The sequence below is a fragment of the Sander vitreus genome, chromosome 3, assembly GCF_031162955.1.
Source record: "Sander vitreus isolate 19-12246 chromosome 3, sanVit1, whole genome shotgun sequence".
Taxonomy (NCBI): Eukaryota; Metazoa; Chordata; class Actinopteri; order Perciformes; family Percidae; genus Sander; species Sander vitreus.
The window spans coordinates 3,321,886-3,466,064 of NC_135857.1; the positions used below are offsets into that span (position 1 = coordinate 3,321,886).

Genomic DNA, 144,179 nt, shown 5'->3' on the forward strand with positions numbered 1-144,179 from the left:
GCAACTATGCTCGAACCAGAGCTGTTCGGACCAATCAAATTGTCAGGGCGGGCTTTATACGATGATGGACAGATGATCAACTGTAACGTAATCAACCACGTCACCAAAGAGCGCTTGGGTTGAATTGAGACGGCTGCCGCTGGATAATTGAGATGTGTAGATTCCGCCATCGCGTCTGTTACAGAAGATATCGACAGCGCATTCATTTTAAAAGAAGAACAGAGAACCGCGATCACATATGTATACACAATGCCTCTGCCTTTGCTCTGTCGAAGCCTGCCTTTGACTTGCAGCTTCTGTGATGTCTGTCTCCGTTGCCCTGATTGGTTGTAGGTCTATTCAATTGAGTGCAGAGGCATTTTCTTTCCTGGTTCGGTTGAAACACGCCCCATAATCACAGCCCAACGGAGCAGCATCAGACTCATATTCTGACTAGAATCTGAGTACCTACTTCATTACACTACTACATACTATTGTGTATGTTTACATACTACACTGTATATCACCAAGGTCTTATTTTTGGCATGCATATATGTTGCTTGCAAGTACTTTACCAATGAACCAACTATGAAGTGTTTGCAAATCATCCATTCACTATTGGTGTAAAGCAGTGCATCTAGTCGTGCGTTTAAAACCGCTAGTTAAAATGGTTTGGACCGAATGTGAAGCAAGCAATCCTAGAGCAGTTAAGATATAAAGAGATGGTCTCTGGATTCAATATCAAAGTGGGTGGTCACTTGAGTCATCACAATGGCTCATGAAACATGCCACTGGCTCAGCAGTAGCTTCAGCATCCCTGAATCACCTTTCTCTTTGTCTGCTTTTAGCTCTGATCAGACCCATAGTCACCTCACTCAAGCTTAGGCTGGTAAATAACATCCTCATTATGCAGTGGATTACAAACACATATTAAACACTCCTGGTTTAAAAGTGCACAGGCATTGTCACACAGATTAGAAAATCCTGCAGACATAATGAAATTCTTCTTCCCCAAATCTGACAGGTAATACTGAGTGTTGCCTGTTTTGTCTCTGCATTATAGGATTTGCGTCGTATTCAGGACGATGTGACAGAATTTCAGGTTTGAAATACTTTTGCCTGTGACTAAGGGCAGTTGAGTGGGATTCATGAACAACAATTAGGATTGATCGGTGATTATGAATATTGCGGTGACGATTTTTGACAGATTTCTTGCATTCTACATACAGCATTGCTTCAAAATAATGCAAATTTAGACATCAAAGCCCAAACATTCAATTTGCATTCAACAGCATCACCAGTGGCAACGGCACTGCCGTTTTGATCATCTGTATCACTGCAGAACAGGTTTTAATGTTCAAAAGGTAAGGTTTAACTGTTCCTGGACACAATTTAAACGTAAGATTTAAATGCAAACTGTTTAACGGAGTGTGAATGCCAGTGAGATGCAGCATACAAGACATTTTGACATGAAATCAGGTCTCATCTGGTGCAGATTTGAACTATTCAGGGACCACCAGTGTGTGTAACTACAGCAGAAATCAGACAGACGTTTACAATACTTCTACTGGAAGCAATTGTCTCTGTCAGTGAAATAGTATAGACGCCAGGTCAAAATCAAACAATCAACCGGAACTCTACTGTGAAGGTGAAGATGTTTTTAAGTCCAATGAATTGCTTGATTTAGACCGACAACTGTTCAGTGTTGTGTTGGAATATATATTTTACCCAATATATATCCATTTTAAAAAAACTATTCTTTTCTTCTTACAGTTGATTCCTTTCAGTGCTGTGATGGAAGACCTGGGTATGTCTTTAAAGTGTGACACGACAATGAAGACAAACATCCAAGCGAAGGGAAGGGCAGGATTACACAGTATGTTCCTTTGCCAACCAAAACACACCTTTAGAAAAGAAACAGTCTGCACTTATCAAGGGTATTGAGTTTTTAATTATTTTGATTTTAATGCTGTTGATATACATGAATCACATATCACTGTTTAATATGTTGTTTTAAATCGTGTACAGTGCAGCACTTTTAACCACCAGCATTAGTGCTTTAACTGAGTTGCAAACTGGAGTAGTAAACTGGTCATTTTTTGAATACATTTGACAACATTTTGTAACCAATGTTCACTGTTAGGTACTGGTATTGTATTGTAAGGGAATCAGCAACTGAGGATGTAATGCAATCTAACTGTTAATTCTGGATGAGAGATATTCTTGCTGTCCAGCTGTCAATTATAATATCAACAAACATTGGAAAATGCATTGTACTCTTATCAACACCGGCACACATCACATGCATGAATAATAATAATGTTACTTTGTTCGAAGGATGATGGCTTCCCCTGAATTTCGGGGATATTTTCTGTACTGCTAAGCTGAAAAAATGACTTCATGCTCAATCTAACTCTCAAAACAGTAAAGTTAATTAAAAAACAATGTACTTGGCAGAATTGCAGCCATCATTTCTGCTTTTCCAGTTTTGCAGCTCTTGACACTGATGAATTCCAACAATTTCTGCATGACTGGTTAAATAATCATACTCTAATACAGTATGACTTCTTTGACAGATCTTGTCCCGAGACGCACTTTTCCCTGTAATTCTAATGTTACAAATGGAACGCAGTGAGGACTGTTAAGACAAGAAACCAAGTGTGAATGTAATCTGTCACTGTACAACCATATGTTTGTTAATCTGACGGTCAGGCCAGGGTGCTAGCTAGCTGGGGTCGGCATGTCCCCTGCTTTCTCTCATTTCTCCAGGCGATTATAGTATTATGGTCCTTATTCATATAATCCTATCAATGGGTTACAGGCCCTTCTCTGTGTTACCCCCAAAATGAAGTTCATAGTGACTGCAGCATGGAATGAGTTAGCATACAGTAGCTCAACAGCTTATATGATTTATGTTTTGTTGCTAACAGGTCATGCTTATGCTTGGGTTGAGTATACATGTATTGTGCCTTTCTTTTGGATTTTGACCCCTGGTAGAGAAACTCCAGTACTATATGGATGTCCACACCTTAGTTCTGCATTCAGAGGCCCGTTTCAGGAAGGAGGTTTAGTGAAAACTCTGAGTTTGTTAACCCTGAGATGAGGGAAACTCTGGGTTTTCTGTTTCAGAAAGAGAGGTTAATCAAACCTGAGAGAGAGGGGTAACTCCAGCCCGTTTCAGAAAGAGAGGTAACTTAACCTCAGAGTCAGTTACTATGGTAACCGAGCCTGTGAACCTAACCTGGTCGGGAGCAGGTTTTCATCAATAAACCTCGAGTTTCTCTCAGTCTCCTCCCTCTGACACATCACTCTCTCATTTCCTCAGTCTGTATCAGGCGCATTTTAGCGCAGTTTGTTATCTGCATGAATAAAAAAACAGTGTTACGCAGATTATAAAACGTTTTTTTTATTCTCAAAACATGGCATTTCCTTTTGTCGACGATCCCGTTGATGAAGAAGCTGTATTACTTCGTGGGGAGTTAAACATATGTCGGGAGATGATATTGAGGCCCGACTATAGATGTATTTTCATTTCCAGATACTAGCCTACCTATTTGAGCGGTATCATTTTTTATTTCCAGTCTATCAGTTATGTAGCCTACATAACCTTATCCGTCCTCATATCACTAACGTCACCCATCGTGGACATGCTCTTACATCCCAGCAGATTCTTTGTGTCACATTACGTTTTTTTTACAAACAGCAGTTTTAGTTTAGTAAAGCCACTGTATGCAGGGCCGTCAGAAGAGTGGGACTCGCTCTGAAACCTTTTTCTAGTGTTCCCTGGGCACAAACCAGTAAGAGCCATTAAAAAAGATGTTCCACAGTATTGCAGGTGAATGATGTAAACCCTTTGAAATAAAAGATTATGAATTATAATTCTGTTAATGATGGTGCTGCAGCCTCAGAATGGGATTAGTAGGCCTAGTACTTTTTTGCCTGCAGGATTGCACCTATGAAATAGATTATAGGTGCAATACCATTTCACCAGTAATATTATACTTATGATTAAATATGAAATGAATACACTATATTGGAACTTACGCATTTACTCTAGCAGCAACTTTCTCCCACACCAATTCTCTCTCTTTTATAGCAGCCGCTGCGTTGCTTTTTTAATGAAATATATGTTCAAACTTGCTGTATGTGCGCATGAGTATTTCCACCGACCTGTTTGTGGTTGAATCGTAGTATCATGGCTCCATTCACAGACTGATCTCATGAAGTGGCGGATTTATGACACGCCAATTCGTATGCCATTATCGGCGCAATATCAAGACGCATACTCGCTTTTTAGCGTGTTTATCAACGCCGTTTGGCCTCCATTGACTTACATTACTTGCGTGTGAATTGACGCTGTAGCGAGTAGTATGAAAGGGTGAAAATCTGCATAGGGAGGTTGATCAGGGTGGAGGATGGGTGAAACACAGGCCTTTCACCCAGGAGAGCGGGGATCGCGTCCCGCGTGTCACGTTTCCTTCGTGTCCCACGGGTGAGGTTTCCTTTCCACGTTTGTCGTTTTCCTAAACCCAACCCGCGTGTGACTGTAGCCTCGCGATAACACGCCACGTGGCTTTAGAAAGTGCCACGTGGCGTGTATGTTTACGCTGTGGTGTTGCAGACTGCCGTCCGCTGTATACATCGTAAACATACACGCGGATAGCTCAAAATGGTTGCTTAAAAGCTGGTTTACACCTGCTTTTAAGAGGCGGAGAATTTTCACCGCAAAATAGAGGCACGCTTTCATGGGCAGTTTTTGTACATACCAGTCTGCGCTTTTACCTCAGTGCGGCCTGTTTGTACATACCTCGCCATGCTTTTACGCGCACGTTGCGAAACAAATACGCAAAAGCGTTAGTGCATCTGGCCCAGTTTGTTAAACCTCCTTCCTGAAACGGGCCGAGTCCATCACAGATGTCACTGCAGTGCCACTATTTCTGTTTACATAGGAAATGATGCATTCTTGCAGTAAATAAGAGGGAATTTGAAAGGCTGATTGCCTTATCAGTTGATGATACTCTGGTGTTTACTGATCATATCAATGTGGTTTATATTGTGAAGATCTTCCAACAATTAGATTGTGTGCTTTTTTGGACAACTCATGTTTGTCTAAAAATGAAAGTGGATATGGAAAAGTTATTTTAACAACCACAATCTGTAACCTGTAATTGTTGCTAGACCTACTGATAACATTTGTATCTGCAGTCAGTATTAGCCTGCATAGTGTTTGTCAATTTTATTAGCATATATATTCTCTGCTTTAGCAATTTCGCAAGCAAGCTAACTTCCAGATGTTTTAATTTCTAATCCTTGTTTTTCCCCCTCGCCTCCTGTTTTCTAATCCTTGTGTACCTAAGTACTGTGGAGTCTGTCTGTCAGAGGATAATGACCGGAATCATTGTGAAAAGTAATTTTTTTAATTTTTTAATTAAGTATGTCCCTTGTGAAAGGGACATACTTAACCCATCCATTATCTGTAACTGCTTATCTTATGGGGAAAACAGAAAACATGCAAACTCCACACAGAAGGGCCTAAGCCGGCCAGCGGGTTCTAACCAGAATCTTTGGTGCCGCCAATAAAGGAATGGTTATGTTATTGACAGTAATCTGAATCAGTTCATACTGACAATGTTTCATTATGATTAAAGAAAATTTAAATGAGAGGAAGCAATTAGAGAAGAGGCAGGCAGGAGGAGAGAAATAACAAACAAAGTGAGAGATCTTTCAGATTTTTGGTTAAAAAAAAGAAAATATCGGCTCTGACACAGAAGATATATCAAGACAGATACAGAGTTCAAGGGGGCTTTGCATTAATCTCACGTTGTAATGACAGTTTAAGGTTTTGGTATTCTGATGAATTCCAGGATTGGGCTTAAACTGCTTTCATTTTGTTTGCTGGTCTTTAATCTTCTAACCCTGCGATCTTAATCAGAACTCCGAGCAGGTTTTTAATCTGGCATGAATGAGGCCGCGGATTATGGGCCTCTGACCTTGCCATGCTGCTTCCTCCTCAAATCAAGTTTCTCTTCCTGTGTAGCTTGCAAAAGAGGATAATCTTACTTTTTGTGCTACAATGCTCCAAAATCCAAACTGTGCATAAAACACACAAACACCAGGGGAAGAATCCTAATATTTTGAGGGAAAATCTGAAATTGATCCAATTCATAATGCTTTGGAGTGCTTTGGTATTTGAAGGTTATGCCAGGTTTGACAAACATCAACTTAAGGATTTTCTACAGATTGGCGTAATGATATCTGATCTCTGTGGCATTATCATCAGCTAATCCTTTTGACTTTTAGATGCAACACCACTTGTCGAGTTTAGAGTCGCAGCTTTGATTTTAAGTGTGTGTGTGTGTGTGTGTGTGTGTGAGATGACTCAAAGATAGGTACAAGTTTTATTAGTGGCTTCAGGGTTACCTGTGTAATTACCACTATAACCTTGAGGATTGTGTTCTAAGGAAAACAAAATGAGATTGCTTTTTTCCTCCATTGTCCCCAAGTGCTACAGTAGCTATTTTAAAGGACCTATTTTGAAGGAATGGCTGCTCTGTTTAATACTGGTTTGTTTGACCAAGCCTGGTACAGGCTCCTCTCCACTCTGAAATAAGAGGGAGCACTAAGACCAGTGTCAGTTCACATTATAGATCTGTGAACACAACAACCATAAGGTTAAGGTTTAAACAACACAACAAGTTTAAACCTTAACAAATGGTTATCCTAGTGAGGGTAAAGAGGTGCTTTTGCAACTCAAGGAAGGATATTCACAGTCTGACTCTCTGCTGAAACAGGTCTACAGACACAATACACAACAACCAATCAAAATTAATTGTTGGTGCAGGCAACATGCAGGCAATAAACTTTACAGCTGCAGTTTTTAGGTCAATATAATGGCTCAAGTGGGATTCTTTCCATTCCTTTTTTTATAGGTGGCACAGGTTATCTGTAGAACTGAGTCATATATATATATATATATAAGGGATATATATATATATATATATATATATATATATATATATATATATATATATATAAATAAAAGACAGAGGAGCTGGCTACTCCTATGAGCCAGAGAGGGTGGCTCATGTAGTTACCTCTGGGAGGCCCGAGTTGGACTCAGTTAACTTGTTCTTATTCTGCACTGTACATTTTATTCTTGTATTTTATCTGTTTTAAATGTTTTAATCATTTTTTACTGCTCTTTAATGTTTTATGTAAAGCACTTTGAATTGCCCTGTTGCTGAAATGTGCTATACAAATAAAGCTGCCTTACCTTACCTTGCCTAATAATGAGTGAACTGCTTTTCCCTTGTGCACAATCTGCAGCCTGTTAAACATGAATGTGTACATCTGTGAATAAATAGCAAGTCAGTTCCATGAGTTGCTTCTAGAATAATGAAAGCAGCATGTAAGGCTACACAGATTTAAATGACAAACCTAATAAGTTATAGTTTAAGGAATGCAATGCAAAGCATTAAACCTCTTTTGTGTTTCACTGATTTAGTGAAGTCTAGACCATGTTATACTATATCTGATTTTGCTAGTTTGGCTGACCCTTTTCCTTGCATCTACAGCATAATGAGTCTTACAACTCAGTTTGCACTGCTGGGTTACAGGGATGGCTGTCATATACACCTTACTTTTTTTTAATTTCCTGTCTGGTAGAGTCTCTGAATGCCTTTGCTCTTTACATAGCGTAGATCGTTTATCAGCCTTGTCTGAGTCTGTCTTTACAACTGAAGATTACTTTTACTTTTAAAATTAAAGGGTCACTCAATGGAGCTTAGCAAATATTTAGTCAGACAAGGTCTTCGTTTTTTTTCTCCGTTTCATTGTTCGTGCTTCCTATCCTTTCATGTATCTTCCTTCATCAGTATTTTTAGTAGTTTTCTGGTCCAGTCTGTTCAATCTGTAAACCTAAATCTACCACTCACCTTTCTACAGGGGCTGCACAAGTCTTCCTAATGATTCGCTGCAGATCCAATTAATATATAGACAACTGTTCAGTTCCAACTGTTATATAATAGTGATAGCAGTAACATCATTTTGCTATCAGGTGGAAATGTATCAAGTTTTGTCTTAATCCATGTTCATATAACCTCAGCCTCATGTGCAATATGCACGATAGCAGTTCTGAAGCAGCTTCATGTTACTCAGCTAAGGCTTCGGCACGACTTTCTTTCTGAATATCAGTTTTGTTTTGTTTATTATGTCATGTCCAATGCAGACTGAACAGTCTGGCTGTTTTGTCTGTTTTGTCAAAGTTTGCATAAAGATCTCCAACAGAAAGCTCAATCTCTTGCAGATAAATAGCAAAAGGAACAATTCATATTGTTATAGTCAGTCAATTAAGGGTCAACATAGCTGGTGAGGTCATTTGTGTTGCACTTCCATCTGTTGGCCAAACTGTGGTACTGCGCATCGAAAGGGAAAGATTCTTCTTGCTGGTTGAAAAAAAGCACTGAATGGTAACAAAAATGTTTATTTAAATCTGTAATCCATGAAAGCATTCAATAAAAAATACTCAACATGAAGACAGACTGTAATGTAAGAGAATGCCGTAAGTATAGGCTCTGGGTTAATGTGTAATGGTGCTTGTCACAAGAATTGACAATTTCAATTACAAAGTTTGCCTTTATCTTTCTGTCTTCATACTATACTACTGCATAAGGCACATTTTTCATCAAATAAAATCATGTCCTATGTTCCCCTGTAACACTTTCAGATACACTGGAAATATTCCTCAAATATCAGAGGAAGCCGACTAATTCATTCAAACTATGCACATGGAGGTTTACTCCTCGACGTAGTGGCCGCGGGTTCGACTCCGACCTGCGGCCCTTTGCTGCATGTTGTCCCCCCCCTCCTCTTTCATGTTTTCAGCTGTCCTATATACAGTATATAAAGGCCTAAAATGCCCAAAAAATAATCAAATAATGCTGTTGAGAATTCATGTTACCTGCAATAATTCCTTATTATCTACTGTAAAAGATGTTAGTGCTATGCATATTGAATTAAAGTAATAGCATAGTGGCAAAATAATACAGAATGTGTTAAGATTATAATGATAGACTAATTAGCCTAAAATTAAAGAAAGGTCTAATTTGTATAACTGTGTGTGTGTGTGTGTGTGTGTGTGTGTGCGTGCGTGTGCGTGCATGCATGTGTGTGTGTGTGTGTGTACGCATAGGGTGGGTGTGTAGCGATAATTATGTTAGTCATCAAAACATAGTCAGGTTATGAGTTTCCCTGAGAAAAACAGTTGGGAATTACCTGAAAATTGTGTGCACTTTCAAAATGATGAATACTGGATTCTGTATTTACTACAGTGAAATGCATATTAGAAATACAGCGAAGGAAATTTGACATTTCTCTGTCACTTTAAGATACCTGTATAAGGCAGAAAACCATTCAGTGAAATACACAGGAAAGCATATCTATCCCAAAAGAGGGTTACAGTATATACTCAAGAGTCCACCCTCTGCTCCGTGGGCCTACAAGATTAGAAATGACAATGGAGTCCAATTATAAGCTGTTGTTCATGTCCAGACAGACATTGAGCAGTGATGCGGGAACGGGGCAACTCTGTGGAGAACCTGCCTCCTCTGTCTGTGTGCCTGCCTCTGGTGCAGCAGTTTGAACTGAGCATGCAGGCGGCTTGCTCGGGTCACACTCTGAAGAACAACTTACCATTTCGATAGTGATCTGGGACTCCTCATCTTCATCCAAAAGGCTATGGGAGGAGATGGGGGAGTCTGATGAGGAGACCTTGGCAAGAAGCTGCAAGTGGTCCTGATCAGAGCCAGACTCAATGCTGACACTCTTACATAACCCGCACAGACTCTGCCTCGTCTCCTCCAGGTTTTGCTCCAACTCGGTTCGCTCCTGCAGCAGCCGCTCTTTCTGACTTTTCTGTTGAAAAATAATGACAGTAAAGCTCATTCGCTTCCTCCACTTCTCATCATAACATATGCATTTTATGGACAAAAGATTCACAACTGAAGATTACTTTTACTTTTAAAATTAAAGGGTCACTCAATGGAGCTTATTTTAGTCAGACAGGCTCTTCATTGTTTTGTTTTTTCTTTCTATGGTCATGCTTTATACCCTTTCATCAGTCGACAGTATTTCAAATTGATAAGGTCCATTCTGTTCAATCTGTAAACCTAAATCTACCACTCTACTTCTTACAGGTGCTACGGAATTTACACCCAAGTAATATCTACGAAGGTGGGGAAAAGATGCATTCACTCGCCGTTATTGTTTTTGTCTTGTGCTCCTCACATACTTCATCTAACAGAACTTTTGAGTAGTGTCTGTGTGTGTGTTAGTATGTGCACATTTTGGTTTGATCTTCTCAAATAACCCTGCCTGTTAGCTGTGTCCAATCTATGTACATTTCCAAACACCAAACAGCAGAGGACTGTGGTAAATGCACACACATTAGAGCCAAAAATTAGGGTTGCACGATACTGACAAAATGTGATATTGCGATATCGATTATGAATATTCCGATATCGATATGAATTTCAATATTTTTAAACATATGTAAAATTACAGAAGTTATGGGGAAAAGGTTTATTTCAACTGACTGTCATATTGGACTTGTACAACATGAATAAATAAATAAGGACCATGTCTACAGAACAGGACATGTTCTACTGGTTTGACAGTATAAAATATATAAATAAATAAGGACCATGTCTACAGAACAGGACATGTTCTACTGGTTGGACAGTATAAAATATATAAAGAGAACAGGACACAACTTTTCTTTCGCTTCTCTGATTCGTTCCCGTTTTGTTGCCTCTATCCATTTCTTCACTTACACTGTCACTCTGTCGAAATATGCACACACGTGGTACGGTCCATAGGGTTTATCACATACTGGACCCGTGCGCTGACGTGCACTAACATGTGCAAGTGGCACGGTAACTGGCCAATGAAACAGGATCATTATAGCGTTTCAAGCGGGCTCTAAATCAAACACAACTAAGCCACACAGCCGACGGACGGGACGCAGCGCTCCACAAAACAAACTAAATATTGCATACTTATTGCGACACTTTTGATATAATATTGCGCAACGTGATATCGCGATAACGATATTGAGTCGATATATCATGCACCCCTACCAAAAATGCTCAAAAGCTTTCTTCTCACACACTAAAACTAAATGATAAAGCAGTATTATAATGACAGTTTGCACTGTAAAGCATTACTTTTTCAGTATATACATTCTCTTGGATTTGTGCACCAACACCTTTTTTGTTATGGCAAAAAAGAGGTGAAAGAAGGGTTGGAGCCTGTGCCAGAAACTTGTTTAGGAAGACAAAAGTGCTTCCATCAACATTGCTGCAGTGAATACTGGTCACTACTAGAGACCAATAAAAGTTACAAGGACACAAAATTCAATGATATCATGTTTGAAAACGTGGAGATTACGATTAAAGGTTAACTTACCAATTTTTTGATTTCACATTCTAGGTGGTGTATGCTGTCTAGTTTCCTCTTCCGGCAGCGCTGTGCAGCCACACGGTTTTTGCTTCGTCGACGGACGTCATGGACAAACTCCTGCTGATCTTGAGTCAGCTGATGTTGTCTCAGAAGCTGCTGGAAGGCACCCCGGCTCAGCGCTGAGATCTGCTCCACTGGGAATGGGAGCTGAATCTGTACAGTACAGGGTTTAGGAGTTAGATCTATTGTACTTCATAAATTCAACTATCAATAACCAAACCACAGTTGTGTATCACAATGACCTCTGCTGCTCTTTTGTTGTTGGCCTCAGTATCGCCATCCGTGTCCAGGTCTGAGTCGTCCCCAGAGTTGAGCGAGGAGGACATGTAGGGACTCTTCTCTGACTGGGACAGGCTGTCAGTGCGTGGGGCCGGGTCATCACCTGACCCAAAGTCCCTGAGAAAGGGACAGTCTCCTACACTGGAGCTCAGGTCTAGCTGCTTAAGCCAATGAAAGTCTGATGCTTTTGCCAGATTGTTTTGGTCCATGGGTTCCAAGGGGGGTGGTTGAGCCTGAGATGGGCATAGGTCAGACCAAAATCCCTTAGCCAGATGTTCAGCCACCTCCCTCTCCTCACTGCTCCTCTCCCCAATTCCCTCTGCGTGGCTTAGATCATTTGGTGTAGGGTCTGAGAGATCACCTTCCATTTTGTGTTCAAGGCCAGCCTTACTCCGCTCTAATAACTCACTGCAATATTCTTCCCCTGTTGTGAGTGGACATGAACCGGGGTTGCAGTCGGTTTCAGCACAAAGCGTCTCAACAGTCTGCTTAACATCTCTGCCTGCTGGCTCAATGAGTTCTGGTGGATTCACATCCCCTGGGCTTGACAACTCACAGGGTAAGTCACAGTCTGTCAAACTCAACTCACTTTGATTACACACATCTCCTATCTCTATAATGTCTCTTTCGCTGAACTCAGAGGGTTGATCTGCTTTGTCAGAGTCTGGGCATGGCAAAGACAACATGGGGCACACACCATTCGCTGTTAACTCCAGAGATAAGGGGGCCATTTGTGGCCCGCAGTTCTCCAAACAGAAGTGTTCTTCCCCGCTGTTGGTCTGACCCTGTGTACTCTGAGGACACTGTGATGGGAAATATGTCTGTTCATCAACACTTGAAGGCACTGAGCTGTGTGACTCAAATGATTTTGGTTGGCTGCTCTCTACGCTGGGGCCAAAACTGGCACTGGGATTCTGACTCAGACAACAGGCTCTATGCCTTCCATCCTGTGAGGTTCCTCTGCCTTCAGAAAACTTTGGAATGAGAAAATCAAAGCATGCTGACTCCAAGTTATGGAATCCTAAAATCTCAGCACTGCTGTGAATGGCGTGAATGTTTTCTTTGGTGAAAGGCAGCTTCGAGGTGTAGGCAAATTGAAGCAAAGGTTCAAACCCCTCAACTGTCACCTGTGAGGAAAGTCATACAGCAAAGTGTTAAGAGTACGGTAAAACAATAATAAAGAACTATAAATCACTACAATATGGCCATAAAGGCGACCAGCTATAAAGAAACATATGATATTCAGATCTATAGGGCTGTTTGATACATGTACTAAAATGTATAACTTGAAATGTAGATTTTATTTTTACGTGTCAATGTTCTTTTATACAGCAAGATTGTGTTTTTCTGTACAGCACTTTGGTCAGCTGTTTAAAGGTGCAGTAGGTAAGCCTTATAAAACTAACTTTCTGTCATATTTGCTGAAACTGACCCTATGTTCCAGTAGAACTACATGAAGCAGGTCATTAAAAAAAAATATCCGGCTCCTCTGGCTCCACCTACAGCCTGTAGTGCGATTTGCAAAAATCCACAGCTCCCTGTTCAGATGCACCAATCAGGGCCAGGGGGGGGTGTCTAACTGCGTGTCAATCACTGCTCATGCACACGTATTCATTCTCCCTTGTGGGGGGAGGGGCTTAGGAGACCGTTTTTGGGCTTCAGCAGAAAGGGGGGGAGGGACTGAGAAGTTGTCGATGTTCAAAGTGTTTGGCTAAGTCCTGGATCTTCACAATCCTACCTACAGCACCTTTAAATGTACTAGAAATAAACTTTACTTAGCCTACTTAATTTACTAGTATCACCTATACAACAATATAAAGCTCAGTGGGTTCTAAAAACATCCATCAAAAATCAACAAAGCTCGAAATAGCAATGTGCTATATTATTCTCTGCAGGGCTGACAGATATACTGTGTATATATATACATATATATATACACATACATATATATATACATACACACACACACACACACACACACACACACACACACACACACACACACACACACACACACACACACACGCTGGTCATATAATTAGAATATCATGAAAAAGTTGATTTATTTCAGTAATTCCATTCAAAAAGTGAAACTTGTATAATGTATACATTCATTCCACACAGACTGATATATTTCAAGTGTTTATTTCTTTTAATTTTGATGATTAGAACTGACAACTAATGAAAACCCCAAATTCTGTATCTCAGAAAATTAGAATATTGTGAAAAGGTTGAATATTGAAGACACCTGGTGCCACACTCTAATCAGCTAATTAACTCAAAACACCTGCAGAGGCCTTTAAATGGTCCCTCAGTCTAGTTCTGTAGGCTACACAATCATGGGGAAGACTGCTGACTTGACAGCTGTCCCTAAGACGACCACTGACATCTTGCACAAGGAGGGCAAGACACAAAAGGTCATTGCTAAAGAGGCTGGCTGTTCACAGAGCTCTGTGTCCAAGCACATTAATAGAGAGGCGAAGTGAAGGAAAAGATGTGGTAGAAATAAAGTGTACAAGCAATAGGGATAACCGCATCCTGGAGAGGATTGTGAAACAAAACCCATTCAAAAATGTGGGGGAGATAAACAAAGAGTGGACTGCAGCTGGAGTCAGTGCTTCAAGAACCACCACGCACAGACGTAAGCAAGACCTGGGTTTCAGCTGTCGCATTCCTTGTGTCAAGCCACTCTTGAACAAGACACAGCGTCAGAAGCGTCTCGCCTGGGCTAAAGACAAAAAGGACTGGACTGCTGCTGAGTGGTCCAACGTTATGTTCTCTGATGAAAGTACATTTAGCATTTCCTTTGGAAATCAAGGTCCCAGAGTCTGGAGGAAGAGAGGAGAGGCACAGAATCCACGTTGCTTGAAGTCCAGTGTAAAGTCTCCACAGTCAGTGATGGTTTGGGGTGCCATGTCATCTGCTGGTGTTGGTCCACTGTGTTTTCTGAGGTCCAGGGTCAACGCAGCCGTCTACCAGGAAGTTTTAGAGCACTTCATGCTTCCTGCTGCTGACCAACTTTATGGAGATGCAGATTTCATTTTCCAACAGGACTTGGCACCTGCACACAGTGCCAAAGCTACCAGTACCTGGTTTAAGGACCATGGTAGCCCTGTTTATAGAACCCCGTATAGAAAATCTATGAGGTATTGTGAAGAGGATGATGCGATGCTCCAGATCCAACAATGCAGAAGAGCTGAAGGCCACTATCAGAGCAACCTGGGCTCTCCTAACACCTGAACAGTGCCACAGACTGATCCACTCCAGGCCGCGCCGCATTGCTGCAGTAATTCAGGCAAAAGGAGCCCCAACTAAGTATTGAGTGCTGTACATGCTCATACTTTTCATGTTCATACTTTTCAGTTGGCCAACATTTCTAAAAATCCTTTTTTTGTATTGGTCTTAAGTAATATTCAAATTTTCTGAGATACTGAATTTGGGGTTTTCATTAGTTGTCAGTTCTAATCATTACAAGAAATATATCAGTCTGTGTGGAATGAATGTATACATTATACAAAGTTACACTTTTTGAATGGAATTACTGAAATAAATCAACTTTTTCATGATATTCTAATTACACACACATTTTTTTTATTCCATTACAGACAGAATACCAGCTAAGATCAGTTGCATTGTTTTTTTTGAATCAGGTGTGCTTACATAATTGCAAAATGGTTCTCGACTGTTGTAGAAAGAAGTGGCTGATCTTTAATGCAATATCTACATTGCCCATTATCAGCAACCATTCATCCAATGTTCCAAAGGCACATTCTGTTTACTAATCTGATATCATTTTAAAAGGCTAACTGAGAAAACACTGAAGAACCCTTTTGCAATTATGGAAGCACATAATGTAATCTGAAAACTGCTGCCCTGTTAAAAAAAAACAATGCAACTGATCTCAGCTGGTATTCTGTCTGTAATGGAGTGGAATGCAAATGTCTAAGTGACCCCAAACTTTTGACCGGTAGTGTGTGTGTATACAGTACTGTTGTAAACTAAGAATGCTTTCAAAAATATAAATAATGATTGTTTATTTTTTTTATCAATTTACAAAATGCAAAGTGAGCGAACAAAAGAAAAATCTAAATCACATTAATATTTGGTGTTACTACCCTTTGCCTTCAAACCAGCATCAATTCATATAGGTACAGTACTTGCAAAAAGTCAGGGATTTTGTAGGATTGTAGTCCAGTGTATGATCAACCAATTATAGTATATAGCTAGTTATACTGCATCAGCAAGGTCTCTCCCAGACAAATATTTCAAAGCAGACTGGTGTTTCAAGATGTGCTGTTCAAGCTCTTTTAAAAAAGCACAAAGAAACGGGCAACGTTGAGGATCGTAGATGCAGTGGTCGGCCAAGGAAACTTAGTGCAGCTGATGAAAAACACATCAAGCTTATTTCCCTTCGAAATCGGAAGATGTCCAGCTGTGCCATCAGCTCAGAACTGGCAGAAACCAGTGGGACCCAGGTACACCCATCTACTGGCCAGAAGTGGTCTTCATGGAAGAGTTGCAGCCAAAAAGTCATACCTCCGACATAGAAACAAGGCCAAGCGACTCAACTATGCATGAAAACATAGAACTAGGGTGCAGAAAAATAGCAGCAGGTACTCTGAACTGATGAGTCAAAAGTTTGAAATATTTGGCTGTAGCAGAAGGCAGGTTGTTCGCCGAAGGGCTGTAGAGTGGTACAATAATGAGTGTCTGCAGGCAACAGTGAAGCATGGTGGGGGTTCCTTGCAAGTTTGGGGCTGCATTTCTGCAAATGGAATTGGAGATTTGGTCAGGATTAATGGTGTCCTCAATGCTGAGAAATACAGGCAGATTCTTATCCATCATGCAATACCATCAGGGAGGCATATGATTGGCCCCAAATTTATTCTGCAGCAGGACAACGACCCCAAACATACAGCCAAGGTCATTAAGAACTATCTTCAGTGTAAAGAAGAACAAGAAGTCCTGGAAGTGATGGCATGGCCCCCACAGAGCCCTGATCTCAGCATCATGGAGTCTGTCTGGGATAACATGAAGAGACAGAAGGATGTAAGGAAGCCTACATCCACAGAACATCTGTGGTTAGTTCTCCAATATGTTTGGAACAACCTACCTGCTGAGTTCCTTCAAAAACGTTGTGCAAGTGTACCTAGAAGAATTGATGCTGTCTTGAAGGCCAAGGGTGGTCACACCAAATATTGATTTGATTTATCTTCTGTTCATTCACTGCATTTTGTTAATTGATGAAAATAAACTATTAACACTTCCATTTTTGAAAACATTCTTAGTTTACAGCATTTTTTCATACCTGCCTAAAACTTTTGCACAGTACTGTATGTATATATATATATATATATATACATACATACACACATACAGTCATGTGAACAAATTAGGACACCCATGCTAAAGTTGACTAAAAAGAAGAATAAAAAATCATCTTTAGGAAATTGATCTTAATGCCTTAATTAAAAAAATGAGGAAATCCAATCTTTAAGGACACCAATTTTCTTTGTGAATGAATAATGTATCTTAAATAAATAAATGTTCTTCCTTAAAATACAGGGGGCATAAGTCAGTACACCCCTATGTTAAATTCCCATAGAGGCAGGCAGATTGTTATTTTTAAAGGATGGATCCAGGATACTATGCATCCTGATAAAGTTCCCTTGGCCTTTGGAATTAAAATAGCCCCCCCCCCCCACATCATCACATACCCTTCACCATACCTAGAGATTGGCATGGTTTTATTTCAGTTAGCCTAACAGCTGGTTTGATTTGCATTGAGAGATGATTTTATGGAAAGTACCCCATGCCAGTCTCTAGGTATGGTGAAGGGTATGTGATGATGTGTGTGGGGGGAGGGGGGTATTTTAACTTTATCAGGATGCATAGTATCCTGGATCCATGAAATAACTGGCCTTTAAAAAATAACAATCTGCCTGCCTCTATGGGAATTTAACATAGGGGTGTACTGACTTATGCTCCCTGTATTTTAAGGAAGAACATTTATTTATTTACGATACATTATTCATTCACAAAGACAATTGGTGTCCTTAAAGGTTGGATTTTTCCTCATTTATTTAAGGCATTAATATCACTTTCCAAAAGATGATTTTTTGTATTCCTCTTTTTAGTCAACTTTAGCATGGGTGTCCTAATTTTTTCACATGACTGTATATAGTTGTCACGGACATTATGATTTACACGAGTGCACAGGCATGAGTCACATTGCAAGGGCTGCAAATTGGACCGACAATCATGTTACACAAAGACATACTGCTGGAGAAAATAGATATATTACAGTGTTTGCATTTTCCATGGCACCTTTTACAATTAATAACAATAATAATAACAATTTAGTCTTGTTCAGAAATGTTTTGGCGGCTGGTCTTGCATGTATACTCTGCATGTATAGATATTGCTGTTTGCTAAGTGAAATGTAACATTTCAGCCTTTCACAAAATGAATATGACAGCCATTCATATAGGAGCTCCCTTCTTTCAGGATGCCCAAAGTGCATTATTAATATTGTGTTGATTATTGACTTCAGTCTCAATTAATTGGCGTCATGATACGTCTGCTCAACTAAAGAACTGCCTTATTTCCTACTCTAAAAACAATCAGATTATTCATAAATCCTAAATAGAGCAACTGAATTCAAAATTCTATTTTTTTCCCACCAAATCCTTCATCTGATTAGAAGAACACCGACCTCATCAGGCAAGGTGATGATGGGATTATGTCTGTTGACACTGGTAACTCTGCTGTGAAAGTATTCACTGCAGGAAGCCAAGACAGAGCAGTGGGCCCGAAAACTCTGGTTTTCCACCGCCACCGTCACATCACACAGGACGTCACGCTGCCTCTGGTCATTCAGACACTGGAGAACATGGGCGCTGTGCAATGCCGACTGAAAGGTGAACACTGACATGCGATGATCTTGGAGCGGCATGGTTCTTACAAGCTCAGCCTGTGTGACAGAGGGAGCAGGGGGTGGGAGTGGGGAGTCAATATGACATAATGATCACAATACACCGTTTGTCAAAATAGACTACAGTGTGGGTTCTAGCTGCAGTCATTAGTCAATGATCAATTGGCCGGTTGACAGAAAATGAATCTGCAACAATTTTGATAAACGATTGGATTAATTGATTTAATAATCCATAGATCAATCAATGATGAAACTATAGTTAGTTGCAGCCCTAGTGGATTCTGTCTTTAGCAGGGGGTTATTGTACAGTCATATACAATCACAATAGATGTGAGATGTTTCTTCTTGGCATTACTAAAATAACTTAAAAAAGGGAAAAGTTGTTTTATGATTAAGTAAAACTATTGCAATGCACTTTTGTTTACTGTCCAATACCACCTGGCCACAGGAACTTAAGTTATTATTGTTATGGGCAGCAGAAAAGATCACAGGCAGTCAAATGACCTGCCTTAGCAATTTACTGAAGAAAAAAAAATGGTGTAGCTAAATACAATAACATATGACTGATAACATTGAACTGACTGAGATAAATGATTAGCTGGACAGCTGTCGGACAACATGTAATTGAATGGCGTTCAGTAAACGTCAGATGAGGATAGATTTAATTTGAATGACTCGATAACTTGGACACCGTGTTAAAAAAACAAACAGTCTATGGTTAAAATGCTGACTCATGCTTAGACAGTTACCTAACAGGGCCGGGTGGAGACGCCTTACGAAAAATATCAAAAATTACAAGAACGTTTTGTTACCAACTACAGACATTTTCATTAGGTTGACGACAATGACGTCAATGGTCGAAAATGATATCCAAATGTAAAGGCTTTCCGCTAGGCCAGACCGTTAACGTTAGCTAAAGTTAAGAGTTATAACGTGAACTACCGAGCGAACACACCTTCCTGTTGTTGGCTAAAAACCGAAACATGCTGCCTGAAACCGTACTTTTTAATATTCATTTTAACAAGGTCAAACGTTCACTGACCTGCCATGTCAGCTTGGTAACACTGCCATTGGTAAATTTTGGGTAGAGATGTTAGTTTCTGGCCATCCAGATTCTTCACGTCATGTGACAATGTGAAACAGGAAAAGCTGTCAACACTTACTGCGCATGCTCAGGGCAAGCGCAAGCCAGCCTCCAGCACACAAGACAGGAGAAACGGTTCTCATTTTGAAGCATTTCATTACATGACATTGATATAAAATAGACATATAAATATGTTTTACAAATTATTTCTCCAACTTTAATTTATCTCTGGAAATTGATTTTTGTCATGTGTACAAATCCAATATCACAATCTGTCCAAGTCCATCTTGATTTCCATTGCACACCTTGCCATATATCCAATGATATGACATACAGGTCCTGTTTAATAGAGCGCGGCATGGAAGTATTGTTGTAGGTCAGTCCTGGTTTCCTCGATAAAAAAGCCAACAGGATTTTCCATTCGATTTTGGATTATTGCAGAAAAAAAGATCTGTGGCAAACAGGAGTTTGATGTATACACAATGTGTTCAGCAAGATAATAATTACAAATTAAGACAACGTTTATGATTTTTGAAGTACAAATGCAATCCCCAGAAGTAAAAAGCTAACATCAGGCTATGAACGAACTACACCTCCAACTGATTTTGTGTTCGGCGTGATGACGTTTGACAACCTCTGCCGTGTCATTTAGCCACTTGTTAGCAACCTCCTTTTTTCCCCCTTTTTAAGACTCGTAAAAGCTTCAAAATTCACGTGAGGAGTATTTACCGACTGTATTTTATGTTGTAGAACAAAACGCGGGAATCTCTCAAGCCTGTTACGATCGACTTTGACACGAAGGAACCCGGAAGTGCAAAAATCCTAACTCATTTCCGGGTTTCGGGACTCATTTCTTCAGCACTCTATACCACAATCTGTTCAATGTCCATCTCGACTTTTCATGGCATGCCTTGCCATGTTCCCGTGAGTGTGAGAAACATACAGCTGGTCCTGTGTGATACTTAAAACACCTTGTGAAACCACTGTGATGAAAATGTCAACACTGTCAAATGTCCCTTCTGCATAATCAACATTTCATCACAGCCCAGTTTGAGTCAAAACTGGTTGGTTAACCGTTTTAGATCCCTTATATTGTGGAGCCGAAGCAGCAGGTAGGTTGTTGGGATTTCCTGAGTAGTGAGGCACAGTCGGATCAAAGAATTCTTTCATAGAAGAGGAGGTAGGCTTGGCAACTCTGGACTTTACTCTCGCTCACGGGCTGAACGCTTGTGTCGCTGATATGGAACCAGGATCCTCTGGGTGGCTCTGCATGTCCTGAAGGGAAGTGATATGTTAGGAGGTACGTAAAACATGAGCACCAAGTTATTATTCTACTGATGGAGGGTTGTTCACGACGCGTCATCAGACCAGAAGTCGCCATATTGGAGGTACTCCGTATCACAACAAAGCACAGGCACTGAAGTAGATCGCGAACGCCGTCAAGGAAAATGGTTAATTACTGCCATGTTTTAGGTTGTTCCAATAGGTCAGACCGAGAAAAACATTTGGAATATTATCGACTTCCAAAAGTTATTAAAGACCAGGGAGAGGAATGCCAGAAGTTATCAGAGGAAAGGAGGAGCTTGTGGTTGGCAAAGCTCAACCAGGATCTACGAGGGGAAACTCTGTCTTGTTCTGTCTTTGAAATGAAAAAAAACTATTGAGAGTCACTTGGCTACACCTTGAGTATCACAATGATATCATACAGTTAAGGTTAGGTTGATTAAAGACGTTATTGCATTACTTACTTTGGCCTTCACAACACAACGGTCGTTAATGATGTTGGTACTGCGTCTCCCTCACCCATCCACACACCATCTGGTTATAAGCCTCCAAACTTGTGTAGGTCTTCCGCTGTGTATGGGCTCGGTGAGAAAACCAGGTAGTTGACTATATCGGGATATGCAACTGAAGGAAGAATCACCGGGTCGCCATGGATCCAAGGACGCGCATCTTGGACGCGTTTTAATGAGCTTTTCTGTTGTTTAGACATGGCTACATTCGCTTAAAGTATCCAAAACGCACGATACGCCATTACTCTATTCAGTTGTTTACATTGAGTGCCTCCAATATGGCCGCGCATCCAGGTTACTGCCCAGAACGTGACAGTCAGTGAAAAAACCTCTATTGTCACGCCAGAGTACACCTACCTTCAGCTGCGAGTCCGTTGGATGAGGGTTTAGGGCACTCGGGTCGCGCTTTCACATACGCCGTGTAATGGCCTGACCTCATTGTTCCGCTGTGCTCTACGATACCGTACAAACTGTACAAAATCTGAGTATCTCCCTCTGTCAAGTTCTGTTTGGAAATAACTTTTTGTTAGTGCTCAGACTATAACTAAACAATGATACATTTACACAAAGGCCTTTTGAGTGTATTGATATTTAAAAAAAAAAAAAAAAAAGGCTGTTAATCCCAATACTCACATCACATTTAACCGCACAAAAAGGAGCTAGATCCAGTATCAGGGGGAATTGGACATGTCTGTTCACCTTACAAATGCTGTATCCATTCTAGAGGAAAACAACAAAAGTGATTCCATAAAAGGAAGTGTTTCAGTGCCTTACAAAAGACAAAAAAAAAAGGATCTAAACAAAAACAACAATGTGTCACGCTCTTTAAATAGTTGGATCACAGCTTTGGGAATAAAAACAGTTAGGCTGACTGGATCAAAGGTGTCTTACTTGTTGGAATCTCTTCAAATGAAGGGTAAGCACCAGTGGGGGAGAAGAGATCAACATTTGCTTCAAGGCATCAGTGTAGACATTCTTCTTGGATCCTGAACAAAGCACAAATAAAGACGATGAACTTCATTGATCCCCAAATGGAAAAGTGTGCTTTGTTTAAAGAACAAGTAGCAGAAAAGCCTTGGAAGGAAGACTAAATATACAAAATGTAATTGGCTTCTTGCCTTGTTAGAACTACTGGATTTGTGATACTGTACTGCACAAAAAAACACGTCAGTCAGAGAAATTCCACATACCTCCAGCTTTGTCTTTGTTTGGCTGCCGTTTAGTGCAAGTGACACATAGCAAGCTGTTGTTCTGTGTGAGGGTTTCCACTGCTGTGAACTGAAAAAGGCATGACTGGACTGAACACTCCTGTTTCTCAGGGGCTGTCCTGGTGGCCAGTGTTTGGAAGGCCAGCTCCGGGTCCTGACTTACTACAGTGTACTCTTTAGCTTCCAGTGGCTCATCTTCAATCTCCATGCTTTGTTCCACAGCATCAGGTTCTTCTAAGAAGGCATCATCCAGGGTTACTTTCTCCATGTCGCTCACCAGCCGCGTGTCCTCTTTTCCTTCCTGATCCATGTCATCGTCAAAGACGCTCTCCTTTGAGTGCTGCTCCTCTGATAAGACGGTGAAGCGGTTGTTGACTGATGACGTAGCTGATGAGTCGCAGTCGATCACTGAATCCTCGTCCTCTTCGTTTTCCTCCTCATCCTGGACCATGTCACTGTTCTTCTGGTCTTGTTCGGACACGCCGACTTGTGCAGGACTTCCTTCACTCAGTGAGGCTTCTTCATGCGTTTCATTGTCAGAATGTTCCCCGTCCTTTGCGTCTGCAGTAGGATCAGTCGGTTTGCTCTCAGTGTGGCTCGGAGATGAGAGACTGTCCAAAGTGACTCTGCCCTCAATCTTCTGCTGCCTCTTTTGATGCTGTAAGCCACGATAAGGAAACAATACAACCGATTTCATTTATTCTGCACAATGATTCAACACTCATCCATCAAAAAGATTAATTAAGGCAAAAAAAAGAAACTTCATCTGTATACATTCAGTGAGGTACCTTTGCCTGCTTCTTTGCCTGCTTCTTGGCTTTCTTCTGCTGGTACTTGCTGCTGGACCCGGTGGGAATGTCATCATTCCCGTTTGTCAAAGCAGGGCTGTTTCTGCCATCCTGGCTCGACTCACTGGTGTTCTGAACTGATTTTTTCTGGTTCTTCTTTCTGAATGCCTGTAAGACATAGTCACATGTGTGTAACATATAAATAGGGTTGGGTACCGAGACCCGGTGCTAATACGGCACCGGTGCCTTAACGACCAGTATCTACCGAATAGCAACGCGGATTTCGGTGCCACTGATATGTCTGCGCTGCTCTCTGATGCTCCGAAACGGATGTTAGAGGCAACAGAAGCATCGCTGCACGTGACGCTAGTTAACACTAAACTCGACAGCAGCTAACGTTTGCCAAGCGTTAGCTAGCAGCTGGATTAAACACGGTTAAAATGCTGACAGCTAAACGGTGTAAAGTGTGACTGTATTTCACTGTAATGGATCCAACAGCGGGACGTTAAGCAGTGTGCAGCTGCCGTTGTCGGAAAAACAACACAGACGGTGCGTTCACTTGAAACTGGTAGCCTCACGGTGCATTCAAAGTTATTGTAAAATACCCTTTTCCCATCTAGTGGTTGTTTTTGTCGTTCAACAGCAATTTACTAGTGAAATACGTTATTGTTATAAGTTATATTTATTACTATATTATTAAATCATTTAATTTTGACCATATGGCCTTAGCAATAAACAAGCGGTTCTTTAATATCGCTGACTGTTGTTTAGTACCCTTCTTTTTTTTTTGTTTTTTTTTTTTACTTTCTTAAAAATTATCGGTTCAGGCACCAGCACCGTTTTGAAAGTATCGCTTTAGCACCGGTATCGGAAAAAACCCAACCGATACCCAACCCTACATATAAAACATGAACAAATAAAAAACACTTTTAAGGGCTTTACCTCGTCCGAAACAGGAAGGGAAAGATCCAAAAACATCTCTGTGACTACAGACACCTGTAAGGGGCAAAGTAGTGGCCATTTAACTTGACCAATGACATGACACTGACAGGTTATCTTACATTTTTGTCCACGCTACATACCGTTTTGCACTGCTGACACATTATAGTGCTGGTCGTTTCCCCACCAAAAACTTGGTCGACAAAGTTTTTTGGAAAACCATTTTTCTCATACTCTGAAATCAGAACATCATTGTCAGTGGGCACCATTTAATTATTAGGTGTACCAAGATTGTATACTATAGTAGGATGATATTGACTACAAGATTTTTAATTTATAGCCCAGTTACATACCTTTAACTAATGTTTTCAGCTGCTCTCCATCTGTGATTTTTCTAGATTCTTTCAATGCCTCCGTGATCCCTGAGCTTACTCTCTGTAGAGACAAACGCAATCTTTAAATGTGAATTATAAGAATAACTTTTTGATAAAGCATAAAGAGGAGCTCTTTGTGTGTATGTGCACCATTTTCACAGAATCTCAATCATTTCAGCCTCTTAACATTCTGATTATAAAAAGCTCCTTTAACCAACCTCTTGGAGTATCTTTCTGGGAGAGCAAAATCCCTCAGGTCATTACATTTGAGAGAAAAATGTTATTAAGCCAAGATTCTTTGCATTTCACACATAATGTGTCCTCGATTTGTGACTAAATTTAGAATATGAATGACTTAGTGCCAATGAGGCTGGAATAAAAAAAAATCTAAGTGCACAGTGCAATGAAGCTATAGCAAAAGTTCAGTCAGAAAAAGAAAATACTTTTGCATGCCTATTGTAGTTCTCTCACATATCTGCAGTCAATCCTCACACACACTCACTCTTTATTCCTCGCTGTCCTGTCTGGGGCTGTCAATTATCTTATCAGCTGTTCTCATCTATCCAATAGCTCAGCGGTACACCTACATTGTTAAACCTATCACCCTGCTGCTGTCTGTTTAAATAGGTTTCTCTCTGCCTTCAGTACATTCATGCTGATGCAAAGTGCGTGGTGTGTTCACGGCTGTCACGCTATTTAAATCTGTTCTCTCTGTTGCTGTCGGCCGTCATTTCAGTGCAAATCACCGCAAATGGCAAATCGCTCCTCCACCTTTCACCCATCACCACCAGTCTTTGCAGATTCTTCAGCTCCATCAGCCCCCCACCCACACCACCACCAGTGTCTGGACTCCATGGGGGAGATTTATCTTGCTGCTGCTCAGGGCAGACGCCCCTCGATTACAAATCTCCCTCTAGAGTCTAAGTGCCAAAGACTTTCTGCCAAGACTTAAATATCCCATATCATCTGTTATAATAAACATTCATCTTTACTTCATTCACTTGTCTCTCCTGATTGAAATGCACACCAGCTGGCTTACAAGCAATGCATTCACTGCAGTACTGCTCTGCTGCTAATACAATATACTGCCACGTAGCACAGCGCCACTTGGGCAGCTACAGAGTCCATTTCAATTGTTAAACTTTCACTAATGAGATACATAGAGATTTGATTCAAAATGAATGCGTACTTTGATCTCCTCTGCTCGCATCCCATCCAGAAGGTAGCGCAGCAGCTCCTGGCTATCTTGCTGCTGAAATCCTTTGAACCTGGCAGCCCTGCAGAAAGGAGACGACACAATGAACAACACTTAATGCAGTGACGCCAGGGCGTGAAGGCTAAATTCCACCTCAACTTGTAGTTGCACTCACTTTTTACAAACTTGTGTGAACAACTCCCGCGGTGTTACCACACCCTTCTTGGTTTCCTGGATCTCATTAAGTAGTTGACACATAGACAAAGTCAGGGATCCAGGCTGGTCTAACTGCATTACGATAGGCTCCTGCAATCATAATAAAATAAAAAAAGTCTTAAAGTCATAAACAGTGTATATAAGCCAGGATACATCTACCATCTTCACGGTTAACAACATACATTTTAAGAACAACGGCAACCCACCAGATCTGATGAGGCAACAGGTTTAATGTTAAGACTCATTTTCTCTCGGGTCACTTTGTTGAGAGTCTGTCTTAAGAGCTGTGTTTGAGAGAGATTCTGGAAAAGACAATATCAGCAATTAACAAGAACTCTTAAGGCCTTTTTATGCTTCGGCGTAGAATCGACGGCGTAAAGCTTGTTTTATGGTTCTGCGGAGGCTCCGCGCAGAGCTTTCGCCGTAGCCTACGTAAGTGGCCTGATGTTTATACTTACTATATACTACTTACTTACTATACTATACACCGGCATGTGTGTGTGTGTGTGTGTGTGTGCGGAGTGTGTGGTAGAGGGAGAAGTGAGAGAGTGACGGTGATTAGCTCCGGAGCGAGTACCGACTCTAGAGTCATAGTGAGTCGCCGCGACGCGTGGTTACATTTTTCGAGAGGTGCACGTCAGGCGACGGTGGAGGGTCCGGCGGCGCCGTCGAGTCTACGCACAACTATAAAAAGTTAACCCCACAGACCCCTCTGTGTCTACGCTGGACCCTACACCGTAGCCTGACATGCACCTCTCGAAAAATGTAACTATATGTCGCAACGACGATTTTATTATGTTTCAACAACTGTATACTACTATCCCTGTATGGATGTGATATGATTTCTATTTTTGTTGTCGGTCTGGCTCAGGTTAAACTCTTTGTGAAACATGAACAAACACAAACAATGTCAGTTATAACGGAAAAAGAACATAAATAAACTACTTTAACGTAGATTTTCTTTAGGGCTTTATTACGTGGTATCAGATCGGTGCATTAACTCCAGTACTTCCCGATACCAGCGTTTTAGGCAGTATTGGAGCCGATACCAATACTGGTATCGGCTCATCTCTACCACACACACACAAGTATAAACATCAGGCCACTTACGTAGGCTACGGCGAAAGCTCTGCGTGGAGCCTCCACAGAACCATAAAATGGCCTTAAAAGTCATTTTAACTCAAGACTGACAGCCAATAAAGCACAATCTGAATTACCTGAATGACTGCATTAAAGAAACATGTGTTTCCCATGTTGCTCAGCCCCTTTACTGAAACACCACCATTGTCTTCAGATGTGCCAGACTTCGGGGATTTCCCAACACTCTCTTTCTTGGCATTTTTCTTTTGGCGGTCCTTGTTTTCTTTGTTTTCCATGTCCTCACTTTTATCTGCTTTTACAGTGTCGGTCTTCTGATCAACTTCCAACGAGCTGTCTTCCTCCTTCACTCCTAAAATAACCAAACATGACATAGTGGACATGGTTACAGAGACATGTAATTCCAATAATAAAGTTTGACCACACAATAAAACTAAAACACAGTAACGTTAAACTTTCCAATGGGACCTACTTTTCTGCGGTCTCTTTACGGGATCTGCAGAGGTTTGCTTTTGTAGGTTGGTCACCAGCTGAGCCAAATGTCCGGTTCTGGAGTACCGGACTTCATCATCACATATGTAACACCTGCAGGCATGGCAACACATGAATAAAAGAACAAGTATCTCGGCACTACAAGCACAACTCATGCCTCCGTGATTAACACACCACAGCAATATACTCACCACACACTCCAGTTGTCCAGACTGATCACCAGGCAATGTGGATCCGACCGAGGAGTCTCAGAATGTTTGATAGCATGCTGGTTCTCAGAGTTACGTCCACATCCCTAGAGAAAAGAGTCGAAAAGATGCATCTGGTCATTTAGCACAAAATCAATTCATACGCTGCCAAAAATCGAAAAAAAAAAATGGTTGAATAAACTCACTCTATGGCCACATTTTAAGCACATCCATACAGGTGCCGTTTCTTTTTCCTCTTCAGAGTCCTGGGGTGCCGTGGAGCTGATATTTTCTTTATTTTCTTCATGCTTACAATCCTGGCAACTCGTCCAATCAGAATTCCCAGAGAGTTTCTTTAAAAGAGTTTGGTCCGTCCCCTTCTTAATATGCCTGCAGGATGGACCTATACAGATATAAACACACACACACAGTCACTATCTTTGTGGGGACCCGTCATTGACATAATGCATTACCTAGCCCCTTACCCTAACCTTAACCATCACAACTAAATGCCTAACCTTAACCCTTACCCTCACCATAACCTAATTCTAGCCCTAATCCTAAAACCAAGTCTTAACCCTCAAACAGCCCTTTAACCTTGTGGGGTCCAGCATTTTGGCCGCACAAAGCTGTCCGGACCCCACAAGTATACTGGACTCCCGGTTTTTGGACCCCACGAATATAGCTAGTTAAACAAGAACACACAATGTGGGAACTAGTAGGCCTTCTACAGGTTGTCATATGTCATGAAGATGATAATATTTTTTTACCTGTCAGTTCAATGTCATCGTCCTCTCTGGAGCTCTTGTCCTTCCCCCTTTTCTTTCCCATGTTCACCTAACGTTAAGCATAATTAGAGATGAATGAAAATCAGACACAGACATCAGTTTGTTTGGCTAACAGCTACATTAGCTAAACATGCTGCCTAACCCAATTGAGTACCAGTGCATTCAGCGCCAGAAGAAAACAGTAATGGAAGTAATGGAACGTTCAACTTCATGACCATCCTCGGGGTCAGGTCAACTTACTGTCTCAAACGGAGCCTGAAACCTTCACACTTTTCAGTTTCGTTTACTTTGTGTGGATTAATTCTCTCATACGGACAGAGTTAACTTGGTTTACGGATTAACGTTTCAGCTTTAAAATGCGCGAGCCTTCGGATGAGAAACGGAGTCTACAAAGTTTCAATTTCGCGAGAAACTACTCCGCTGATTCGACAGAAAAACTGACACATGCAGACAACGGAGGAACAAAATGTGATGGGGCCGCTGTTTCTGCTGCTCGGTAACGTTACGTGTGTTTCCTGTGTGCGTCGCTTGAAACAGTCCGAGTAGAAACAACGCTACTAGCTGTCACAGGAGTCAGGACAGGACTGCGCTTACTGGAGTTGTTCAGTTGTTTAACTACCCTGTTTGTTCATCTCTTTCTATATATAGCTTACATACACCTGTAGTATTAATGTTATACGCTTGACAAGGCTTATCGTTGAATGTGGAGACAGAAAGTTGTTTAAAACCAGTGATTTCCTATGTATTACAGTAGTGGAGAGATCCTAGACTGGATATCGACTCTCTAGTTTGCCTTTCTCATTATGTCTATGTTGGAGCGGGCTGAGTGTCAGCTTGCAGAGATAGAGCTGCTGACCAGCATGTTTCCCACCCAGGAGGAGCTGGAGATCACAGACCAGCTGGCACTAGCGGAGCTCAGGGACTACGTGGAGGGCTCAGCTTCAACAGACAGCCCCCCTCCTCCTTCAACACCTCAGTTTTTCATCAAACAGAAGCTGGACACCGCAAGCATGGAGAGGGTAACCAAATAGCAAAGTGGCATAGTTTGTCAGTGTGATTTCAACTGTCCTAAACCATCATTTTCATTTCATTTTGTTGCTTCACTCAGATGGATGTCATTCTATCTTGTGCGTATCCATCCGAATATCCCAATGTGTTACCAGAGATAACAGTCCGGTAAGCCAATATATCCACTTTTATATCCAAGTGCTCATATTATGCTTTTTGGCTTTTTCCCTTTCCTTTATTGTGTTATCTTTTTTGTGCACGTTATAGGTTTACAAAGTGAAAAAGCCCAAAGTCCCCCCCAAAGGGACTTACCATCTCCAACAGAAAACACTGTTCACAAACTGCTCCAAACAGCTCTATTGTAGTCCAGCCTTTACTTCAGAGACAAACGTGCGTCACTTTGTATCAAATTGCTTAGTTTCTAATAATTATAAAATGTGTACCCAATTGTTATTTTGGAAAACATTATCTTGCAAAACCGCAACATCATATTCATAATCCTTTTTTTTTACACTCTACGATATAATCTAATGTTAGGGAGGTCAGTAGACACCCTAGACTGTATAGTCTAGGGTGTACCATATATATACTGTATATACATATATGGTCTATGACTTTATACACAGTCTAGAGACTCACCTGTGTTAAATCAATGTGCATGCTTTTCAATAACAAAAAGAGAGGTTGGTCCATTTAGAGGTCACGCGAGAATGTGATATGAAATGTTAAAGCCCATCTTGCAGGGTTTATTTTCTAATTAATTTGTGCAATTTGTTTGTTGGTAATAAACATTTAAACTGTTACCCAACAACATCAAATACAATGGATATCACAAAACGGAATAAAATACAAAAAAGTAGTACTATCTTACAGAGGTTTGCAATGATTCTCTTTTCCCCCACAATGCATTGCATTACGTCACGTTGGGGAGACGACTATTGACATATATATAAGGAGACGACAGACGAAAGCCGCGTCTCGGTTCACTGTCTATGGTCTCAGTTTGTGCCACTGGTCTTGCAAAATATGGCTTTTGGTCTCGACCGAGCCCATGTGTCTTTATTATGTGTATAATAATATTGGAGGGAAAGTGAAACACAGCTTGGACAGGGATGCTGTTCGGCTTTTCACAAGTTTAGACAGCTAGCTACGCCGACGTTTGCTAACGTTAACCCAACAGCGTTAGGCTAGACAGCTAGGTAAATATTACGACTGCCTTTGGAGTTTCCTATATCTGCGTCCACGTTGTCAACATAAGAGATGTGGCGTTAATGCTCCTTTTGTACCATAATTTTATTGAATAAAATGTTAAGCTTCGCTCCTACGAGATGGGTGTGTTTTTGTTACGTTACACACAAAGCTAACTGGCTATAGTTAGCCTGTACGTATGCTAGCGGTATTAGCTAACGTTGCGTAGGCAGCCAGCATCTTCGGCAATCCCCAGTAGTTATGGTACAAAAGGAGCACTAATGCCACATGTCTTATGTTGACAACGTGGACGCAGATATAGGAAACTCCGAAGGCAGTCGTAATATTTACCTAGCTGTCTAAGCTAATGCTGTTGCGCTAACGTTAGCAAAACGTTGACGTAGCGTTAGCTAGCTGTCTATAAACTTGTGAACAGCATCCCCGTCCAAGTAATAAATAAACACTAGGCAAATATGTTGTTACTGGAGCTAGTAGGCTACCATAAAAATGTGAGATATCTAATTGCAAAGAGCCACTAACAGAAGCCAAGGACAACAGTGTAATTTATGTGGAAATGAAATTATTGAAAATTGCATAGATGAGCAACCGACTAATGACACAGAGAAAAGAGGTTTTGCAGACTGTTGCAGAAAGAAAGAGGTTATTTTCTACTATGGCTGTATTAGAAGTTGAGAAAATCTGCATGGTTGAATACAGATAGCATACAATTACTAATTGTATGCTATCTGCTCATTATTAGCTGTAGGCTGTATGTGATCACTTTATGGAATTGTTAAGCAGTAACATTAATACATTTAAAAAATTATATAAAATCTGCTAAAGGGATATGGTGACACTTATCAATCTCTGTTGATAAACAAGTCATAAAATCAAATTTTCAGAATTAAGATAAGGAAACTTAAACCAGAAATTTTGCATAGAGATCTATCAGAGAAGAGGTTATGTATATGTATATCCCAATGCAACATACTGCAGTAGCAGTAAAGAAAAAACACATCTTGTCAGTTGCTTTCAGACAATATTGTGTTGGGGAGTAGTCATTCATATTGATTAGCAAGCCGATCAACTGATCAACCTGAAGATCTGTTATAGTTATTTTGTGCTTAGCTTTTTAAAGGTTTTTATTCAAAGTTTTCGCTCCCAAGGATGGAAACTTCCAGCTCCAAGTGGCCTTGAATGTTTGCTGAATCCTTCTCACAGCATGTTTTATGCGTGCCCTAGGTGTGCCGGTCTCAGCAGGGCCCAGCAGACACAGATCCACACAGATCTCAATGCATACCTCATGGAAAACTGCCAGGGGGAAGTGTGTGTGCTCTCGGCTGTGGACTGGGTGAAAGACAACCTGCAGCTCTTCATTAATAATAGCTTATCAGCAGCACCGGCTCCTAAAAAAGAGTCTTCCTCTCCGCAGCCACGGGAAGTGTTCAGCCGACTGTGGATTTACAGTCATCACATCTACAACAAGACGAAGAGGAAGAACATCTTGGAGTGGTCCAAGGAGCTGGGCCTGTCAGGATTTAGCATGCCCGGGAAGCCTGGTATTGTGTGTGTGGAAGGTCCTCATTCTGCCTGCGAGGAGTTCTGGTCCAGGTATCTTGAGTGTTATTTTTAGCAGCTGATGTCACAGCCAGACGCCTGCTGCTGAGGTCCCTGGTTGATTATTTTCTCCCATTTCACAGAGTGAAGGTTCTGACATGGAAGAAGATCATGATTCGACATAGGGAGGATATTCCCCTTGATCATCAGGTAGAGGACAGCAGGACTGTTGAAAGTATAGACTCCCTGCGCAAATTCACAGGCTTTGAAGAGGCGATGTTTGACCCTCATGGGAACAGAGGTAATCACATGGACCTTGGGCAGCTCTACCAGTTCTTAAACGAGAAAGGCTGTTGTGACGTCTTTCAGATGTATTTTGGCATTGAAGGGAGGTAGTGGTCAGACCAAAGGAATAAATAAAGGTATTTGACAGGTGCCTTGTCATTAAAGTCTCTTCTCCTGAAAATAAGCATTGACTTAAAAGAGGAAATGCATTCATTACTGTTTGAGTTTTCTTTGTTTCACATACAAGCACACAGATGGATGCTTGAAAAACTGAAATAACTGAATAACCTTTTTATGGATGTTGCTCATCCGTCACACCTGGGACTTTCACTGGGATGAAAAGCAGAAAGAACATTTCTGCAATTTTGAGAAACTTGTTGCTAATAGGCATGTTTTTCAAAAATAAGCATTAAAAAGATGTTTATCTGAGAGTTTTCTCAAGGACTTCAGTTATATATGCAATTTTAATACCTCTGCAAGGATCACACCTTGCCCTAGGTGTTTCTCTCCTCAAACGGCCCCACTGTGTATTGCTACCAGGCTGTTATAGGATTTTCAGGACTGATACCACATTCATAATTCGACAACATAGGCAACAATATGCTAGATATCTGTTTATGAAATCTGTTGATTTTGCGCTTATGAATTATAGATAACATAACTGTGGAAAGTCTCTCTCCAATTTTCTTTGAATGATTCATTCTTAGATAGATTGTGCATAATTGTGGATTGTGGTAATTAAAACGTGTTGTTATTGAACATGGGTCTTATTTTTAACCCTACCAAGACTGATATGGGTCTGGGTATAAACATTCATGTAGATTTTTATGTGGGTTTTGTGCCTCTGGTGTTTAGTGGAAGATTATCATATACATATATGGTAATATATGGATATTATATATGTGATTTTATAAGCAAAGAGCACTCCTTACAGGAATCACTATGCTGTGACTTTTAAAGTCCATTATCAGTTCATTGTTGCCATAAACACACATACATGATTACAAGACTTGTAAGAGGGCGTTAGCCTTACACAATATACTGTAGGCCTATATCCTAATGTTGTAGAAAGACCACTGAAGATAATCTCCTCAAAGGAGTTTAAACCCTGAGTGAGCATTTCAGAGTTCACACTGTTAAAAATGAACTGATGAAACTAATATAAATCAGCATATTGTCCTTTTCAGTACTGCCTTTTCACCAGGACTGTGGTAGCAGATCAGTAGATGACCTGGTGAAGTCCAGCTCAACATAGAGTTATATGATGACAGGAAATCACACCACACACTTGAAGACGAAGCTAGTTCAGTAGTTGCAGGCATTGGATTGAATTTACTTTGGCTAACATTGCCCAGCAGATGGCAGCATTATAAAATCAAAGTTGGAAAACAAGGCATACTTGTTGCTGTTAACTGTGATTTCTGGATGTTAACATGTTTAAACCTAAAACCACACCTGTATTTTCCTAAAAATTAAGCAAAAGTACAACAATGAAAATTGCAAAAAATTGCAGTTGTTATTTGGATCAAATATGAATATTATGTGGCCGGGTTGGTTCAGTGGGTAGAGCAGGCGCACATGTACTTAGAGGTTTGTGCCTCGACGCAGAGGTCCAGGGTTCGAGTCCGACCTGTGATGATTTCCTGCATGTCTTCCCCCCCCCCTCCTTCATGTAAAGCACTTTGAATTGCCCTGTTGCTGAAATGTGCTATACAAATAAAGCTGCCTTGCCTCTCTCTCTCTCCCCCCCCCTTTCTAACCTAGCTGTCCTGTCAAAATAAAGGTGGAAAAAAGCCCAAAAAATAATCTAAAAAAGAAAATGAATATTATGATTTCAAAAGAATACTCTCGTTTCGCCCTCAGAGAGTAGATACTCACTCCAGTCAGACCTCTAACTTGCTTCTTCAGTTTGTTTATCGAGAAGAGCTCAACTCCCAGGTGCATCAACTCCAGCTTGTCCCCCTGGATTTTAACTCTAAATTAGGATGGGCAACCTCATACAACCCCTGATCCTGCGTTTCTGGGTCTAAGATCCCTTTCTCAGTTAGAATTTTTACAGTAAGGTCTTGAAGCTAATCAATCAGTTGATGCCTTTATTATGAATGTAGTGTATATGGCTAAGACTAAACAGTCTTCCCTCCTCTAAATAATCAGGGTTAATGCATCTTAAACTGGCTTTTCTGTTAATAGAAAAAATAACACATCCACCATAGAGCAGGTATCTACATGTTCATCGCTGTAGCATGGTTGTGAAAACAGAACATCTACCCAATATTTCAAGGACTTTCTTAAATATCAAATATTAAACAAAGATATATCAAACACAAGCATTAAAGGTTTATAAAGCATCGACTTGACACACAAATGAATCAAATTATTTATAGAATAGTTGTATATACTATATGCATTGCCGGATTAAAAATATATCAGTCAAGCAGTTTCTCTGCCATCATCACATGAGCTGACAGGAATCACCAAGAATACGTCTTTTCTACATTTAAATATCATCTGCCATGATTGAAGGAATGATTTACATCATTTCATAATAGTTCTGAATAAGCAATGACCAATAGAGTTTGATTTGCCAACGTTTGTAAGGAATCAGTTGTAAAGGCTCTTTATAATAAAGACAGAATTGTTTCTACTCCACATTTTGATTCATTCCATGCACATGACTTTGAAAACACGTCATTGATTTTCTCTTTCATTTCTTTCTGCCATAACTATACAACATAGGACAGACTACACAACCCTTAAGATTTACTTGAAAATGCCAAAGTGCCAATTCCAAGGAAATTAGTTGAGAAATGTTTGACTTATGGCTCATTAGAAACACTTGCAGTGCTCGTTTGCTTACTGGTGCACATTGAGAATGTCCTTCATTCCTTGGGTAAGTGAAGTGATGAGTAGCACTCGTGATGTTCCAGCAGACGATCCTGACATTGCCAAAAATGACTGCCGTTCTAACTGAAGCCATGATGAATTTGTGCCTTGAGGTGTAAGTACAAAATGGCGATAATAATAATAATAATAAGTTTATTTGATATAGCACCTTTTACAGACAGAGTCACAAAGTGCTTCACATGATAAACATTTGTCAAAACACAGTAGGATCCGACAGAAAATAAGCAAGCAAAAATAAATAAAATACCAATGGAAATAAAAGATTAAAAACTTAAAACCCAAAGTTACAAACATGAGACAAAAGCGAGTTTTAACAAGTGCGTCTTCAGCTGCTTTTCAAAAGCATCAACAGAGACTGCAGAACGTAAGACAATAGGAAGGGCCTTCCACAGAGTTGGAGCCACCGCGTCAAAGGAACGGTCACCTTTCGTTTTTAACATTACACCTTTGGCCACCTGCTCCCTCCAGGAGAGGTTCATTGCTGAGATGTATCTGCCAGATGTAACCATGTTGTTTCTAGTAGTTTTAACTCCATTTTCTACTGATCTTAGGCAATAGAGCAGTGTTATTGACCTGTACTGCAGCTACAGCAGTGGTGCAAATCATTAACACTACCTCTGGTCAATACACGACGACAACACCATAACAGGTCAAGTGTAGACCACTCCTAATCAGATCGATATTTCCTTCATTGTTATTGTAACTGACTGGCAGCTTCTGTATTCTCCATCCTTAGTTACTTGATGGACATACAGTGCAGTCCATAAGAGGTATACAGTGACACATTTCTGAAATAAAACATTAACCTTCAGGGAAAGACAGAGACACAATTTCACACAACAAATGTGACTATTTTAGGTGGTATTATTCAGGCTCATCAAGTGCAAGATGTACTGAATCAGGATGGATGGGTGGCTCAACACATTCACTATGCAATTTCCTGGGTGAAACCCTGAAAGGGCTAAGAGTTCTACAATACAGATACAATGCATTATACATAAAAACAGCTGAGCGTCAGAACTCTAAAGTGAGTCAATTTTTTCTTTCATTTCTGGAATACAGAACCTTTATTTCACAGACTGCGCTGTATATATTTTATAACAACATTGATCATTTTAATAGAAGTATATAGAGGCCACCTACTGTATGATGATTATCCTACCTAGGCACTATGAGTTTGGGCTACATGTCAAAAAGATGGCTCAGCAGATAAAGGTTATGCTTGGAGTGTTTGAAAATCTCTGGGGTGCTTTCCCCTTTCCTCTGATCAGGGGTCTCAGCAACTCTAACATCATTTTCCCTAAAACTGCAGGGACAAGGTGGTACAGGTGATCAAGGTTGGGACAATGGTGGTGTTAATTTCCTTCCACTTTCCTGCCTCACAGCGTTTAATTGTTATGTGACATATTCATATTTTTACAATAAATGAAAGCGGGCAATGGGACCGTACCTAAATGGCTAAGACTCTTGGTGAGACCATTGCGTACTTTTATTGCTTGTTAAATACCTAGGGTGACATTGAGGAGCTGAATCATGAAAGGACTGAGGGGAAAAAACACATCAGAGTCAGCTTTTAACTCAATCAACTGTTATCCTACTGACAACATATCTGGAATCTCCTGGTTTTCATCACGAAACTCATCATCCGTATTGACTTTACTCTATTCACGCCCCATGTTTGATGCAATGCCTATCGATCAAAACCCAAACATGTAACCTTGATTCAATGTGCCAACCTATACAGCATAATACAGCATAATAAGCAAAATGCTGTACAGTTTTGGCATGTTTCCTCCTCTAGAGCAGTGCATGATGCATAGTTCTTTTTTATGATCAAAGGCAGCTATCTATGCAATCTACATAAATGACTTAGACTAAAAAAAACACTGTGCTACATCATATTGGTAACACTCTAATTTAAGTAACCCTATTTACCATTTATAAGCATTATACAAATATTTAATGAATGGCTTATAACACATTATGTAGCAGATTTAAATGTTTATTAATGTATTATAAAAAAAAACTACAACTTCTCCTGTGGACAGTCATAAGTGGAGGCTGCTGTTGACATTATAGTCAAATACAGTTAATAATATAAAATATGTCTTCATAGGATAAGTGACAATTGCTGGCAAGTGTTGTACATTAACAAAACACTTGTCCATATATATGCTTACAATTTCATTATAGTGTGTTATAAACAATTTCATGAATTAAACATAAGTTTGTCTACTGCTATGAATGATATACAATCCCGTAGATCTCTGCTTTGTTCCCTTCGGCGACGCAGCACCTGTGGCGATAGGCGGTATTTCTAGGTGTGTTTTTGGATCTCACTTTCACTTGTTTCATCATCTGTAATCATCACTCTTTTCTTTCTGGCAGCCCAACCTCTTCTGAGTGATGGAAAACCCATCACTAACTGTGCTCTGCTTGTGATTTTTCCAGGGAATGTCTCCACAGACACCCAGTTCATACTGTAATACTGAAAATGTAAGGGCTTTCATCAGTGGGCCATAGGCTCAGTCGCCATCATGTTAGCTCATTTGGTGATATATAGAGACTTAATAGACATTAATTGAAATGATAATCTTTAAGATTATTACTTTAAAGTGAAGTGTTACCACTGTAGTACTCTCCACTATAGGAATACCTTTGAAGATGCATAGTAAAAAGGATTTGTAGTTGATGCAGAGTAAATAGCTTGGCAAATGACTGCAGAAATAATATCCCTTGTTCTTGAGGCCCATTTTGGCAACTCTTTGTGAAAATCATTTTTACATTAAACTTCATTCACACATGATTTACTGGTATTTTTCTTTTTTTCATCATTTCAGACAATAACCCAATTGTGTAGGTCTATTGAACTGCCGATGCATATAATTGAATTAGTTTTCAACGTCATGGTGATGTATTTCAACACAGGGGTTTCATAATGTCTTTGTATAGCTGGCACTCTTTCACAGAGCCAAGCTAATATAAATAGTATTGTTTTGGATTACTTGAAACTGCAGACACTGAACAGAAGGTTTTGACAATTTGAATTTCCCAAACTAAGGCTTAGAAATCTTCACAGTCCTGAGAAAAGATGTGCACCACAGTGGCTTTATCCCACATTGTTCTGTGGCTAACGTGAACAATATTTATCCTTCTTTGAGCTGGTTGCAAATAAGAGAAACAATCCGCAGTTCAAACTGTACAGACTCCTGGACAAGCATTAATCATACCCAGTCTTTCTAGATGTAGCAGTTCTATACTCCTCTACAAGTTATTTTGGAGCATTAGTTGAAACCTGTGATATAATAAATGTAGTGACATAAGCAGGTCATTATATTTATAATTAAATATAACCTCCTAACCTCCTCTTGTGCACAATTCTTCACTTTATTTTTGTAAGATGCCATAAAACATGCACACATATTAAAGTAATAATAGTATGTAATTAATGCAGTGGATTGAATGTATGTGGAACGTATTCATTTATATCCACCACTTGCATTGCATTCGCTGTTAAATCAATCACAATGTCACAAGATCTGCACAACAGAACTCCTATTCACAGCATATCAGTCTGTTCATTCGCTATGTGATGCATTACCATTTTCAATTTAGCCAAAGTAAACTTGATAATCAAAGTAATTAAAATCACAATCAGTTGTGTTTCCAAGTGCTATGTGGAAACTTAGCCTGGCAGCTCTTTGGGATTCTGGACCTTCTCCCCTGATGACCCCTCAAGGTGAACCCTTGTATGGCTGTCCATCCCATGAATACTAACTATGGCTGAATTAAACATTTTCACTCTTCTCACTACTATTTAATCAGTTGTCTTATGGAGCTGTCTCTCTGGAGTAATCCCTGAGGCTCACCATCACGCTGACTGGCTGGCATCATAAAGACCACTGGCTTGCTACTCTGGACGTATTCAAGCTTTAGCAATCCCACTGGTCCTTCCCTCTCTTTTTCTATGCACTCTTTAACAGCTACAACCCTATAAATCAAGCTTTAATACAGATAGAGATTAATATTGATGATATTTTCATGTTTGAAATCAAACATGTAAAACTGACTGTTATGTAGCCTGCCAGAAATGCATTATGTGAGAAAGAGAAACTCATCTGTACAGCTACGTTCCTAAATTAACCATTGATGCATTTTTGGGGTGACCTATAGCTCACCCAGTAAGCGCGTGCCCCCCCATGTAGTCCTTCGCAGCGGCCCGGGTTCGACTCCGACCTGCGGCCCTTTGCTGCATGTCATCCCCCCTCTCTCTGGCACCTTCTCTTGTCTATCCACTGTCACTATAAATAAAGGGAAAAAGCCCCCCCCCCCCAAAAAATAAATAATCTAAACCACTGTGTGCCTTTAGCGCCCAATTTTGAGCCCTCTGAGAATCATTCACTACCGGTTGTGACCAGAGCTGTATAGTAACGAAGTAGAACTATTTCACTACTCTACTTAAGTACTAAAAGGCTGTATCTGTACTCTACTGGAGTATTATTTTTTTCTCCTACTTCCACTTTTACTTGAGTACATATTTTCGATGAGTTTAATACTTTTAGATTTTTTTATGTGCTGCATCGTTACTCGTTACTGTTGTGAATTCCTCACGCCACGGAGACTGTGTAGGTTAGTGTGTGTATGTTAGTTACGTACACACTGATTAAGTAATTTACGTAAGAAATCCCCGAGATCGCGTCGTGTTTCTTTTCATTACGGCGGTCGCCCGTTCAGAAGTCAGAGACGATGTAAGTTCGTACTCTTTCTATTTAGCTATTGTTGCAGCAGATGAATCTATTCCGGAGTTGTTTCAGTCTGCAGTGAGTCCTGAATGTTAACCGTTTGACCCTGTGATGTAAAGCTACTATTATCTGTACTTTGCTAGCTTGCTAACTTTCCACTGTTCATCACACCTGTTACTAGCTAGTGTGTGATACGTTTTTGGGGGCTTTAATCGTTACTGTGCTGGAGAGGATTTTCATTTTACTTGCACAGTGTGATAATTGTACATTTTATTTCAGTATTTGTTAATATTTGTTAATTAATTAATTAATTAATGTTAATTTTTAATATAATTAATATTTGTTAATTCCTTTGGCTACAGCCTTGGCTAAACATTTGACACTTGTACTTTTACTTTCAGTACTTGAGTAGTACATTTTAAAATAAACTACTTGCAATACTTAAGTACAAAACATGTTGAATACTTTAGTACTTCTACTTAAGTGTGGTGCTTAAAGAGCACTTCTACTTCTACTCATGTCACTTTTTTGATAGAGCACTTGTACTTTTACTCAAGTATGGGTCTCTAGTACTTATATACACCTCTGGTTGTGACTACCTTCTACACCATTTTTGAACAGCGAGGTTGATGATGTGCGTGTGCAATTTTGTTAAACTTGAGAAACCTCGACTAGAATATGTTATGTAAAATACAATAAATAGTCATGAAATTGTAAAGCAATAAACACAAGCATCACTTGCAAGATGAATTGTGCACATGCGATGTGTATGTATAAGTGATTATTGATGCAATAGATAAAAGTACAGTGCAAACAACAGACATCGTGCCAAAGCATATATTGTGCTACTGACGCTATTTTAAACCAGGGGCAAGTAAACCTATTGTGGTCCTATGCCATTATTATAAGTACTGAAAAAAGAAGAGATATCCAGTGGAGGGGGGAGAGGGGGACCTTGATGATAATGAGGCTGATGCCAATGCCTGATGTCCGCCCACATCCAGACAGCTGGCATCCTGCAGGCACAGCAGTTTGTAAGAACCTTTTCAATACACTGTTTACACATTATTATTCTGTTTGCACTGGAGAGTGTTTGTTATTTGAAAATTAAATTTCTATAATAGAATACACGGGAGAAAGAACATTATGTTATGTTCATTAAATATGTAGTTATAATTGTTGTTTTTTTATTCTTATTCCTTAAATACTGTTCACTTTCCTCACTACTAACAGTGTTTGGACACCATCCAGTTGTTGGCACCACAGTCATCTTTAATCACAAACCTGCATCTAACTACAGTAATGAAGCAATGTTACGAATGAATGAACATGAGTGAACAGTTATGAATGTTTGAACTACAGTTTTCAGACACATGACATCTTGGAGACACTGAGGTTTTCCAACAGTACTTACAACAAAAGTGAGCCATAGTTGCTTCTGGTAAAAGGTGACAATGAGCTTGTGGAACACCATCTTTCCCAAAAATGTACTGGCATTCATTAACTGGCTAATTATCCATTTAGCCACTTTTGTACGTTCTACATGTTATTTCCTGTGTGAACACACATCATCATTAGCTGGAAATGGCAGACCCACCTAGGATGAATGGAAACTAGAATTTTTACAGAACTTTATTAGATTTACCGGCAACGAAAAGACCACCGGTAAAAAGCATTGAAATTATATTTATTGAAATGTATTGAACATTTTCTGGTACAAGATATCAATCCTCCACACCAAACCCTCCAACTACAACAAACAAGACAACAACATAATACCACAATATATATTTGAATAAAATAACAATAATTTCACAAATAATCACAAGTCAGCTTTATAATGATACAGAATATTTTTTGTTGACCAGAATTTATCTAATCAATTTTTAAAAGACTTAGCTGAAGGAGCCAGCAATACTGTCCATGCTCTGGAAGCTGTTCCGTGCTCTTCCAGCACAAAGTGTGAAGACGTTTTTTCTATTTTCAGAGAAACATTTTAGTAGCAGTAATGTCTTATGATAGTCTTTAAAGGTCCATACTTTAATAAAAGTGCAGCACTGTCTTTTTCGATCTAGAGAAAATCTGAAGAAAATCTGTTCAAATCAAACTTATGCTAAGAGTCCCCATAGCTGTTATTTTATTGGAGGAACATCATTCTCCCACTCACTAATATTCTAACTTTAATTAAGTCTCTGGTGAGTTCCTTGGAAGAATCTCAAGTGCTGAAATCCAAACAGATGGCGCTCTATTTATTGCATACCTTATGCCACAGGTACTAGCTCCCCCCCCCCCAAAGACTACCCAAGATAAGGCTCCCCTTTATGTTCTCTCCTGGGCCTGCGCAATTCAAAATTCAGCCAAACAATATACAAAAGTTTGTTTTAATTAGATCTAAAAATACGATATTGAATAAATCAAATGGCAGACAGACAATCTCAGGGCAGGCTATTTCAAGATGCACCACAGAGAATGTGAGTCAGTGTGGATGAATGAGTTTAAAATACAGTGGGTAGCCCTGTTTCAGTCATCAATCCACGGGCCTACATGTGGCCTGATTCGAACAGCGGAGCCGCTGCCTCACAAAGTGGAAGCCCTCATGCAGCAAACAAGGGAATTGTATCTGACTGTACACATTCATCTGACTAATGGCATGGTGATGCATCCAAGGGGATACACAAGCTCATGTTCTTTGTTCCAGATCATTTGACTCCTTCTGACTTCCACTCGGCCCTGTCACAAGTGGAAGTGTGAGTGATCTGTTTAATCTCATCAAATATGATTAGGCAAAACACTTCTCATGAAATGATCCTACAGCCCTCTGATTCAGCAGCGATACAGATGGTGTGTGAATGTTGCAGCTATAAGTCACACTGGGCTACAGAAGGCTCACCTGTGCTCCACCTTTATTAGCTTTACAATGAAAAGAATTGAAATGTGCTGTTTTGAACATACATTCTGCGGCCCCTTTAATAGGTACACCTGTTCAACTGTTAGTTAGTCTCGCATTGCCAGACCTTCCTCCACAGCGTTGGGGAGGAAGGTCTTGCTTGTCCACATAACATTCCGGGATGGGAGAAAAACGTACTCTGGTTTATTGGCATTTCTTTAAACCAATCACAATCGTCTTGGGTGGCGCTAAGCCCCAGACTCAATGATGGTGCCTCTGCAAAATAGTCTCGGGAAGGAACTTGTTTTGGTGGAACGTGTACGTTCAAAAGTTGTTTTAGTCGTGCAACAGAAAACTCAGATTGGACAGAGAGTCTAGCTAGCTGTCTGGATTTACCCTGCAGAGATCTGAGGAGCAGTTAACCATAGTCCTCAGAAACCCACCGGAGGTTAGAACGCCAACACAAAGAAAGAGGAAGGTGTCGGACATCCGGCCGATAATGAGGGACATCCAGCGGAATTTTCGGAAGTGAAACGTCGCCGATATAGACTAACTGTTAGTTGACGCAAGTATCGTGTAAGGCAATCACATGGCAGAAACTCAATGCATTTAGGGCATGTAGCAATGGTCAAGACGATCTGCTGAAGTTTAAACCGAGCATCAGAACGGGGAAGAAAGGTGACTTATGTGACTTCTAATGTGGCATGGTTGTTGGTGTCGGTCGGTCTGGTTTGAGTATTTCAGAAACTGCTGATTTGCACGCACAACCATCTCTAGGGTTTACAGAAAATGGACTGAAAGAAAAAAAATATCCAGTGACCACTCCCTTTACTTTCAGCAGGATAACCATGGCCATGTCACAAAGCTCAAATCATCTCACCTCTGGGATGTGGTGGAATCTGCACCAAATCAATCAAAAATGGACCAAAGGAATCTATGCCATGAAGAATTAAGGCAGTTCTGAAGGCAAAAGGGGGTCCAACCTGGAACAAGCAAGGTGTACCTAATTAAGTGTCCGGTGAGTGTATAGAAAAGTAAGAAAACATTCAACTGATCAAGCTGTGGGTATTTTGAAAATTCCCTGATGTTCAAGGAGTGTAGCTGCAATGCTAGATGGCATTACCATGATATTTATTCTGCAATGACTCTTTTCAAAGGTAGCACCAGTGTTGTCAACATAGCATTATTATTCTACCCACTGCCCCATTAGAATGAGCTGTCAATCAAAGACAAAACCATTTACACAAACAATGCAACCCCGGGCTTCTGAGGGCAACGATAACAGACTCCCAAACCCAAGTTCTGAAAATGAAAAGGAGGATATTGAAAAATTGTGAATTTCATCTCTCGTCTGCTCTTTGCACCTGACCTTTGGGTGCAGAGCAATGATTACACGTAAACTCTTCCAAAATATGTGTCCTGCCTGGCAGGCAATATGAAAGATGACACAATATTAATGGAATAAAAAGAACATAGCTGGATAGATTTTTTTTTTTTCCAGTTGGGAATGTGGTGATTATTGTTGACAGAAAATACAGTGATGACTTAAGGTTTAGATGAATCATTGGGGTACGTCACAGTGTCACTAATACCTATTAAATCTGTAATTAAAATCCAGAGGACAAACATTTCTTCACAGCTTATGTTTGGCATACTGCATTTGCCTTGCAATCCCACTCCATCTGTAAAATCCTTTCATCCTTTTACTTCCTCAGAAAATCGCCTGGTGAATTACACATGGCAATTGACATGCTCGAATAGTGAAAACAAGTGGAATTACTGTTATTTCTGCACAAAACCACGTGCTGTTAATCTTAAAGAAGGACCATTATTTGTATCTTTTTATGCGAAGTCTTGCAATGGCTCTTCCAGTTGTCACTAATCTGCAGCAAAGCTGTGGGATGAAACAGAAAAACTGTGTTGATAACAGTCTGGCCCAAGTTACTGTAAAATACCAAACATTTCTACCAGAGTCTTCATGTGGAGACTAGAAAAAAGGCAAACGCTCATGAAGTACCACACCCAGTCTGACTATTTAATTGTACAGGACTGGAGATACAACTGCAAGGACGATTAGTTATAGAATTCATGTTCAACATTGCTAAATCAGAATTGTGCTGTAGAACTAATATGATAAAGTGTAATAATGTTTTTTTTTTTTTTTTAAGATATCAATTTGTCCCTGAAGGATTTTGTCAGAGACTGAGAGTCTGTTCTGCTATGATAAGAGCTTATTGTGAGCTGGAGGACTGATATGGACCATGCCTACAGGATACAGTGGGGATCAGTTTCTTCAGTTTAGTAAGACTTACAAGGCCTCCTCAGAGGTCATGCTGTGATTCTTACATTGCCCAGGGTATGGTTCTCACATTTCAAGGGTAAAAAGAAAATCTATTTTCCAACTCACTATTTACGATTGCACATGAATGTTGCCCTCTTCCACATCCAATTACTAAATTATGATGGATGTTTAGCATTATTTTCTGCCAGGCATTATTCAAGACAGTCTATCTCAATTTACATAGCTTAACGAAGCACTTAGGTTTTAATAACGCCAAGGAGTGGGATAGTGGGAGCTGATGTTTATTTGAACTGGCTGGGCTTTTGGTGGTAATGATTATGAAGTGAGCATTGGGAAGCGCCTCTGTGAGAGGGGGGGGGTTGTGTGGAGCAGGCAGATGGCTGGCCGGTCAGTGTGTTGATAATGGCAACATTAGTCTGCTGGGGAAGCAACATTATGCTCAAGGTCAATGGGAGCTGAAGAATAAAGGATCATAATGACACGGGCCCCGTGTCCTGGAACCAGATCTCCCTTTAAGGATGTCGAGATATTTAATATGAGCTCAGTAATCTGCACAAGGCTATTATATCCATCCTCAAATTTCAAAAAACTCCATCTGTGTCAGTGAAGCAGCAATAATGGACCATAAAAGGTGCTTCCTTTTTTATTCTAAATTGATAGGGTTTATTATACGTGTAGTATCCAGATTACTGTTAAATGGAAGCTACTATAATCAACATTTGCTTTAGTCAAATGTTTAGTTTTTTATAATGCTTGTATCCACACCATTACACTTTATGTCCATACATATGGCCCTGTGGATATAATGCACATTTGCTCACCATGTTTTTTTGGAATACTAGGATTTTGAATCTTCCCATATGTCCCTCATATATTCACGGTCTTTTTATAAGCACTTCTGTTTTATGTTGTATAGACTGCATTTTTAAGCATACTAATCCCCTCTCATCTACAGTATAGCACATATTAATCCTGTAGCAATCCTTATTTACAGTACTTAGGTAGACTAGGAATGCTAGTAGGCCTACCTGTACCAATCAATCAGTGATCCATACTCGTTTTCTCTATTTCACACAATTACAAAGGCAACACCTGCATATATTCGAACTCCACAATTGTATCCAGTCTATTTGACGGTTTCACTCTTTATTTTTTCTTATTTTGTCATCTATTTAGCACATTTAGGACATTTATTCCTTTTGTCTTTTTTCCTGTTAGATGCTACTATTTGCTACTTCAATGATCTAATTTCCCCTGAGGGATCACTAAAGTTTCATCTTAAGTGTTATCATTTCACTTCAAATTAAAGCAATCAGCTGCATCCCAACATCCTGACCATAAAGTCAAATCACAAAGTGGTTTGCCTCCAGTTTTCCTCTCCCAGCCTACTTCCTCTCTCAAGTTTTTATTGAAAACAAGGGCAACAGCCTGCTGCGTTGACATCTGCGGGCAGTTTCATGAAGCCACTTCAAGCACATCGAACTCGGCAGTGAGACGGGGGAGGAATTCAGGGAGACTCAAGTCATCCTTTTGTCACCCTGTATTAACGCACAAATCATGAGTGGAGCTGAGAGCCTCTGGCAATCTTCCTGAGGAGCTTCATGGTTTTTTAATTCTTCAACACTTTGCATATATTATTAATACTAAAGGCTAAGTAATACTCAACAGTGTCATGGAATAACAATAACAGTGCAGCTTTGGTCATTGCGCTGTCCATCAATATGCTGCCTTTTGTATAACTGTCGAGCTGCAGACTGATATTGTGATTGTGGGTAATGGTGCCTTAATTCATGAGCTAAAAGCATCACCTTGACTGCATTTCAAAGTACAAACCTAGTCACAACAAAATGGCAGTTTTCAAGTTGTTCATATTTTAATCCGCACTTAGTCTCTCTTTTTCCTTTTTTTTTTTTTTTACAGTGGCAAAGTTGAAAAATGAATATTCAATACTGAGAGAAAAGAAAACCTCACACATCCCCCATAAAAAGCAAATTAATTACAGCGATTAAAACTTTGTACAAAATGAGTTATTTATAGCATCATACTGAACTAACAAAATAACATGTATGAGCATTGGCAATGTGGTTCAATGTCTTTGATACAGTGACTATATACAGTGAGGGCATGTCTGATTCACCAATGCCTCAACATGTCATTAGTACTGTTTGCAGCAAACTCAAAGGCCATAACGGTGATCCTTGTATTGTTTTTTTTATGATAAGTGATAGAATTAAAAATGGATAGGTTAATGTCAGACAACTACTTTAGTAATAACGGCAATAATATCAATCAATATAGTATTATATAATAAATGTCAATCAATCATAATAATAAATACATATATTTTGACAATTTTTTTTTTTTTTTTACATTTTAAGCAATTTATTAGAATCCCTGTTTGAAAAAATCTTCAAAAATGTGAAAAGGATCTCTTCAAAGTGATGGGAACAGATAAGACCTGAAATGAAAAGCTAAAACCAATGTTTTATCTTTGACTAAAATTAAATACTTACACAATATTTACATGCCGCCTGGCAAAACAACCTCTCATAAATGGAAAACAAATATAAGACTTGTGGAACACTTTAAATAATATATATTCTAATATACAAATTGTAATATGTCAGGGATCCCAAGATTCAACAGTATTGTTCACCAATATTCACGTTAGCAAAGTATTTTACAGCAATATCCACACATTGAGCATAGTTGTTCAATAAAATTCAACATGAATAATGAACCACCGGAAGGTTCCACTCACTCAGTTTGGACCTTACGTCAAATCGCCAACCAAAATGAAAGTTCCTCATCCATGACGTTAACTGCAAGTGTACTGAAATCTTCATCACGTGTCTGACACCATCTCTCGATCTAGACTCATATTGAATCCTGAGACAAGAAACAGCTGATGTGTTTTCTCTCCGTGTTAGTCCTCAGACTTTGTGCTTTTAATTTTCTAACTTTTTCTCTGTTGGTACAAATCAACGGCACGAGCAAAAACTGTAAAGTACCGTAAATCAATGCAGAAATATACGGACAGTGCTGAGAGGGAGTTGATTTCATCTAGAGACAATCACACAGATTGTGCTTCAGTTATGTTTTGTTTTGTCAAAGTGTCTGGTCAGTTTTATGACTTTTTTTTAATGTATACAGTATGGCTATGGTGGGGTAAGCTCCAGGCAACATCCAAAACCACTATTTAATCCTGTTTGTTTGATAGAGTTGATGTATTTTACATATTCTGCTCTTAAAGCAAAACATTTTGGAAAGCTAAGACTTGACTCAAATTTCAGTTGAAGCCCATTTCTTGTTGCTTCAGAATAAAATACAAAAAAATCAGCAAAAAGTTGTATAACAGGTACAGTAAGATGGTAGAGAAAAAAAGCTAATGCAAGCGATGAAAGAAATGCAGAAAAAGAAACAGCATTTAGGCACCGTAAAACTGAAAGGAAAATAATCCAATTGTACATGGTTTACATTGGTTACAAAAGGAGAATTGTCAGCGAATGCTTCGAAAAACAAGCATATCCAAGCATGAGCTTTCTGGAGAAGACAAAAGAATAATAAGTAAAGTAAAACAGCACATGTTGTGATGCCAAGGCAGCTTAAAATTGCATGTCTGCTGTCAAAAACGGTCATGAAACGGAATAAAGGAAAAGAGTAACAGAAGTCTAAATGAAGTACTCTTTCTTTTCCTCTGCGTGAACGTGGTTTCCCTCAGCATTGATGATGGCTGTGTCTGCGTCCGGGGCATCCTCTGCTCCTTTGGCCTCGTGTGTTAGGTACGTCCCTGTGGACACACAGATCCATACAGCCAGTTAGCCACCTGCTGAAACACACTAGACATTTATACATTTACTCCAAGCAAGACAAATTCTTATTCAAGGGAGCGCAAGTGACTTCTTTTACCTTTATGTCTGGCCAGATATCGTCCAAGAACTATTATCAGACACAAGGTGATGAAGACCACGACTGCAACAACACCGCCGATTAAAGCGTGGTCAGGTCCATGTTGTCCTAGAGCATTAGGATCTGACACCAGACAGAGGGAAATGGAGGGAAAAGTGGAGCGACACAATTAACACCTGCAAGATGTTTCACCGCTGTCTAATGCAGGTTTAGACCTAGGGCTGCACAATATATTGTTTTGTGATATCAAGTGGCGCAATAAACATATCGCGAAAGGCTGCGACGCATCGTAAAAGACGCGTTGTGTTAGTTAAAAGTCAAGTCAATGTGTTAGTTAAAAATCCGTAGAAAAATGCACTTTAAAATATAAAGTCGTTCTTTTTTTAGTGGTGCCTTTTTAAATACAATTCAACAATCAATTTGTTCAATAAAAGAATGTTGGAAATGATTTTCTATCATTTGTTTTAAATCCAACAAGCAATTAATTGTATTTTAGCAGAATACTGAAAGCAGCAGAAAGGCAGAACTGAGTACACGTTAATATCTGTTTATTTATCGCAAGGAATATCATTATCGTTATCACATATCCAGTATTTTCCTCATATCGTGCAGCCCTATTTAGACCTTTATTTTTTTACTCCTGCAAGAAACGTGAACAAATCCAGATGTAGCTTTAACACTTTAACACACACGAACAAAGCACACCAGTCCCAAATCAGCTCCTGTCATAGTTGGAGCAACCTGACATCGCTGCTTTGAAGTGCTTGAATTGAGGTATAAAGGATGTACTCATAGGAAATACCACAATTCTCTGCAGAATTCAAAAATGTGGAATTAGCCACAGAGAAAACTGAAGTGGAGCTCTGAGTGATATTTAAGTTTTTTTTTCGCCAAAGCTTCTACACATGCTATCTGTTGTGTTTCCCCCTTGCTCACTGCCACATTCTGCTGCTGAGGACCAAGGTTTTTTAAAACAAGTATTATTTAACATGAGGTGTCCTCCGGGCAGAGAGCGGGCTGAAGGTTTCCCAGGCAGGAGCATGCCTTTGTGTCTGTCCTGTAATAAACTGTAAGTGGCTGTGTCTTTACTGTGCACCTCGTGTGCTCTCATTATCTCAAGCTGATGAATGGCTATGGCTTGTGCTCAGTTTTGCAAAGTGACCCTGGGAAATGACGGCGGAGACGTACCTACAATGTTCGGTATACTCCTCTGTTAATGAAATGCAACCCTCATTTTCCTGCCCCCAGTGTGGGAAGTTAAAAATAAAAAGAGATGGCATTGTGAAAACATGCAGTTTGTTTAACTCCATGCAGGATAGAACCACCACAATTGTTTTTTTTATCAAGGATTCACAAGCAGGCACTTCACTTTGAAGCAATAACTGTTTTGGTACAACAGTTGAATTAACTTAATTTTGGTTGCATGTCGATGGATATAATGATCTGTACGGGTGACTCTGCTGTCAACAAGGGGCATAAGCAATTTTCATATCACACTCGGCTGATGCACACTGCTCACAGGAATGAGACAAGCTGAACTGCTCTTGCTGCAGTGCAGCTGAATGTGTCATCTCAACACATCTTAATAAATATGCTTTCATCTTAAAGTGTGACAAAACCAGTATTTAAACCAGAGTTTTCAGCTTGTTTAATTCAGATGTAAATGCACTGATTACTTGCATGTCAATCCTGGACAACTTTCTTTAAAACACTAAGATTACATTAAAGACACTACGCACACTGTCACAACAGGAAAACTACAGACATGTCAGCAGCACACAGGGACATCAGCGACTCCATTTGCCATATTTTGTCTGATCTGGTGCAATATGTAATATATTTACAGTATTTAATCAAAAAATGACCACAATGTGCCATCAGATATTAAGGAAACATGCTAAGCTGAAATACTATGTTTTCTGACGACAATGCTAAAGCCAGTATGTTCTCCTTTTGAAATTTCCGTTCCGTGACGGAATGTCTGTTTGTGTTTTGGCCTGTGTGTTGGTATCAATTGCCTATTTTGACAGCCGGGCCAGGTTGCCAGATATACCTGTAAAAACACAAACCCAGCATGCTGAAAAAAATAGCCGATGAAGACATAGCCAGTGAAGTGATCCTGACTGGTGCTAACGCCGCCATGCTAATACACGCTAACTGCTAACGTAGGATCCATGCGTTATTATGGAACCCACGCAACTTCGAGGCAAGACCCGCCATTCAATAGCATTCACACACTACTATTGGCCAGGCGTCCATGCTTACGCAAGGTAACGTAACCCGATTTGTTGTTTGTAGGTCCTATCCCCTGACCAATCGGCTATCCTGACCTTAACCACTCGAGGTCAGTGCCTAAGGCCGGTTACACACTGGATGTTTCGCGCGAGCGTGTCAGCTGCGTGGCGTGTCCGTTTATATTTCGGCTCCTATGTTAACAGGTTAGAGCTTACACACTGCCTGCGTGACATGCACGTCTCAGGCGTGGCTTGAGCCACGCGGAAAACGCGTGCATGCTAGAAATAGGACTGACTCCTATTTTTCACGCGACACGCAAGCGTGTTGGAAGCGTTTCCAGGCAAAATAGAATAGGAAAAGATGTTTATATGTCATTTTGACACTAATGCATATTATAAATGACATGTTGATGTTTGAAAGTATCTAGGTTTTGATATAAATGCAGATATAAATGTAATAAAAAAAAAAAAAATCGATTTTCTAATATTGCACCTGTCAACACTGAAAGAAATATTCTGTAGCCTATTTCTCCGTCAATACAGCCGACGTTGCCTTTGCTGTAATCAAATCAGTCTATATTTATGTTTAACGTGGTATTTCATTTTATCAATGGGAAACATACATGTGTACAGGCAAGGCTAGCAGCAGCAGCGCCGCGTCAAACACGTTTCTGGTGTGTGAAGACATAGAAAAATCCACGCAGCTGACAGGCAACAGAAACGCCAGGCTCACGCGACGCAGCCAGTGTGTAACCGGCTAGAACCCCAACCAATCGAGCTGCTACTGAGAGGCGGGACTTGCCTAGAAGTTACGTGGGATCCATAATAACGCAGGATCCATGACATATGCCCGAAAAGTTTGACTTCCTCATAATGAAACCATGCAATTTAACTTATTTAACGTAGCCTGAATTGTTGGATTGGGACACAGTGTTCTCTACAGGTCGCTTTGCTATGTATGTAACATGTTATGTTATTGTAACTAACGTTACCATCGCCAGCTTCAAGGTTATGATATGTTGGACAGTAAAATGATTCCCACTTTCTTACAAACTGGCATGCAACCATAAAGTGTAATGTTCTTACTGTACAGTGTATGGACAAGCTGTATAACGGGTCTGGAAGTAGTAGTACCGACAATCTTCCCCCCACTGCCGAAATTGTCCCCCCGCTTCTGTTCAGCAGGCGTAGCCGACACAGCGGCTGTTGCAGTGATGTTAAGCCTAGAAAAGGTGACTGTCAGCCGGGTACAGAGCTCCACGAGAGCAGGGGCTTTTATAACCGTCAACATAGCAGCATCTAGAAACTCCGCTGTGCTGTGGAGTAATGTCTGGCAATGCGAGACTAGCATCAAGCTAACATTAACATTGAGACATCATGAACTAGGAATCTTGTTTCTATCCTGCTTCCATTCAGGCTGGTGTAGACACAACCCTAAGTTTTAAACCTTATAATATATATATATATATATATATATATATATATATATATATATCTCACAAATAAATACAATATCAAACTAAATTGCTGCAACCACATGCTATGCACATAGATTAAATCATGAACGTACCCAGAACAATATGGCTAACAGAAATATTTTTCATGTGATCTGTGAAAGATAAAGAGTTCCATAAAGAACTTTGGATGTTCCCTTCCATTTATGCGTACTATCTTGATCTGAAATTGAAAATTTACACACTGGCACAGATACAATCTCCAGCCCAGCGCCACTCACATAAAGCCGTCTATTTCATTGTGTGGAGGCAAACCAAATCAGAAACATATTGTGTGATAACTTATGCAGCCTGTGACATGGCTGGAGAGAAAGCCGCTGGCGTCAGCAGAGTGAGCATCCATGCATGGTGATGGTTTGGCTCATGCTGTGTGGAGGCTGTGATGTGTCCTGACCCAGGTCCAGATCCAGCATCACACTGTAAATCTGGCTTGCAATGATCGTCTAGTGGGATATTTACCTGTTGTAGGCCCTGGAAAGTCTTTGGCTGTTGCCATGGTTGCAGACAGTGACAGCAGTAAGGGAAGACGAGGGGAACAACACCGTGATAAAAAAAGGTGACCACAAAGTTCGTCGGAAACATGAACAATCAGCATGGTCTGTTTTTCACTTTGTCAGCGTGCAGAAGTGACGGAAAGCGAAGCTTACTGTCACAGCCAAATGCATGCGTAACTGGAGTTACTGGAAACGGTCACTGGGAGAGCAGCACAAGATACATCCCCGTAGGACGAGGTGAAGATCAAAGGCGTACAGACAGAGGTTTTTGGTGTGTAATTGGCTAGGTACGTAGCCTACTTGATGTTACAAATAAACATTTGTATTTTAATGTATATACTGAATGCTTTGAGCATCACATTGGACTTCTCTTCATCACCATTGCTTTAGGGTGGAAGCATAGATATTAGATTATCTCAAAACCTGGGCAAAAAAAAACGGTAACACTTTACTTGAAGGTATCTACATAAGAGTGACACGTGTTCATGACACTGTCATGAACACATGACACTGTCATGATAGAGTCATGACACATGAACCCTAACCCTAACTCTAACTCAAACCATAACTTGTCATGACAAAAACCGAATGACACTTACTAAAAGAAGTGTTATGTCATAAACGTTTATGACTTGTTTATAATGTTTATGACACGTTCATGACAGTGTCATGTCACTCTTATGTAGTTACCTTCAAGTAAAGTGTAACCAATAAACCCAAAACTACCTGCATGCCTACAACATAAGAGGTAAATGAGAAAATGTGTTTTTTGTACTTTGTGTGGGCCGACCCTTTAATATTGAGAGCAACCAATCCCTTAAGGACTTTTCATCTACTTTAAAACATTCAGGTATCAGGTCACCAGCACCTGAGTATTCAACAACAGAAATCGGGCAGTTTATGATGGATACGTAAAAGTATAAAAATATGGCCACATGGCAAAGTTGCTCAGAAAAGTTAAACCAGAGCTTTTAGAAGGCATGTCCTTAAAGTTTAAAGGTACCCGTGGAGGTTATTTTTTTTTTTACTATTAGTAGTGCAAAGGAGCACGGTTATTTTATGAGTGGACTCGTTTTGTCACGTGGTTAACGCAATACATATCCCTGTCAGTTTCAAACTATTCCGCTGAAGGCAGTCAGTATGACTGCAACCTAGTAAACGGGTGTAAACAATACACTATTTCAAATATTAAAACAAATTTGGCTTCTCGAGTATTTTATGAGGAGGGAAAGGCATTCAACATGTTTGCTAGACCTCAAGGATACACATAATGCGTTTTGGTGAGAATCACTGAATATTAACATAACTTTTGTTTATATGCAGGAAAATTCCACAGGGCACCTGAAAGGTTCATGGGTTGATAATCAAAATGAAGCACAACCCAAATCTAAGTAACCTGTGTGTTTCTATCATCACAACACCGGAGCTATTTCGACTGTTAAGGCAATTAGCATGTTTTACCTGCAGAGTGCTCTCGTGGCTCAATATGGGAAAAAAGTCATACACAAACACTACAAAACAAATTCCATTAGGTACTGAAGTAAACACATGGAGCATGTGATCTTGATGAAACATTATTCAAATGTAATTGCATGTGCTCTTATTGTTTGGTTGTAATTGTCAAAATCATCCAGCCTAAGAACAAAAGTATAAACGCTCATGTTTTCTATTTTCTGCTTCCGCGAAGATAGGGTAACAGTAACTACCTGATGTGGTGACGTACAACAATGTCTGCATATTGCCAGCCACCAATAATAAAAACTAATCAGAAAGAGTAAGAAACATGCTGGTGAGGTAGCGGCACTGTGTATAAAAAATAAAGCTGAAAGGAAATAGCAAAAATAGACAGAGTATTTAATTCATCCAGTAAAACAATGCTATTTTCTAGCTCAAAGCCTGGTTGTTACCTCATCAATCATAGACTGTGTGTTCAGTGTCATGTTTGTGAGTGCATGGAGCATTGAGGAGGGGCCATGGAGGGGGTGCAAGAGTTCCTGCGAACGCAGCTGTGACTGCCTATGCCTGATGTGGGAATGTCGTCATTGGCGGACTGGAAGAATAGAGGCTGGAGAGGGAGGCAGGGGATGAGGATGAAGGTGAAGATGGAGGGATTTAGGTGATGACGTCTGCTAAATGAAAACAGGAACAGAGAGGGAGCATAAAACCAAACTCTCCGTGGGCTCACCATGAGAAAAACACAAAAACAAACACAAATCAATTACTGCACGTGGCTGGTGCAGGAGGTTAATTCTGGTCTATCACCTCAGTGAATACAGGCAAAATAATGGAGAAAAAAAGAGTTGCACAAATGGCTCTGAATGGGTATATTCTTTCAGTAATATCTTTGGGAAAAGGATGAGTCCTACATCTATTACATTTTAAAGCAATCAATGACTGGATGGTAAATGGGCCACACACCAGACAATGTAAAAGTCATCGTGTCATGCTTGTTGAGGTAAGTGGTTAATGAACGAGTATGGCATGTGAGGGTAATGGGGTGAGAAGCAGGGCTGCAGCTTCACAATCAGATAACGCCTTTTTTCAACTGTATTTTACCTAACTACTATCAGTTACCATCTATCTAACATCTCACTCAGAGTAATTACCATATATGGTGTTTCCTTGCTTTAGTTAATACAGTGTGATAAGGAGCATAATAGCAGAAAGGGATAAATTGCGGCGGAGCGATGACATTTATTGTTTCTCAGCTCTACTGTCATTAGCAAATTAGGCTTAGAGGCTGAGATGATCCGAAGAGACCCGGTAAGTATTCAGCCAGACATGATGTAGCTCTGAAGAATGACTCTCATCATCAATGGAAATGAGCCCATCTCGCCCATCCTTTACCTGCTCGACTCCATTTTTTATTATTCCCACTAACTAGGACCTTTGTATTTAGTGTGAGAGGGCTGCCGAGGGTTATAAATGTTCTATTTCCTTTGTTAATCCATCAAAAACTGAGAACCGACTCCCTGGCAAATACACGTATAACTCTAAAAACCCAGGTTAATTCAACTAATTTGAATGATTCTCTTTGAACTAATTTGAACTAACAAAAAAATCTTTCTGACTGTGAAATGTGAGGCTCCCAGCTATGATAGGATGATAGGGACTAGCCTGACATCGCTGCCTAGCCCTCAATGAGCATGCTGAAAGAAGAGACTGAGATAACAAAAGCTGAAAGGACGAATGTGTCATCCTACTTTTCCTTCCTTTTTTCCCCAATGAAGGGCTTTCTCCCCCCCAAAAGCCTCTGCCTTTAAAATCGAACAAAGAAGCTGCTGTGCATCCATTAGCTGCTCGTGAGCTGTGATAAGTCACTCCCAAACAAACTGTGGGACTGTTTAATTGTCAAAAAAATTTAAAAACGGAAACAAATAAATCCATGTTGAATTTTAATATTCTGTCCTTGTTTTTGTATTTTTTACTTGGCTGTATTTGATAAACGTTATAAACATGTGCTGCAGAGGTCTTAATGATCCGTTTCATGCACCATGTTGTCTTTATTCTCTGTCTCAAAATTAACTTATCTCTCCTCCAGGCAGTACTCGACAGCTAAATTCTGCATCCTTAACACTTTGTTCCCTGTTTCCTCATAGGAAGAGTCCAAAAGCTAAACCTGTGTAGCAATATGTAGAGTACTGTGAGGTAAACTGGATTATCCTGCACAGTGCCAAGGCAAGATTTGCAGGTGAAATCTTGAGGAAATGGCCTGAAAACTGGTAGTCTATATCCTTGACGCTCCACTTCCGGGATAGCGCTGGAAAATCCGCCGGATTTCACTCATTTAGGCATCATATCCATTGCCTTGGGCTTCCTTTGTGTTGACATTTTAATCCAGACAGCTAGCTAGACTATCTGTCCAATCTGAGTTTTCTGTTGCAAGACTAAAACTACTTTTAAACGTACACATGTTCCACCAAAACAAGTTCCTTCCGAGCCTATTTTGCAGCGGCACCGAGGCTTTTCTCCGGTGCTTAGCACTGCCTATGACGATTGTGATTGGTTTAAAGAAATGTCAATAAACCAGAGCAAGTTTTCCTCCCATCCCCGAATGCTATGTGGACCAGCCAGACCCTCCTCCAGCACGCTTTGGAGGAAGGTCTGGCAAACTGTTGACCTGGAGGATGACAGATCACTGTTGTACTTAAGTGCTGGTCCTAAAAAGGCATTAGCCTTATTTTTTTTTATAAATTTGAACCACTAACATATTTAACACTTATATAAACTTACTATCCTTATTTTCACATTTGTGGTCAGTTGGTCGAAGCCACCCTTTACTCTATTTTATCCAATCCTGCATTACCACCTGGCAGGAAATGCAATGTAGTGCTGTCCATTTACATTTTGCTCAATTTGAGTGATTTCCATTTGTTTCTTTTTTTTCCAGGCAGCCATTAGTTTTTTTTATTCATTTCTATGCAATGTATAATAAGTCAATAAATCAACCGTTTTAACTTGCTTGAGTTGTATAATTTATCACAGTGAGCGTCCAGTCTGCATTCATTATTGTCAGAGTTACAAAATGTTGTGAGGTCATGCAGTGGAAACTTTTAAATCTGCACTGGCAGTGCATGGTCGCACAAACATAAATAGTACTGCCAATTGTTTTTCATATTTTTAACATTGAATATAAACCAAAGGCTGCATCAAAGGGTAAGAAAAATACATTAAAAAAATCTCTCACGACGCTTTCAGAAATGGTCAGAAAGTCAAAATGTTAAGCGCCCATGATTTGCATATTAAGGAGCTAATCTTTGCAAAGACACGATGTTTGAAATCTAATTTAAAAAAAAGAAAACTTGACCTATACTGAACTGGCACATGATAAATAATGGCAAAAATAATGATAAACATTATTTTGGGACTTTTTAAAAAAATATTTCCATCCATCCACCAGCTATACCCGCTCATCCTTCCCATGGCTGTGGGGAGCTGAAGTCTATGTCTGCTGAAATTCATAAATTAATCACCAATGAATATTAAACGATAGAAGTCCAAAGTTTCTGTCCACAATCTACTTGTCATACAAACATGACATTAATACCAATGTTCCTTAAACATTCCAACAGTCATTACGATGGGAAGATTATCTGACAGAAACATTCCAGGGGATGCTGAACTTTGTGATTCTATTGACAAATCATCCATATTTAAAGTAGCTATTACTATTGCTTTGTTATTATGCTTTTTGTTTTAGAGTTTTTTTTATTATTATAACATGCACTAGCTAAATATCTAGCGGTTGAAGTTGCCAGACTGACAAGCCCTCTGCTGGCTTTGTATCTTTGATATGCACACCAACCATCTTTGAGATTGCACGTAGTGTGCCACAAAGCCTTCACCCAACGCATCACCCATCACAAGACTAACCATTACTGTACCCACCGTATACAAAAAGTATATATTCAGCACTGCTGGTCCCCAGGTGGTTGCTGGCCTCGCAGCGGTATGTGCCATTGTCTGTTTTATTTAGTGTGGTGATGGTTAGTTCCCTGCCCTCCACAATCATACGCTCAATGTCTGGCAGCTCTCCTCCATCTTTAGACCACAGCACCGGTTCAGGTCTGGGAAAGAAAACGCAAACATTTTCTTTTCATCCTGCTGCATGTGACTTCCTCAGTGTCAATAAATAATGAATATACTGAACACATATTTGTGAAAAATGACATTCTGTAATGAAGACAAATACCATTTCAAGTCCAATTTCTGAATATTTCCATGCTAGTGACTGCCGTCAAATTGAAGCTGTAAAGACATGCAAACTTACATTGGGTTGCCTATGGACACACACTCCAATTTTAAGTATTGCCCTTCCTGTGGAATAATCAGTGAATGTGTGATCTCCAGGTGGGGAGCATCTGCAAAGAAGGGACAAAGAAATCCAATGCTATGACAGTACTGTGTGTTAGAGGCTGTAACTCTAAGTACTACAGTAGTAGTTCTTTACCCATTGGACAGCTCTTAGCTCTGGCCCATATCCCTGTTCTGCTTTGGTACTAATCCCTTACCTGCAAACTAATCCTACACTAATCCTGAGCAAATGCAAAGTTAAACCTGCAGACATAAATGTAATCTCAATCCTTGCATTTCTTCTTAATGCTAATCTTACACATAATCCAGTTTTGCAGGGTGTGTATGACTGCACTCACAGTGGACCTCCAGGACCTCGGTTGTCATGTAGGGGTTGGACAGGGACACATGCTCCACGCTGCAGGTGTAGGCGACGCCATCGTCCCGTCTGTCCACCTGGAATTGGAGGCTACTCCTCACTGTGAAGGATTTTCCTGTGGCATTCAGCTCCTTAGTGCCTGCAGAGTCAGAAATGGAACAGGGATGCAATGTTCTTGTGGATTACTAATATTATTGGGGAACAGTTGTGGCTTTTGTGGAAGCCCCTCATGCAAAAAATATATTTTTGTTTAAAAAGAAGCAGAGAAAACAGAATCAGCTTGTACGTTAACTAAAGCGTGAGAAACATGAAATTTGTATTTCAATATATCGCTTTTCTGACACAGACAGCTGCGGTGTTGTTGTGGTTGTTGTTTGTCTCTGCATCTTCTCTGAGGGAAAGAATCCCTGGCCTTTGAAAGTCAAGTCAAAGTAGAGCGAATAGTGAGGCGAGAGCAGTATGAGCATTGACTCGGTTGGTTGCGTGTGTTTTCTCCTCCAGGACCATCTCTCAAACATCCCAGTCAACACAAGCTGCCGACACACACTCCTCTGGCAGTGCAGAGTGGATTTCTATAGTTGTAGCCACACCTTTCATTTCTTTCCTCTCCTTTGTCTTAGTTTAATGCCCAAACATTCAGCCTTTACACAACTTCAGATCTTGATTCGTGTTTGTTTTGTCCGTGCCCTGTGTTGTCGTCTTCATTTAGAGATGCCTCTTAACTTAGAACTGGAAGAATTTCTTTGTTTTGTGTTGTTTGCTGCTGCTCTCCTGTCAACGTTTTATGTGTTAGCGTCACTTTTCTCTGGAAAGAGCTATACAGGGCTACTGCATCTGAACAAGGCAAAAAAGGACAAAGGCCTTACTTGATGTCAGCCTCAGAAAGATTTTTCACTGGAGCTGTTACCTTCCTCACCCCCTTACATCCTTCCCCATCCACCTCTTCCTCTCCCTGGACTTCCTGCCATCCAGTGCAAACCTGAGTCAATCAATACATACGTATGTACTCACTCCACAACTTCACTCACAAACACACGTGCAGTACACACAAATTGTTCAGTCCTCTGCTCTATTAAATACTAAAAGCCCCTTGCAATGAAACCCACATCACCCATAACTAGGGTTGGGTATCGTTTGGGTTTTTTCCCGATACCGGTGCCTGAACCGAAATATATATAATATATTTATAATGTATATAATATAAAATATAAAAAAAGGAGCACAAAACTACAGTTGGCGACATTAAAGAACGGCTTGTTTATTGCTAAGGCCATATGGTCAAAATTAAATGATTGATTAATAATGTAATGTAATAACTTACAGTTACTTTTTTCACCAGTAAATTGCTGGTAAATGACAAAAACAAGCACCAGATGGGAAAAGGGTATTTTACAATAACTCTGAATGCACCACAAGGCTGGCGAGTTTCAAGTGAACGCACCGTCTGTGTGTTGTTTTTCCGACAACGGCAGTTGCAGTCAGACTGTTACGTCCCGGTGTTGGAATCCTCTACAGGGAAATACAGACAGACTTTACACCGCTTAACGTAAGCTGTCAGCATTTTAACCATTGTGTTTAATCCAGCTACTTTTTTGATTTAATTAGCTAACAGTAACATAGCTTCCCGTGCAGCGATGCTTCTGAAAAAAAAAGAAGTCAGGCACCGAAATGTTCTTTCTTATTCGGGCACGTTACTTCCGTTTACGTCGGAACCGGTGCCCTATTGGCACGGCGTTTCGGTACCCAACCCTACCCATAACATTATCACTTTGGGCTGATCTGTCCCATTTGTCCTACTCCATTGATTGTCTTTGATTTTGGTACGTGAGAGGGGATTCGCTATTTTACTGGACTTTCCAGCGGAACCACCACCACTACTACTACGACTGTTACTACTACTGCTACAATGGCTACTCCATGTATTTTTTTGCTATTGAGGTTGGTAGATTCAATCATAATTCTTCTTTTGTACATACCACAATTGTGTGATAATAATTAGTGATAATTGTTCCTGAAATGGCTTGACAAAATCCTGACATATTTTGACAGATGATGCTTATTTTAAAATATATTTGTCTCAAAAGCTTAGAAAAGAAGGCATGATAAACTACTTTTATCTATTTAGGCTTTAATTTGATTTATTTTTTTACTGTAAGTTACAATTATGTTAGTAATTTATGAATTTAGTTGAAAATGTTAGTTACGTAAAATGGTATTTTATATTTTTGTACTTTTTAGCAATTTTTGAAACCACGTGCTTCATTCTGGATCTGATTTGTATTAATTGCTGATGTCTTGCATACGCATGGCACAAAAAAGGTAAAACTTCAAAACTAAAAGCAATAATAGCAAGAAGAAGAAGAAGGTGACTACAAGAAGACGAAGAAAAAAAATGCCATTTTACATGCAAGCTCCCTGGCCTCCAGGACATTGCACTTTTATTGACGAGTGCATCACAAATGAGAAACATCACATATCATTTGAACAAACTGGAAATTCAAAGACCTTGCATTTTGCCTTGAAGTACAGGGGATAGTGAGTATCTCTGTAGTGTCAAACGCAAATCTCTCTAGCCTTTTCTCTCATTCATGACGTCGCCTGCAGCATCAGAGCTGCCGTAGAAGAACCTGCCAGTCTGTTTCAAGGCAGCTGCTAGCATCGCCACAGAGCATGCACAGGCAGTTTTTCCTAAGAATGTGAATGTGCTGTATAATATCACTTTTTTCTGTGACCCAGTTAATCTGCTGAAAGCCCTTGAAGTAAAAGCTCACATTCAGAAGAAAATGCGTATTCGCCTCATTAAACAGTTGTTGGGCTCTTTAATTTTACATTGGAACTTGTTTATCCTTGATCTTAATGAACAATCTTGCCCATTTAGTAGTGTGGTGTTTGGTAGTTGGAGGGTAAAGAGGCCTAAGGGCCATGCCAGCAACTGCTCTGCTGGGAAATCTGTGGTTGGGTTCCTTTATGAGATAGCAAACATAGTTTGAATCAATGTGGTCTTGGGTAGTACAATGCTTAAATACATATTAACATACAACACTATCCATACCAAAAGGTACCAACAACAAAAAAGGCACAGGAAGAAACCGTTACAATGCACAATTTGATACTAATAAAAATGAAAGACCAATAAAAATTACTTAATTTTGACTGTTGATTAGTTGTAAACATTGTGGCAAAGACCATTTTTTCACAAGCCATGGATCTAATGTTTTATCATGCTATAATATATTAAAGTGCTCATGTTGTGCTCATTTCCAGGTTCATAATTGTATTTAGAGGTTTAGAGTGTAAGGGCAGTGGTGGCCTAAAGGTTAAAGAAGCGAGCTTTCAGTTCAGTTTCGGTTCAAATCCCCAGACTGACGGGATCATATCTGGGTGGGGAAAGTGAAAGAGCAGCGCTTGTCCCTTCCTCATTACCACCACTGAGGTGGTTGTACTGGGCAGCTTCCTGCTATGAATGTAGAACTGTGTGAATGTGACAGGTCGGTTGCAAATGAGAATTTGTTCTGAATCGACTTACCTGGATAAAAAAAGGTTAAATAAAAAAAATAAAAAATATATATATATATATATATATATATATATATATATATATATATATATATATATATATATATATATATAAGAATAGGTTTACATGGTTTAATTTTCAAAAAACACCATATTTTTGTTGTACTGCACATTGCTGCAGCTCCTCTTTTCACCCTGTGTGTTGAGCTCTCTGTTTTAGCTACAGAGTGAGGCATCTCACTTCTGTACCATCTTTGTTGGGAGTCGCACATGCGCAGTACCTAGGTAAGGACTACTAGCCAGTCAGAAGCAGAGTATGAGGGCGTGTCCTGACAGTACCTAGGTAAGGACTACTAGCCAGTCAGAAGCAGAGTATGAGGGTGTGCCACGCTAGCAGCTAGGCGAGCATTATAACGTGTGTTCCAAAGTGACGCACGTTTGTCTCTGAAGTAAAGGCTGGACTACAATAGAGCTGTTTGGAGCAGTTTGTGAACAGTGTTTTCTGTTGGATGTGGTAAGTGCCTTTGGGGTGGACTTTGGGCTTTTTCACTTTGTAAACCTATAACGTGCACAAAAATATATATATATATATATATTATGCCGCTATATTCCTATAATGTGCCTCATTTGTAAAATTCTCAGATATTTCCCAGAATATTACCACCTATCTTTAAAGTTAGAGAGTGGATAAACAAAGGAGCTATGAAAAAACATTATGAGCCAGGGAGGTGTGTTTTTAGAGTTGGGTCAACAGATGTTAGACATATAATTGAAAATAAATGTCATGGTTAAACTGTGCGCAAATATCAGGGGTTTATGCATAGACTGTATAAGTGAAGCCAAAACATCTCGATCACCCCCTGGTGGCTGGCTGCAGTATAGGTCATAAACCCCACCCCCTCCATGTTAGCGGATGGGACATGGGCCAAAGTAAAAAATCAAAGTGCACGTAAAGTAATTTGAATAAGCTTTTTATTGTTGAGGAAATGAATGGTTGGGACTTAGATACCGCGGCTCCACCGTATCTGGGATATTTTGGCTTCACTTTTGTATAATGGTAGGAAGTGGGGACGCGTTGTCCATCTTCATATACAGTCTATGGTCAACATGTAGAGCAACGCATAGATCCTGGCTGAAGGTAGGACACGTCAGTGGTAGCACCACTCTGAGAGCCCGTATGAATGAGGCACTTGATCTAATTTTGGATCATGGCCTTAAAGAGGTAGTTTCCAGTAGAAATAGGATGAGAAAAATAGGACAAACAAATAATGGAAGTACATTTCCAGGATGGTGTAGCCAGACACCAGATGTCAGGCTTTGTCCCTCACCTTCCTCTCTCTGTGTGTTGCTGTTCTCAAAATCCCTCCGCTACGGGAAACAACAACAAACTTCGAGCTAGCAAGCTACAAGCTGAAAATAGCATGGGACCGATTGGTGGGATTGCTGTGGAAGTCCACACGGTGATACACTGGTAACAGTTCGGTTAGCAAATGAGATTTAACCATGTATCCAGCTAATTTAAATAGCTCACGTTACTGTATTGTGTCAACAGTTAACTTCATTTAATATTGTATGTGGTGTTCTCTTTTGAGGGGTGCAAATGTTCCACCAAAACAAGTTCCTTCCTGAGATTATTTTGCAGAGCCACCGTCGCTGCATCCGGAGCTTAGACGATTGTGATTGGTCTAAAGAAATGGAAACAATCCAGAGCGTTTTTTTCTCTTATCCAGATCTTACTCCACAGCGCTGTGGAGATAGGTCTGGCAAAGCTAGACTACATTCTGGTGGACACTGTCAACACTCTCGCATACTGCATCTCATGTCCATTAAAACACACACATAAACTTGTAGCTATAGGAGAAAAAAAGGCCCCAGCCCGTTATTCTACAATTAAAGAGGAGAAGTTTGAAAGAGGCTGTTCATGTTGTAATGTTGTGTTTCTATCAATCATCTCAACAGTCAAAAATAGTGTTTTTCTTTGTGTCTTGTCTTAACTCTGGCATATATACCATTTCCCCTGGTAGTTAACCTCGACAAGTAGTTGCCAGTTGTGTTAATTAAAGCATCGTGGTTACACTTCAGCTAACTAAGGCTACGTTTACACGTGGCCGGCAGTTTTCATAAACGGACCTTTCACCCTCTCGGTTTTCAAAAATAACATTGTGCACACCTGTCAGATTTCAGAAAAGTGTTCTTTTACACAAACCCGTGTATATGCCGTCGAGAGCATGCCAAATCTGTAGGTGGCAGTGTAACGAGAAGCTCAAGCCAACGTTAGCCAATCAGAATCCCAAAAATAGCAGCAACAGCAACGAATCACTTCCTCTTTCTCGTTTGAACAAAGATGAAACCTCCGTTTTTCTCAGTTTACATGCAAACGTGCAAACCAAGTTTTCCAAAATCTTCACTCTGGCCGGAGTTTTTAGAATGAATCGTTTTCAGAGGCAAATTCTCCGTTTGCGTGTAAACGAAGGGCACAAACGAAGGGAAATGTCTCAGTTTTTCAAAATAACCACGTACGTGTAAACGGGGTATAAGACAACAATTTGAACAATAACTTCCTTATTCATGTATGGAGCTTGTTATATTTAGTAGGAATAACGTTGTTTTAATGATTTAAAGCAAAGGTAGTATAATATCATGCTGTCAGTGCACAAAGATTCTAACATGCGTCAGACATAACATGAAGGCCAGAGAAGTTTTCTCATGACACGATGCACTTATTCGGATATGAAAGTATTGACCACAGCTCCCGCTCTTGGCTACAGTAAATGATGTGTGGGATCATCCTTAGATTAGAGAAGCATGTAATGCAAACACGGATCAGCTGGACCAATTTGATTCCTTGGTTGTAAACATGTCTTCACATGTTCTTCCCACTGATTGGACAAATGCAACCAAGGCAGCATGTTGGGGATGCTTGATGTAAGCAATCAGCAAAGAGCAGGGAACAAACAATGTATTCATCAAGGAACTTAGAGGTGTAATATTGTTGTAAATACAAAATAAAGTTTTTGTTTGTGATATTTCATCTTTGCTCTGCTTAATCTTACAGAACAGGATGGGAGCACAATTTAAAATGAAGGAGCAAACATTCGTAACACCTAAACAATAATAACAATAATATATAATATATACGAGTCTAGATTTAAATGCGTTTTTATCTTGCCTGAACTGAATATAAAATAATTCACCATGTTGGATTTGTTGTGTATTTTTGGATTTTTTTACCTCAATAGATTATAATTTGAAGCCTAGCTGCCATTCAATGACACACGGAATTTGTGTGGCTCTGTAAACAAATAATTTTGGATGACAGTTGCATTTTGAGCTTCGTAATGCTGTGTGCTTCTAATATAAATTGTTGAAAAACAAATCACCAGAGCATGAAATAAATATGACATGTTTTGCTATTACACCTGCTGTCATTGTAAGGCTTTGGAGCCTGGTCCCCCAGTGGGGATAGAGTTGACTGACAGCAGACACTGGCGGCAATGATCTACCACAGAAGAACCAATGGCAAAACATGCTGCTCCCAGCACATACTCGCTAAAGAAAGCTTTAAAGCAGCACAGACAAAAGGCTTGGATCGGGAGCACTGATTGACATTCCTCCCCTTTGACACTTTGACATGGAAATGAAGTTTTTAAGTCAAGCCCTCCAGTCTCTGCTTTGTTCTTTGTCTCTTTTTGACTTGGAGATGCATTACACCATGTCTGTTTGCCTAGGCGGCTTAACAAAACCCACCGTACCCGGGTATAAACTAATAAAAGCACATTTGTATGCAAGACACCGGTTTTGGGCAGACTTGGGGCACATAAATTTGTTTTCTAAAGATACGCAATTCACACACCCCTTACACTGTGTTAAATTACGTTTTGGCATTTGTTTTATGTGCATATGTCTATATATGTTTTTTTGAGCTTTAAAGATTTATTTTAAAGTATACCTCAAGACATAACAGAAAAAAAAGAGATCATCTCAGTGCCTCTTGAGATGGACAGCAAGTCTGGTAGTGACGCTGTGAGCCAGCTCTCCACTGGCCTTTCAGGAATCTACGTGCATGTCATTTCAACAAGAAAACTTCATATATCGGGCCCCTCTCCCATCAATCATCATGCCATGTTGGGCAGACACAGACAGAACCACCAACAAAAAAAACTCTCTGGAGCAACTCTTCAATAAAGAGCAACTGTCACGCTGAGTCTCTGCAGCAGGCTGCGTTACCTTAAAGAGCTCCACACAGCTTACCTCTGGCATCAAATTGAGGAAAAAACATTCCATTCCTATTTTTTTAAAATGTTTTTCTCTTTTTTGTGGTTTTAAAGCAGAAGTAGGACTGTGATAAAAGCTATAAAAGTACAAAGTGCAGCGCTTCAGACAGTTTGGAAAGAGGTATACAAGAAAGTGAAAGCTTGTAAAGCACACTGTATGCAACCACGGAAAACTTCTGCTGGTTAAGTGTGATCAGCACACATTACACTGCACCATCTGCTGCCTAATGTATTGTCTCTGTCACTGTTTTTTTCTGTCTGGGTGAAGCTAGTTATGTGGCCTTTCTGAATTTGCATTTTTGTGCGTTCTTGTATCATCCTCGACTCTTTTGACTAATCTAATCGCTGCTGTTTAAACAACAAACAAATAAAGCACCTTAGAGCCACCTGTAAAACGAATGTCCAGCAAGATCAACTCGTCACATGCAAACAGGGCCTAGGTAGGTCGCACAGACAATTTGAGACTGTGGGTTAAATTTACACCTGTGTGTCTTTTTAGATTGAAAAACCAAAGCATGACGCACACAGCATGTATCAAACTGTAAGCATGCAATTCTTCTTCCTCTCTCAGACACTTTTGGAGGGATAGCCTTCCTCAAAAACATGATTCTTCACCATGGCATACATGAGTTGATTAGTTGATCAACAGAAAATGAATGAACACAATTCCGACAGCAAAATCTATTTTTGCAAGTCATTTTACAAAGCACAAATGTCAATCATTTGCTGGTTTCAGCTTCTACAATGTGAGGATTTGCAGCGTCTCTATTCTATATCATTGTAAATTGAAAATAGCAAACCCTAGAATTGACATTTCCCATATCCTTTTATTGCCTGGTTGGTTTGTGTTTCTATTTATCAATCAGCTGAGTCCATCATACCATTAGTTCCACTAACACTGAAAATAGAATGCTGTGCAGAACCTGTTGTTGATGTACACTTACAACTTAATAATTAGAATCAATAAGAGGCACTCCTATCTATCTTCACCTTGGTCAGGTAGTGAATTGTGGACGGCTCTGCCACAGTCCAGCAACATTTGGACAGCGTCCAATGACAGCAGCGATGCTGGCTGTGAGCCAGGCAAATCATGGCACTGCTAAACTCCGGCCAGTGGAACAATGCATGCATATGTACACAACGGAATACAGCAGCTGAATGGTTTGACAGTAATGATGTGTCCAAGAGGGTACAAGTGGTAACAGAGGATGCAATGCCCTGTGAAATCCACACCACATGCCTACCTTGGACCTCCTTGTCATTTCGGAACCACCGGATATTGGCAGCTGGTTTGCTGCCCGGTGTGCTGCACATCAGGGTGATTACGTCCCCCTCCATGGCAGGCTTGGTGAATCCTGTGATCTCTGGTCGTCCTGGCACTCCTGTGGTGCATGGAAATATAATTATAAACTACAAGGACACTCGGAAAGCGCAGACTTTCGCCAAGGCACGCCCTAGCTCATAATGTTTTTCCGATTATTCCGACACCACTTGAATGCAGCACGAACGAACTATCTCGCAATGTTAACAAAAGTGAAAAATATTCAGATCTGCTCAAAAATGTAATGGGTTCTTCCTTTGCCCATGCTATACCCTTCCACCTAGTTTGATAAAAATCGGGCCAGTAGTTTTTTTCTGTAACCCTGCTGACAGACAGACAAACCAAACTGAAAACATGACCTCCTTGTCGGAGATAATAACATACTGAATACATGTATATGAGCCATATTCCTCTGACAATAAAACATAATTCACTGATTGGGAATAATTCACTTTATTCAGATATCCATGCTTTCTTTTCTCAGTGATAAGATAAAATGTTATTTTGAAAGGCAGGACAAAAAGGTATGATTGCAAAAATGATTTTTTTAGTGTCACAACAATAAGAATTGTATGAAGCAGATGAGTAATGGGAAACTAAAGCTCTATCTGAGAGATGCCTGAGGAAGGTCATTGTACAGAGTTGACTTATATTTTTAGTGCATTTTTTTGGATTCTTCACAATACCTGTCGGCGTTACACAGGTGTGAAAATATTCTCATTGAGTTTTTTGTGGCTGTCCTGTGTGGCCGAAAATTAAATATAGTAACACTACTAGCTTGTAAGCTTAACGGTCATCCTTTATTCTAGTAGACAAGGGTAAAATGTAATGCAGAAATGTTATTTTCCCTACAAAGTAGGACAAGTGCGTGGTAAAGAATAAGAACAGACTATAATTCAAAAAGTGCATATAATCATGCTGTCAGAACGTGAAGAATTAGCCGGGTGTAATTGGCCTGTGGAGACTGGGCCAAAACATACATGCTCACCCAGAACAGTGAGGAAGGCCTTGGTGGTCTTGACAGGCATGGTGAAGAGCGAGCAGGTGTACTGGCCCTCGTCTGACAGGCTGACGTCACCGATTCTGATGGTGAGCTCCTGCGACGAGGCTCGCACCAGCTCGATTCTGTTGTCCCTCAGAGCTATATATGGAAGGAGGACACAGAGAACCACAGAGTGCACAAAAAAACACACACGGAAAAAGAGTGAGTAAGTTAACTTACGGGCAAATTCACACTGAATTCAGTGATGGCGATTAACTTGTACAGTAAAAGTACCATTTGTAATTCAGATGACCCTTACTAAAACAAAGCTAAATGCACTGCGCTTCATTTATTTCAAATAGTTGTCAAATGCACACACAAAAACACATACTGTGGCCAATGGTTTGAAAAGTTGTCTTTACATTTGCATTCTAGCCTGACTTATTCACAGTCAGTGAGAATACGAAGGCATCCACGGAATGCGCTGAAGCGCAGCAGCAGAAAAAGCTTCCAGTCCTAGATTACAATATCTATTTAGGTAATGACTTGCATTTCAGGTATTGATTTACACTCACTTTAACACTTTTAGCAACTGGCTCTGCCTGTGACATTTCTCACTGTGAGCATTGTTGATACACCCTGGCTTCATACAGAACCACTTGGTAATTATTTTGTATTTTTCAATGTAACTGTAGGCTAACAGAATATAGTACAGATAAGGGCTGAGCAATTAAGAGTTAAGAACCGTCAGTAGTTCCATATCGGGATAATCACACAAGTTATTGTGTTACAAATTTCCGTTGTCCAAATTAATGATTTTAAGCAAATTGTAATGAAAAACTAAGAATTTAAAAATGTAATGCATAACCATTGAACACACTTTATTGTAATGAAACCTCAATCTGATTATATTAAAGAGTTATATTAAAAATGCAGTTGCTGTATCGTGAGCATCAACATTGTTAAAACATTCTTATTAATAATGTGATATCGATTCCAAACAAAATACCCAGCCCTAGTGCAAACTTCAGGTAAAACACCAATACTGCTAATAGTAATAAAACAATAATACATATACAATACAAATAAACCACTACTATCACTGTAATACGATTCATGATCCAATAGTCATTACAATGGGCATTCTTAAAACACAGCTTGTGCAGTGTTTTCTTAAGACACCTCCAGCACTGCTCATTCAGATGACACGCTCATAAACCTGGGAAAACCACGCAAATGAAAAAGGTCACCTCGCATCTCTTATCTCCTACATAAATTCAAATCGAGAATCACCTGCTCCTACATGCAATCAACCACAGAGGGCAGGAAGGAAAGTGCTCTTCATTGAATAAATTACACATTCTTAATCCTCAGTCCCTTTTGGCCTGGCCAGCTCTCTCCCTGGACCCTCTTTCATCTGAAGCAATTTGAACTCTATTGGATTGTACTACGTGGGGCAAATCTGGCAAAAAAAATGCAGCAGAAGTATGTGTTAATTAGGATTTCATCAACATGGCAAGTGTAAAATCACATCAGATAAAGATCATCATCAAAATCATTCATCAACTATTTCCATTTATGTGATTTTAGCGACGAACATACACAGCAGCCATGTGATACACAGCTAAACTAGATTGGCTGGAATGATTATTAGATTAACACAGACGTAGGACATTATCAACAACACTGTTCTGCAGCTTCAATTACACCATATCATTTGATGATCATTATCTTATAATCACACACATACTAAAAAGGAAAAAAAAATGAAGATTGGCTATAGAGATATTGATGGCCCTAACAAGTTTCTAATTAGAAACGCTTTGTTACCCAAGAATAAAGAGTAAATAAAAACAATCTTCAAGCCAGAATTAAAATTTAACAGCAAGCTTTGCTATCAGAGAGCCAGCTTATTATGTGCTACGGGGCTTAATGCAAACATTTGATAGTCTTACTGTAACAAACCGCATCCTGAAACAAAGCTGCCTGATGTTTTTTGTAGTTAAGCATCCTCACTACAGAGCTGCCCAGAAAATGCCCAGAGGCTCTGGCAGAAAACAGCCTTTGGTGGATGGATGCATTGAAGAGGTGATGGAGTCTAAACAAACATTGCACGGGAACTCAAAAGAGATGGAAGTACAGGCTGAGAAGATCAAAGCCTTGGACAAGATGGCACACTGTACTTCCACTGCATATCCCTCTATCTCTGCATCGCACAGAGAAGACGGGGAGAAACAGATTTACTTTTCTTCTTCTTAACCCCTGTTCCTCAAAACACCTCTGGTATGCTGATACATGTCCTGGCTGTTTCCCAAGAGGGATTTGTTAAAGGAAAACAGACATATTTTGGTGGAAGTGATATTCCACCCAAAATCTGTAGGTGTAAAAAGTGAAAGATTTGTAATTTGCTCACGGAGCTGTGATCAGGTTGAATTCACGTCTTTTGCAACAGATTTAATGTTCACAAGATTTTCCAAAAGTAAAACATCCCAAACATAATGTACTTCTCCTGTGTCCAGTCTGAGCCAAACAGTCATCGTTTTGGCAAAATATGGCTTGAGCTTCCATGTTGCACCATTGCCACCCTCAAAGCTCCATAGTAGCATATTTAGCCATATTTCACCAACATTATTATTTGGGACACACTGAGTATGTGGTTGGACGACAGAGAAGTGGATTATGCTGCAGGAGTGGTTCTAGAAATTTCTTTGGACACTCTTTAAATTTCTTTGCTGAAACGTTCCACGTTTGCAATCCATTAAAACTAACACAAAACAGTGATCAAATACAGTTCTGACCATTAATACTTTCAAGTGATATTTAAAGTACCAAGTAGGCTACACCTAACTGAAATAGAACTTAATCTAAATGTCAGTAGCTGAAATACTGATAAACATAGTTTAAACCCAAGTACAGTAGTGGCTGAGAAGAATCTTACAGTTAAACAAAAGATGCACCTGACTGATGCATTTTTGTTAGTGAGCCACTGGCACCACACAGCATGTGAATCATTGAAATATTGATAGAATGAAGGTTTGAATAACCCAAAGACAAATGTTATCTATTACTCAAACAGCATATGGCCAGGAAACCATACTACTAGCATCAAATCCAGGCTAGAGGCCCAGATAGCAGGCAGATCTGTCACAATCAGACCCAAATGCCAGCGGCTGACAAAGCTTTTTTCCAGGTGCTTTAGGAAATCAATATGATGAAAAGGTTCATTTCCCCGAAACCCTAGATAGCACCTACATGTTCATTTTGCTTGGGAGAAAGCATAAATCGGCACCCTGACCTTGTGTATGCTACAGCCTTGCAGCATGGCAGCTTAATGTGCAGTACATCTCCTGTGATGGAGGCCTTACCAAGGCTGTCTCAAATCAGTAAAACTGACACCCAGATTCCCCTTCAGGGCAAGGAATACTGTTGCTATGGCCCTTTGATGCAAAGTGATATTTGCCTGGTTTCCCTGACACACCGACCACGTCAGTAGAAGACCAATTGGAGGTCTCCCAAGAAAACTGTAGTTTGTCAGATTCAGTTTGAACAACTTAGGTCAATTTTGCTAAAATTCACCTACGTATTTGTAGTCCAAAAACGTGTTTTCACAGGTAAAACAGTGACTTATTAGCATACGGTGCACTGTTTTGATGTGTAAGAGACGGTAACTACATTAGCTCTGTCCTCAGATAAAACTTCAGGCAGAGGAACTGGAAGTGCACTTATCACATGGCATTCACTTCTGCACTCCACTGAGCAGCAGACAGATGTTACCCAATGTTTCTAATCCATACGATGAGGTATGTCCTGACAGTCCAGATAGAAAAGGACATTTTACATCTATCCATTAGTCTTGGAAACAAGCTGATGGCTCTCGCGTTCAGCCAAAATATGTCACAACCGCAATGTCGAGTGTCTCCATTTGGCCATTTTTGCATGGCCTGTAACCACTTTGAGCCAGTCCTGGAATGTTAAAGCACTAGCTGTCCTTCAGCCCCCCCCCCCCGCTCTCCAGCCAGGGGCTCCACTCTTTGCAATTAGAGTGTGTTTGCTGCTGGCTGTGCTCACTCAGTAACTGTGTGGGCGATTCTGGATGTGTTCCAGGGCTAGTGGTGCAGGCAGGGGGCTCTTTCCCACCACACGTGGCTGCAATTAAGAGAAGGAAAGGGCCTTGTTCCAGAGGGCCATTGTTACCTCCGTGCTCTCAGAGATCCCGCAGAGCAGATGCTACTCAAATTGTACTCATTTTCAGCGCTTGAAGGAGGGAAGGGAAGAAGGAAGAAATTCTCCCAGCAGCTATGCTACGTCCCCTTGTCAAGTGGTGAATGATCACACTGAATATATTTTGTCTGTCCATTTTTCAGCCCACTGACATAAGCTTGATTGCACTCAGTGGGAATTTTTCTGCGTCTGAGTCCATTCTTAACTCACAAAATGTAATTTGCATTACAACAGTGCCAGTGGGGTAACATAACTCTGTTGGTTTTCACAGCAGGTTTACACATTTTTGGGTTTGTAAAGACATATTAAAGTACACATGGATAATGACTTAGGCCCTGTAAAATGTCTCTAAGCATTTTTCAGGTGGGTCTCAAACTACTACAGGAATTTAAATACAACATATTAATTATTCTAAAAATATAATAATATAATACATTATACACGAAAGTGCAGTGTGGCACAGAGCTTAGTATAGTACATACAAGAGCAGCTCTTCACATTAGTGATAATAGCAGAGTGTATAGTGCCATAATGGTAGATTCACATTTCAGTGAAGCTGGAGGTAACCGAGTACACTTAAAAGCCCATTAGTCCCTGAAGAAAGACATTAGCTGTGGCCATGAGACCCTGTCTACATTTTGCTGCCAGTCATTGAAAAGTAAACAAAACACTTGTAAGATCAAACTTGCGACTTCAGGAGATTCATATCCCAAGATATCTAAAGAAAATGTGGGAAAGCATGACTAAGCAATTCCATTTAATAAACCAACTTCGTGGTGTGTTTACTCTAACATACCTGCCTACATTTAGTTGTTATATGTGTTTGTTGCGTGTGTGTTTGTTGTCTACTGTATATGACTTTTCCACTCTTTTACAGTTTCCTCTTGCTTTCCAGGTGTGTCCATAAAACAATAATGCAAAACCAAATGCCAAATAATAAAAGCAACAGTGATAGCAATAATAATAAAAAACAATAACCTGAATATGGTAGCTCAATTTCAAACTGAGGATAGATTTAAACACAGATATCTGAGACCAGGCTCAGGTAAAAGTCCACGCTTGCTTCCGACGGACCCATCAAATGTGTGTTTACTAGAATGGACGTTAAATGTGCTTTCATTGGTGCTCACACCAGTAATTGCATCCTTGGTAATTATCCTTCATTCTCTCCAGCTAATGAATGTTTTAATGCTCACATTAGAGCATTCATTTAGCACATAACAGCATTTTGATTACTACAAGCCAATTAAGATCAATTTTGCTTTGTGACCTTTATGATCCAAGCCGAATGTCCCAATTAAATGTCATGAATGATGAACCATAGACTACTGAGAGATTGAATTGAGATGAGAAGTGCTGTACAATTTGCCACAGCATGCATGTATATATGCTGTATATATGCTGTATATGTCTCCATATCGCTGCGACAAACACATACTGTAATTCAAATGAGCAATTTGTTATCTGCCTTTGACATGCATCCTGCAGTAGCTTCCCATTAATTGCATTATTCATATTCACCGTATCTGACAAAAGATTCTGCTTCCATCCTGCATGCCTCCAGGAATGTCATTACCATTCTACAGCATCGCTACTTAGGTTTTATCCTTTTCCCACAGAAGCCATAAGTGAAGTAAATCATAATGAAGACAGCAAAGGACAGCTCTGCTCTCATTTGTCCTGCTCAGTAATATTAATTCATAACCCCGGCAACATATAAAAGGGATAATTCTACAAAAGACATATGGTCCAAATCGATTTCTTCATCGTGGCAGCCCACCACAGAGCCGCTTCCTTCAATAGTCCCTGCTAATTGGTTTAACGTATGAATGATGTGTTGGCCTGGCTATTAAAGGGATCTAATTCTGTTGTCTCAGGTCTGTGGCGGTAGTGGGAAGGAATCTGCATGCTGGTCTTTGCCATAGTGTTGTCTGAAGCCTCTAAGGTGGCAACAATCAACCAAGACTCAGATATACATAATGGATGAGGAGGAGCGTGCCAAGGAGCCAGCTGGCATGATATAAGAGGAGGGCTGTGTTCAGCTTTAGACAAATGTGCAGAGACAGTCCAACCCATATGGATCGGCTTTGGGATCCAGCAAGGTTAACACTCTCTTGGAGCTCCATAAGGTTTGACTGAGCCTCTTATGGGAGAGTATGAGATGGAGGTGCTTCTTATCGTTTACACTCTCATCAAAGATAAATTAAGCCATTGAGCTGCTACCTGCCCACTATTTCCTTCCCACCTGCAACCACATCTCTTACCCTGACTCCTGCAACCACATCTCTTATCCTGACTCCACGTCTGTGACGAGACGTGACATTGCTGTGCAGACACATTTTAGATCACAACTTGCACTGCAGGGATTATGTTCTACCCACCTACCTACCTATCTAAGGATTCCCAATGGGTTTATAAACTAATAGTGCACTACGGTGATCCTTCTGTTAATTTAATTGCAACATGCAACAGAAGAAGGTTAATTGGAGTAGTCTTGCCATTAATGGAGACTGGTCCTTGCCAGAGAAATGATCGCATCTGTCGTTAGTTCAAATGCTTTAAATGACCTATGTTTGTTTTTTGTGATGACACAAGCATACAGTACAAAGTGCCTGACTTTGACACCAGACACCGCAGTTCATATTACGCGTCCGCTACCAAATGTCAATGTTGTTTGAACCATGACTAATGTATTTTCCTAATCTTATCCACCAAATTTAACCGAACCTTTACCAATGGTGGCAGATCAGAAAACGCTGTTTTGGAAGGCACAGGCAAACCTATTCTGCCATTTTGTATTAGGACTTGCATTACTGGCACTCGTGTATGAATAATGTTGGATGCAAAAGATACACATGCTTGCTTTCCTTACTGTTACACTGGAGTAGACTTAGGGTATTCAGTGTCTTTAAAATTCTGGAAAGACACAAATCCCTTTTCTCCTTGGCTGTAATAGCTACTCTTTGGTGCTTTTTTTCATTTTCTCATTTGTCAGACCTGAATTAAAATGGAACAAATTATAGTCAGGGCAAAGATCAGATTTTGTCTTACTTTACCCAGCAGCTGTCAAACCCAATTGATATAATACAGAACTTCAGCTTCTTTACTGATGTTTCTCTTTATTCCACTATAGCAGCTCAAAGGGATTTAAAAGGTCATTTTAATACTATTTGTCCCCCCTCACTATTTTATATCAAACTCCAAACACATCCAGACAAATCTTTAATACTGAGCTTGAGGGAAAGAGCGAGAGTAGATTTAAAAAATAAAAAAATGCCCCACAGAGCATTTTGTCTAATTTAAGACAGAATAGCAGATGTATTTTTATCATCATTACTTGTATGTGTTTTGCATCCAGAATTACACATAGAAGCTGTAAAAGCTGAATTTGCATTACACATGCACAATGACAAACTACCTTTGTGAGGAGAGTGAGGGAAACTTGCGCGTGCATCAAACAGTAACATATGGCCATGCTGTCATGGACACCCAAGGGGATTGTTGTAAGCAGAAAGGTGGACAACAAAGACAACGGACAGAGACAACAGGCATAGGGAAAGCGAAAGATGTATCTAAACAGACGGTAAAAAAGATAGAAAAAACTTAAACACTGATAACAAGAAAATGCAACATAGCTACATTAATCTATTCTACTCACTGACAGCTATCTATCACCAGCTGTTCATCAGAGGGAGAGAACAGCCTGCCTCAAGCTCAGCCAATCTGCAGTTAGTTGTTGGACAGAAAGGTAGCATAAGGTTGAAGCTAACATTTTTCATTGGCTCCTACAAGAAGGCACAACACACAGGAGAAGAAGGACAGTAGCAGCCCTCTGCCAAGCAATTAACTGGTGATTTGGCACAGTAGAGATTTCTTCCCCAGTGTCCCACCCTCTTCCTCGCATGAAGCCCGTGTTGTTCCACGCCTCCAGTTTCTCCTGATGTCCTCACAGGCATCGTATTAGTTGTGCCAATAAAGCTTTTCATTTGGCTGTTTAAAAGGAAATGGAGAGGAAGTGTTCCCATGCTTAGCCCTGGCAACCTCTGCTGAGTGGACTACATTCATTTTGTCATCCGTATTGCTCAGGAAAAGGATTCTGTCATGCAATATAAATGGCTGCCTAAGAAGGGCAAAGTGGCTCATACAGATTGTTCTCTCCAAGCGCCCTTGCATGCTTATACCAGCAGCATTCTGGATTTACACGTGGATACAGATTATGGCTTTGTATTCACAGGAAATGAGACATGTGAACAAAGCCCAGTTAACTGTCATCATTTAGGTCAAAAGAAATAACCAAAAGATAAGATTTGAATGATTCATCATGTGTTGCATCTCTTCAAAGTACAACAAAGAAGTGAAGGGATCTGAGGTTTTTTTCTGATAGCATTTGGTGATTTTCAAGTGGTCAAATATTAAAATGCTGTAACTTTTGTACACCAGAGAATACAGAAAAAATATCAATAAAAAAAAAGAATGGTTTCGGTTCAATGACTTTTGCTTGAATTCAAATCCTTTGGACACATTAACACCATTCACACAAGAGTATGTATTTACAATTTAGTTAACTTTTGCTTAATTGTATTTGGGGGTAATTTCATCTAATAAAACACCTTACACCTCATTACTAAATCCAATAACTTGCGAGGGAGAAAGTATTTCTTCAAACCAGACTGTGACTCTCATTCTGTTGGTTCACTCTGGCGTCTCTCTCTCCCCTATCAATTTTTATTCAAAGGGAAAGTGAATCTTCAATCAGTGAACCAATGATATTGTATTAGCAGCTACAGCATAAATGAAATGGGTAATATTCTGTGAGAAACACTGACGGATGAACAACCCAACCCTTACAAGACCAGTCCACTGTTATACTCTCTTTCACCCCAATTCCAATTTATCAACTCCAGACTTTTGTCACCTTTAAATTGGATTTGCCTGGTGAGAGCACATTATAATTCATTCTGGCTCTGGCCTTGTTTCACGAGGTTGCAACAGTGCGCTTCCATTTCAGTGACATCCAAACAGCTATACAAATGTAGGGCAGCTAAAATGCTAATTAAGCCCAATCATTTTACAATCCACAGGCGTTACCGTGTTGTAAACAACACTGCCAGTGTTGCATGATTACAAAAGTTCAATTCAAAACAGTCTATTTCTGTTTAGTGCGTGCCCTGGGACATTGATGGAGACATAAATTCATTAAAAGTCTGCTTCGACATCATGTGTAATGCATTTTCCCTCTTATCCTGTCTTTTTCCTGTATTCATTCAAATTGTGTGCTCGCAGGCAGGCAGGGACAATTTGGAAGCTACATTCTGAATGTGAAAAATTGATGAAGAAGAGTCCTGTAGTAATGTAATCTGGCTAAGACATCTTTATCATATCTCATCACTTTATCATTACAGCCAGTATCCTCAGGAATATTACTCACCTTTCTTGTCCCCAAAGAATAGGGTCTGTTGTGCAGGGTTTGACCACTGGAGGGAAGTGTTATCATTGTAATCCACACGACAGGTCATGTTGGCTGCGCCCCCCTCCACCACCGTCACATTCTGAGTTATGGGGAACTGACCTTGGCTACCTGTGGGATCATGAGACAGAGTTGGAGGTCATGGCTGTGACATGAATAGATTGCTGTTTAGGACTGGTTGCTACTGTCTTTTCATTAAATCACATTAATGTACCATTCAGACTTGACACCTTTCAAAGTTAATGTTCTGTCATCATATCGCCCAATTACATTAATGTCGTCATTACATCCCAGTAAACCAAAGATAGCTTAATGAAATCCTGGTTGACATGGACTCCAGCCTTTCGACAGCTGTTGGTGCTAGAAAACAGTTGTTATTTTTTACGGTGGAAGGAGACAATGGTAGGTTTTACTCTCCCAGAGTGCCTTCCTCGCTGCCTTATTGCAGGGCCCTAATTGGTAGCATGGCCTAATTAGAGCTAGTCATGTTCTGTTGTAGAGTCTAGAGCTGCAGCTGGGTGGTAAATCGACACATAATCCTAGACACTGTGGGCCTTCGATCCGAGCGACTGCCTTGCCCTGAAACAGCCGCTCGTCACAGTGTGCCGAAGACAACCAAATGAGGCCTAATCACCCAGCCTTGCTGGATTTTACCTTCTTATTCCACATTTGTATTTGTCGTCTCAGCAAAGTCCCCTAATTACATTGCGGAAGCATTTATGTCCTGCCTGTGTTTTATTGAACTCTGCCAAGCTTCAGAAACAGATGTCTAAAACCAATACTCTTTTGCGAGGGAATTGTGCGAAGACAAAGTGTGGGCTAATATGAGCTTGACCAGACCAGCCCCTTTAAGGCTGACAACAGTAAACAACAACAGTGTTAGAGCTCTGGAGTTCACGCTTGAAGCGGATTTTGCTGTATTTGCCTGGGAGCATTTCTCTGTCCACTGTCCTAATCGCTTTCTCTTGATTTCACAGGTCTGCTTTGTTTTCCTCTTGTAATGTGCCTGACTATAAAGGTGACATTGTCTCTGCCTCTCCCAGGCACTGTTCACCATAGGGACATTTCAACTAAGGGAGCAGCTGTCTGCCTCATTAGTCCAGCTCAAATGGGGGAGCAGAGGAGGCTGGGACAACCAAAGGTCTGTGGACCTTCCTTGACCTCGGTTGTCCTGATGGAGACTACTGTCAGTTCTAGGTGAAGGTGAGGCTGACTATAAATAGTAATGGGAAAAGGATTCCAACAGTGCACATTACTTATTTGCTCATTACACCCAATCACATCAACAAACACGTCTCAGTTTCATAATGTCATTATTACAATTATTCAAATGCACTTGGCTGGATGTCAGTTGGTAGTCCAACAAAATCATATGTCATATTAAAAAAGGGAAATGAGTGGGGATGCATTGTGGGTAGGGGACCATGTGGAGGTGCCGACCGTCTCAAGCATTTCCCTATTCACAGAAATGCTATTAAACAAAGTAAAATCCCAAGAGTGATGAATATCCCTCAAATTCTGGTTCTGGTATGTACGATCACTTTAGCAAAAACCTGTTGCTGAAATTCCTTTTATTTATGCCTGCGAGGCAAATTAAGCTTGTTCACATAATCGGTAGTAAGGTTGTGTCGTAAGCGTCAGTGCAGGTTACTGTGCACTGCAGCGAACTGGGCTTCACCTAATACATTCATGAAATGCCAGTCCTGACATTCTGTAGCAGTCTAGAGTGTGGCAAATGCTGTCCTTTCTGTGCAAACATAATCCCCAGTGCCAACTACAGACTGTATTTCATTTTTTTTGAGATAGTGATTGGAGGGCGGTCGGCCTTCCTTCTACAGTACAGCACCTAACAAAACTCTAGAAAGCTACTACTACGAATGCTATACTGTGCTGTGTGACCTCTACACTGAGCTCACTTTAAAGATGTTCAGGTGTGTGTGACAAGGAGAGATATTCCACAACATATTTAATTTAACTTGTGGCACATTTTGTACAAAAAGATGTGGTATCACTTTACAACTCTGTAATAAGAGGATAATAAATGGTTAATATCTTGTAATGGGGTACTGCCATAATGAAAGGTAACAACCGGTTAGTGAATGTACTGGTACACTGGGGTTTCACTTTTTTAACATTAATGACAAAGAACTTCTCAGTAATAATGAGGCAATAATGAGTTAAAGGCTTTACACACAAACATTGTTCACCCACACGCCTTTTCACTTATTTAGCCTGATTAAAAACTGTGTGGGCATGTGCAGACCGCTTAACTGACATCTGCCTCGACCTCCTGTTGGCATTTTCTGTGGAAGATATTTCAGTGTCTATAATAATTGATCAATCTATTGGTGAAAGGTATCATCCCCTACTACCTTAGTATAACTGAGCTGTATTATAAACTGCTATAAGTTGCAAAGATGCAATACAATGTCATTTGTACATTTGGATTGTCTCATTTATTTACAAAAAAAAAAAAATGACATCAGAATAAGAAGCTTTCAGAACTTTAACAGTAGCTGACCTATACATACTATAGGTAAGGAAAGATACAATAAAAGCTTGGAGGTAAAAGTGTAGATCAAGTTGAGCCATGGCTGTGTTTTCCTATAAAAGCCAACCCAGTGAAAGGGAACAAACAGTTCTGAGAGAAGTAATGGAAGTATGAAGGGTGTCTGCTCCACTGATGATCCCAGACGACTCAGTGAAGTGGAGTGAAAAAATGAGGAATAATTGAGGAAGCAATTTTGCAATATGCCTTCAGGGGGGATAGACAATATCTTAAACACAAAGCATATCAGTTCTACAGGCTAAAGGTTTTCAATACTGGGCATTGCTGTATCCTTTTTCAAGCATTTAGATGTATTGTACTGAAAGGACAGCTGCAGTTTGACAGCTTGCACATATTTACAGTAGACAGCATGCAACCTGCGAGTGCCTGCTATGACGGTGAATAGGTGAGGTGAGAATTTTGTAACCCAAGATATCTTGATGAAAGTAGCTGTTGCCCACTGAAACACGATTAGTGTTTGCTTTTTTCATGCTGGCAACTCTCCCCCTTTGAATCCACAAATATGAAGTGCTGTCGTAAAGGAAACATTCAATATGTGATAAGACACGTCAGTGTTTCTCTCTCCCTCTTTTTCTTTCCAATCCAGCCTCTCTACAGCTTTACACAGGGGAGGTTAAGACTAAAAACATGAAATGAAACTCATTTGTACATAAAAATTTAAGTTAATCAATTAAAATCCAAGCTTTTTTATCGTTTTGTTTTTGCGTGCATGTGCTTTTCATCAAAACATTTCCAACATCCGCCTGCTTATGGGCCTGAACCTTAAAGCTATAATTGGTCCCTTGGCAGTGCTTTCCCCTTTCACAATGTTTTTTTATGACGGTCACATGGATCTGAGAGCTGCTGTTTTTCTTCTTTTTTTTAAAGCAAAGCAAAGAGCCCACTCCAGTGAAAGCTGAAACTGGCAATATCACCCTGAGCTGGGAGATTATGGTCCACATTCAGGTGGGCCACCAGCATACTGATCATCAGTCACAATGTCAGCACAAACGAGATTAGTCAAGTTGTTTGCTGTGCTTCACACAGTCAGATGCTGCTGACACATCTCTCCACTGTGACATTAACTTTCATACAGAATCAAGTGACACTGGCTCATGAATCAAATATTTACCTGCAAAGCTGAAATTAGGTCGAAATGTAAATATGGGGACAGAGGATAGCATTTTCCTTGTAAACACTAATATTTTATGATTACATTTTAAAAGGGGAGCCACAGAAACAGATAGTCTGCTAAAACACAGACAAGATTTAAATGCCTTCTCTTTATGTCTGCACATTTTAGCGTAGAATGAGGTCTGTGCAGCAGGTGTCGAGAATAAATATGAATACAGATGTTCAGAATGGCTGGCTGTTGAGTGTGCATTAATGATAAACTATTTCATTTCATCCCAACCAGCCTCTCCTCATGCTGTTATCAGAATGCAGCTCAGACCACAGCCTAATGGAATCCGAGACTGACAATATAAGAAGCCAAGAATATGATACTTAGCTTATTGATTTTGTGAGTCTTGTGGCCTGGGTGGGTATCTAGAAAATGTGAATATGGAGGAAGACAGAAATCTTTATGACTGTACTTGAAGGGAGGATTAAAGTTAGAGGAAGAGTTAGCTAATGAATGTAAATGAAATGCTTTATTATTATTGATGATGTGGAAATCTTTTGCTTCCGTTTTCATATGATTCTCATGGGAAAATCACAGCATGCTGGGAAACCAGGACTGAAACGCAGATAATTTGAGAACCGTGTAGCATATATAATTTCACCGATTCGTCTAATGACCACTGATCCAGGGAGTAAGGCGAAAAAGACGAGGAACATCTCTGTTGAGGAGAACAGAGTTAGTGGAGGAAGAATGAGCCATACCACCCCAAAAGCCTTTCTCAGTTTCAGCTGACTGCACCAAATAATGGAAAGCAGTGCCTTGATGAATGGCTGGAGAGCAGTCAAGCACACCACTGCAGAATAAACTGTAAACTGCAGGCAGGATAAAAAGAAAACAAATAACTCAGAAAATAGTCAACTCAGAAATAGCCGATGCCTCCCATTCATTACGGAATAATAACAATTATTAATTTTCATATGAAATTAATTCCAGGCAGTTTATCAAACCACAAGTTCACCTCTGGTGTTTGGTTTTGCGAACGCTTCTTTGCAAATAGAGATGTTGAAGGTGCTGGGCTACCTTCTGCATGCTAATGAGTCATGGTAACGTCATACTGTGCCTGCCAATGACAAAATGCCATATAGCAACATGTCTCTACAAATCACATACTGTATGTATCCACACTGAAAACTGAATGCCTGAAAAAATTATTTGTTGGTATTACAATTAGGGATGCACCGAAACCAGATTTTTGGTGTTCGGCCGAATACCGAATCCACTGGTTAAGATTTTGCCCAATCCGAAACCGAATCTTGAGTCCTACTCCCATCCTCAGTCCGTTAACACAGTAAACACATTACAGTTTTTCTCAGTCGCTTTGGTACATTTCTCGAATCATCCTCGACATTTGCAAAACAGGAAGCGCATTTCTCAAAACAATTTGTACAAACAGCAAAACACCATGGATTACCTGCAAAAGCCAGTCTCTTGCTCAGAATCCTTAGTTCATCTCTCAAAAGTAAATATCTGTGTCAATGAACATGTCAGTGCCATCAGAATGACAAGTCCTTGTGTCATTGTGTACGAATAAGACAGTCAAATTGCTTAGTCATGTTGTCAATATAACAGTGTACTCTGGAGGGATGTAAACTATGGCTAAAGTTTTGATGACAATTATTGTAAATTGTAGTGTATGTGGGAGTTTGATTGCAAGAGACTGGACAAGATTCACATTCACGCTTTTACTGTTTGTACTGTAATTTGTTGACAGACCATGTCATTGCGATACAGAAAGGAAAAGACAGAACTGCATAGCACAAAGAAAAAAAAGAAAAAAAAGTGAACATAGGACATCTCCTTAGGGAAAACTGTACATGCAGTGCTGTAGGAATTACAGTGCAGTCTTCCTACACCTCCTGACGTTCATTGTAACATTGTGTTGTATATATATATACTTGCCAGTTGATGGTTCATGAGATGCACCTTTGTTAGAGAAAGTCAAGATTCACCTGGGAGCAATTTACCAATTCAGGACAGATTTAGAAAAAAAGTCTAATGGGAATGTATAGAAATATGCTTGACATATTATGACAACTTGTTCAACCATTTTGCATGTAAAGACTTATGCTATGAACTAATGCCTAAATGTTGTGGGGGGGGGGAGACTATTCAACAGAGACCCATTATAATACATTTTTGATCAACATGACATAAGCAATTGATAATGTAGAAAACAGCAGAGAATTGTACATAATCATTTGCATGGATGTACCAAAGCATTTGCAACTTGTTCAAAGAAATGACAAACTGCTTTTTTGATGTGCACAAGTGACACAATGATGTGACGCTTGAACAGGAAGTTTGGTGAATTTCAATTCTGATCTGAGAAATGTACCAAAGCGACTGAGAAAAACTGTAATGAAGTAAACAACGTCCACAGTATTTAGCTGTGACTGTCCTTCCTTTACCGTACCTGAAGTTGCTGCATTTTGGCTGCTGTCTGCAGATTCCTTCATGCACAACTCGTATTCTTTCGGATGTTTCATACCAAACGTTGTAACAGCATTGATGTTGTGTATTGTTTAGGGTCCTCGCCACCACGAGACAAATCGGCATTGCAAATTGAACATGTAGCTGGACTTGATTGACCGTCTTTTGACTGAAAGTACTGCCAAACAACACTTTTTCTGCTTCATTGAAAAGTGAAAAGTTCCATTTTCACTTCCTCACAGCCTACTGCATTGAACGCTCCACCTACGTAAACACTTTCCCGTAATCAACGGCGGCGTCATTACATCGACCAGGGTGGCGCGCGTAGTGCAAGTGTAGGGTTCGGTGGAAAAAAATTCTAAATGTTTGGCAGAAACCGAACTCTGTCAAAAAGCCCAATATTAGGCCGGATCCGAAGCCGAATCCTGGATTCGGTAGCCTGGGAAAACCCTGATGAACTTCCGGCAAATTTGAAATTTGCTCTGCAAGTCTGTCTGGCCAAGAGCCCATTCCATCCCATTTCCAATTTTTCCAAATCGAGGCACCAATCACAACCGTTGAGGCGGGCTTTACACGATGACGATAGCGCAGCGACGGCGAGCAGCTTCTTGTTTACATTCAACATGACGGCCACCCACCGAAGCGCATCAACCCGTTGATGCCGCTGTCGCTGCTACGTCACCAGGATCGTTGGTCTGATTGGTTGAAGGACTATCCAATTGCGCCCAGAGGCATTTGAGCGACGTCCGTTGGTGACGCCCCTTTTGGAAATAAGCTGTGAATGAAGCTTGCCCAGACCCACTCTCAGTTACAACTGAGAAGGGTCTGGTGTCAACCAGACTATGGATTCGGTGCATCCCTGATTACAATGTCTCTACATTAAGGTCTGCATTAATTGTACTTTCAGATCTGCATTAAGCTAGTCAATGATTACGGTTGTGTTTCATTCGTTCAACATGCCCTCCTTCGCATCCCCTAAGCACTCACCCTTGGGGGATTCTCCGCCGCCATCTTAAGTTTCGTTCCATTTGTCTGAAAAACTAAAGTGAACTTGGTGAGATCAACCCTCGGAGGGCTGAGGGAGTGAGTGAACAACGATGGTCACTCCAGAGGTGGATATCACCCACAATGCATTGCAGTTATGCATTTGGTACAAGAAAATACATCCATGGTAAGGTGGCAGTGATGTACAACTGCTAAAACTCCTGTTGCTGACCACCAAAGAAGGAGAAGATGAATAAATACATTTCGCCTTTTTAGTTTCCTCACTGATATTTTACTGAAACATGTCATATAACTGTCAGTTAATATATACTTTATACTTTTCATTTTCTAGATAGTTGTATGTGTGATTTCTTTCTTTCAACATTATCTGTAAATGTATGGAAGAAATTCAGTTTTTGCCAGATATAGTCTAAGCATTAATATGATTAATCATGATACAGATCAAACTTCCTAAATCTGAAACTCATGCAGCTGATTACCAAGCCTCATTGAAATGAGTCTGCAGGTATTTATGATATTTATGATAAAGCAGTGCTACCTTTTATAAATAATATTTGTATAGCGCCTTTCATACAAGAAATACTTTACAATAAGGAAATTACATGCCAAACAGACATAAAATAATATATAAAAATAATAAAAAAGAATATAAAAACGGGAATAGAATGCGATCATTAATAGCAAATAACATCGAAAATAAAACCCACTTGAAGCAGTAGAGCTAAGCCTACAACTGACGGTCGATCCGTGTAGTTTGGGCTGAAAGTGACTCTGAAAGTGATACTTTCCCTCTGCTCTCTGCATGTTAAAACACTAATGAAACGCAGCCTACACCAGGTATATTTATGAAATTGCTGTATAACAGAAATGCACACACTCTTAAAATCGAGACTAAATTGTTGACGTGACAATGACATGGCAATACCTTTGAAAATAATGTCCAGGTTATTTTATTTATGGCACTAAAACTAAATGGTCAATTAAAAACAAGTATGGATGACTGAGTTTTACATTCTTGTTTCACGCAAACACTTATGACACATTAACACGTCTTTACCAAGGAGAAGTTCTCTTGCAAACAAAGCAGTAATCTGTGATTTACATACACTTAATATAATATAATCTACACAATTTTCCATTTTTTTGGATGTGGATTCAAAGTTACCTTGAATTTCAAGCAGCCATGATGTACAATATGTAATTATCTCCATGGCTGTCTGTAAACAATTGCTAAATCTAAAAGAAAAATGTATCTTTTTTTTTACACAGAAATTAATTTTCATTCTGTGTACAAAGTAAATGCTGTGAAGCTGAAACTTGAAAGTTCGGAAAAGAAAATCTAATATCTTGCATTAATACTTACAAGGTATTTAAATAGACAATAGACTCTTGAGAAAATAGTAATTAATCACTGCAATTGCTGTGACTTGACAAAATTGTAATTAATTGGCTAACTCTAAACGGCGTGGCCTATTTGCCAGCATGTTGGGAAAAAAAATAGTTGAACATCCACAGTGTATAAATATTCCATTTAATTAAAACTTGAAGCCTCTTGTGGTGTGCATTCCTTGGTGGAGAGAACAGGAAATAATGGAGCTTGCTGCCTCCCAAGTGAAACAAATACAGACAGCTCTCAGTTCCAACTCAGTGTGAAGTTTTCTAAAAGTGTGGCTCACATTTTGCTCTCAACATCCTGTTGGATTCTCAGTGTTACTCCTCTTTTACTTGTGTTGGAATAACCTATCCTCACTTGGCTCAGTCACTTTCGCCACAATAACTAATAGACACTTTCACATATGACTCATTCACCAGTTCAGCAGACATTATACCTACTACATTCTCAAAAGGTCACATAGGTTGTAACACCAACTACATTCTATGTTGTAAATAACTCCAGGACTAATGGTTCTGTCCCACATTTTACAATCCAGTATAGCCTCCTCTGAAGAAACCCAACCTTGATTCAACCTTCCTTACTAACTAAAGACCTATATACTCATTGCTTTTTATCACAAAGATTCTTGAGAAAATAATTAAAAAAAATATATTATTCTGCTAAGATGTGTGCTTCCTTACGGAACCCCTGAAAGGAAAGGATGACAAAAATGTTTTTTGGGCATTGTGGCTGAACCCTAACCAACCCGGCCACAATTAGGCTGTTTTGAGGTCAAGAAAGCCGTCTTGAAGAGCTTAGTGCATGATACAAAGGGAAAATGAAAGTTCAGCCAAATGAAGCATAAACAAAAGGTTTTACCTTCCTAGTTAACAACACATGTTTACTGTAAAACATAATGGAACTGTGCGGTGCCGAGTAGGGTTAAACAATTTAGATAGGCTATGTACGTCTAATGAAATCATTTTGTATATGAGAGCAGATACAGATGAAAAGGGGACTCTGGGAATACTCCAAATAGTTATGAAACAAAAATGTTTGAGTTTTCTCTTGGTGATCCGGATTCAGTTACATGTGGCACACCAAGGTTCAATTCTGGGACCAATTGTACTGTCATTACATCATATTTTAAAGTCATACAGATGTTTCCTTCTAGTACTACTTCAGTGATAGGCAGCTACCGTATGACCCAAGTTGGCTGTTTAATACAGCCTGTTGAGCTGGTTTCCAGCAGTACTCTGAACATTTTGTAGATCAACACTGACAAAGCAGAATTTCCTGTCATTTCATCTGCGTGGCATGCTTTTCATAACTGCTTATGACCTTCAATACAAGTTTAAATGTTTTTTTTGTAATTTCTGTCCAGTGAAGTTTTTCTCCAACAAGGGAATCCTGCCAAGTAATACATTCATATATTTTATATATAACTTTTATATTTTCTTGTCTTACAACTGCCATGTCTTCTATCGAGGTTCTAAGGATCGAGAATGTTGTACGCTGTACAGATTGTAAAGCCCCTTAAGGCCCATTTGTGATTGGGTTTTATGAATGTTACTGACTCGACTTCTTTATCTGTTGTAGCAAACAAGCACACTCAGAATCAGTATAACATTCAGCCAGGCTTTTGGCCAGGACTAAGTGAAGGAGCCATATGACACGCACTTTGGCAACCATTCATTTTTTCTTTTTAAACTGATGTCAAGATTTTATTGATAACTTTCATGGTTTGTCAAGGCATTGCCCTCAGCTATGTCTCTGACCTTTTGGCCCCTCATGAGTCAGAGTGCAGCTTTAACACCACAGGCAGCACTCTTGGCAGTTGCTAAATCTAGGCTCAAGATGAAAGATGACTGGATTTCACTGTCAGGACACTTATAGGCTGTGAAATGTCCTACCAGACAAGCTCAGACTTCTATATCAGCATCATCCTTTAAAATCACCTCTAAAATCCTATCTGACAAAAAGGCCTTTACAAATTAAAAAAACAAATTGTTTTATTTGTTTGTCAGAAATAGTGGTAATTGTACCAGCAGCAATAATTTTTGCTGTTGCTAGAACAATAAAGACTGTTAATGTGGTGAAAGCAACGGTGTGAGGTAGAAAAGGTCTACAATAAAGACACTGACGATAGCAGATATGTCAAGGGAAATAATGGCGGATCAATGCAATAATTTCTTTAATTGTTTCTTAGTATTTCCCAATAAGTTTATTGAAAAGGGACATGAGAGCGAGCAGAGGGAACTGTGACAATTTTTAAAGATTATTTTTGGGGCATTTTTAGGCCTTTATTCAACAGGACAGCTGAAAGGGGAGAGAGAGGGGGAATGACATGCAGCAAAGGGCCGCAGGTCGGAGTCAAACCCGGGCCGGCTGCGTCGAGGAGTACACCTCTATATATGGGCGCCTGCTTTACCAACTGAGCGATCCGGGCGCCCAGGAACTGTGACAATTTAACATAAGCCAAATTCATATCTGTGAAGCCAGTGTATAAATGGCTCCAAAGTTATTCTCAATTGTCCACTTACAATATAACCCCCATACCAACACATTTTCAGGATCTTTTATATCCTCACATTTCTGCAAATAACTTATCTGAAGTTATAATGAAATCCAGGTGAATCTGTTTCAATCAAACTGGCCTCTGTCATAAAATCCTTTTTATTTTGGCAACTTGTGAGCGATAACAGTGGAAAGGTGCTGGGTTTAACCGGCCCACATGGGGATAAGGGGGTGAAACTAAACACATAAAAATGTCTCTGTTTGGAGAAAATTTAACTTTTTAACTTACAGTTTTTTAGTTCAACTTTGAGTTGAAGCCAGTGTAAATCTGATCAAAAACAAAAGTAGCATAAAGTGAAAATTGGCCTTTCATGTTTCACAGCACAATCCAGGTCAATCTAATTAGGACACCCCATTTCATAGTAACATAGTTGTAATGTTATGAACGCAGTATATCATCTTAGCAGTGTTGTAGTCGAGTCACCAACTGTCGAGTCTGAGTTGAGTCTCGAGTCCCCAGTGTTCGAGTCCAAGAAGAGTAACCAAAGAAGAGTCTGAGTGGAGTCCGAGTTGAGTAATCATTACCTGTGTTTGAGTCTGAGTCGACTCTCGTGTCCCCGGTGTTAGAGTCCAAGAAGAGTCAAAGTTGAGTCTGTGTTGAATTCCAAGACTGCCTACATTTCTCCACCCTGGCACCTTTAAAGAGCTGATATACTAATAAAAGAGAAAATGACACCACTGTCACGATTGCAAAGGGTGTTTATTTACTGACTTTTTTCTAAACAACATTTAGCGGTCGTCTTTTCAGCATTGGATGTAAAAGTGTGTTGTCAAGCAAGGAGAGCGAGTGGTAGCGGTGTCCGACTGAGAAGCGTATGTGTGGCTGTGAGGAAAAAACGAGAGAAAAGAGATATGCTGACAGTCCCAAAGATGATGTAAAGTGAGTTAACAGTTAACAATAAACAAGGAGCTTCTCAAGACATGGTGGCTTCATCTTTTGTTAATACTGTCTGTGAAGTAAAGGGTGTTACACCCAAAAGAACATCAACCCCTGGATGGAACGTCTCCCCAGCTGCTTCCCGGCCGGTCTTGGAGCCCAAAACAGGAAAAGTGTAACATTTTATATCCAATTTGTATAACCTATTTAGTCAGAAACTTCATCCAACATCTGAGTCCTTTTTCATGAATGCTCAAGTCCGATTTTATACATCTTCGAGTCCAAGTACAAGTCATCAGTCCGCGAGAACAAGTCAAGTCACGATTCCAGAGAATAGAGTCTTGAGTCGGACTTGATTCCAAAGAGTAGAGACTCAAGTCGGACTTGATTCCAAAGAGTAGAGACTCAAGTCGGACTCGAGTCCGAGTCCAGGACTCGAGTACTCCATCACTGCATCTTAGTATATCATCATGCTTATGGTGGAGCATATGGTTGAAAAACATATCTTTATTTTAATAGTTCAACAGCACTGGTTTCACTATTTCCCTGGACAGAAGAGCTGATGTTTCTGTTAGCCCAAACACTTTCCAACTATACAAGTACAGTAGTGCAGCTCTAAAACTATGCATTTTAAAAATACAGTATGTTCTGGTAATATAAAATGTTTAATTTATTTTTTGGTATAAAAGTAAAAAGTACTCATGATAAGGTCTCTCATAATGCCTTTGTACAGTACTACATGTAAACCCATGTTAGTTTAGTAAATACACTCACCGGCCACTTCATTAGGTACACTTGTTCAACTGCTCGTTAACACAAATATCGAATCAGCCAATCACGTGCGGCAACTCAGTGCATTTAGGCATGCAGACATGGTCAGGACGATCTGCTGAAGTTCAAAGCAAGCGTCAGAACGGGGAAGAAAAGTGTGACTTTGAACATGGCATGGTTGGTGGTGCTGGTTTGAGTATTTCAGACCCTGCTGATGGAATTTTCACACACAGCCATCTCTAGGTTTTACAGAATGGTCCAAGAAAGAGAAAATATCCATTGAGCAACAGTTCTGTGGGCAAAAATGCCTTATTGATGGCAGAGGTCAGAAGAAAATGGTCAGACTAGTTTGAGCTGATGAAAGGCAACAAATAACCACTTGTCACAACCAAAGAAGAATCTCTGAACGCACAAACCTTCAAAGCAGATGGGCTACAGCAGCAGAAGACCACTCCTGTCAGCTAAGAACAGGAAAACCGAGGCTACACAGGCTCTCCAAAATTGGACAATAGAAGATTGGAAAAAAATTGCCTGGTCTGATGGGTCTCGATTTCTGCTGTAACAGTCAGATGGTAGGGTCAGAATTTGGCGTAAACAACATAAAAGCATGGGTCCACCCTGCCTTGTATCAACGGTTCAGGCTGCTGGTGGTGTAATGGTGTTGAGGATATTTTCTTGGCACAGTTTGGGCCCTTTAGTAACAATTGAGCATTGTTTAAATGCCACAGCCTACCTGAGTATTGCTGACCATGTCCATCTCTTTATGACCACAGTGTATCTATCTTCTAATGGCTACTTCCAGCAGGATAAAGCGCCATGTCACAAAGCTCATATCAACTCAAATGTTTTTTTTTAACATGACTATGAGTTCACTTAACTCAAATGGCCTCCACAATCACCAGGTCTCAATCCAATAGAGCACCTTTGGGATGTGGTGAAATGGGAGATTTGCGTCACGGATGTGCAGCCGACAAATCTGCAGCAACTGCGTGATGCCATCATGTCAATATAACCAAAATCACTGAGGAATGTTTCCAGCACTTTGTTGAATATGTGGCACGAGTAATTGAGGCAGCCTCCCCCCCCAACCACCTCCACGGCAGAGAGAGAGAGAGATCTGCATATATACAGGTGCTGGTCATATAATTAGAATATCATGAAAAAGTTGATTTATTTCAGTAATTCCATTCAAAAATTGAAACTTGTATAATGTATTCATTCATTCCACACAGACTGATATATTTCAAGTGTTTATTTCTTTTAATTTTGATGATTATAACTGATGAAAACCCCAAATTCAGTATCTCAGAAAATTAGAATATTGTGAAAAGGTTCAATATTGAAGACACCTGGTGCCACACTCTAATCAGCTAATTAACTCAAAACACCTGCAGAGGCCTTTAAATGGTCCCTCAGTCTAGTTCTGTAGGCTACACAATCATGGGGAAGACTGCTGACTTGACAGCTGTCCAAAAGATGACCATTGACACCTTGCACAAGGAGGGCAAGACACAAAAGATCATTGCTAAAGAGGCTGGCTGTTCACAGAGCTCTGTGTCCAAGCACATCAATAGAGAGGTGAAGGGAAGGAAAAGATGTGGTAGAAATAAAGTGTACAAGCAATAGGGATAACCGCATCCTGGAGAGGATTGTGAAACAGACCCATTCAAAAATGTGGGGGAGATAAACAAAGAGTGGACTGCAGCTGGAGTCAGTGCTTCAAGAACCACCACGCACAGACGTAAGCAAGACCTGGGTTTCAGCTGTCGCATTCCTTGTGTCAAGCCACTCTTGAACAAGACACAGCGTCAGAAGCGTCTCGCCTGGGCTAAAGACAAAAAGGACTGGACTGCTGCTGAGTGGTCCAACGTTATGTTCTCTGATGAAAGTACATTTAGCATTTCCTTTGGAAATCAAGGTCCCAGAGTCTGGAGGAAGAGAGGAGAGGCACAGAATCCACGTTGCTTGAAGTCCAGTGTAAAGTTTCCACAGTCAGCGATGGTTTGGGGTGCCATGTCATCTGCTGGTGTTGGTCCACTGTGTTTTCTGAGGTCCAAGGTCAACGCAGCCGTCTACCAGGAAGTTTTAGAGCACTTCATGCTTCCTGCTGCTGACCAACTTTATGGAGATGCAGATTTCATTTTCCAACAGGACTTGGCACCTGCACACAGTGCCAAAGCTACCAGTACCTGGTTTAAGGACCATGGTATCCCTGTTCTTAATTGGCCAGCAAACTTGCCTGACCTTAACCCCATAGAAAATCTATGGGGTAATGTGAAGAGGAAGATGCGATTCGCCAGACCCAACAATGCAGAAGAGCTGAAGGCCACTATCGGAGCAACCTGGGCTCTCCTAACACCTGAACAGTGCCACAGACTGATGGACTCCATGCCACACCTCATTGCTGCAGTAATTCAGGCAAAAGGAGCCCCAACTAAGTATTGAGTGCTGTACATGCTCATACTTTTCATGTTCATACTTTTCAGTTGGCCAATCCTTTTTTGTATTGGTCTTAAGTAATATTCTAATTTTCGGAGATACTGAATTTGGCATTTTCATTATTATTATCATCACAATTAAAAGAAATAAACCATTTGAAATATATCACTCTGTGTGTGATGAATGAATATAATATACAAGTTTCACTTTTTGAATGGAATTACTGAAATAAATCAACTTTTTCATGATATTCTAATTATATGACCAGCACCTGTATTAGTTATGTATATTTTTGTTATACTTAACCTATTTTCATTAATATATTTGATTGCAATGTTACACAGCTCTGTTTACACTTTATGCTAGTAGATAATTTATTTTTTATTTCACACTGGCTTTGGCAATGTAAACGTCTGTTTCTCATTTCCATAAAGCCTCTTTTAATTGTATAGATTGGTAGTTTGGCTCCTTTGATCGAATTGTGTTCACCACTATGTATTTCTTTTGCCTTTGTTTTAATAGTTGTGGCGTGGCTTCATCTTCTTCATCGCTTTACGTTTACCTGGCAGTCCTAGCAGCACAGCAGAACCATGCATTATTTATTTATTTATATTTATTGTCACCGCGCCCAACCTCTCATAACTCTGGGCGGCCAACAAATTAACAGATCTACAGCAGATCCCCTGAGCCCTACACTTTGATTCAGCATCGTTAATGGGGCACTGTCAGACGGTTGTTAGCACACAGCTGGACAGGATTCAACAGTGATAGACTCCGTCTCTTCCTAAGGAATTTTAAAGACTGAGTAATATGACTTGTCTGCTTTTTTTTGTGTCTAAAATGATTTACTGTGACTTGTGTGATTCCTCTTACAGAAATGCACACCCTAAATAGAGACCTGGGCGATTCATAATCTGTACACGTTCAAGATAGCTATTCAAAATTAGGGGTGGGAATCCCCAGAGCCCCCACGATACTATCACGATAGTTATGTTACGATACAATATTATTGCTATTTTAAACATGTTGCGATATCCTGCGATATATTGCAATGTATTACCCTTTTTAACTTTGTCAACATCTGTTTTATCTAAAAAGGTACATTTCTGTTTGTTCATCTCACCATTTAATAGACCTTACGACTCTACAAAGAAACAATTCGCACATCCAACAATTCTTCTATGCAGGTGAGTTGGAAAATATCACATTAGACTTGAAAAAAGGAAGATCCTGCACTTTGCTCTTGCTAAAGCATCACCATTTATTGAAGAAACTAACGTTTTGGCCCCTCTGGACCTTCGTCAAGGAAACTCTTGCTGTAGCAAGAGCAGAGTGCGGGATCTTCCTTTTTTCAAGTCTAAAATTATTCCACTACCAAAAAGTTAAATTCTCGTGCAATTTATTTAATAATAGATCGATACTTGGTGTCCGTGTATCGACACAGTATTGCCATGAAAAATATCGCGATACTATTCTGTATCGATTTTTCCCCCAACCCCTAGTAAAAATGTAATCAGAAATGGATTAAAACGCAGTTGTCAACCCCAAACTTGATGCAACAGCTCAGAACGACCCATAATCAGGCCTGAGAGTGTATGTCTCGGGCTGTCCAGATAATGGCTGCCTTTCACATGATTCTCCACAGGAGTATTGATATTATTGCTTAGTATACCATTTATGTGGTCTTCCTGCCAAAACTAACAACACCGCTCCCTCAAAGGGAGTGACGTGGATTTGATTAATGCTGACCCTTCTGTGGAGGACTACTGAAAATGAATACACACAACCCTCCATTCTAAAACGATCTAACCAGTTTACAAGATGGTTCAAGAAATCTACTCCACTAAGACATCTCAGCTCTACGAATCTCTCTCTCTGTAGTTAGAGAATTATGGGTGTATAATTCTTATCATAGTTATCATGTGTAAATTACTATAATAGTGTGTATAGTTGTAAAAATATCAATATAATATCATATAAAAACAACAGCTTCTGCTGTGAACATTAGGTCTGCCTCTAGCTTATTGGTTAGAAACAGATAGCAAAACTGGATTTTTCAACACATTAATATTCCATAGTGTATGTTACTGAAGTGCACCGACTCTCTTTGAAGCATATCATGTAAACAACATGTTCTATTCACCAGAGTCCAAATAAGACCACTTCGCTAGATGTTGCCAGCTTGCAGAACACTAATGCATGCAACCCCTCACTGTCTGACACAATTTTAAATGATCTTGAGATTGCAGCTTAACAGCTTCGTTAATAGCTGGTACTAAATGTGTATTTGTATAGAACATATGGTTAAGATTGTCTGAGTAGGGCAAGTGAATGAATTACGTGAAATTTACAAAATATGTCTATCTTAAAAAACACAAGAAAAGAAGTTACAAAGACCTTTTGATCAAGTTAGCATGCGAGGCAAAACTGCAGACTTCAACTAAAAGATTAAAAAGCTACAGTACATTATAAAGTACAGTATATAAACGATATTTATGCATACAGGCACATTGAGTGCGAACAGCATGATGATTCTGACTTCACGTTATTTAAATATCTGAATATAATAGGCTTGCCGACACATTCATTAACTACCTTAAACTGTAAATGTTGATAAAGGAAATGCTTTTAAAGTCAATGGTTATGAGAGTAGATAAGACAGGCTGCTTTCTTTCATCAACTGGGCCCTGAAGTAACCCAATCATATCTGATTGTTTTCACCTCGAGTGACCTTTTCTGAACAGTCTTAAGAGGAGAAACACGGGCACAAACATATTTCAAGTGATTTATTTCCATCATACAGAAAGGTCATATCTGTCACCAAAAACAATCAGTTACGCTGACAGTGTAATTTAAGCCCTATTGGTTCAACATCAACCAAAATGCTTCTCATAGTTATGGAAGACCTGCTGATCTGAGGCACTCAATTAGCCGTGCCATTTTAAAATCTATCAGGCTCGTTGATTGGAGAGATTTAAGCAACTATTTAAGGGCAGCAGCTAATTAGCACTAAATCTAAATCAGATCCATTAACTGCAGCTAATCTTTAAATTACCTGTCCAAAGTGATCCATGGTTGAAAACTGTGCAACTACTGGTTCGAACTTGGTCAGCATTAGATAATGTCACCATTTAAAATCAACAGGGAACATTTGAAATCTTACTATACAGGCCTTCCAATATGCAATTCATTTAGTCATAGAAAATCCATATGTAATTATGGTAAAAGCAAAAGCTGTGATTACTTTTGTCCAGATTAGTAATGTACTCCCTGTCACTCTCTTTCACACCCCATTTGCATCAGACAATAAAGTAAAAAAGGAAGGAGTCTGGAGGAGTCATTATATGTGCAGGTCACTTGAGAATTTTTTTTTTATCTGAACTGCTGTTTTCATTCCAGGTGCAAATGGCTCCTGGTGTTTTTGCAAAATCTAATATGAATCTTTCTTGCATTAAATGTGTTTGTGTAGAATCTTATCAAGACACATCTGACTGCATTCATCCTTTATCTGCATAGAGATTATAGTGATTTTCTACAATGCTTCCATCAACAGTTCACAGCAGATAGTTCACAGCAGATCAGACAGACACAATGCACATGTTGCGATGACCTACCGCATGACAACTGTGTATCAGCTCCATATTGTATTAATAGTCGGCACCGATAGTATGATCTTAAATTATGCAGTCAGTTGATTGAGCTGTTACAGAGGCCGATGCAGCCTGTTAGAGAGAAAATAACCAAGACAGAGTAAGCTGTCTGTCAGCTTTACCTTCCATCAAAAAGGACATTTGGTGCCCGTTACTGAGTAGCACCTGAGCAAAAGTGAAGCTCCCTCGACTCAGAGGTGGTACTGAGCGCCGTCCTCCCCTGTGATTTGCCACAGTGGGGGAGGTAGAGGGAAGAGAGGGGGTGCACAATCACAGAACTGGCAATAAATATCCCTGCTGGGGGAAACTCTTAGCAGTGTTTTTTTTTCTTGCTGTGCAGGAACAGGAAAGTGGCAATACATCAGCTTCAGAAAGTGGGCCACAAATACAGTACTGTCTCCAGGTGAACAGGAAATTACAGGTTCAACTGGTTTTACTTACACGACTGATGTGCCTCAAATGAACGTTGGGATTATGTTTTTTGTCAAATCCTGGTGCTTTTAAGCAATCTGCTGAGTATAATGTTTACATAGTGACAAACAAAATGGCAACACAGAGACAACAAGAAATGCTTCCAATAGTAATCAACTCAACTCTAGAGGACTGCTAACAGACTGATAACTGTCTAAGTTCATAACAAAGACACTGACAGGTTATATTGTCTTGGTTAATGTCAAGTTGTCATAACCAATACATCTCAAACAATGCTAACTTTGCATGAAAAGTGTCATAGTTTTCCAAATGGCGCTAAATTACAACAGTCAAACATTCATAAAGACTCCTTCATGTTCATGACCGGTGTAATGTCATGGTTATGACGGTGTCATGTCAGTCTTATGCACACCCCTTCAAATAAAGTGGTACCGAATGCTTTAATTGATGAGAATTCTGTGGAACATAAGCTTGATTGCGATTCATGCGTCAAACTTGTAATAACCACAAGTATGGATTTCCTTTAAAATGTTGAGGAGCCAATGAATGAGAAGGAGGGAATGAATGAGAGTAATTACCACATGCTCTTCAAATATTACTTACAAACACTGTTCCGTGAGATATACAATACACATTCATGTTCCATCTCCACAAAGCCCACTGTGTTATGTAATCAGAAATGTTTTAGATGTTCAATAAAACCTTATCACACTAAGAATCCTTGCCCTATCCTCTTTAAATGTACCATAACCTGTATCAGAAATGCAATTAAATTGAAATTTAAATGAATATGCTCTTCATAATGGTTACACAACAACAACCACTATAATGTCTGCTTCATGTCTGACCTCTGCCATATGGTTTAGTACTATTTGCAAAGAAATCACTACTACCATGGTACTTCTGGCTGAAAAACATGAGTCTGGGATGGCCGTGAAATACCGTAGTCACCCATGAGGCAATTTCCTTCAATTTACTCTCTTTAAACAGTGCCTATATACACTTTTATTTTGGTAAATATTGAAATTCCGATTATTTAACAAGATTACTCATTGACTTTTGGAAAGATGTTGCAATTACTGAACTTAAAAAAGTTAAACAAATCAACAGTGAAAACACCTAGAACTGTGAAATTTATTTAATACTTCTCCCATTTGAACATTTTGGTTTTCATTCAGAACACAAAACAAAATAAGAGTTGACTTGCAAAACGTAATGTGCAAAATAATAGTTTTTCTCGATTATTCTGTTTTTGTGATCATTAGCAGCCAAAATCGTAATCATGATTAAAATTACAATTAATTGCACAGCCCTGTTGTAAGGTGTTGCTAAATAAATCCAGAGGCATGTTTTCCATTATAATGACATCTGCCAGAATGATCTTTCTTCCTGGCTTCTTGGCATTACATTTTAACAGTATTACATAGCAATTATAAGCATGCAATAGGAAAGCTGACAAAATCTATTAATCAATATTCAAAACTGATACATGTGGTTATATTCATTATCTTCTTCGGTATTAATAAGAAGTTATTAACTGTAATTAGGGCGCTGAAAGTGCTTCTCAACGTTGAACAAGATTCCAAAGGTGCGGATGCTGAATGTGTATCTTCTGTTAATTAAAAACTAGCCCCCTAATTACTTCTGTAATTAGAAAACACTGCATTTTCAAAAAGTGTGGAGAAAAAAAGAGAAAAACCCTCGGTGTTCATTCATGAACATTAACAACATTAATCATTGAGTTTGGTTCAAGTCATGTCAAAAAAAAAAAAAAAGAACAAAAGAAACAAAAACACTAGCCTGAATAAAGCCTGAGCATATGATGTTAGGAAGATATGTTAGAAAGCTAGATTTCATTTTACTGTATAAGACAGGAAAGACTACAATATGCTCATCAAATTTCAAACTGTCAGAATAACAAGCAAATACTTTTTTTTTCATCAGTAACAACGCTAAAACTGGCAATACCATACAGGCAGAAACTGAGACACTGGGGTATTTGTGTTAGGATGCTACAATAGTATCATCCAGCAAGCACATGAACAATAGCAGAAAATGAATATCCAAATATGAAAGGAAGAGAAACGGTCTGTGAATCATCAAATATTTTGTAGCAGGATTCTTTTTTCTCAAACGGTAAAAGTAATTCGTGGGTGGGCAGCAAGAAAAAAAAATGTTTCTCCACTCAGTGCATAATGAATTTGAAAGTGACAATATATTAGGCAATAGATCAGATTAAACGGCAATGAAGTGAAATACACCACCAAATATCAGGACAGAGCATTCAGTACTGAAGGGCAGCGGTAAAATAAAAAGTATGAGAAGCAGGCTTGTGACCAGAAGGTCTGCAGTTTGAGTGCACAGTATGTCGAGGGAAAATGTGGGTTGGGAAAGCAAATGAGAAACATTCTCCTCCCTCATCTACCGCTGAGGTGTCCTTGAACCAACAACCCCCCCAGCTGCTCCAGTGGAGCAGCACAGTGGCCAAATAGAGGGAAAGCATGACTGGGTGAGGTGGGCAGCTCCCTGGTGTGAACATGTGAATCTATACATATGTGAAGCAGGTTGTATCTGAGAAACAGCAAGCATGTTCAGCAAACCTCTACTGGAGAAATAAAGCTTAAAAAAAATGCCCAGCGTATGTTGATGCTTCCCAGGCTCTTGGGGGAGATAAGAAGGGAGATCCAAACATTGTTTACTGGGAACTGTGCGCAACATAAATCATGTAGCAAGAAAATGGAGGCAATAACTCACCTTTCACTTTGCTTTTTGTCCCAGCCACTGATAGCATGATGGGGTAAAGCAAGAAAACAGCAGGTTAGATAGGTAGCACAGTATGAAGGAGTAACATTGATAGCGTCATGATTATTTGCCCTACCCATGGTGACAGGAAGTGTAAGAATACATGTTGGAATAGTATTCATTTATGCCCTACTGTGTCATGACATGTCAAATGTTAAAACTAAACAAGCAATACAACGTTACTAAGAGCCAAAACCAACATGAATACTAATATGAGTATCTGGAGCTGATAGTTCACAGAAAATGATTACAGTTATTTACACACAACTTAGTGGAAAGACTTAACACTCCAATTGTGTATCTGCAGATTCATTCACAAGTACTCTCTGATATGACCTAAATAATACACTTTACTGTATGTGATAAAAATGGATATAATAAGTGACCGAAAAGTAGTATCTAACTATAAATCGAGGAACCACTGTGCGTGCGTGCGTGTGTTTGTTTGTGTGTGTCTTCCGCAAGACCTTTTTCACGGCAAACGTGTTGACATGTCATAGTAGGAAAAGCACAGGTGTATTCAAAACCATTAATGATGGCTGCGTTCCCCTTAGGAGAGGCCCTGGTGTTGTGCATGCTGACTCACTGAAATAGCTCACTGGGACACTTGATGGAACTGAGCCATCGTTAAGGTTATCAGTTTCAGCTGTGCTCTTCCTACTATGACAAGTCAAAAATGTCTGCTGTGAAAAAGGTCAATTGATTGAGGTTCACCGGCTCTGCTACGAACCCCGGTCTCCTGGGTGAAAGTTTTGTTTTGTTTTAACCACCCACCACCAAACCCTAAATAACAAACGTAATACTACTCTTTACCGTTGTCGCATTTGCCGGTAGGATTTTGAAAAGGACTCATTCATAAACTGGAACATCAACACCGAATGCTAACTGGAAGTAGAACTATGTGCCCAACATAAAACAAAGCACCACACACCGCACAAAAGGCCTAGTTCCAGACACGTTACCACCCTCCAACCTAAGATAATACTCCATGTCTGTGGTGGTGATGACGCTGTTGAGATAGAAGAGTTTAAGCAATGGTTTTCTAATGTGCAAAACCTTTTCTAAGAGGTGCACTGACTTTTTTTGGCTTCTGTTCACAAGATGCAGCTACAGTAACTTGCTTACCTGGAGCGAATATTATAGTATTGCCTACTTCTAGCCAAAAGAATAAAATAAATACCCTAAAACCCAAGGATGAAATTCAACATTCATTTGGATTTCCCCAGGTCACAAGATGGGAAGAGGAGGATCAAACAGGCAACCACCCGCCTTAAAGGTGATGTATATGTTTGTGTCTTTGTACACACTAAAAAATAAATCAAGGAAACATTATAGACTTCATAAGAAGCCTCTTGAGGAATGTAAGTGATTTATAGCGGACAACGTGTGCCCCAGATGTTACACAGCACACATAAGGAAAACAGAAAACTGTATGAACTCACTGCTGGTCTTCCGGCACAATTGTGCATGTTAAAGTCTATCCGTGAGGTAACACATTCATTTACAGCTCACATCCGATGAAATTTTGCTTGCAGGATCTGTAGTTGTGTGGTTGTTATTAGTTGTAGTGGCTCGTACATTTTTTTTTTAAAAAGGTTCAGAGTTTTAATGCATTGCTCTGCTGTCATAATACAATATTGGCAAGGTGGAGGGTGGAGGTGTGGCCTTGACCAACTGCCACTTTGCTTGTTTTCAAGCCATGATGTCTCTCTCTCTCTCATGGGCGGGCCACATTCTCTGGGCGGGCAAAGCAGAGAAAGGGGAGGTAACCTTTCCCCTTATGACGTCATAAAGGGAAGATTCCAGATCGGCCCCTATTTCATTTTCTCAAAGGCAGAGCAGGATACCCAGGGCTCCGTTTACACCTATTGCCATTTCTAGCCACTGGGGGACCATAGGCAGGCGGGGGGAACTCATATTAATGTTAAAAAACCTCATAAAGTGAAATTGTCATGCCATTAGACCTAAACAATCACAATCGTCTTGGACAGAGCCACAGTAGAATAGCCATAGTCTAGCTAGCTGTCTGGATTTACCCTGCAGAGATCTGAGGAGCAGTTAACCATAGTCCTCAGAAACCCACCGGAGGTTAGAACACCAACACAAAGAAAGCGGAAGGTGATGGACATCCGGCCGAAATGAGGGACATCCGGCCGAATTTTCGGGAGCACCTGAACAATCCCAGAAATGAAACGTTGTCAATATTGGCCTGACATTTTCTTCATTCTGACATTTTTTCTTATTTTCTGCACTTCTTTTGTTCACCCTGCATGAAGCTTCTGAAATGTTGATTACATTTTACTGGAATTGGATTTTTTTAATAATTTCAGGTGAAAAATAGTTGATTGATTGATTGATTGATTGATTGATTGATTGACTGACAGAGCTGTGGGTGAATCATGACTGGAGGTTTTCCTTGCAAAGCCTTGATCAAATCTGCACTGACTGGGGGGGTCATGCAGAGGTTGACTGACAAGAGCACTTCTTGGCTCCTCGAGAAATACACTACCCTTGTAGTATGTACCTGTCTTCCACCTCTGGTCTACAATGCATTGTGTGCTGACACATCATGTCTATAATGGGAAATGTCGAACAGCTAACAGGCCTTCGTTCCCTTCCTGCTGGTGCTGCCGGTGACATTGTTCACACTATGCACACCTCATTCGTTTCTGTTGTTGTCAAGGATGATTTTTGGCTCCTTACCATCTTTCTGCTGCTCAAAGTTGCATCTGTATTCAAAATTCTCATCAATGCTACACTGATGTGTTTTTCCCACTGCTGATATTTGAGAACAGCTAGACATCCATCATAAAGATAATGACATGTTTGCAGAGAAGGCTATTTGAGAGCCAAGGCTGTTTGTGTGTGTGTGTGTGTGTGTGTGTGTTTACATGTTGGTACCTTCAGTATTACATAAACTGCGGTTTAAAGATTGTCCTGCAATCTGCCTTTTTTCCTCAGTTACCAGCCTCCACAAGGCCACTTTTACGCATTACACATCTTTACATTTCTCTTACTGCCAGGCCAAGCGTTCAATAAAAGTAGCAATCACGTTGCTCATTACAATGCCCATAGCTGAGGGCGGAATGAAGCTACAGTAAAAAGTACTATTTCTGACCTCAAAATAGGTCAGTGTTAATCTGAAGACTGCAGAAAGGACATAGTGTTTATCTAAAAAAATAGGTCATGTCTTGGGAAGACTTGTAAAATGTAACATATGCCATTCTATTATCGAATAGAAAATTCATTGTTTTTGGCACTCATTAATCTTTCTGTACGCTCCCAAGCCTGCGCCTCTTCCTATTTTCTCCTTACGTGGAAGTTATTAATCTCTGACTCCCTCTAAATTTAATAGTGTTGACAAAGTCAGACACCGTGATAAGATTCTCCTTGCTGGGAACTGGAAATGTTTGCAAGCACATGGCAAGCATATCAATATATAACGCTTTAACATTCCTAAGAGGACATTCACTGAAAATCAATAGCAGGGCACATAACAACACACTCCAATGTGTTTAACACATTTATCACATGGTTAAATGCATGAGAGCATTTAATAAATCCAACACTAGGTAGAAAAACTGCAAACAACTACCTGTGATTACCTGAGCTCAAAATACTAAGTTACAGCCTTTATTATAATCAAATAAACTATGCTTTACTTTAACAAAAAAAAAAAAGAATGAGCCTAATATATCGTTATGTAAGTAACATGTCAAGGTCTCAGATATCTTCTTAATTGTAATGACTGAATCTTATAACACGATATCATTAACCCAAAAGACTTTGCATCGGAGCAAAATCATCTTTTTGATACACAATTGTTTTAAGCAAAGCATTTCTGAAGTATTTTGTATCCTAATCAACAACATTATACTACATTAGTGACTCAGAGGCAGATTCAGTTATATCAGCTTGGACAGGAAACGTGGAGTGCAGTTGCTAATTAACACTCCTGAACATTGTTCATCACTTAAAACCTCCTACAGATTTGTGTAGGTAGAGGTTGCTTAGTGAACAATTAGTGCTAAATAATACATCCCTATTAGATGACTCATAATAAAATACAAAAGAAGGATACAACAGTGTTTCACTGTAGGTTATGACTGAAAAAGTCAAGTCATTGGTATTGTGATGGTGGATTTCCGTTGTTTTTGCAGCAGCAATGTCCCTCTTTGTACCGGTTATTTTCATGCCCACCTCTAAAGTTTAGAACAGTAAATTCTTTATTAAACAAGAACTATGCACAGAAAAGATGTCAGATTTAGCTATAAGCAAATTTCCATCTGCAGTCACTGTGCAGCAGCTACACATAGAACAATCACCAGACACTAAAAACATTCATTTGCATGCAACACCATTACATAGTCTCTATCACACTACCAATTATGCAGACTAATCTACAAGCACACATCAACGTATAAATACCAGCCCATTAATCTAGTACAACTATAAAATTACAGCTTTAGAAATTAGAAATCTGAATCACAGTCAAATGAATGTCGACATGACTGGTTGCTCAATATAAAAAAATTTTTGCACCATGTGACAAAGAATGAAAGTCTGTGCAAGTTTTAAGCTCAGCTGCATGGAAGCATATTCCAATGTCTGATGGCCATTCTTGTGGTTCAGGGGCAACCCACAGTTAAGAGCAAATCGACAGGTTCTGCTCATTGGCTCAGAACGGAGCCAATAAAAACATCTTCAATGGTGGAGAAAAAGCATTGTAAATGATCTTTAACACCAATCGAACTTCTGAAAACCAAATGAGATTTTCTAAACTTAAGAGGTCGTATTCGGACAATATGTTACAATTATGGTGATATATATATATATATATATATATAACAATGAAAAACTTTAAAGGTTTGTTTAAAAAGAATATTAATTGGTTTCAGCCAGTCTTTCTGGCCTTGGACCAGCAGGATATACAATATATGAAATATGAGATATGAAAAAAATCATAGCATGCAAGAATGTTGTTGATGCTTCTATTGTTAAAGAGATCAAATTGGAATCCAAAATCATAATTTTTTTTTTGTCCCTGAACACTAAGTGTACAGCATTACATGTACAGGATTGTCATTTTACCATAGTTTAATAACATTCTGTTAATTTGCTTACTGGAAAGCAGTGCATCATTACTGATTAGTTATGTCGGCATGACTAATTTACTCCAATAAACTAGGTTTATTAACAATTCTGCTTCTCTGCCTCATCATTAAGTTTAAAAAATTCACTTGGCGTTATGACCGGAGTATGAAAAAAATGACAATGCTGGTTCAGAAAATAATTCTTGAAATAACATGAGAGCTTGCTTTCAAGATAAAATTATTCTGAAAGAATTACAAAAAGAACTAACCAGTCTCAGCAAACATGCACGACTCAAGAACAGTTTAAACATATACCCAAATTTCACTCAATGACCAACAAAGATTATTTTTTATATTGATATGGATGCAAAACATAACACAACCCAATACAAACAAAAAAAGCACAGGGAACAATAGCTTACAGGTCCCTTGCCTTCCTCTATCTCTGCTATCTATTTTGTAAAGGCACCGTCGCTGCATCCAGGGCTTAGCCTGGACGGCTGTGATTGGTTCAAAGAAATACAAACAAGCCTGAGCGTTTTCTTTCCCTCTATCCTAGAATAGATAAGCGGTGTAGCCACACTATACTCCATCGCTGACAGAGTGCTGTGAACTAAAGCTCTGGCAATGTGAGACTAAGCTTTACCTAACAAACGAGACAAAATGGAAGAAACCATGTCCAGGATGAACAGGGATCCCACGCGAGACAGATGAGTGCAATATGTGCCGGAACATAATAAAATGGATAATAGCATGACAATGAGATAAGAAAGCAATAAGACAAAAAGAAACACAACGAGGCAGAAAGATGGGACTTTGGCCAGTTTGGCCACCAGAGGCATCCATTTGGAGCAGTCGGTAAGCCTGCTTGTTAGCTGTATTTTGCATTGTGTGAGGCTCAAAGTGCGACAGAATGAAGTCCATTTGTTTATGTGTCAGACTTATTTCTGAAGTGGGGATGCAGGCGTGTAACAAAGCAATAGTGGATGGTCCCTGTGGTGATTATTTAAGCGACCACTGAGAGGTTTGTCCACACACACACACACACACACACACACACACACACACACACAGTGAGAGCTGGCCTCTGTCCCTCGGCTGGCCATCACAGGGGTCACTGCACTCCCTCTGCCAGTGTCACACAACAAACCCTCCTGGGACAGCGCGGCTGTAAGTAACCCTTTGACAGGGAAGCACTTCATCATATTCCGCTCACACACATACTCACAAGTGGAGTCATGAGGCAGTTTAAATGGGTGCTCTGGGCATCTGTTGGTGTCTCCTAGAAGGCAGTAGGTAACTGAAATGTTCTGATGGTTTAGGGCTGCACAACAACAAAAAAATGTAATTATCCATTAAGAAAAAAATAATTGATGGATTCAATAATTTGTTTCTTTTATTCACATTTCATAAAAATACACAGCACAATTTCCTCAGCATTTTCAAAAATGCTTGGTTTGATTTCAACAATCATTTGCTTATCAAAAGTGTTAATGTATTTTCTGTTGGTTAATTAATAAATGAATCATTCCAGCATTATTTTGATGCTTCACTTTGTATACAACCATTAACCAATATTTCCATTGTTTATATCGCACCCTAGAATTTTATTTGAGCAAATATGGAGAATCTGTAGTGTCTTATTTAGAGCGATGTAACTGTTCCAGATCAGTTCATGATACAGACTTATAGGAGAGTAGAAGAGTATTGTTTAAGAAGAAAATATGCCCTAGTGCAGCTCTGGAAAACCTGCTTTTTTTTGTGTGAAAGGATTTCTTTAAATATTTTAGCCAATCACAATAGATCAACACAAAGCTGTGAGTGAACATGAGACATCTATTGAACATGAGATGACACAGCTGGTGAAGTCCAACAGCTTTAATACCCTCTCACCTGTGTCCAGAGTTCTGTGAATAATTTAGTGTTTTAGTCGATTATTGAGGAGGATGAGCTGTGAGAAATGGTCAGTGCGTCCAGCTTTTAACAGGGATAATACGGAATGAATAACCCGATTAATAGATCCAACATCCTCCACAAACAGCGGCGAAAAACACACAAACTCCCTTCGAAGCAACACAAGCATGCTCTCCTTTCCCCTGGCAGCATGCAGAAGTTTGCATCTCTGCTGCTGCTCCAATGAAAACACCACAATTTAAACACACTTCTAGGGCACTGTGAAAGGTAGTATTTACAGGCACACACGTCCTCACGACAACGCCCTCAAACCAATTCCTTCTTCAATTTTCTCATCTTGTCTCTACTGTGTTTCCATCGGAGCACTTCATGTAACGAATGCCTGCGAGTGTCCCTCCGGTAAGACCAACAAACATGGGAAGGCGGGCCAGAGTAATTGAGAAAACCTGTTTTCACACTGCAGTGTCATGTTGAAGCCACTGTGTGATGAATAAGACATACTCATCTTTTCACGTACACTGGTATGTGTAAAAATAAATGCAGCATACCATCCTTGTATGCTGCATTATGTAGTATGCAGTATGCTATAATCCTACGTACGTAATGGAGGATGTCAGTAAAACCTGAACTGCACTGAAATCCAGATAGTAACACACAGGTTTATTTTCCTCATTATTTTCAAATTGTTTCCTGGTATCAAAGCCTTTAAAATACCACAATACTTACTGAAATGATAAAGCAAATAAATACAATGTAATATGTAAAACTACTGTTTCGCCATTTCACGATAAAAACAACTCCAAGTCTAGCTTACACAAAATCTACTGTTATTTTGCCAAAGTCTGACAAATGCAAACATGCAGAATGCACATACATGTCACATACATTTTGGGTACAATACAGTACTGTCAGAAAGTTTTGGATGATATTTGTTGTTATATGATGCATTTTGTCTGTTCATTTCAAGAGGTTCATTTTAACCAATTAAAATATAATGTAAGGAGGGATGGAAATATAAAAGGTAAGGAGGGATTTCCAAAGTGGTCACAATCACACATCTAGACAAAAACTCAGTAAATAAGATATTCTTGAATATTAGAGATGTTCCGATACCGATACCAGTATTGGTATCGGCTCCAATACTGCCTAAAACGCTGGTATCGGGAAGTACTGGAGTTAATGCTGCGATCCGATACCACGTAATAAAGCCCTAAAGAAAATCTACGTTAAAGTAGTTTATGTTCTTTTTCCGTTATAACTGACTGTCAAACTGGATAATAAAAGAAAGTTCTGGGGCGTTCATTGTTTGTGTTTGTTCATGTTTCACAAAGAGTTTAACCTGAGCCAGGCCGACAACAAAGATATAGAAATCATATCACATCCATACAGGGATAGTAGTATACAGTTGTTAAAACATAATAAAGTATATGACACACTGGTATCGGGTCAGTACTCGGTATCGGCCGATACGCAAGTTCAGGTATCAGAATCGTTATCGGGAAGCAAAATATGGTATCGGGTTTTCTTCCAACTTTACCACGGCAGGTAAAAGGTTGTGCCTGAGGCAAAAACAAAGATGTGACTTAAGATTTACCATTTCATCAGCTCATTTGACACAAAATTGCCTTTTTTTGACAGAGGCTATAATAACACGTTTTCAATACAGCCACATGAACAGACTGATCTCAATAAGTGGCGTATGTATGACATGCTAATTCCTATGCCATTTTGGCGTGTTATCAAGATGCATAATCGCTTTTTAGCTCGTTTATCAACGCCGTTTTTGCCTCCATTGACTTACATTACCTTGCGATTGCGTGTCAATTTACGCCAAGTAGCAAGTAGTATGAAAACCCGAAAATCCGCATAGGGAAGTTGGTCGGGGGGGTGGATGGGTCAAACAACACAGGACTTTCACCCAGGAGACCGGGGATCGTGCCCTGCATGTCACATTTCCTAAACCCAACCGTTGCTTTCTTCTTTTGCTAAACCCAACCCGTCTGCTGTATACGGTGTAGACATACACACGGATAGCTCAAAATGCGTACAGATAACACGCAACTTGGCTTTAGAATGTGGCGTGTACTGTATGTTTAGAATCTCTATCTTTGAAACTGGTAAAGTGAGGACTAATGTAAAATATAGAATTGTTTCAGTTTTGGGGGTTAAATTATGGAGTTAACTTAATGATGAGTTGAAAATGTGTACGTCTTTGTTGAGTTTCAAAACAGCTTTAAAATCTAAATTAATTAACGATTATGAAGTCATTTGAATAACATGTAAATTGTAAAATGTATTACTAGGATTACTGGAATTGTTGGGTCTTTGTAAATTATAGAGTGTGGTCTAGACTTACTCTATCTGTAAAGTGTCCTGAGATAACTCTTGTTATGATTTGATACTATAAATAAAATTGAATTGAATCAACTTTTTGTCTTTTAATAGACTTGTTGAGTTGAATTGTACAGGTATGCTCGACAATGAAACCTCTGTATGGCAGTCACGATAAGGATAACACACCACAACAAAGACAACCAAAGTCCCTGCAGTTCTTCTATCACTCAGTATTACCTGCAAGATGGTTTGTGGTGTGCACACCACATGGGTGCATGACACCACGCCATGAGGACACGCTTCAGTCCAAGCTGAGCTGTATTTGATAAAAACTGAAATGTCTCAAAGTGATTTTGGAGTGCCCATCTCTACTCCCTGCTAAACTAGAAATAAAACATCCTTGTGTTGCAGAAAATTGCTTGATATTATGTGGCTGCGCCAATGCCTTGCAAAAGCCCAGTACATGCAGATGAAGTACCCCGCTTAAGGCAATCCAGAACTCAAACCTCCTAAGTCTTTAGCTGACAACCCCCAGGATAACGGCACATACACCACTCCTCTTCTCCGGCTTTAGTCTAGCATGATGGCGACACTGTCAGACTTCTTATAGAACACAAGGGAAATGCATAATTCCAAACCCCAATTTTACAATCATTGTGGAACAATAATGTTGGGAACACACTCTCAGAAGAACAAAATTCAAACTAGGGCTGCACGACATGAGGAAAATATGTAATTGTGATTATATTATTCTCGATATTGTAGGGAATGATCATTTTTCATCATTATTCGCATTTTTATTGAAAATATTAATATTAAAATGATTATAGTGTAAATGACAAATACCTGCACATTATACTGACATTTTGATTTGATAAAACAATATTATTCCAATGATTTCTAAGATGAGAAAAAAACAATAATATTCCAATGATTTCCGAGATGAGAGTTTGCATTTTTTCCCTCTACACTACAGGTAAGCACCTGAGTTATCCCTTTACTAAATCACTACACACTTGGGATGCAAAGGATTGTGTAAGTTACAGTAATGCAGTCTGAATTGGACCCTAAGATGGCATTATGCAGGGTGTTTCACAGTATTTTCTGGAAGTACAATACTTTAATGTTGCAGAAATGACACTTCACGAGTATATTTAGGCATATTTAAAAGCGTGTGCTGTGGTTCCACAGAAGACCAGTTATGTTTAAAATGTAACCTAATACTTCTTAAGAGAGCTGTGATGAACAGCAGGTGGGAAGGAAACATGCAAAAATATATACTGTACTTTTCTGTATTACATCTTCACTTGTGCTGTTGAAAGTTGTCAGTTTTGAATATATATATATATATATATATATATACACATATACATATATATACACATATACATGTATATACACACATATACATATATACACACATATATATATATACATATATATACACATATACATATACATATATACACACACATATATATATATACATATATATACACATATACATGTATATACACACATATACATATATACACACACATATACATATATATGTATATATATATATATATGTATATATATATATACACATATACATATATATATATATATATATATATATATATATATATATATATATATATATATACATATATGCCCAGGTCTTTGCAGGTCTTTACATGAATTTAAAACCCTCCATAATGCCTGGCAGTTAGTTTGGGCCCAGTTCCAAGTTTCTGAGATATATTTTGCCCTGTAATGTGTGGAAAATTTTTAAAAGGTACAAGAGAATCTTTGCCCTTGTTTTCAGCCAAGAAGATTTCAAGCTGTGAAACGCTGATAATGCTGTAGAAGCAAATACATGTCACATCTACTAAATAAAGTGTTTCTAGCCTAGTAAAAAAGGAGATTGACGCCATTTATGGAAATCGTGTTGGGTGAAGGTAAATGCATAATTGAATGAACTGTTAGGTCAAGCATTTTCACTCTGATTCGTCACTGGTCTGTCATGTCAGGCCTGCGTTCACATCGCTTGCCTCGGAGGTAGAAAAGCCGATAGAAATGGAGGATGAGAAGAGGTGACGTCCTAAGGGCCTTAGATGCTGGAAAACTGGGAAAGAGCAGGTTGTCATGGGTGAAAAACCCTTCCAACTAAATGTAACTCATACTAATGTTCTGTGGCGAAAACTGTGGATGGTGCTATGTCAAAACGTAACCACATGTGAGGCGCACCTGCACACACACTCACTTCATCACCCTCCTGGCATATCAGTCCCTTATCTTTGAAAACACACTCACAGTGGTGTTCCATGTCCCAGTGATGGAATTCTAAAGAAGGTCAACCTCTGGAGAGTACTTTCGGCCGCAAACATAATCCACTTTGATGAATCTGTTCACATTCTCAAAGTGTCATCCTTAAAGCCTTTTGGAGACATCAACTTCCACCTTGATATGAAAGAGATGCTTCATAAATCACCTAGGCTCGCAAACACCGTTGTGCTTTATGACACATCAGCCTGAAGTGAAAACTTGTTGAGAATGACAATATGATGTGTTGGAGATGTTACAATGAGGTGCACTTGACACTCTCAGAAGAACAACATTCAAACTACGGCTGCACGATATGAGGAGAATATGTAATTGTAATTATTTTGACTGATATCGCGATTGCGATATTATTCACGATATTGTAGGGAATGATCATTTTTCTATCAGTATTCTCATTTTCATTGAAAATATCAATATTACAATGATTATGGTGTAATTGTTGCCAGGATTTAGTCTGTTAGATACAATTCATAGGCTGAGATGTCTCTGACACAATACTTAATTCAGAATTTTTTGACACATATTTTGCCTTTAACAGTATTTGATGAATGCTTAGCCTAGTTTTTCAGCATGCATCTTTTGCATTTTATTTTTTTTTAAATCAGTGACAGTCTTCTGATATTTTTCTTTTAGTGATTCCTTCCTTCCTGTTATCATATTTTGTTTCACTTTATAGGAATGGGTATTAAACTCAAGCAGAGGAACATATTTATCAGGCTACATTAATAAGTTATCTCTCTTTAATATCCCTATTCTCTACTCCGAGCTCTCTGGAGAGAACACAAAACCAGAAACCAAATAATTTGTTGCGAGATAATGGATCACAACAATTTTGCATCCACGATACATCAAAAGTAATATACAATAACTAAAAAGTGTGGCATGAAAATAAATCTATTTTGTTAAACTACATAAGCCAAATCACAAAGGCAGGTGGCCAAAACGAGATATACTCACTGTGGGACTTATTATCTGCTTTATTTGATAGAAAAGTACTTTGCTTATTGTGATTGTAATTGAGGTCATTAAAGGCAAGGTAGTCTCGCTTTGCCAGACCTTCCTCCACAGCGCTGCACGGGAGGGTCTGGCTAGTTCACACAGCATTTCGGGATGGGAGAAAAATGTGCTCTGGTTTATTGGCATTTCTTTAAACCAATCACAATCGTCATGGGCGGTGCTAAGCGCCAGACAGAGCCACGGTGCCTCTGCAAAATAGCCTCGGGAAGGAACTTGTTTTGGTTTTACATGTGTATGTTCAAAAGTAGTTTTAGTCGTGCAACAGAAAACTCCGATTGGACAGATAGTCTAGCTAGCTGTCTGGATTTACCCTGCAGAGATCTGAGGAGCAGTTAACCATAGTCCTCACAAATCCACCAGAGTTTAGAACGCCAACACAAAGAAAGAGGAAGGGGACGGATATCTGGCCGGAAAAAAAACGACATCCGGCGGAATTTCTGGCGGCACCGGAACAATCCCGGAGGTGGAACGTCGTTGATATAGATTAATGGCAAGGAGTGAAGTAAAACTTTGAAAACCCAGTTAAAATCTTCTTTGTACGAATATCCTTCCATTGTGAGTGGCAGCAGGTAAAGTCACCTGGGCTGTGGCAGTGGTGACAGGCAGGCCAGAGACTGAACAAGCAACATACCAGAGCATCTGTCCAGTTTAGTGAACTTTAACAGAAAAACACACACGATTTTATTTTGTAAAAAAAGGTGACAAAGTATAAGAGTCAATTGCCAATTTTAGCATACATGTCATTTTTAGTCTTTACGTATCACTTTCAAATTCATTTTGATACATTGTTACAATTTCTAAAAACAGATGTCACAATTCAGATACTCAGTAGCCCTCATGCCATGCCAGTGATGCTGTCTCTGTGTCTCTGAAGGAAGAAGTATAACGTTAGTATTTCTTATAAACCATGTTTCGTCTTGTTGCAAAGATGGTGCCGCTCAATGCCATCACTACAAATTAACCTGGTGAAACTAATAGCTTCATTCATGTCAATGCTTTACAGAATTAGCTTAAGTAATGCAATTAACAGCAACTGTGGCCCCAGTCTAAAATCCATTAGTCATGCTTACGGTGCAACCATCTATTATGATATTAATATAATTGAATATTACTTAACAATATTTCCATTAGCTACTAGTGAATAACAAGTATGTCAGTGAGTATAAATGCATCCCTCTGGACTTGTGAAGGTACTGCATGGGTCAGAGAGTTTGAGTTGCACAATCTAGGAAAGATGCAACATTTAAAGTAATTTAGACGTGATCACTGAAGAACAGGGGCCCTTTCACACCTATAGTTCGGTAGACTTAATTTGGTTCGGTTAGCGTTCACACTGCTTTGTCAAGAGCGTCAAACATCGTGAAGGAAAATCACACGGTCAAAACGGTCACTCGTCTGTTGACAGAATAGCCTACCTGAGTAAAACTCTCCGACACTACCTGGTCTTGGATGTAATGGCACAACACCAAACTTATGCCGTCTTGGGGTTTCTGGTTTTCTTTTGGTGTGTCTAATATTTTAGAAAAATGCAAACAAAATGAGCAGCTGACCAGACAGCGAGTTGTTGAGAAGGCGGGCCCCGATGAGAGAGATTACACAAAAGAGAAAGAGTGAGGTATGCGCATAATAAGTTATGGATTTCAAAGTTATCATCCGTCAACTCATATATAAGTCAGTCAATAGTGTGAACTGAGACCCATGCTTCAGGTGGACCAGAGTTTGGTTGTTTGTCCACCCCAGAATTCAAATGAGCTTTCACAACACCCCAAACCAACGAGACTATCCGACCAAACGCTCCATGGCTCAGTTAAAACAGACCAAACTGCTCAGGTGTGAAAGCACCCTAAAACTGCATGTTTTTTTGATTAATAATTTTTATTTTATTTTAACACACAAAACATACACTTTGCAACATGAACACATGACTTTTTTTTAAACGCTGCCACCCTAACCATGTCACAAGCCCTCTCCCGGATTGAAAGCACCCCTTCATTCATCCCTAAAACTGCATGTTAAAAAAGAAAATAGTGCTCAGTCAATCTACAGTACTGTGCAATGATTTTAAGCGGGGGGGGGACACTAAGACAGTATACATATAGCTGTCTTATGCTCACGTGTTTTTGTGGCACCCGTTGCCTGGTACTTTGTTAATGGCTTAAAGTGTAATTTTGAGTTCATGTCTGTATATTTCCTGCTGAGTGTTGTTTGGGATAAATAAGTGTCTGCTGATAAAAGTGAATCAGCATGAGCAAACAGAGCTTTTTTTTTTGGCTCATGGCAGGACTCAGTCACTGCTCAGTGCCAGCTGGTCCTCTCTGTACACGGACAAAAACATTAATATGATTTGGGCATTTGGCAGCCTTCTCTTGTCTTTTGGGAGTGTAAAATACATTTTAGCCAGTTAGTGAAAAACGTTCACTTTCATTATTATTGTGGTCAAAGGTGGACTTTTCTCTTTTTTTTCTTCTTTTGGTTTCCTTTCTTTTTTCTTTATCATTATAACTTTCCATGCCCTCTTCCCTTTATATGACTGCAAATGAGCAGGTTGAGAAAAAGCAATCTTATCATGAAATAAAAACTAATATCCAGTATTTACCCCACATAGTGATGATACGGTTTACCTAATACAGTTTACAATATTTGAAACAGTTGTTGAGCTAAACTAACAAGTGATTTGTGTAAAAATAGAAGCCTTTTATTTATTTTTTCCCCTTAGTGTCACTGTCAATTCGGCTGTTCCTTAAGGAGACGAGCTGAGAAATCGGCTTCATTCAGAACTAATTCTTGTTGTGACACTAGCTGGCCCATTATCCAGCAGCATGATCAATACTTGAGTGGGATGATGACATACTGTCACTGTTTTGATAGCATCAGAAAATGTTTTTTCACCCCTCTTTTCAGAGTCATCAAGTAACCTTCACGCTGATACTGGCCAGTCAAGTCAAGAGCAACCCAGACCTTGGTGGAGTCAGCTCAGGGATGAGTGGAGAGGAGAGGGGTGGAAGCAATGGTCACCGTGACCACAGACACGCCCTGCTGTGGATGAGACAATGCGTCTGCTGGAAATGAGCCAGAAGATGCACTGATGGTGCGGCGCCCAGACCGGTTCTGAGGCAGGATATGTGCTGGGAATTCACTTTCCTTTGACACCAGGCGCACCACGGGTTCTGGCGACACAGCAACCTCTTGGCCGAGAATGGGAAATCCAAGAAAACTGCTCGCCTTGCAAACATCCCTGTCGACAGGGTCACTCCCAGTAGCTCAGTTCCCAGTGCCATAATTTACTCGTTATCCCTTACAGATTCTCTCTTCCCTTTCTAAAACAATGCATAATATCTAAGCAGAGCCAATAAGAGAGAAAACACAAGCCTCATGTTTAGCTTTAGCAGCCCTTTTATGTTTATTGCTGGATTTAGTGCAACAAAGGACACAATTGGAGGGAGACGGAGATAGGCAGAGGCAGAGAGAGACAAGAGCAGGGCACAAGAAAACAAGATAGCTCAAGGAAGAGATTGTTTGGGTTCAAGCAAGGCAATACTTAACCACATTCATCCCTATGGATTAGGATTATTCATGACACTTTCACAGTATAATTGTCAAAGTAGATTTTCAAAGTGACAAAAGCAGAACACAGAGCATGTACATGCACTCAAAGATGCATCCACTATGATGTGCAAAATCTTCCACTGCCACCTACATGTCAATCTGCCCAAGGGGACATTTCTTCTTTTTTTCTTATTTGCATTTTAAGAAATCATAGTAATAATGGAGTTATAAAGCATATACAAATGTAAAATGAGAAGATACTAATCAAGGAAACCGAAGGGGGGGGGATCAAAAAGAATTAAACATTTCAGGTGAGGACAAGCTTTCTCCCAAGCTTCTTTCACATGGATCAGGTTGTTTTTATGTGTTTTGGAAGAAGTTTGATTGGACATAGCCATTACGGTATTCCATTCCATATGTTTTTAAATGAGCTGGTTCACCCAAATTCCAAAAGCACATTGTTCTCACTTATAGTACCTAATAGCTAACATGAAGATAGTTTGGGTATTATCTGCTAATGTTATGAAATATGTTCTACCCTTCTCCCAATTCAACTAGCGTTTTCTTTCTTGTGCTTAAAGCAATAAAAATGTAGATCCTAAGAAATTCAATACTGATGCATGTTTCCTGATTTAATGTCCCCTTACTTTGGATAATCCAAAGGCCTCCCAACAGTCATTATAAAAACTGCTGACAGTGTGTTCTTTGGATTATCTAAAGTAACAGAGACACTGAAACTTTCTGAGAAACTATTTTTGGACAGAGATTTTTCTGTAAAACATAAAAAGGTAAGTAATTTAACATTGCAAAGCTGTGAGCACCACAAATAAAATCCCATTCACCTAAAGTGTAATGGGGTGGTTGTAATTCGGGTGAACTGATCCTTTAAGAAGAAAAATAGGTTTGAGAAGAAGGACTACCTGTTTTATTAACTGTTTTTAAGGAGGTCTTATCTCTGGCTTCACTGCATTTCACTGCCTATAGGGCATCTTCCTCTGAGCACTGTCACATATTCTAATTAGTAAATAAACAGGCTCACAGAGTCGGCTCTTTAAAAATAGTCTCCCTGTAGATTAGCATGGAGAAGTACAGAGCAAGTACAGTAGAGGTAGAAGAAAATGCTTTTTGTGAGAAACAAATACAGTGCCTTAACAAATGTAGGCATTTTTCTTGAGAACAAAAACTGTTAACACAAATACAATTCAACCAGAAGACAAAAGATGACCCAATAAACTATGAGCTTTAAACAGGTGACTTAAAATGGCTTCAAGGTACTAGGAACCCCGCGATCACACAGGAGTAGACATTTTCTCATCTGTGACAAAACTTAAGTGTGCCGCAATTTAATGGATCAGAGTTCTTTGCATGGCAACAGATGGGGGTCTAGCTGGCATAGCCCTCATTATTGAGCCTCCAAGCCCTCCTCTCTGGCATTGCCACCTGTCCAGAAGGTCTAATGGTATTTTCGCACCTGGGCAGGCCATCACAAGCTATCATCAAAGTTGTGCTCTGAGGCCATCCAGTCTTTCTGCAACATGTCACAGCAAATAGAAAGAGAAATGACACACATTCACCTTGAGAATGTACCATCCACAGATCACAGTTACTGAAAGGCCTTTGGAAGAAGTTGTAAAGCCTCGTCAGAAGGATATAGTTTCCAATGACCCATGACTGTAGAAAGTAACAAACTGAAATTTCCCTTAGCTAACCCCAAGGGCACATTCACTTCACATTGTTTTTGTTGATTAACAGAATATGTATTTATTTAAACCACATTATCACACACTAACCTAAACATCCTTGTATCTCCAAGAGGGAGCAAAACTGTTCCAATCACAGGAAGGAGCAGCTGACGATGATTCAAACGGGCTAGAACAATGCTCTCCGAAGCAGCTGAGAGATCCATATGTATGAAGATAACCGTGGCATCAAACAGCTGAGTCCACTTGTTTACTTCTCTCCAAACAGGAAACTTATAAAGGGGATAGTCACATCTGTCATGCCTTCATGATTATTCCTGTATTTTGCATAATGAACAGTCTTGGAAGTAAGTCACCAGCTGAGCATCTCTTTTTCTTGGAAATATTATTATTTGCCCTTTGTAGTTGTGTCTTCCTAATGCATCACTCCTGTATGGTAGTATTGTAGCATTACTGTAATAAAGGTACGTTCCAACATGTTTTCGCTTTTCATATGTCAACCCATGATAAGAAGAGATTTACTGAATTCTAGCATTCTACTTGTTAGACTTTTTGGAGTCTCTACTCTACTACTACTAAAGTGGCAGTCGACTCTGTTCATCCATCATGTGCAATCTGTTTTTACCTAGATGGCCACAGTTATCTTCAGCTAAGAACAAACACCTCATCTGTCATCAGGTCTGTGTAGCACCATTTCAGTCTGTCCACCTCAGTAGATGCCAAGAGAATGAGAGGAGACATAAGTTGTTAGAATGATAGCTTTACAAACATCTTTCACAATGTGTCGAAGCATCATTCCTTGCCTATGGACACAGGGTATGGGTTTCTTCACTGTTTTCATTAACATATCTCTAAAGCTACTCCTCAGCACAAGGTCTTGAAGTTGATTAAAGGCATGTTTGCTTGGAGGCAGGAATAACAAAGGTTTCACAGCGCAGCGCGGGGAGCGCAGTATCTACACGGCTGCCATTAAAAACTGTAATATCGGTTTAGCCTCCCAGACCCCAGCCATCAATAAGAAGGTCTTCATGACTGACGAAGGCAAACAGCAAACAGCTCACAGGCACAATCCCACCTGATAAGGCTCATAACCTCATTCACTCTTCACTGGAGGAGTTAATCGAGTCAGGCTGACATCATGAACTGAGATAATGCCAATAAATACCATTTTCTCGCACCATGTTCGATAATTATAGCTCTCTAATCCACCACTTGCCAGGGTCCAAGGGTGAAGACACTGCTTTAAGATAAGGCTCGGTGTGTTCATTATTGCAATCACATGGAAACTGTTACTTTCTCGTGCTAAAGAATTTGATCCATTGTGTATTTATAGCGACACTCTGCTCGAGGAGCATTTCATGTTGCCACCAGTTCTTATTCCCCATTCAGCAACATTGAGGAGAAAGTGGAATTTGTTTTTTGTTAAGCCCAAGCAGCTCATACTAATGGGTCTTGCAGGGGTTGTTGTTTGTACTGAACTGTTTCGCCTTTGTTCAATTATGTATTCATGGCTTTACTCTTCACTCCAGAGAAAATAAGAAATACACATACAAATACACCTATTGACTGCACTTCCCAGGGCAAGCTTCTCCCATTCTCAATACAACAACTTCAACATGTTCTGATCTCAGTCCCCTGTCCAAACAAGTGTCTCTTTCACTCGTTTCTCTTCCTCCTGTGCAATGTGTCATTTTGCACTGTCATAACTGATATCTATGACAGTCTTGCCGATAGTTCCTACATAGACTAACAATCATCCGATATGCTCATGTTCCCACGTTGACAGAAAAACAAGAGCTTCAATTTTTATCAGCATTGTCAGTTCAGCAGTCATCGCAGTCAAGCCACACTGAATGCCCTTGACTAAAGAACACGCTCTGGTGCAGGTTATCATTCATGTGTTTGTTTACTATATGCCACAAAGAAAAGGCATGCCATGGCGTTTACCCTACTTTTAATAACACACCTTGCAAACAACCGCTCCACAATTGAAATAAAATCCCCTTCGACTAATGTGCCTTGATTGCTATGTGTCTGAAGTGATGGATGCATGGTGTGGGAAGGGACTGTTCACACACCGTTGCTGAAGAATCACTTCAGCCCCTGGAGAGAGGGCAGAGACGGGTGGGGTGTTGGCAAAGTGATATCCCTGGCTGAGCCTTCCATCACACTCCTCACAAGATGGACAGAGAGAATACTTTTCCTCTGCAAAGATTGATAGGCGATCGGGATAGATTAACCTTGTGAGCTTGGAAATGTAAGGTTCTATCTGAGTTCAGTGTATTTTTGATGTACAGTATTTACATCAAACATTTTTAATCTAATATGTAATGTAATCATTGGAATAGTCTAATTGAAGTTGAACAGTTTAGTTCTGAATGGTGAGAGTCTGCTCCGATGTAAAAATAAATCACTGCATACTATTTTCATTTAAAACATAAAATACATTGTGAAAAAAAAAAAACAGCATTTTAAACATTAGGATGGATTATTGAATAAAAACAATATAATGACAGTATAAAGGCTAACTTGCCTTTTAGTACAAAATAATTGACAGTAGTAATTTCATGTAAAATATAAGTTTTTATCATGTGCTTTTTGCATTTCAAAGAATGGATTACATTTTTTTTTTATTCTGAAGCCTTTGAGGGATTTGCTTCCTTTTGACTTCCAAATGCATGATATGATGAACTAACGAATAGAAAATAGATAAATGTTCATTTCTAGGCACTGCATGATACAGATTTCTGATTATTTGCACTTCAACAGACTAAAAGTTTCCTTTATCATTTGACCAAAAAACAAAGGGTCAAACAGAAGCTCCTCTGTGCTATTTTTCAAATGTCACAACTGCCAATTGTCAATGAAATTCAACAGAGAATCACAAAAGAATCAAATATCAGACTTGAGACAATCTTTAATGTTTTCTTATAGAGTTTAAAAACTAATCTTGCATCAATTAAACAAGCCAAACTCCACCTGCTTGAGAGTCATATCATCTGTATCACATAATAAATACTACTTGACTATGGGGTCATTCGTCATAGTCTGTTATGTTCCTAATGGATGCAGTCTGCATGTATTCACATCTTCAGCAGAGCAATAACTGTCAGGTCTCAGCATGGCGAGCATGTGCCATCCACACACACACTGCAGCTGGAAATCCCAGAGAGACAGAGCAGCTACTACTAATGCCCCACATCAAAAGAAATTCACATAATTCTCTATTTTTATAAATTATTGATGATGCGTAATAAAGTTTGTTAATATTTAATTTTATTTGAGTGGTAAAACTTTAAGTTGGTGCAAAAAAAATCTATTGCTTTTACAGGCAGTTTCAGATTAGCAACGGCAATCACATCCAAAAGAATGAATGGAAGTAATTCTTCCAATCAGCTCAGTTTGAAGCACTTTAACTGGGAAACCTCCACAGTAGGTTTACCTTAATCATGGTGTTTGTTTTGTTCGCCAAGTAGGGTTCAGTATTATTGTTATTCTGATTTAGAAATTAATATGATTTAAATAAGGCAATTCAAACTTTACTAGCAGCAGTGCTGGAAAGGCGGTGAAAGAACGTGAACGCCCTCTCTACTTCATCCCACTACCGACCGACAATGGCATTTGTCTGGGAAGGCGAGGGTCCAGCCAGGCTCTCCACTTCAGCACCAGACACGGGACGGCTAGGCGGGACACGCGATTGGAAGCTAATGGCAGACTTAGGCCAGAGGCTCTGCTTCCCAGCTGAGATTGCGTCAACCAACCTCAGACCGGACCTCGTACTATGGTCTGCCTCACTCCAGCTGGTTTACATCATCGAGCTTACAGTGCCTTGGGAGGATGCTGTGGAGGAGGCCATTGAGCGCAAGAAACTGAGGTATGCCAAGCTGGCAGCTGATACGCAACCGCGAGGCTGGACAGCAAATGTTCGATCGGTGGAAGTAGGCTGCAGAGGGTTTGTAGCCACATCTAGTTCAAAGCTACTCCGGGAAATGGGAGTGCGAGGGAAGGCCCATCGGCAGGGAGTCAAAGGCCTCTCCAGAGCTGCTGAAAAGGGGAGTCAGTGGCTGTGGATGAAAAGAAAGGACTCCAACTGGGCCCTCAAGTGAGCAGATGGCATCTAGGGGGTGAACCTGGGACGCCGGGATTCACCGCTGAACCCTCTGGAGGTGTCGTGGGCCTGTCAGCGAAACATCAGTAAAAGAGGGCGTCTACTTGATAACCCAGAGGATGGCATCTCTTACTCGACCATCCCACAGAGTCTTTTTTAGCAAGTATGCAACTAGTAGTTGCAAGTATGCAACTAAGGAATATATACATCTAGTCCTACAAAACAGATATCATTAATATGAATATTCTTATCCTAGGCTTAAAAATAAATATTATGGGAATTTTAAAAAAGGGAGCTGAGATTACAGAGCAACAGTATTTGAATTCTCTGCAGCTGCAATGAAAGCATGAACACTTCCCTGTGCAAATTAACTCTTCCCTTTAGGCTACAAGTTGTTTGAGTGCTGACTCATCTCTGGACAGTGAGTCAGCTAAAACTATTAAATTACCTGTTTTATTTATAGATGTTAATGACAAGAAGCTAACTACTATTTCATGTTGCGAGTCATTTTTTTTATAGAATTTGTAGATGTAATGTTATGGAACAAGGATGATCAAACTCTTGCTAAACTCTGGGACTACCTCAACACTTTTGGTGGCTGCTTTACAACTGAATGGGCAAAGATTTTGCTTGCTGAATCAAGATGTCTGCTGCTGCTGGAATACGAGTGAATATATAAATATAATAAATGTGAGTGGTGAGATTGAACCATTCAGCAAATGTGCTGTAAAACCAAAGAAGGAGTGAGCTAAAAGAAAGGGGTATGGGGATAACTCTCTGCGAGTTGAACTACGATTGATTCAGTGTTAATATAAAATGATTAATGGGGCTTTAACTGACCTAGCCACCCACAAGAAATAAAGTGTAACATAAACTGTAAAGTAATGTTACTCATCCAATCTGGTCATAAATCTGTTTGTTAAATGAAGCATTTTCTTTGTTGCGCGAGTGGTTTGAGCTGAATCTAATCTCACATACTGAGATAGCAACATTCTCCTTGAAACACTTTGTGAGCAACCATGATTTGGAGCTTAAGACTTATAAGAAGAAGCTTATACAGTACGTTTTGCCAAATGGTGAACATAAGCCTATAGTATATCCATTGGGATTTTTTTTATTCTGCTCTCAGCTGCTAATGAGGCTAAAAACCACCTGTAGGACAATTTAAGCAACTGTTTTTGCATTACATCAAGTACAAACACTCAGATAATTACGACTAGAGCTGGGCAATATATCGATATTATATCGATATCGTGATATGAGACTAGATATCGTAATATGACATAAGTGTTGTCTTTTCCTGGTTTTAAAGGCTGCATTACAGTAAAGTGATGTACTTTTCTGAACTTACCAGACTGTTGTAACTGTTCTATCATTTGCCTTTTCCCACTTTCTGTCATTATATCCACATTACTGATGATTATTTATGAAAAATGTCATTGTGTAAATATTTTGTGAAAGCACCAATAGTCAACACTATAATATCCATGCGGTATCGATAGAGTTATTTGGTCACAAATATCGTGATATTTGATTTTCTCCATATCGCCCAGCCCTAATTACGACGACAGAAATTCTTTGATCATGGAACTCTCTCCATCAAATCTTTTTTTTTGAGTAATATTGTTTATAAGGGTTTTGTTTTGGAAGTGGAGCTGAATCACAGTGGCAGGAATCATAGATGGGGCTGGGTACGGAATTCAATACTTTTCTATTTAGGCACTGACCGAAGTATCGAGTACTGAAAAACGTCTCATCATTCAATACCCAATCTCAATACCTAAGGAGTAAATCCCATCAGCGTCAGTGAGCCAATAAGCATGCAGCATGCTTCTACCAAGATCTAATAATTCTTCCTCGTGCAGGAACTGGTATCAGAGTCCAGCTATTAGTATCAGTACCAGTATCGAACAATTCTGAATGATACCCAGCCCTAGTTATAGATCATATACCCTGATGAAGTTAAGCGTGATTCACAAGGCCACAGTTTACCAGCCTATAATACCAACAGCTCCCGTATCTGGGCCACATTCCTGACACATCTGTTATAAGATGAAGATCCCATAACAGAGCAACGAGGAGAGATTGCTCTGGTTTTACAAGGCAGCTGATGTTGGACTGCAGATTGCAGCTGAAATAACATTTTACACATGAACTAAAAGTGAAGGTTGGAGCAGCATCAGGAGAATCGAAAGAGGACCCGCGTTTATAATGATTTGTTGACACGGGTGATGGAACATCAGTTTATCTGGCCACACACGGTCCCAGTTAGGGTGCTATACGATCGAGTAATCAAGCTCAACAAAAGGTGTAAAGATGAGAGTGAATTTGTGCCAATATTTCTCTGTCTCTCTGTGTTGTCTTACAGGTAATTCATGATTCTGTGCTCAGGGTTGAGCTGACAGAGTTTGGAAATATAAGGCTGACCAAGGAAAGCAAGCATAAAGTATTTCATACTCTACTGTAAAACTGAGCGTCTATATTTCCAGCCTTTGGGGAATCAAATTTAACTTTGATATTCCTTGGACACATTTATACCTGTCATTGATGTGATGCAAATAATGTTCAATTAGGTCAGACAAAAATAGCAGAGCAAATAAATCATGTTCTCTGCTCCTGAGAAAGAAATGCACATCAAAGACTGTCAGGTGTGCACGCAAAATTACACCTCCCATGGGGAATGCAGACCATGTACTTCATTATTCCTCTTTTGGAGAGAAATAAAGTGCACTCATCGCACTTTCCTTACCCATACACCTACAGTACCATTATTTCTGACACCAGCAGCTTGGCCTGACAGAACTACTATAGCATAAGCATCTGGGCCAGGATCCACAGCGAAAAAGAGAACTAATGAGTCTCTCAGCTGTGCTGTAGGTAGGCTACTGGACTGGGGATACACCAGAGCGTGTGAGTGTCAGTGTGTGTAAGGAGGGTCAAGGCAGCTTAAAAGCCTGGTTTAAAAAATATTTTTTTACAATTACAACATTTACAACCTGGGGTAAAGCTACAGCATCACTTAGGCAAGCCAATGTTCTTTCATGAATAGTAACAAATCATTTTGTTTCTACAAGCATTCTGTTCATTCGGCAGACAAGAAGGAGCCAGATTGAACAGGTTTAAAATCTCTGAAAAGAACCAATGGCTCATGACAGGAGGACGGTATCCAATTTTGGCAAGGAAGCGCGGGCAGAAGACAGAGGCACAAAAATCGCTAGAGTTCCAGTAGACTGTATCATCGGCTCAGCACGAACGTTCTCTTTCACTGAAACTATCCAGCCTTGGCTTCCCAGGACTCACAGCGTTGACTCACTGCAACAACTCTTCCAACTCTCCAGCCATACATACCACTCAGACAACTTATATGGTAGGGCCAGTATGGCCCAACACTCAGACCTCCTGCTGTGTGACTGACAGTATTTCCTGTAGGGATTGGTGATTGTTGTGATTCCTCGTCCAAATCCTTCTACTAACACGACTTCTTCAACCACAAGTGGAGAGAAATATATTTTACTTAGGTCAGTAGTTCTCAATCTTTGGAATGTAAAATTATTAGATAATTATATTATTAGCTGATTATAACTAATTTAGCGTGTAAGCAGCATTCTAATCTTAAAATGTGTCAAGATGAGGCACACTTTAACTACTTTATGTAATGTTGGCTACTGTGACAAATAGCAGTGCATCATATTTTACAAGGTGATGATATGTTTTGTACGTACAAACTGCAAAAAGACTTTTAGCTTTTTAGCTGTCAAATAAACGCAAGTTCAATGCTTTTTTCTAAAAGAAATTGTGGACAAGGTGGCATAGTAAAATACAAGTATCTCAAAATTTTACTCATGCACAGCACTTTCATAAATAAATAAATGTATTGAGTTATTTTCCACCACTGCCAACCAATATTTATGGTACTAGTAATAGTGCCATGATAAACTTGCAACGGCAGCCAAACACAACAAAACTGAGGGAAACAGAATGAAATAAAATACAATAAAGAGACAAACAAGAATGTTAAAGGAGAAACACACGTTTAGAAAAGTAAGTAGGGCTACCAACAGTTATTTTCATTTTGTCAATTAATCGATTGATTATTTTCTCAATTAAGCGTTTGGTCTGTAAAATGTCAGAAAATGTGGATCAGTGTTTCCCAAAGCTCAAGATGAAGTCCTCAAATGTCTCATTTTGTCCACAACTCAAAGATATTTAGTTTACTGTCAAAGAAGAGTGATGAAACCAGAAAATATTCACATTTAAAAAGCTGGAATCAGAGAATTCTGATATTTTTTCTAACAAAATGACTCAAAAAGATTTATCGATTATTAAAATAGTTGGCAATTAATTTAATAGTTGACAACTAATAAATTAATCTTTGCAGCTCTAAAGGTAAGACTAAAACAGTAAGGTTTGTGAAGTGGTGTTACAGGATTTGACAAGCCTGATCGCTTCAGCAAGTCGTCCTAAAGTTTGATGGAAAATGTCTGATCCCCTTTCACAGACAAATCATTAAATGGATTGATTGATACAAAATACCACCTAGTTCGAGCAAATCTACAACACGTTGTGAACATTTGAAGAAACGCAGATTGTACAGTCAATGAACCTGTGCAGACAGATCAATGTGCATCAGGTCGGCTACGGCGTGTGGCCCCACTTTAACACCTCCCTATACTCAAATCCTCCAGCTGAGTCAAGAATATCCATACGGACACACACACACACACACACACACACACACACACACACACACACACACACACACACACACACACACACACACACACACACACAGTCTCATACACACACACGCACACAATGCGTCTGTCTATTGTATGAGTGTAGTAAGCCACACTCTTAAATTAACTGGTCTACTGAAGCAGTCGGGGATAAGCTGACACTCTTAAGAATTGTCATCATTATACTGCTCAGTCAAAAATGGCTATCAGATTATCAGTGATGAGAGTGAATAACTAACAAATCTCCCTGCAACGAAGTAGCTTGAGGAAAGCGGGATGGCAGCTGTTGCCCTATAAATCTGATCATGGTTCTGCTCCCGGAGGGGCCCAGGAGACTTCCAGAAAGAGCAACCGGAGCTGCCCAATATGTTGCCATCGAGTATGCGTGTTCAGCTGCACCAAATTCACAGCTTCCCTTCCTTCTTCGCTTTGACCTTAGATTTAGCTGTCATTCTCAATGCTAAATGCCTCTATTAAATGAATATATGCAAGTGATGAGCTATATAAAAATGGTAGAAACCATGGGCTTTTCTGAAGTATAGCATTTTTTATTAATGCCATGAAAACTAGTGGTTCAGCAATGCAAAAACTAAAAAGAACAGATCTGGCAACTTTACCAAAATCACTGCTTTTGAAATGTACATACAATATCTTACAATATTTCCCTGGTCTCATAAGTGCTTAGCTGAAGAGAGAAGCACCTCTTACACTAACCTCTGTATAATCCCTCACTGAGAGCTCAGGCAGTCGCTCGCAGTGATGCGTCCATCAAAACCATTTTCTCTCCTCCCCTAATGCTATAGGCAAGGTGTTTATCCCCAGCTAGGGAGGACACACTGTAAATACTACCTGCAAACAACCTAAATATATTGAACATAGTGCATGCTGTCATTACCATGGGGGGAGATCTGCCGTGACACATTTTGGCTTTCATCACAATCCTGCTAACACACAATTTGATATCAAAGAAAATGAAAGAGCCCACACACTTAAAAAGACATCAATAAACCAACAGTCTGCACTGTGAGATGCTAAAAGCTATTAAAGAAAGCCACACATTTCCACTCATTTTGAATTATGTACAATACATCACTGACAGACTGACCATAAAAGAAATGTAGATCTTCTGTCTGTGCAGCGCATCCTCAGGGTAAACTCGATATCACATCAGAACCACAGGCCTTTCTGTAATAACGTCCACTGCCCAGTGGTGGTCTGTGGAGCCATGGGGTCTGCACATTGTGATCTGTGGCTCCGTGACAAAGTGCTAACAGCCAAGGGCATTATTGCATGCTGTTCCACAGGCGCATAAACTGACCCATCTTTTCTGATATATATCTAGCCCTAGGGATGATGTTCAGTTTAATTATTGATATGCAGGACATCAGTCAAAGTTAATGTTCTTGTTTTACACAGCCATCCATACAAGATGCCTCTGCCACGCCGTGAACATCCCCAAAGGGATTTAAAAAGGAGCGTCACAGAATCTTAGGGCCCGGACGTAAGGAGCAAAGACGCCAGGTGAATCTCTGAATAATTGATATGGTTCTAATTTTCAAACCGGAGCATGTCTCCAGCTGCTGTCACCTAATCATCATTGCATGGGGAAGGCTTAATATCAGCGGGATTTTTTCTCTCCGCCAATACTTAGAAAAGCTCTCTGTTGGGGTAGTGATCTCAAATTGGTTCTTATACAGGAGCCGTGACAAGTACTGCGCTCAGCCCTCCTCTCCTGACAGTGGCCTCCGGCAACACTCATCCCTCCCCTGGTAGAGCTGCAGGCAAATATGGCCATTACCTTCAGCCCTGTGGAGCTTTACTTCCCTGGGCAGCCACACACTCAGAGATGCTGATGCTTCTTTTGAAGGTTCTTCCTTATGGCAAGAATATTAAAAGATGTGGCTGGTGGTGCCCGCTTGGGAAGATGTCTTTCATTATTGTGTGGGGATGTGAGCAGACTCTTGGAGCTAATGCATAGGTATTGCTCTTTCCCTGTGCTGACAGGATTAGTCTCAAAGTATGCAGACCACTTGATGCTATTGCAAAACGCTGATTAAGACGATTTCAATTGTCTTATACAACCACATCTTAAAAGTATGTGTTTAATTAATCCCTTCCTTTTGTTTCAAGGGGATCTGCGGCCGGCCTATCATAGAGGCTTGTGAAATAACAAGCAGTGTTGATTAATTGCAACAGTTCCAGCAACAGAACAGAAGCGATTCCTCGAAAAAAATATGCCGCTAATGACTGGGTGTCAGACTCCCTCTCTGTGTCTTTATGTATGCGCCTATGTGTGCATGCCAGACTGTAACCAGCCAGTCTAATGTGATAAAAGAACAGGAAGATGCACAGATGGCTAAGGTCATTATTTGATTGATTTGCATTGTGATTGTTCTTAAAACATGGACCATTACACTGAATTTGTAGAACAATAAGGGAAGAGCTAATGACTCCCTTTGTATGTCTGTGCTGACATATTCCCCAATTACCTCCACGATTTCCAAACAGATGATGAAGACTGTCAGTAGTGAAAATGCAAAGTAACTCCAACATCGAGACCGACACATGCTCTCCGCTGCTGGAGCCAGAGACTTTTGGCTCTGAGTGAGAGCTTCCCAGCCAGCTCTTCTTGGCACCGCTGGCTCTCTGTACTGGGCATACAGATTCTCATATCAGGGTTCATTTACATAATCCTGCCTGCGATTGGTCTCAGTTTAATGAAGGGTGGTAATGCATTTCTATAACAATGTTTCACCCCTCAACATGCCAACATAAACAGAACAGTGTGATGACATCTGGTGAAGCACTCGCTGACTCTATAATCATTAAGAAGAATAGCCCGTCGCCGCTCAGCGCTGTCAGGGGCTACAGCATTTTCGGAGACAAAGGAGATGTCAAACTTTTCCCTGGACGTGTGCTGTTGGCTTCCAGTGTGGCAAACTGTGACAAGTGAGCAGATCCAACCTACAGTGGTAGCCATCAACAAACATTCCTTCTCCTCCGTTTCTATGCTGTAACTATCCACTGTATCCAAACAGTGCTGCGACTAGCACTGCAGCCAACTCTCTTACCCTCTTAAATATTGTAAAATAGTGAAAAGTAAATGGTTATTTTACTTAGTAGTACTGTAAATAAGTAAGTACTGTTGCAGCTTTCCAATTTTCCAAATCATACATGTTAGAAGGGGAGCAGCAGAGCAATAGAAAGATCGATCTCTCTCTCTCTCTCTCTCTCTCTCTCTCTCTCGCTCTCTCTCTCTCTCGATAGATAGATAGATAGATAGATATATAGATAGATAGATAGATAGATAGATAGATAGATAGATAGATAGATAGATAGATAGATAGATAGATAGATAGATAGATAGATAGATAGATAGATAGATAGATAGAAATAATCTAGGAGATCCATTTACCTTTGACTTTGTACATTTAGACATCCTTTTACCTGGCTGATTGAGAAATTTTATACAAGGAATAACTAGTAATAGTTTTACATCAGAGAGTAAAAATAGATGTGTTACTGTTTATATTATTGCCAAAACAAACACACTTTCATAAAAAATACTTTATTTCCCCATTATTCTGTGCTATCAATGCTCCAGTATTGCAGTATCTAGGCAGCCCCGAGAACAAAGACACGCGTTTTACAGATGTTATAACTGCACTGGTTTGAGAACCACTGACATAATTCATCCAGCATCATCCACATTCAAACAAAGTCTAAAAACACTGAAAGAACTAAAACGACTTGGACTAAACACCTAAACAGGTGGCACCTTATGTCGACTCGGTGAACTCCATGGGAAGTCGGGCTCACACCTCCAACCTCCCAACACAGGGTTTACTTCTCAAACAATGCAGCCATGGTGGGGAGATTAAGTAGGCTGCCACAGGAGTGCACGATGCTTCATTAGGCCTCGCAAGGAGGGATGTCTGCACCCGGAGCAATCTGGGAGCCTGTGAAATGTCGAAAGACCTCTAATGTAATCCTGCATGCTACTCATTACTGCCCACTGTATTGACTATATTAGAGAGAGCTAGAATGATTATTCAAAGGATCAAATCAATTCTACACGTAATGCCTTCACTCAAGATCTAATCACGGGATTCTTAATGTATTTAAAGGCACTAAAGCCAGCAGTGCATAAAACCATGTATGTGAAGGTGGTGACGGTAATGACTTAGTAACTTGTTAGTCTAAAAATCCTATAACCAGTGCTACTGGTGGAATCATATCAAGAAACATTTCACACTGGACAGGACAAGCTGCAGGCTTGCTAACAGCAACTCTGTTGTCTGAATCACAAAAGTAAATGTTAAATAAATATTGTTCTATAAAATGATATGATTTCACTGCCTTTAGGGCTGGGCGATATGGCCAAAACCTCTTATCCCGATATAGGTCATTTCCTATCACGATAACGCTATATATCACGATATAGCAATTTTCTGGTCATTGAATAAATAGTTCACTGTATATGAAATAACATGGCGAAGCCAAATTCTGTGTGAATTAAATATGAAAATTGACAAAGTATTTTTCTGATTTTATTAAGAACTTTATTGCAAAATGAACATGAAAACGTGGCAGGATCAGAACTTAAAGAGTCCAAATGACGTTAATAGTGTCGTAACGCAGATATGCCGCTGGTTTTTCGACATTGCGATAGAAACGATATAGAAAAATATATACAAAACCTTTGTATATTCTTTTGAAAAAAATATATCATCACATTGAGCATCCCTACCTGCCTCCCTCTACTGTATAATGATCTTGTGAAGCATTCTGACATCCTTCAACCTACAACATAAATGTTATTTGACATTTGAAATGATCCGTGTTCTCAAGTAACCTTCCACCAAATACTGATATTGTGACTGAAATGAACAACCAAAGGTTTAAAGGTCCAGTGTGCGTGAATTTCTCCCATCTAGCTTTGAGATTATATATCGCAATCAACTCTCTCGCGCCACGCAGTTCAAAGTACGTATCACAGCTACGGTAGCCTTCACGCTTTTTTCTGATGACGACGGTCTCTTGCTCTTTTCAACATCCTTTTTCTTTTTCTGGGCGAAGAAGAAGACTCCTGTTCCTGAAATTTGGATTTTGAATACGTGTGGTCCTCCATGTTTCCTCCTTCAAACTTGCCGGGGCCGCGAAGCGACGATACCCGTTAGCAGCGTTAGCAGCACCTGTGAGTTTATTATGTGACAGCGAAAACGTGAAAGGCGGAGCAGCATATCCTGTATGTCCCTTACCGGCTAACGTATTTCAAGATGGCGCATGAATATGGAGCGTCTACCCCAGTTCAGTTCAGTTTGCGAATGCAAATGTAAAATGTCAAGCCAATAGGAATACTTGGAATTGATGGTGGTGGTAAATATTCATGAAAAAGGAGAAACGGGAAACACAGATTTTGATAATGAATAACTAAACACGTTACACACTGGACATTTAAAAAAGAAAAGTGTTTAATGCACTTCATTTCACTTCTCCATAGAAACCTATCCTGACACCCATGTACAAGCATTCAGGTAAGTTTGGTGTTTGTTCTTAACTTTTCACGCTCACTATCTTAACTCTTAAAAAGACGTTGCAGTAAACGTTCTGTCCTTGATTATGGTGATGTAATGTAAATTCATGCAGCAGCAGTTAGAGTGCAGTCTGCCACAGAAGTGTGTGGTTTTAAAAGCTTGACATCTCTCGAGAATAGGGAAAATCCCTTCATTTTTTATGCGGCTTACAAATGGTAGAGTAAAAACTCAAATTCAGATTTGTCACTGCATGGGTTCATATCCACACTTTGAAAATATACATTATCAGTATTGTTGAAGCTTTATGTATTTTACAATTATAATATAGCCTATCATATGTTAATATGTTCAATTATTATGTTAAATTATTCACTTTTCACTGATTTAATAATTCATGATTTTATTTGTATTTAACATTGGATGAATATGACATTCTAGAAATGAAGGCCCTATCATTAGTATGAATCCTGATGCAAGTTTGAATAAATAAAACAAGATAAATAAGGTTGAGTTTTTTGAAAAATATTGAAAGCTCACAGTGCTTTCCTGTTTCCAAAGGGTGGATCACATTGAAACGCAATCCAGGAAAAAATTTATCTTGGCATCTTCACATGAACCAGGGGCCTGAGCCTGAGCTTTGAATCTGTTGGGGGGCTTTACCAACACTGTCTCTGTCAGTCATTTTCAAACCAGCAGAAGCAAAGCAGATTAGGCTGGCTCTACACCGGCAACACTGTTGACTCATTTGACTCGCAGATGAATACAAAATTACCTTTAATTCATTCAGAACGAGCGAATGGAGAAAAACATCGTCCGGCGAGAGGCCGGATGGAAGGTGTCGTTCCAGGATCAGCTCAGCTTTTCACCTCTGCGTGTAGGACATGAAGGCCACAGCACACAAGGCTCGGTGTGGGACAGCTCTCGGCAGCCAGGCAGGTTGGAGGGGAAGAGCTCCGTCTCCAGGAGGACAACAGAGTGCCACTGTCACGGGGAGTATATACCCTCTCTGCCACCGAGAGCGGTCAAGTGGAAGGGGCCAGCCCTTGAGCAGAGTGTGTGTGTGTGTGTGTGTGTGTGTGTGTGTGTGTGTGTGTGTGTGTGTGTGTGTGTGTGTGTGTGTGTGTGTGTGTGTGAGACAGAGTACTTATGCAGAGGGAGCAATCTGGAGTGTGCTGGAGGCTATGGCCTCTTTGACGTGATAGATTCCCTTTGCAGCCCGCAAAGCCAGGAGGGAGCCAGTCAACATCCTGCCACATGCCCCGCTGTTTATCTTCCAAAATCTGGTGGCGGGTTGCATCCTCTGGGCCTGCCTCAGCCGCTCTCTCCTCCGTAATCACCATAACTTATGGTGACATAAATGACCACGCGCTTTCTAATGTTTTTGCTATAGATTGAAAGACCAATGTACCAAAACTGATTTCCTGCTATCGAGCCCAGAACACTGTCAACTGCAAGTGTTTTTTTATACGGGCATGCAAATGTTCACCGTGCTTTAACAGATTCAAGCTGAATAGAGTTTTCCCGGAAAAACAAGTTAGATAGCTCAGGGTTCTGAGATCATAGCCTCTTACTGAAGAGAGAAAGAGAGGAGAGGAGGGAAAAAAAATTGAATTTCCAAATCTGTGGCTTCAAAAGTGGATGGAAGCTGAATGCAAATAAAGTTCTGTTTCTCTGTGTTGTGATTCATCACTGTGCCGAGCAGTAGTGCCGGGGCAGGCGGTGTATTGAACGGAATGACTCTCCTCACATATTGGAAAAGCAACTCAACAACAAAGCGCAGGAAAAATGGAGCCAGACAGATGGATGACCTTCAGTCCTCCTCGGTGAGAATAGGTAGAGGAATTTGTTTAGAGACGTAATCGTTCACTCCGGGAAAAATTATTGTCTGGAGAGCCCATCTATACTTAAAAAAAAATCATTGGGCACAAGGTACTTTTGTAAAGTCATATAAAAACCATGAGGGGATGAAAGTAACGAATGATAGACCATGAAAAAAAGAAATAAATGAAGCACGAAATACGGGGATATGCGTCGCTACACAATGACAGCACTTTTATCTTTCATGAAAGATTGTTATTGAATAAAAGTCGTATGTATCAGTCTGGGAATGACAATACAAAAGCCTTTCTTATCAAGAGCCACATTATGGATGCACCATAACCAAATATTAACACCGCGTTTGACATTTCTCTGTGGCACAATGACACTGCAGCACTCCACTGCATACGGTATACCATGCACTGTTAAACAAGCCTGTTGGGGACAGCAACTGTGTACTCAGGAACCTGTTTCAGCTAAACTGCCAAATTTCTGCTGAAAGGCATCTTTTTAAGCCCCTGTTGCTTGTTTTCCAACATCCATAGAATCTAACTCGGTTTCCAATCGACCGTCGTTGGACAAAAAAGTGAAATGCATGGGGAATTTGAGCTTTGCTGTTGTTTGTTTAAGCCATTATTTTTTTTGCTGGTTTGTTTGTGAACCACTGGGATGCTGTGCTATTCTGCACATCAAGCAACATTCAGTAAAAAAAAAAAACATCTACTGCAGAACAAACGGCAGCACTGTGAATAAAAAGCAGCTCCATGCTTACTGTTTTACTGTACTCTGATCCTCCAATTTGGTGCTCTCTCGAAATTTCCAGTAAACAGGATTGATTGAGTGGGGGCCTTGTGTTTTCCATCTCCCTTCTCTCCATATAACTCTCCGCTGATGAGTCATGTCACCATTGCTCTGCCATGGCTGCACCTCAATCTCCGTGCCCAATGACTGCACCAGAGAGCAATCCTTCAACACAGCCCTGGCATCAATCTCGCTCGGAAGCAGTTGGCGATGAACCTGGCCTGCCTTGAAAAGTTCTCTGGCTGACAGCTTCCATGATCAGCCGTCACAGCTGGCTGTCTGATTCATACCTGAACGCCACATCAAGACAGAGGCAGAGGGAGAGGTCACCCTTCTGCTTTGCTTCCATGTTGAGCGCTCACTACGGAGAATAACAGCGCTTTCAATCCCCATTCAAAAGGAGTAACATGTAAAATAAAGAATGGGGAAACCTGTTGAACAATGGATAGAATAATGGGACTTCTAGTTTTATATTCACCTCATGTCGCTAAATAATCGCTGGCCTGCAGGGCACCATTTCATTTTTGTTTCCGTTTTAATTTCCATAAAAGTTCCGTAAAAGGTAAACAATGAATTTAGAAAAAAAACAAAGGTCAGTCAACTTTTGGCCATTTCATTTTCCTATTTATAGTTAAAATAAAGGCGTTATACGCTAAATAAAAGCAATTTTTAAGGGTCAGTTCACTTAAAGTGCTCATATTATGCTCATTTTCAGGTTCATAATTGTATTTAGAGGTTGTACCAGAATAGGTTTACATGGTTTCATTATCAAAAAACACCATATTTTTGTTGTACTGCACATTGCTGCAGCTCCTCTTTTCACCCTGTGTGTTGAGCTCTCTGTTTTAGCTACAGAGTGAGACATCTCACTTCTGTTCCATCTTTGTTGGGAGTCGCACATGCTCAGTACCTAGGTAAGGACTACTAGCCAGTCAGAAGCAGAGTATGAGGGCGAGCCATGCTAGCAGCTAGGTGAGCATTATAACGTGTGTTACAGAGTGACCACGTTTGTCTCTGAAGTAAAGGCTGGACTACAGTAGAGCTGTTTGGAGCAGTTTGTGAACAGTGTTTTCTGATGGAGATGGTAAGTCCCTTTGGGGTGGACTTTGGGCTTTTTCACTTTGTAAACCTATAATGTGCACAAAAAAGATATATAACACAATAAAGTAAAGCGGAAAAAAGCCAAAACGCATAATATGAGCACTTTAAATCATAAAAAGAATGTAATGTGAGTGTAATGGAGCAGAATCTTCAGTTTCATGTACCAACGTTTTTAGATATCAATAGCTGAAAGCTGACAAGCATTGTATTGGTAATGCCAAACCAATACAATGGAGGTGAATGTATTTTTGGTTGTACGCTTAAAGCATTTGAATGACATTGGAATCTTAAACGGCACTGTGTCTTGCCACAAACATTTTTTTATGTTTTAATTTAACATACTTTATTAATCCTGCAAGGGAAAATTACAATTTTTGTCACTGTTGTTAGTGACACACAACAACATCTTATTTTGATAGTAGAGATTAGTTAGATAGCTACTAAGAACATCGATCCTAAACAACATAAACATATTTTGTATTTCTGTATTTTCTACTGTATATGACTTGTAAGAGTCTTGAGACTTGTAAAAGAAACATATGCTATGCTGCAAATACTGCAGTAATAATACTGCTTTGCATTTGCCTTTTTGGTTTCAGACAGTGTGGGCTTTGAAGAAGTCTCAAACTGTAGAACACTCATTGTTAAGACTTATTTAAGTTAAGACTTGTTAGTCTGCAGATATACAGTACAGTATTAACACATAAGGTATTACACATAAGGCAAATGTGTGCCAAGGTGCAGTAAAAACAGCACTTTAATCCTTTAATATTCTAAAATAAGAGTGGCGGCAGAACAGAAATGTCCTTGACTGTAACATTTGTATTAATCAAGAAGTAATCCCGGAATCTTGATCCTCAAACAAATGTTACAGCAATGTATTTTGTAAACCAAGTCACACATCAGGACGGTGAGCTCACACATGCTGCCCTGTATCTCGATAAAAGGTGTGCAGAAACACACTGTTCACTAATCGTCACGCCATCTCCATATATGAGCTGAGAGCTCATAGCTCCTATAATCCTCCCCGACTAATCTGGGAATAGGATTGTCAATTCTCTCTCTCACAGGTATCCTCCATCCACACAAAGTCTATAACAGGGGGAATCTTCTTCATGATCATGTTAAAGCTCCATTAACCCAGTTATCAGTTTAATGGAGCTCAGTGTAAAAGCAACGCTACCCTGTGAGGTCTTGGAAAATTACTATAAAAATGGGTTTTTTTTAAATTAAAAAAATCGGTGGGAACACGGCCATCTATTATCACCTACTTACACACCCAACAACAAGACATAAATAATTCTTTAATCCGGTAAATTACCTTATTTAGATAATGAAAATGTTTTCCCCCATTTGATTCACTGCTATTTGAACCCTATTACGAAGTGTAATGTGTATGTTCCTATATTAGTATAAGGTCATAGCTACAATGGCTTTGGCAGCTGCATGATAATGAATTATTCTTTGGCCCACTTCCATTACTTGGAAAGTGATGTTTGAGGAGCCAACATTTGGCCAAGATATATGTGACCAACAATTACCCTTCCTTTCTGTCGTCATGCTGCAGACTCTTGCTGGCTCATTCCTTGAGGAAAAGAAAGATCAATTGCTTTGGATCATATTCCAACACTGCCTTTACATACAAGCCACAAAGAGAAAGAGAGAGAGCTTAATGTTTTGTAAGAAATACTTTGAGTGCCTGAGGTTAACTTATACTACAAGTAAATAAAAAAAGGTTAATAAATGTCTGCCATAATACTTGTCCTGCCCATGACAGTATGTTATTAATTTCTACACCCATCCTCTAGGTCGGTAAAGAAATAAAGTAAAGAGTAAAGAAATCAAACCAAGACAAGCTTATAAAGCGTCTCTTCTTGTGTCTTCAAGCTATTATGCATTCTTTTGCCAGCACTGCAGATGGGAGTTGTGCTCTAATTAAACTCACCTCCAAATATCCTTGCCGACACCTCCAGAATACTCAAAAGCTTTTAAAATGTGGCTGAGATGGGAATTTGTTATGCATGTAGGCAGCATTGCTAATAAATCCCTGTTTAGACTTCAGCTAAGATTAGCGCTGCAACCTGCAGAACACATCTCCAGCGTGCCGCCGAGTCACAGAGGTCACTATTCAAATTCTTTAACACATGAAAGCCTCCCGTGATTGAACCAGTCCTCTGAGGTAACGCCAGCCGCCGGAGCGGGCCTGTGTGAACTGTTAACTACCGACTGCTGCAAAACATCTGCGTGGATAAAAAGATTTGCTACGATTCAACGTTATCAAAGCTAAGAAAAATAAATGCTCAAAACGATGAGGCAGCATTCAATCCAGAAATGCTGCGGGCGGGAAAAATGTGGCGCACACAACAGTGCAACACATTTTCTGGATGTTCTGACTCTGAGGCATGGGCGTAGCTTTGGTTTAAACATCAAGATCTCCACTTTTGAGCAAAATTGAAATTCTGAGCGTCAAACACTTCAATCTGGTGAATTTGTGCCTTTTCTAAATCCAAGGAAATTATTATTATAGGTTTTTTGAGTGTACTGTGAGTGAGTGGTACTGGCCAGTTTTGATTATTGGCGGGGGGGAGAGAGAATATATATGTAAACTGTGAAGAAGATCCCTGACTGATGAAAGCAGATTGTACTTTTGAGAAACCGGGGTAATATTGTTCTTTCAGACAATGAATTTATATTACATAATTGGTCATCTCATTTTAAGGCTCAATCATCCCAGCATCATTTGTGCATTGTTGCTCTGTAAAAGAGGCTTTTAGAGCAGTCAGGACCTTTGAAATGATGTGAAACAGTTGAATAAACACCGTTGTCAGCGAGGAGAGCAGTGCGTTTGTTAACAGCTCCATCCTCACACAAAGAAAGGAACAAACCTCCTCTGTGATAAAAGCTTATTAGCTACCTGCGGGGATTAAATCTGATCACTCGCAGCGACAGTAAATAGATGTGTTTCTACTTTCCTTTCCACTTCGTAAATCACATGCATTTTGATTCCATTACAGGCCCACATAAAATATCTGCCTGGCGCCAATTTATATGCCCTGTGAAAAATGACATTCCTGTCACCTTTAGAGATATACCTTCAAACGTGACTGCTAATCTACTGCGTTTGCTAAGTGCTTGAGGGGAAAGGGTGAGTTATTAAGATTGAAAGTAAAGACATCCTAAACGATTAAACACATAATTAACAGCTACTGCGTGAAGGGCATGACTTGTCAAATCTCGAGGGATTCTTGATTGGCCGGCTTAAATCTCCCACAAGTGATTCTTCTGCTCAAAACACAACATCAGCTCAGACACATGGAAACTAAAGCACAGCGCCTGAAGCGAATGAAAACTTTCTCGATCTTTCAAAGATATGCCTGCTGTTTTGCTTTTGATTATACCATCCAATCATCCCTGGAATCCGACCCAAATTCATCTTTCTGCATTAGCCTTCCAGAGTACTTTAAAACAGCACTAGAGCTACATCTGGGCTTTCTACAACAGCCACACTAACAAGTAGGCCAAAGCAGCGTTCCAGGCAGAAATCAATGTCCTGCATTCCCCCAAAACAAGTTCAACAATTACATCTCTTTGAGGAGAGATAATTATTCACCAACGTGCCAAATGAACAATTTTTGTTTGTCCGTCCAAAGTACAAACCACAAGTCTTGCGTGACAATCCAGAAAATCAAGCTGAGCTTTGGCCGCTGCCCCAGAACAAGCATCTGTCAAAACAAATGGATCTTGTTTTCAAGATATATAAATAAATAAACAACTTATGATCTATGGATGAAATGAAAAAATAAAAATAAAAAAACAGAACTTTGACAAAGAACTGTGGAATCCCAACAGACATACGCGTGACAATCATAGCAATTTGACTTTTGGGCAAAAAAAAGGGAAGAAAAACAGCAATGGCTGTTGGCAGAAGACATAATGGCATTATCCCAAACTGCCTACATTTTGAAGAAAACAACCTTTAAGGACGCTGATGTCCTAGCAATACAAACAGTGAAAAGAACCTCTAATACTGAATAAAAAAATGCATTAAGTATCTTTAAATAGCAATCAGCAGCGTTATTTTGTGTGTTTACATGACACAAATCCCTGATTACAGGTAAAGAATCAGATAAAAGGGGACGAACTTTTGATGTGAATGTCACTAATATGTGAATTATCAATTAATTCAGAAATGAAATGGACCCAACACGATATTAGTTAGGGCTGAAACTGTTCTCTGCTTGGTGTAAAAGATCTTTGGGTCACACCTCTACGGCTTGTTTTTCGGCATACAATTGAGATGTTTCATTTCATACCAACAACAGATGTGGCACACTATTCAACAGCTGAAGCAGGACAAAGGCGGGACAAAAATCCCCGACGCTTACTTGCCGACCGAGGACGCAACAGACATGGATTGAAAGGGAAGCTGCGTCATTCACTGCGAGAATGATGTATCTTGTCCCACAACGCACTCTAGTGCTCCGTAGCTCCGTTCAATCCGATGTGAAAATGAACGATATCAAATAAATAATTCATTCACCCTCTTATTGTTATTCAGGTTCACAGAGACAATCCCAGCACGCATTGAGCAATAGGCGGGGAAACACAACGGACAGCTCAACAGTTAATCAGAGAGCTTCAACAGACAGACAATCCTTCACACTTACATTTATGCCTTTGGGCAATGGATGAGACTTGCATGTGCTTTCATTATACCTTGTCTGTAACAGGGAAGTTATTCACCAGATAGAGAAAAACACTATTTAACAACCCATTTAGGTAACACTTTATAATAACCATCATTAATAGATAATAGACAAAACAGTCATTTTACTGTTAACAAACAATTAAATTATAATTAATAATGTTTACTAATTATTAGTAGTGCTGTAAATTAACAGTTTATTGTAACACGCATTATATCCCTCATATACTATATTAGGTATCGGTTAATGATTAAAAAATGTTTGTAAACCTTTAAGAAACCATTTTTAATTAATCTATAAACATTACATCGATAGATGGACCAGATATTCCTAACACTTTGTTGAGGGTTACTAGTTGGTTTGTAAACCGTCTATAAATAGTTTCTGGATGGTTATTATAAAGTTGCAACAGATGACTATAATACCTTGTTAAATAGTTAATAAATTCTTTGTAAACCATCTATAAACATTATTTAGATAGATAGTTAATACTTTGTCAGTGGTTACTAGTTGGTTTGTAAACTGTCTGTAAACAGTGGCTGGATGGTTATTATAAAGTTGCAACATATAAAATAATTATATAGTATATATATATATATATAATATATATATATATATATATATATATTAGGGCTGTCAATTGATTACAAAATTTAATCTAATTAATTACATACTCTGTGATTAATTAATCGAAATTAATCACATACATAATTAATGGTGCCTGAACCGATACTTTTTAAGAAAGTAAAAAAAGAAAAGAAAAAAAAATGGTACTAAACAACAGTTGGTGATATTAAAGAACGGCTTGTTTATTGCTAAGGCCATATGGTCAAAATTAAATGATTTAATAATAATGTATAACAATAACAATAACTAATTTCAGTAGTAAATTGCTGTTGAACCATCAGATAGGAGAAGGACATTTACAATAACTTCAAATGCACCAGGAGGCTGTAGTTTACCAGTTGCATTGAACGCACTGTCTGTGTTGTTTCTCCGATGGCAGCTGCAGATTGTTACATCCCGGTGTTGAATCCTCTACAGTAAAACACAGTCACACTTTACACCGTTTAGCGTTAGCTGTCAGCATTTTAACCATGTTTAATCCAGCTACTAGCTAGCGGTAGGCTAACGTTAGCTGCTGTACAGTATAGTGTTAACTAGCGTCATGTGCAGCGGTGTTTGTGTTTCAGAGCATCAGAGAGAAGAGCAGACATATCAGTGACACCAGATTTTTACAAGATTTTTACAAGTAAATGTTCCAATTAATGATCCAGGCTGAACATTCTCGTCTCCCTCCTTTATTTTACAGTCCAATGGTGGCTAGAATGGCTCCGGGTCAAACGTCAATATGGAATGGATTAATCTGCGTTATTTTTTTTAACGCGTTTTTTTCTCAGATTAATTAATCGAAATTAATGCGTTATTTTGACAGCCATATATACTTAGCACAAAAAGTAAGGAAATTTGTGTTTGGTAGATTATTTCTCTGTGGTAACAAT

General features: G+C 39.7%; 4 protein-coding genes across 7 annotated transcripts; 1 reads left to right on the plus strand and 3 right to left on the minus strand.

Annotated features, from left to right (window-relative positions):
- Positions 1-9,135: 9,135 nt before the first annotated feature.
- On the minus strand, positions 9,136-19,857 carry bach1a (BTB and CNC homology 1, basic leucine zipper transcription factor 1 a). Of its 2 annotated transcripts, XM_078245747.1 has the most exons (5): positions 19,752-19,857; positions 18,491-18,748; positions 11,739-12,902; positions 11,443-11,649; positions 9,136-9,891 (listed from the first exon to the last, which is right to left on the minus strand). In XM_078245747.1, exons 2-5 carry the CDS (start codon positions 18,728-18,730, stop codon positions 9,505-9,507), a joined length of 1,998 nt encoding a protein of 665 aa, XP_078101873.1. In that variant the 5' UTR covers positions 18,731-18,748; positions 19,752-19,857; the 3' UTR covers positions 9,136-9,504. The 2 variants fall into 2 exon arrangements, with proteins under 2 accessions (XP_078101873.1, XP_078101874.1); XM_078245748.1 differs by lacking the exon at positions 19,752-19,857 and having other exon boundaries at positions 18,459-18,547.
- Positions 19,858-19,983: 126 nt separating this feature from the next.
- usp16 (ubiquitin specific peptidase 16) lies at positions 19,984-29,382 on the minus strand. 3 transcript variants are annotated; one of them, XM_078245744.1, is made up of 18 exons: positions 29,113-29,382; positions 28,855-28,921; positions 28,291-28,487; positions 28,088-28,191; positions 27,877-27,989; positions 27,524-27,756; positions 26,513-26,608; positions 26,266-26,396; positions 26,085-26,172; positions 24,875-24,956; positions 24,665-24,756; positions 24,525-24,578; positions 23,583-23,750; positions 22,777-23,452; positions 22,478-22,572; positions 22,220-22,306; positions 21,944-22,091; positions 19,984-21,068 (listed from the first exon to the last, which is right to left on the minus strand). In XM_078245744.1, exons 2-18 carry the CDS (start codon positions 28,913-28,915, stop codon positions 20,947-20,949), a joined length of 2,547 nt encoding a protein of 848 aa, XP_078101870.1. In that variant the 5' UTR covers positions 28,916-28,921; positions 29,113-29,382; the 3' UTR covers positions 19,984-20,946. The 3 variants fall into 3 exon arrangements, with proteins under 3 accessions (XP_078101870.1, XP_078101871.1, XP_078101872.1); XM_078245745.1 differs by having other exon boundaries at positions 28,855-29,382; XM_078245746.1 differs by lacking the exons at positions 21,944-22,091; positions 22,220-22,306.
- A 38-nt stretch (positions 29,383-29,420) lies between these two features.
- On the plus strand, positions 29,421-33,283 carry rwdd2b (RWD domain containing 2B). The gene is made up of 4 exons (XM_078245750.1): positions 29,421-29,891; positions 29,981-30,048; positions 32,311-32,679; positions 32,769-33,283. Exons 1-4 carry the CDS (start codon positions 29,676-29,678, stop codon positions 33,019-33,021), a joined length of 906 nt encoding a protein of 301 aa, XP_078101876.1. The 5' UTR covers positions 29,421-29,675; the 3' UTR covers positions 33,022-33,283.
- Positions 33,284-49,416: 16,133 nt separating this feature from the next.
- LOC144512407 (cell adhesion molecule 2-like) lies at positions 49,417-70,207 on the minus strand. Its single transcript, XM_078243162.1, has 8 exons — positions 70,168-70,207; positions 69,103-69,240; positions 60,659-60,667; positions 60,049-60,207; positions 59,667-59,757; positions 59,285-59,463; positions 49,655-49,777; positions 49,417-49,535 (listed from the first exon to the last, which is right to left on the minus strand). The coding sequence occupies exons 1-8, from the start codon at positions 70,205-70,207 to the stop codon at positions 49,417-49,419; spliced, it is 858 nt and encodes a 285-aa protein (XP_078099288.1).
- Between the last annotated feature and the right edge of the window lie 73,972 nt (positions 70,208-144,179).

What these genes read in the sequence shown, in the direction of transcription:
- rwdd2b (XM_078245750.1), top strand. Translation starts at nt 29,676, where the DNA reads ATGTCTATGTTGGAGCGGGCTGAGTGTCAGCTTGCAGAGATAGAGCTG. An exon ending in TTACCAGAGATAACAGTCCG is followed by an intron (nt 30,049 to 32,310) that starts GTAAGCCAATAT and finishes TGCGTGCCCTAG; the next exon opens with GTGTGCCGGTCTCAGCAGGG. An exon ending in TGCGAGGAGTTCTGGTCCAG is followed by an intron (nt 32,680 to 32,768) that starts GTATCTTGAGTG and finishes CCCATTTCACAG; the next exon opens with AGTGAAGGTTCTGACATGGA.
- usp16 (XM_078245744.1), bottom strand. Translation starts at nt 28,915, where the DNA reads ATGGGAAAGAAAAGGGGGAAGGACAAGAGCTCCAGAGAGGACGATGAC. An exon ending in CGTAAAGAGACCGCAGAAAA is followed by an intron (nt 27,757 to 27,876) that starts GTAGGTCCCATT and finishes TGGTTATTTTAG; the next exon opens with GAGTGAAGGAGGAAGACAGC. An exon ending in TTTGTGCGGTTAAATGTGAT is followed by an intron (nt 22,092 to 22,219) that starts GTGAGTATTGGG and finishes ATTTCCAAACAG; the next exon opens with AACTTGACAGAGGGAGATAC.
- bach1a (XM_078245747.1), bottom strand. Translation starts at nt 18,730, where the DNA reads ATGCCGCTCCAAGATCATCGCATGTCAGTGTTCACCTTTCAGTCGGCA. An exon ending in TCATCACCTTGCCTGATGAG is followed by an intron (nt 12,903 to 18,490) that starts GTCGGTGTTCTT and finishes CTTTCCTCACAG; the next exon opens with GTGACAGTTGAGGGGTTTGA. An exon ending in AATGTGAAATCAAAAAATTG is followed by an intron (nt 9,892 to 11,442) that starts GTAAGTTAACCT and finishes ATTTTTCAACAG; the next exon opens with AAAAGTCAGAAAGAGCGGCT.
- LOC144512407 (XM_078243162.1), bottom strand. Translation starts at nt 70,207, where the DNA reads ATGCCTGTCAAGACCACCAAGGCCTTCCTCACTGTTCTGG. An exon ending in ATATATACTTTTTGTATACG is followed by an intron (nt 49,778 to 59,284) that starts GTGGGTACAGTA and finishes GTCTGGTGTCAG; the next exon opens with ATCCTAATGCTCTAGGACAA. An exon ending in ATATCTGGCCAGACATAAAG is followed by an intron (nt 49,536 to 49,654) that starts GTAAAAGAAGTC and finishes GTGTGTCCACAG; the next exon opens with GGACGTACCTAACACACGAG.